Consider the following 124,158-nt stretch of genomic DNA (forward strand, 5'->3'; position numbering starts at 1 on the left):
ATAACTATCCAAAAATCCACTAAAAGATATTTTTTTTCTCTTCATCATGCTATGTACCTATTATTAGATGTCTTAAATATTTAAATGATATTAATTTATATGCTATAACTTTTGAACAATTATTATTCATATATTGATGTAAGTTCAAATTCTATAACCCAAATATGAAAGATTTTTTTCTAATATAAAATAAAAAATTAATTAATTATTGAATAAGATTTTTAAACTTTACTTTTTTAAATACGATTTTTTTTGTAATTAAGATAAGTTTACTACACTTTCGATGAATTCTATCTTACGTTTCCACAATAAAAGTATATCTGTTGGAGAGCAGATCAGAGAATCACAATTTGATTGTCTACTTTCGTTCTCATTATTGACATTTTTTTCTACAATGTCAAGGAATCTATTGTCATCCATTCATTACAATGGTGAAATAGTGTATGATGAAGAAGGTTCTATCGTTTTTAGATCGGGGCAACCGATAATTACCTATATGACACAAGGAGTCAACAGTCTAACAGCATTGAAAAATCTGATATTGCATTTCGTCGGATAGCAAGAGACAAAAAGGGTGAAAAAATTTACTACAGATATCCGACTGAAGTAGATGACAGTTTGTTTTATAAAAGGTATATTACAGTTGTCTTGTCTCTGTTGCTAGTATATTTATTAGACCACGGTTGTGAGAAATATTTCTATTGTTTTGAATTAGGTATCGTTTACGTGACGACGAAGACGTACAGCTTATAAGGTCGTGGCACAACTGATGGATAAATGTTCATCTGTTGGAATTATTCATGATTCTCGTTGAGTTGGGTGGCCGAGGATCATCTGCAAATACTGTCGACGATAGTCCATTGAGTGGAGCTGTTAGACGAACTACTAGAAGGACGATGGTGGATCTAAATATGCCACCTAAAGATAGTCAAGAGGGGTCTAATGTTAAAGTTCGTAATGTTGACTTGATGTATTAAAGTGTTGAAAGTCATGAGGGTTCTGCTATCAGGGATCCAACTATGGATCAGTATAAAGTTACCCCAATGACGGAGATGATACTGATGAAGAACCATCCGAAATTCCTTATGATGGTGATGAGGAAGAAGAGATGAACTACTACGGTGATACACAAATCACTCTGACACAGCCTGCCATTTTTCGACTATATGATCGACCGGATCATTTCACGAGGTTGAATATCGATGCAATGACTTCAGATTGGTCGTTTACCCAGAGAGGCCCCAAAGAGGATCCAAGCAACGAGTTTGAGGTTGAACAATAATTTAAGAAAAAGGAAGAAGTTATGTTGGCAGTTAAGTGGTACAGCATCAAGATGGTTGTGGAGTATAAAATAGTAGAGAGTGACCAATTGAGGTGCAAGATCAGAGGCGCCTACCAAAGAAAAACAAAAAATAAAAAAAAAGGGATGGTAAAGATAAAATCTATACATCGTATCCTCGTAACTCAATAACTGCTGCTCCATCTAACCACACTCTAGTAAAATAAAATCACATATACCGAATTCAGTTCCTTTTACATTAACTAAATTATTAAAAAACATATTTAACTCTATAATTGTCTATCTTAGTTCTTAATCAGTTTATAAACTTACTAATTTAAATTTAACCCAATTACATGATGCCGTCAACTAACACCCTAAACAACCCTAATTAATAACTAACTGAACCCTAAATGTTACTAATCATATTTTTTTCTAATCTAATTTAACCTAATTAATTATTCTACTAATTATCTTGTAATTCACAAGTTAAACTAATTATTCTGACTAAATTAACTAACAATTGACTCACAACTTATACTAATTAACATGTTATAAATAATAAACAGTAACTGTACTTGAAAACAATAACATAAAAATTCTAACTAACATATAAACAATAAATCTATAACTCTAACTAACATGCAACCTCTAACTAGTAACTTTATCTAACATGTAAATAGTAATTCTAACTAAGCTAAAAAAAAGTAACTCTAACTAACGTATTATTTACTGACCTAAAATCGAGAATGTCAATAACGAACTTCACAGACGTCGAAAAGACAGAAAGGAGAAACAAAGTAAATTTGAAGGAGAGATTGGAAAAGAAAGAGACAAATGAAAATGGTCTCATCAGCTTTATATATAGTGTCAAACTCATTCTAGAGTTCGTTGGAGGTGTAGCGAACTTGCCTTAATTACAAAAAAAAAAATCGTATTTCGAAAAAGAGAAAGTATAAGGAGCCAATGAAATATTTGTACAATGTATATAATAAAGGTTTAGGAATGTCCGATTCAATAATCAAACGAAAATACAGAAAAATCAAAGAGAAAAGGAAAAGGTTTATATTAAAGAGGAAGGAAGAAGGAGATATTTATGTTAAAAGTCTTTTATAAGTGATGCAACGTGTAACTCTAAATCATTTAATTGAATTTCGATAGTAAAATCACTTATATACAGAATATTATTGTAAAATGTTTATGAGAAATATGAAAAATAAAATTGGCTAATAAGCATGCAATATGATTATTACAATATATAGTTGGTGATAATAAGAAAAACATATTTTATGTTATTAATTTTTTTTTAAATAAAAGGTTCAACACAATATGATGGAGCAGTCAAACAGAAATAAAAGTCAAAATAAAGAAACGCAACAACCCATAAGAAATAACTCCTTATTATCTCCGATATTGCCATCAACAATTAAAGAGGTCTACACCTCTCCACTCATCGTGGCTCAGCATATATATATATATATATATATATATATATATATATATATAATTCTATATTATCACATTATAAAAATATTTAATTTTTAAACACACTACTTAAAAAATCTAAATGCATGAATGTATAAAAATACTTATGGTGCATCAAAACTATTAAAATGAGAATTTTTTAAATAAATAAAATAAATAATTATTTATTAATATATAATTCTTTTAGAAATTTATATTTTTTATTTTATTAAATATGTCGATAGCATTACGATTTGGATCAATTAAAAAAAATCGATATAATTTGTTAGATGTTATTAATTTGCTTTTTATTTTTCTATCTAATACAATTTTATTCAAAAAATTGTGATTTATATTGTATCAATATGAAATTTAATTTTTAACCAAATTTAATTGAAATTATTGTAATTTCGATTAGAATAAATCTTTATATCTAAGTAAAATACTTATCTAAGTTGTTATAACAACTTTTTAAATTATGTGCTTCTTCTCCTTCTTTTTATTCTCCTTCTTCTTTTCCTCGCATTTCTTCTTCTTCTTTTAAATTTGTGCAGGTTTTTCTTCTTCCCTTCTTCTTCTCATCCTTCTTCTTCTTCTCCTCTTTCTTCTTCTTCTTCTTCTAAATTTGCACACGTAGATTTTTTTTTCTTTCTTTATTCTTCTCCTCTTCTTACTTCTCCTTCTCCTCCATTCTTTTTGTTTATCGTCATCACTATTAACACCAATATTTTGCAAACGTCTTTATTAGTTCTGATTTTTATCACTAAATAAATTCGGTTCGTTTCTTAATTTATTTTGATTCATGTGTGTTAATTTTGGTTCACTTTTTTATTCACAAGTGAACCGAAATGAACACACAAATGAACTAAAATTAATTCACAAATGAACTAAAATAAACTAAAAAATGAACTAAAATTATTTAATGATGACATTAGAGAAAATCAAAACCAATAAAGATGTTAGCAAAATGTTAGTGTTGTTGGTGACGACGACAACGAAATAAGAGGAGAAGAAAAAGAAGAACGTATGCGTGAACAGTGGCGGAGTTTAAAACGAAATTTTAGGGGGCAGATAGAAGATAATTGTCAAGATGCTTTTGATATGAATCTCATTTAAGATAAACTTGTCTAACCTCATCTTTCTGATTTGGATAATATTACCAAATTTGAAGCCATTTTTCAGGGTATCGTTCTAAAGAATTAAGGTCAAACTCATCAGATGTAACTCTTTAAATTTTTAAAGGTTGTATCTTACTTTCTTCGTGATTCATTAAAATAGAAGAACTATCTACAGGTGTTGATATTGTAAAAGTTATATGTTTTCCTTCTTAAATATTAGCCTTCCTCTTAAAAAATACATCATTAACTCTTTGATTTTTTATGACTATTTTATATAAAAATTTGAATATATATCCAGTAAAATATATAAAAGAAAATTAGAAGCACAAATGTTAAAATTTATAATATTTATTGAATTTTTTTATCAATTTATACACATACAATAATATCAATACTTATTGAATATTCTAATATTTTTTATCATATAAAAAATTAAATTAAATAAACAGTAAAATATAAAATAATATTAAATTACATAAATAAAAAATACTTAATTTTTGATATTTGAACTCAAAAGTAAAGGGAGTGTTGCTTATTGAATAGAGAGCTGCGAATACACTCAATTCATTCCAAATCTAATATGTTTTGAATGTTTAAAACTAAAAATTATTATGCAATAAAAACAAGAGATGAAGATTAAACTTTGGTATTTTAAGTCATAATAAAATATTTGAGCCAACTGAATTATTTTTTATTTTTTAAAATAGTATTACTAATTTTTTTAATAAAAGTTTGGGGGGCTATGGCCAGTTGGCCACCCATTGTCTGAACTAAGTTCCGCCACTGTGCGTGAATTCGAAAGAAGAAGAATGTATGCATGAATTTGAAACAAGTGTTAGGAAATTATTTAATTTTCTAGTTTATTTGTGAGCAATACATATATTAATCATAAGAGGCCTGTTACACATACAAGCCTTTTTAGCTTACAAGCTATACAAGTTGGTCTAAGTAAAAAAAAAAAAAACACGCACACCACTCTTTTAAAATCGAGCGTCCAATTATGCTGCACTCTTCCTCTTCTTCCTCAATCAAAACGCAAATCGTCAAGATTCGCACTCTTCCTATTTTTCCTCAATCAAAACACAAACCGTCAAGATTCAAGCAACATTCGAAACAAAAGACACATTCCAACTCCTCGCGAAGAGTATAAAAAATCAAGAAGAAAATATACAAATCTCCATAAAAAATGACCAGAAAAAACGAAGAAACATTATTCAAGGTACTGTTTTACTGTTCTTTTAAGTTTTTTTCTAGATTGTCTCTGTCATATGCCTCATCCTTAACCAGCAAAACATTAAAAGATTTCAAGAAGAAATATACTGTCTCCCCCATGTTTTGGGTGTATTTCTTAAATCCTTTGGGTATATTTCTGTAATCTTTTGTGTGTATTTCTGTAACCATTTGTGTGTATTTCTGTAATCTTTTTTGTAATCGTTTGGGTGTATTTCTGTAATTGTTTGGGTGTATTTCTGAAGTTCTATTATCTTCAAAATAATTTCAAAGCTTGATTTCAGAAACAATGAAAATCGAAAAAAAAACGAAGCAAGAAGGAGATCCAACAAATTTGGCAAAAAAATTGAAAAAAGAAACGAAATCTTTTGAAAAATAGAAGTTATATATTTGCGCATTAATTGATTTGAATTGATTAATAAGTCTGTTAAAGAGGCACGTAACATAAGCAACGCGTTTAGTGAGTTTTGTTTTCTTCAGACTTGTAAAGCTTGTAAGCCCAAACACTTGTATGTAGAGATTAATCCTTTTCATAATCACAAATTATGCTATTTCAAATTAAATGATTTATATAGTGGTGATCTCACTTATTGTTATAAATGCTAAATTAAATAAATCAAATACTTTTGATTTTGAATTAAATGAGAATAAAATAAGATATTATCTTTTGGGCTCTAGATAATTATCTTTTGGATTTTAGATATATTATCTTTTGGACTTTAGATACTATTTTTTTGGACTTTAAGATTTAATGGGTGTCATACTAAAATATAAATAATGCATTCAGGGTTTCGGTATAGCAACTCTTTTCCATCAGACAACCTAATTGAGGAAGATTGAAAGAATCACAAGATCCAAACTCTTCCGTAATTCATATTTATGAATTCAGGTACGTTTCTGCATTCAAGTATTTTATATAATCTACATTCTAAAAATATTATAATTTAAATTTAAAAATTAAAAAAGAAAAATAAAAATATTTTAAAAAAAATATATCAATAAAAAATAATTTATTAATTTATTTCATTTATTTTTAAAAAATCCTAAAACCCAAAAAAAAAATTGACAATAATAATACTCAATTACTCATCCATGTTAGTAAAACCAAGTAACCAACTAACCAAGCGTGTAAACGAAGGAATAGAGTGATGATTTGAATTCCCCCTCCCTCTCTCGGTTACCCCGAAATCTCCTTCACATTACTCAATTGGTAACCGCCCACTCCATCTCTTCTTGCTCCTTTCTTCATCTCTTCACAACCGTCAAACCCCTTCTCTCCCTCTTTGCAAGGAAAGGTTTGTCAATTTGATTTTTATAAAGTTTTCATGCAACCAAACTCCTTTTTTTTTTGTTTGGGGGATTTGGGGGGACAGAAAACAAAAAAAGGTTGATTTTTTTATTCTTTTTATGCTAGCATGGAAGGTTCACCACTTGTGTTGGATATAAGCTCCGATGAAGAACCGTGTTTGGAAGAAAGTGATGCAAAGAAGAGAATTGACTATGATGATATGATAAAGGAGTGGTTGGTCATGCCTGATGAAGAACCAGAACAAGACCATGTTGTCGTGAATGAACTTGGACACAAGTCAAATTCAAAGTCAAAGTCAAGATCTTCAGCATCAGCGCCAAGTATGAAAGACATGCAAGATCATAATGATGATGATGATTGTGTGATTCTGGATGGTGACCCTGAAAGAGCTGTTACCACTTCTGTAGAGGAAATCACAACAGCTGCCTCTGATGAGTTGGTTGTTGTTGGGGAGAAGGGTCAGGTCTGGTGTTATCTCCATTTTTGATACTTTATTGTTTGTTCTCTCACTTTCTTAATGTCATGCATATGAAATTGAATGTTTGTTCCCCCTCTAATATACCTAAAATTTTGTCTTATGTGAGCTGAGATTTCACCATTGTAGCATTGTAAATGTTACTATCTTGAGATTTGAGATATTTCCCCAAGTGTTTGAGTTTGAGGGTTTGCAAGACCAGTGTTTGTGAGCTGTGATGTTGGAGGGAAAATGAGAAGGAAAGGGTTTAAAGAGTGAAGTAGATTTCACTTTCTCATCAAGTTGCTTTCTTTCCCTCCAAAATCCTAACTTGCAAACATCCCATTAATTAATTTATTTAAACTTTTCTCAAGTGATAATGGAGATTGATAAGTTTGCTTGTGGAGTTAACTATATGTCAGTCTCCATCGAAGACCGAAATTTGTTTGATATGCTCTTTCTTTCAGAGTTAATCCTCATAGGTTAGTTCCTTAACATTTGGGGTGCACCATTGCCAAGTTTAGCATCATCAGAATATCCTACCGGACATGAAATATCTGTTGTGAGGGAATTTGAGACTTGAGAGGGATAAAAAGATTCGAGGAAGGTATGGTGCAGAAGACTGGATTCTGAACATTGGTTCTGGTATCTAATTGGTTTTGGTTGAGATCCTTAAATTTATGGATCAATGTTAACTCAATCCATAGTTTTTGGAAGAGTCCTGTGTAATTGTGTAACCATGTGAATGTTTGTTGGTTTTCAATTTTTCATGTGTGGTCTTGTTTACTCAACATAAAAATTTTCATAATTTCTGTACTCATGCCTGAATGTAAGTAACATTTTAGATGCATAGTTTCATTTTTGTTTATAACTTGCAGGTTGCATGCAGAGATTATCCTCATCCGCGGCATCTTTGTGCCAATTTCCCCTTTTCTTCCACCCCCCATGAGCAGCACTGTGAACAGGTGAAAATCATACTACTTAATGCTATGCATAACTTTGTACTTAGCTGGTTTCTTTTTTCTATATGATTATTTATTTATTTGATGCTGTGCAGTGCTATTGTTACATATGTGACTGCCTATCACCATGTCCAAATTGGGGCACTGGTCTTTCAAGTGCAGATCACTGTCATGCAACTGCAGGATCTGGGATGTGGGAAACTCTTAGGAAAAATTTCAAGTTGGGAAAGATTGCTCCAATACCAGCATCGACCAATTATGTCACTTCATGCGAGGCTGTGAATGATATACACAACCTTGAGCTACGCCTTGATGCTCCTCGGTGTTCTCCAGTTTCCCCATTATTGAATCAGTCATGGAATCCGATGGATATTCCTCAGTTTTCTCCAGTTTCCCCATTATTGAATCAGTCATGGAATCCGATGGTAAGCCTCGAACCTCAAAATCAAGCCTCTAACACAATCATAGCATGGTCAAGCTCCTTGCAAAAGTTTAGATCATTGAATCAAGTCTCCATGCCAATTACCATTCCTTTACGTCCCACCACCAACGCTGCACTTCAACATGGTGCAAACCATGCTAGATCTCCTGAGTCAGCATTTCCTTTCGCAAGGAGCGGATACCAGTCCCATTCTGTTCCAAGGCAAGTGCTAGGTGTACGAAATCACACCATCCAAAGGGGACAAGTTCATGGCGCTGTCTGCTTAAGCCCTCAGTTCCTCCATTCTCATATGATTGCCAGAGGAGTAAACAGTGCCAGGAGCATCCCAACGACAAACTACACTTCTCATGGTGATTCTTTTGGCCTCAGCAGTCAAGTTGGTTCGGCACAGGCACAGCAATATGGTAGATATCATCATGCAACTGGAATTTCTAATAATGGAACACCTTATGTGCAAAGTGATGCTATTGTACCCAATACCGTAGGGTACCCACAACTGATACCTGGAAAAACCAGCCTGAACTTTATTGATGTGAATAGAAATCAGCATCTAAATGAGCATCAATTTGTAAATCAAAATGGACCTGCTCAAGCAAAGATTGTGACATGTGGAATGTCAATGCAAGATGCATGCCTACAACTTGGTGAAAGTCAAAATCGAATTGAATGTGCAGGGAATGAAGAGAGATCTATAAACCAACCCCCCAATATTAAGAATTCAGGTACGGAATTTACTCAAAGCCGAAACCTTGGCTCAATTGATGATATCAAGAACTTGCTTTTCAATGAAGACGAATCTTTTCCAGAGGACGGTGCTTTGCCATCTGACCTGAATATAACATCTTATCTCGAGTCCAACTGATACAGGCAGGTTTGTTTTTTGATTTTGATGGCCCCTCAAGTAGTCTCGAAGTGGAACATGTTTAGCTTAGAAATATTGCCAATGAAGGTGAAGCGCTTTGCTGCTATCTTCATTATTCTTAATAATGGCTAGTTCTCAGTAATGGCTGCTGGTTGGATGATGCTACAGTGGCTAATTGTTTTTTTTTGTTAATAAGTTATTACTTAGCTTTGAATCTATGGCATCCCTGCATATGGCTAATCAAGTTGTGCTAACTGCTATTTTTGATGTCTCCATTGTAGGTGTTGGTTCTCGTTATTTTCCTTCGGTTATGTTAACCTTAGAAAAGAAAAGAAAAATCTGTAAACAACTTACACTTACTTACACTACCCGAAAATCATATGCTTATTGTGGGATGGAAGAAATCCGTTGATTTTGTTAATTTATCTTTGTAACACTTCAAAATACGAGAGGAAAATGATTGACTCAAGTTGGATAACATGAAGGAAAAGTTTTGGTGAGAATACAAATATCTTGATGTTTGGATTTCAGTTTAATTAAGGGTGTGTTTGTTTTATTGTTTAAATTACACAACACACGTTTAATTGTTTGGAAAGTCTCAATTTTTGTTTGGCTTGTTTTTTCTTTCTAAACGCAAACCGTTTACTAGAAGGAAGAAATTGTAATTTTGCGTTCAATAGTTACTATTGAAGATGTGATTGAAGAAATTTATTTTCTTTTTGCCAATTTTATCCTTTATTCTTATTTGATGTATACTGCTGTCTTTTATTTTAGGAATAATAAACATCTTCCCAAAAATTTAAACTACCATGTCATGATACTACTCATCCCAAAAACTTTAGCTGATGGGAAAGGTAACACTAATGGTTATATTTCTAATACTTCATAAACCTCCATTGTATACATTGTACAAATATTCCATTGACTCCTCATTCTTTTCTTTAACAAAATGGTCCTGGGGTCCCATTGAGGTCCCATTTGGTTCATTTCCGTGTCCACTAGAGATAGAGACACGGTGGTACGTATAGACTCCCATTGAGGTCCCATTTGGTTCATTTCCGTGTCCACTAGAGATAGAGACACGGTGGTACATATAGATTGATTGTTTGTTGAGACACAATTTTAATAGATATGGTTATACACAGATGCACATAAAAGATATGTATTTAGTGTATTTTCTTTAAGCGGTGACATTGAGACAACCCATAAGATACAGATTTTTTCAATTCCATCCTTGATTGTTTTTTTAGAATTTAGATTCTCTAAATTTTAGATTTTTACTTTAGAGGATAAAGTGAAATCTGTCACCATTGGATATTTTCTCTTTCATATTTTTTCTTGGTCCCACCTATGAAATAAATGATGATAGATCATATTTTACTCTATAAAGTGAAATTCAAAGTTTAGAGGATCCAAATTCATTTTTTAAAATACAATTTTATCATTTACCCAACTCTCATGACTCTTCCTCTTTTTCTCCGGTTTATTCCACATTCCTACCTCCATTCTACCTCTGTCTTCTCCTTCCATCGTTGTCGCCGCCACCACTACTAGCGTCATAACTGCCTCCCTCCTTTATCTGTCTCTCCTCCTCTCTTCTGCCTTCTCTCTCTTCCTCCGCCGCTGCTATCCCATCTCAATGTTTTTGTCGTCACCATCGTCGTGTTTCCTCTCTCGCCTTCCGTCATCACCGTCATTATCTCTATCGTTGTTCCGCCTCCAGATCTGTCTTGACCCACCTCTCTTCTTCGTCGCTTGTGCCGACGTCTTTGTTGCCTCGCCTTGCCTTCGGATATACTTTCACCTGCTTCTCGTTCTCCTTGGCTCGTGCCGGCGCTGACGCCTTCGTCACCTCTCCCTGGATGTAGATCTGCCTTCGCTGCCTCCATATCTATTTTTCAGATTGTGCTTGTTTCTTGTATTTTTCTTTTGTTGCCGATTATTCTTTCTCACCAGATATATTATGTTCAAGTTTCTTTTTTTTTTGTCTGAATTTTTATATATATAAAAAATATTGACTTAATTATTGAATTAAAGATTTTGATGATAGTTCATAGTTATTAGAATTGAGGTTGAAAAATTAATGGCTGGTAGAAAGTAATGTTGGTAGTTATGTTGCAGTGAATACAACACAGGGGTAAATATGACATTTAGTTCAGATAATTGTGTCTTGTATATGTCAGCAAACATAGTAAAAATAATTGTGTATTTTGTGTTTATGTCTTACTGTGTATTTGTGTTTCTGTCTTTGTGTCTGAAAAATATTATCTAAATACTGCCTGAAAAATTTTAAAATTTAACAAATGTATCCCTAACATCTTCAGCAAGCACAATGTTAACGTGACCACCGTGTTCTGGTGACCTGACAAAACCTCCTCCCAAAACCCTAATCCCTCCCTCCCCAACGCACTTTCCCTCTCTCCCTCTCAATGCACTCCCCCTCCCCAACGCAGCCCCCTCTCCTTCCCCAACGTACTCCCCCCTCTCCCTCCCTAATGCAGATTCAACTCCTCTTTGAAGGTGAATCCACAACATCATCATTGTCATCATCATCAAGTGGTGGCTGCAACGTCACTAGTGGAGGCCTCACACCCTAGATTCCCCATCATCACCACCATTATTTACATTATGTTGAGCAAGTTGTTGAAAGCTTAGATTTTTCAGCCTAGCATCAACATTGAAGCCAACTCCAGATTCAGTTTTAGGTGGAATTGGAAGTGGAGCTTGGTGTTCATGTCCTTCATCAACAACATGGAGGTTGATGATGTTCTTGGTGGAGACAGAAAAAGGAGAAAGGCGAGACCTTTGGGCTTGTTCCCAAGCTGGGGTTGGAATAGAAAAGTCGTCGAATCCAGAAAGACCGAGGGTGCGGAGATAAGGACAAAATCACCATCGTTAATGCCCTTGACCCTGATGCTTTTTTGGTTGTTCAAAGAATGAGAAAGGTCAATGAAGGATGATGCGAGAAAGAAGAGGGAACTTTGTAGCAATGTTCTTTATGGCGTTGCGGCGATCGAGGTGTGGCTTCAAGCGCTTACCCCGTACATCCATTGTTGGTCTCTATAAAAGCTCAAAGCTTTGTTCTAAGCTGCAATGGTGTAAACTGTATCGAAAAAGGGGGCTGCGTTGGGGAGGGGGAGTGCATTGGAGAGAAAGAATGATGGAGTGCGTTGGGGAAGGAGTGGGTTGGGGGGTTCGCCTGCTCACCAGAACATGATGGTCATGTCCTATTTTATCAATAATGAAAGTCAGATACTTTTTTATCAGCACTAAAATTTTTCTGAGTGTCGATTTGATATTTAACTATAAAAAAACTATAGCCAAAAGAATGTTAAAAAATATAATTTTAAATAATATAATTCATGTATATTTTAGTAATTTTTATTTAAACATAATATTGAATAATATAATTCAAATAATATTTATTTTATTAAAATTAATTTTAATATAGAATTATTAAATATAAATTATATTAAAACAAATTCACTTTTACTTAAAATTAATTTTATAAAAGTATTTTTATTTAATTTTAATTTGATAAACGTCAATTCAAACACAACCATAAGATAAGTAATACTAGATTAAAGATGAATATGCTTTATTGACTGAAGAGGCACAAAAAAAAAAAATCTCGATAAAGAAATATATCTTTTCTAATATAAACTTGCCATGAGCTGATGAGCAACCAAAGGATAGTATTGAGGTAATGTGTAAGTAATTAATAAAAACTATATTTTTATCGGACTCTTTTAACATGATTTTGGTCAAATAATAATCTTTAGTTTGTAAGGGAGTTGTTGTTCACCGTCTATTATGCTCTATCTATTTTGGTAATTTGTCTGCTTTAGAAAAAAAATGATTTTATTTTGTGAAAAATATAGTATTTTTGAATTGGAATCTTTTTAAAATAAAAAAGTATGTTTATTCTGACTTTATTTATGCTAACATGACTTATCACGATGAAAATATTTAACTTTATGTCAAAAGGCATGAATTAAATCTGAACAGTAAAATTATCAATGAAGTCCTAGAATATTCTGATATTGGTGTTAATGCATACATTTCGAAAAAAAATAGGATGAAGGTTTAGATATTTCATATCAAGATGCTCTAACTTCTGTCTGGGAAAATATTTCTTTCATTGATGGTCTTATCCCTAACCATAAGATTTTAGGTCCTATCTATGCTCAACTACATCGCATTGTAAACCACATTATCCTTTCTCAAAGCGATTCATATAAAATGGTTTATTTTGTGACACATTAGTGTTGTATGCTATCATTATAAAATTTTTTTTTTTTTTTGCTTATTTAATGATAAGACATGTATGAATGTATAAAGAGTGACAAGAATTTGTTTCTTTTTTATGGCATATTTTTAACTTGTATTTTTAAATTTTTTTGTGTTGACCTGACCAATAAGACACTTGAAAATAAAAATTCTTACCTAAAAGAGGGTAGTGAAGCAACAAAAGAAAGGACCTATCAGATCTGAAAGAGTAGTTTTTGATGATGAAGAAGAAGAGCTTGATGACATTCCTCCTCAATCCACCACTGAAGCATCAGCATCCACAGGACACAAATCCCTTTTATACGGAGTTGTAAAGGATATTCTGCAAGAATTTATGAATTTGTTCAATCATCTCATCTCCACAAGCCAACAAGAGAGAAAACTTGCTGTTCGGAATGAAAATGTTTTACGCAAGTCAAGGAATAGAGTGACATTTCTTCTGAAGTACATGGGCAACATTCATGAAGAAGATACCATGGCTATTGATCAAGAAGAGCCTTTAGACACTGAGAATGAAGACTCGGATACCTAGGGATATCTTATGTTAAAGACTTTTGATTATGTTGCACTTAGTTTTTATCAGGTTTTAACTACTGCTTTTATTACTTTCTAGATGACTGTAACTTTTTAAACCTATGCTATTTATTTAGTTATTTTATCTCTGACTTCTAATCCATCTCTTATGGGTCTGGACTTGTTTTATTTTCCTCTCTTGATGATAAGAAAAGTAGTAGAGTAGTAGTTAGTTGATGTTTTACTGTATGTTTTACTAATTAATTGTTTGTTGATCTGTTTGCTCATGTAAATTGCTCATGAGTAATGATGTTCTCTACGGTAGCGTTTGGTAGAGAGACAAAAATTAAAAGACTGAGACTGAGAGATAGAGACTGAAATAAATTTTAGTATTCTGTTTGGTGCAAAGTGAGAGACAAAAATTGAAACAAGAATAAAACTCTAATTTAATTTGCATAAATGATAAAATTAGAATTAATTAATTGAAATGAGGGTATTTTAGGTATAAATGTTATCAAAATTTCAGTCTCTATCTCTAAAAATTTCAATCCTCTGTGTTCCTACTTTTTGAAGGTACTGAAATACTGAAATTTTAAGGATAGAGACAGAAATTTTAGTATCAGTCGATGAGCCAACAAACATGATATTGTGTCTCAATCTCCCGGTCTTTGTCCCAGTACCTCAAAACAAACGCTACCTACATGTGCTGCTATAACTTGTGTATGTTTGTTAAAAAGCTCACATTAAAGGGGAGTATCTTTTATAAAAGAAAGGGAAACAGATCACATTTGAAATGACATCATCAAAGGAAAGTCTTTAATATGAATTTTCGCATTCTATATTTTTTATTTCTATTTTAAATTATGTTTGTCATTAAGAAAGAGATTGTTGAATTTAACAAATAATAACAATATTTGATGATGACAAATATGTTAGTAGTTGGGTTAAAATCCCAATTGAGTTTAATCCTTGTACTTAGTAGTCTTTAATATGAATTTTCGCATTATATATTTTTTATTTCTATTTTAAATTATGTTTGTCGTTAAGGAAGAGATTGTTGAATTTAACAAATAATAATAATATTTGGTGATGACAAATATGTTGGTAGTTGGGTTAAAATTCCAATTGAGTTTAATCCTTGTACTTAGTATTACATGCCCATGTTTCATTGTGAAGTCCAAACAAGGAAGACAAGCAGCCCAACTAGAAGAACCAAATGCAACTAAGGCTACCAAATAAAAATGAGTCCGTAATCTAATTCATTGTCATTCAAGAAAAAGAAAAACAATCATCGGCTGATGGTGCTATGTTGCTTCGAGTAAGGTATAAAGAAGAAAGAAAAGATTCACTTTTTTCACTAAGCATTAAAGAAAAAAAAGGTGCTTCACTTTTTCGTTAAGCACCAAATCAGAAGAAAGAAAAGCAAATCAAAAAAGTTTGGTCAAATAAAAAATAATATACACAAATTAAGCGTAATCAAAAGCGAAAAGATAATTTATTTCCATTAACATGGAAGCCAATTATTTGCTATTTTCTCTTTTCCTCTGAACAACCATTTCGAGTAATATGAAAAAAGAGGTGGCTATTTGTCTTTGTTGTGAATCAATGGCTAATATTAAAACTTAGAGCAAAAGCACAAAGTTAATAGTTTTGATTTATAAAACCCATTGAAAATTTGTTACCAATGAAACTGCATTGCTTAAACTCTGATTTCAAATCCCTGATTTTTGGGTCTAATTGAAGAAAAAGAAAGTAAGTTATCAACTAGCACAATATTCAAGAAATTGACTTTATTTTACAAATTCTAGAGCTGGCTATAGAACTCTATACAAAAAGAAAAATCACTTCAGTTTTGGAAGCAATGAGAGAGAACCCAAAATAAGAAAAGAGAGAAACCTCACAAATTAAAATTTGAAGTTTTGAAAGTATTGCACCTACATTGATAACAGATTCTCAATGAATTTGATAAATCAGAACCATTAATCTTGTGCTTTGGTCCCAAATTTTAATATTAGTCATTGATTCACAACGGAGAAAAATAGCCACCACTTTCTTCATATTACTCGAAATAGTTGCTTAGAAAGAAGGAGAATTCAACAAGTAATTGACTTGAATGGTAATGAAAACAAATTATCTTTTCTTTTCTGATTATGCTTAATTTATGTATGTTGATTTTGATTTGACTCAACTTTTTTTATTTGTTTTCCTTTTTTCTGATTTGGTACTTAACCAAAAAGTGAAACAACTTTTTCTTCTTTGATATTTAGCGAAAAATGAACATTTTTTTTTCTTTGTGCCTTACCCAAAGCAACATAGCACCACTTTTTTCTTTTTTTCTAAATGACAATGTGTTGGATTATGGATTTATTTTCATTTGGTAGCCTTAATTGTATTTGGTTCATCTAATTGGGCTATTTGTCTTCTTTGTTTGTGCTTCAGAATGAAACATGGGCCTGCAACACTAAATATAAGAATTAAATTCAATTGGACTTTTAAACCAACTACCAACATGTTTATCATCACCAAATATTATTATTATTTACTAAACTCAACAGAAAGTTTAATTTACTCTCATTTTTTCCACACAAAAAAATTATGAAGAAAAGCATAATAATAAAAAATTCATAAAAATAAAAAAATAATTTATATCTCTTACTATTATTTATGTGTCTTTTTTTTAAGAAAAAACATAATATATACTAATTTAATATTTTATGATACAATGTCCATATCAATATTTTATCTCTCAAACATAATTTTATGTGTTTGTATCTTTACCTAAATATCTAATACTTATAAATGTAGCCTTAATGATTCTAGAAGATGAACTTATAAATAATATAATATATTTTAAATAAATAATTATTTTTTATCATAAAAAATTTAATCACTAACAAAATTAACCATAAAAAAATTAAATTAACATTATATTCATAAAAGATTAGTATTGTTTAACAAAATATCCACCCTTAAATTTAAAATTGATGCTGTTAAAATTTTTATAATGTTTCCAAAATACCCTCTTTATCACTTTCTTCATCTCAATCCTCTAACCTAACTGAATCTACCATACAACCCTAATAACAATCCTTAGCCCCTCACTTCACCTCCATCGTTCTTTCACATTCATAAATCTCAGCCGCTTAACCTCTCAATTGCTACTCTCGTTGGCTCAGCTACCTCCAGTCACCTCCAACGCCCCCAAATTGTCTACGCTAGCGTCGTCCCTACCAGATCTACTGCTTCTCGCGTCAACATCGTCCTTGCGTTGTGACCATTAGGTTGCCTGTGGTTCTGCGCCGTCGACAGCTTCTCACTGCCAGTCTCGTTGTTAACTGCTCTTTCTCGTCTCTATTTCATCTCGTCGTTGACTGCCTCACCGCCGACTGCTCTTTCTCGTTGGTGATTGTTTCATCGTCACTAGCAACGCCTGACTACCGTGTGTTTTTCCATTCTGAATTTAGTATTTTGAATTGTTTTCATGTTAAAATGGAATAGAGATGTAAAAATGATATATTGAAGGTTGGTCTTATTCATTGAGAGTTATTTTTTCCTCTTTCTTTACTGCTTTTAGTCCTTAGAACTTAGCAGTTATATCTCCAACTTGTGCTGGATTTATCCTGTGCTAAGATGAGTTTATCATTTGTTTATTTTTTTTAAATTTTTTAGTTTTTTAACAAAATCCATGGATATTTGCTTTGGTTTGGCAAAGTAGTGAGTTGTTTCATGAGTAAATGCTTGAGTTGATTCAAATGAGTGAGGGAGATTTATGAAGGTGAGGATGAGGGGCTGAATTATTAAGGTGAATTTTGGTTTTTGCTCTAAAAAGTGGTTGAAAAGTAGTGTAAATGGAGAAGGTGATAAAAAGGGTATTTGGAATTTCATAAATTTTGTAGCGGAATCAACTTTAAATTTAACGATTAAATATTTGTCAGATAATACAATTTTTTTATGAATATAAAGTTAATTTAATTTTTTTGTAATTAGTTTTATGGCGGTCAAATCTTTAATAGTTAAAAATAATTATTTATTCATGTATTTTTATAAAGTTTAAAATTTTTTCTGACACTTGTTATTTAAATTTAAAAAATTTTATCAAAGTATTTTATAATAATTAATAACATTATTTTTGAATTTAATTAATAAAATATTGGCTGAGAATAAGGTTAGATACAATCACATATGTCTAAGTTTATTTAATTTTTTTATTAAGACTAGATTAATAAAAAAAGAATTATACTGTGTACACTAACATTAATTATTAATATAAAATACATACAAAAATAAATTAAATAATATATATATTTATATACAAATATATTGGAGACTGATTTTAATAGCTAATTTTAATGTATAAATAATAGTTTTGTAAAAAAAAAAAAATGCGCGTCGTTAATTCGTTATATATGTAATGTCTAACATGTATGATGTATCAAATGCCCGGCCACCATAACTTATTGAAGTGTTCCTGCTCCATAATTACATAGGAATGTCTATCGAAACTCGAAAGAGTTACGCACTTACGCCTTTTGCGAAATTTCTAATAAAGTAATAAAATTGTTTCTAGTAAAAGATGTTTGTGATAAACAAAAGAAAAAAAGAAAAATGAAATTGAAGAAATCTGGATTTGACGGATCAACAATTTAATAAGGAGCCAAATATAATGCAAAAAAGTGTCTTTTGCAGAATCCAAGTTAAACTAAATGAGGTAAGTGGATCTAATTCGATCATAACAAAGGTAAACAAAAGTTACACACTTCCCTTTAAATTCGATACATTTTACTGACCCATTTTGACATTGTGGGCTCATAAGCCAGAAAATATTATAAAAAATCAAGAATTGATTTTATACTCTTCAATTAAAATTTTGTTGTGTATTTTACTATTTTTAATATTGCTTTTTACATGTTCCTATACAAAATAGGAAAAAGAAATGCCATCAGAATCCAATATAGATATATAATATATGAAATAAATCACTCCATTTTAGGAAAAGATAATATTTTTAGATTGTGGTGAACCAAGACAAGAGACAGTTTCAACCTAGCTTGCTTTCTTTTTTATATTCTTTTCAATCTTGTTTCATGGATTACTTAGCAAATTGGGAAGGATCACATCATCTATATTTATAGCACTATAACCAGCTAGCCAATTATCCATTCATCATTTGTTCCCTCCATCATCAAGGTTAGTACTACTGCTATCTATCTGAAACATTCTCTTTAAATGTTTTCTCTAATGATGCTACATTATGTCCAATTTCATTTTTCATACATATTTTAATGATTATATGTGTTTCTTGTTCAGATAAAGAGAACAAAAATATATTTTATTTCCAAATAATTTTGACCAAGACAAAGGTTAAGGCTTAATGGCACCTAATGAAGACTCAGCAACAAAATTAACAGCACTTGTTGTGGATGATGATAGACAAGTAAGGATGATTCATCAGTGGATGCTGAACAAAGTTGGAGTGAAGAATCAGGCAGCGGAGAATGGAAAAGAAGCCGTACAAATTCATTGCTCTGGTCAAGGATTTGACCTCATTCTCATGGACAAGGAAATGCCTTTGATGAATGGCATTGAGGTAGTAATAATAAATTAATAATCTGATTTATTCAATACTTTAACCTATCAAAATAATATGCATGGGCAATTACATTGAGACATAATTCTTGCACATTCTTCATATATAGGCAACAAAGGAACTTCGTTCAATGGGCATTTGTAGCAAAATTGTTGGGGTGTCATCTCACTCAGAGGAAAAGCAAATACAAGAATTTATGGAAGCAGGGCTTGATGATTATCTAGTCAAACCTTTGAACATGGCTAAGCTGCGTTCAATTCTTGATAATATCATGTGATACCAAAACTAGTAATTGATGCAAGAGACCACTCCCTACCTTTTGAGTTTTTTGTGGGTTGAACAGAAAATGACCAATGCAATTGCGAGTCTAGTTATTACTTATAGAACTACAATAATGATGGTTTTCTCTGTAGACAAAAATAGAGAGCAAGCGTTGGTAAAAAATCCGTTTTACTATGGTAACTGAAACATTTTTGTGTGTGTAAAAACAACCAAATTTTCCTTTAAGTTGCAAAAGAATATCGATTGTTCCTGATGCTAACGGTTCAGCTCTATCAGACACAATTGATAACCGGTAAATCTTCGATACAATTAGTACATATTTAAATTTCTGTAAGTTTTGTAAAATTACACGTAAAAAATGTACAATACAATACTACTCATCCACATGGAAGATCCATAAGAAAATTTGAGGAGCTAACAATTTCATCATTCCTAGTGCACATGATATTCTGCCGGAAAGGTTGGCATTAGCTCCAAGAAGAATGCTTTGGGGCCAAGTACCTCTTACTTGGTCACTCTTTTATTTGTCTTCCCCTCGGCAGTTACCATCTAGTGATAGAGATTGCAAGTGGTGACTTCATAATCCAATCATTTTTCTTCTTCCTCAGAATCCGACTTTGCGAACACTGGCTCAGGTTGAGTATCTGCATATGCTGGAGCAATGAATTTTGGATCTTTTGCTGCTGCGTCAGCATATTTCAAGATGGCTTCCCTTGGATCCTCCTCCATCCATGTCTCCTTGATCATACCTCCTTGCTGCAATTGCATGAAAATATAAGTACTTTGCATTTTCATATTCTGAAGCATGAATCCGTTTAAGTCTAAGAAAAATGATGAGAAACACATGTCAGACAAATACCTTCATAAGATACTGGGTTAGTAAGCTTCCTTGACTTGCACCGACCCGTCCACCAAAGCCAGGTCCTGTTATGGGAAGTTCAGGCTTGTGGGACTTCAATGGATCCTTTAATACTTTCTCCCGTTGACGCTTACGGCTTGGCTGATCTCTAAACAGTGGTAACGCATGGGGATTGTGAATGACAGGCTTTGCCTCAAAATCGTCGATTGATTTTTTCCTTGGTGCACGTGCAACACAAACAAGGGCTCCTCTTTCACTGATGGTGGGATCATATAGTATGTGAGTCCCTCCTTGGTTTTTATCACCAACCGTTGCAAAGATCTTCAGAAAAGAAAAGCAGTTCAATAAAATTATTAAGTATAAACACCAAAAATGTCCTCCTTAAAGTAAAAATAAAACAACACAAGAATGTAATTTATGGGAAGTTGAAAGAAAACTGCAAAATGTTACCTGATTCAGTTTAGGATGCCAACAACACCGAACAACACTACAAGAGGGGGATATGCCAACTCTTGAAACAAGTTCAAGGTTTGCTCTATCAAAGAAGCACAATAAACCCCCAACTGTGCTCTCTCTTTCAACAGATGTTCCAGTAAAAAATAGATTCTCACCAGGACTGAATGCAATATTTGTTTGTCCGTAATTATTTGGAAGATCCTCAAATACCTTCAATGCTTCCTTTGTTTTACGCATATCCCAAACCTGAGACATATTTCATTGGTTGGCGAGAAGTCGAGAAGATTAGTTAACAACATATGGATTCCTTATAAAGCAAGAAAACAGAAACAAATGAAGATAAGATTTTTGTGAGATATAATGGTTTACATACCTTCAGTGAACCATCAAAGCTTCTTGACAATAGGATATTCCCATCACTAGAAAATTTCAGACCAGTAATATCATCTGAATGACTTTTTTCAATATGTATATCTGGCCTACTCCCCCACCCAGGCTTAATGCTCCAAACCTGTGAAAATCAATGGGAATTCCAAGGAATATAAGGAGAAAACCAATGTTTTTTCTAGCTTAAAAAGCTAAAAGAGCGAATGTATATTGACTTTATTATAAGTGAAAATGTTTTTACCTGTATAGAACCATCTCCTATACCACCAGCAATGCGTTTACCATCATGGTCCCATGCACATGTGGTTACAGGAACTCTTCCAGGCCTTGCAAGCTTTGGTTTAATTACCTATCCTTTGAAACTTAGCAGTGTGAGTTCAACAACGTCAATGAAATGTAAATTATTATGTTGTAAAACACAAATGATCACAACTCCATTCACACATACATAAGATGTCTCATGCATTATATCCAGTATAATTGGGTAAAGAACTGGAAATACATTAGCTGAAAATCCTGAGTCTCACAAAAACCACAAAAAATAATAATAATTAAGAAAAGGGCAATCTCATCAAAAGTAAGTACTTGCCTACTTGGTGAAAAATTGAAGCATAAAATTTCCCTCTGCATTAAGTACTTAAACAGAGCAACAAATAGACAATGCCAATAACCTTTTCACAACAATAGGTGAAATATCAGTCAATAATTCTACAAGAAATATATAAAGAAGCAGATGCTTTTGGCCTCATTTGTTTAGAGAGCTTCAATTTTTATTTCAAAAATCTATCGAAAAGATATATGGTAGTAAATGTGTTTTGAAAAAAATTATGAGATATGATATTGACCATGCATACAATTTGTCATTGAAGATGACGAGGAAGCAGAACTTGTCCAAACCTGCTTCTGGCTTTTGAAGTCATTTACATCCCATATTCGCAGTGATCCATCCTCTGATGATGTTAAGATTGTCTCTTTAGTTTTTGGATGCCACTCTCCACATGTCAATCCAGATATGTGGCCCTTGGTATTCTTTAGATCACGAATATACATGTCTCCCTTCATAAACTCTCCCAAAGTAAGCCCATCGCGATCATAAATCTGCAACAGAAGAAATATATATACAATCAGTCAAATGAAAAGCACTAAAGCATCATTTAAGTCAACAGATATGATGTAACGTGCTTACCTTTGCTTGAGCTGATCCAGTCACACACAAAAACCGATCTGCTGTTGGACTCCAGCTTAAGTTGCGAACTTGATGACCTTCAGCGGGCTCCAGTTGTCGAAACGATTGCAAACGAGCATTCATTCCTTGAAAATCGTACATCCGCACTGAGTAGTCATAACTTCCAGAAAGCACTCTAGATCCAGTGTGATCTACAGCAAGAGCTGACACAACCTGTTAACAGTTTTCCCAATGTTATCATTAATATATATCTTTACATTTCACTACAAAACAGCTGTTGATTCCCTTCACATTCTTATAATTCAAAATAAAGTAACATACTCATTCACGGTGTCTGCCTTCTAATGGATTTTACTCTAAACTTCTATACTACTCAAGTTTAAGTTACTCGTAGTAAATGTGAAACCTCTCTGGATTATTCGGCTTGCAATAGAACCCTAACACTTTCTTTTCTCTGCAGTATATTATTATAGACTTAAGCTACTGCCACAGCTAGCATCAAATTATGCTTCCTAGATTATAAAAATTTTTTAGGAAACACTTTAAATGCATAATCAAGGGATACAAAGCACACAAAAGCAAATAATAATCAAATTAAACCATTTCTTCTCCATTCACAATTTGTTACGCTAATTCCCAAATTAAACCCACAAACACACGTTAAGAGAGAGAATACCTTGGTGTGGCCCTTGAGGACAATCTCGTTGCTAAGTGGAATACGGAACCGGTTCCCCAACTCATCTCCATTGGAATCATCGTCGTCGTCGGAGCTCAAATTGTTACCAGACGGCGGCGGGGGCGGCCCAATCATATCGTCGTCTTCGTCCTCATCCGCCCCCGAACCCACCCCCGGAGGTGGAGGGGGAGGCGGCCCCACCATGGCGCCATCGTCGTTATCATCCTCTGCCGTCGGAGGCGGAGGTGGCGGCGGGCCAATCTCAGAACCGCCACCACGATCAGCAAGAGTAGGGGTAGGGTTTTTAGAGGAGCGTAGGGAATTGAGCCATTCCTTAGAAGAAGAAGAGAGAGAAGGAAGAGCGCTTGCGGTTGCAGGCTTCGAAGAAGAAGAAGAAGAAGAAGAAGAAGGAGGAGGAGGAGGATTGGTATTAGATCGACGCGTGGCGTTGTGGATGGCTTCGAGAGGGGTCTGAGACTTGGATTGCTTGCCGAAGCTGAGAGGAAACTGAGCCCTAACGCCGTCGTATATGTCAGCTTCGTCCTCCATTTTAACTTTGATTTGCCCAACTGATATCTGCTTTATTGGGTGTGCTCTACGGCTCTACCGCCATCAAAGACGCACTGCATAACCACACACCGATTTTTTTTTTGTCATTTTGGGTTTATGGGCCTCCATCTTTGTCCGCTTGTCAGAAACAAGATTTCGAGAACTGTATGTCTGTATCGGTCATTGGGCCGCTGCCATAACTGGTGATAGTTAAATAGTTCAATTGGAATTGAACAGTGATTAAATCGATTTAATTAAATATAAAATAAAATTATTAAAAATTTAATATAAAATTTTAAATATTTAAATTAAAATTTTTTTATAATAATTTATTTATATTTTATCAATAAAACTTATAAATTTAAATATTAAAATTTATAATTAAAAAAAATCAAAACACACGTAATTAACAAACACATTACATGTTAACCCTAAGAAAATAAATTAGTTTTAAAGTTTAAACACTATTTATACAAATTTTTAATTATTGAACCCAAACTTACACAAATTATATATAGTCGATAACTAAGTATTGATTATTCAACATAACTATACAAAATTTCTATTCACATCAACAACCAATGATACATATAGTTTTAAAATACAAAATTAATAATTATATACAGAATTCAAACTCAGATGTCAAAATTAACAATTACCATCATCAATCAACAAAATTATTTTAAAAAAATTAACTTCAAAAATATTATAAAAATAAAAAAATTAACAAAAATAATTAACTCATAAGTATATATTAACCATAATTAATTTCAAAAAAAAATCTACGACTAAAGAAATAATGGAGGAGTACTCACTAAAAAAGAAAAGACAACCGAACAACAGAGACGTCCGTAAGAAGGTGACAGCCGAGCAGTTAAACGAAGGTGACGGTGATGAGAACAAGCGAGCAGAGAAGTTCGCGTTTTGCGTGAGACAGAGTGAGATCAGAGAGAGAAGTCGAGTAGAGACGTCCACGACGGCGACGAGAACAAGGCCGAGCAAACGTCCACAACGGGGACGAGAACAAAGCCCAGAGACCTTCGCGATGACGACAGCGTGCTCTGTATGACACAATGCCAACGGTTGACGGTACCCTCTAGCCGAGAAGAGAAGTTCAGCGATGAGAAGGTGGTTGCAAGGATTGCTAATGGTGAGTGTGAAGTAGCTACTAAAGTTGCGCCATTTAGGATTTATTTTTTTTTTTTCTAATTCTAGGCATTATTCACGTATTACATACTCACACAACACACTTACACATACTACATGAGTTCATTTAAGGGTTCATTTTTTTTCTTGTAAGACTTGAACCCGAGTGCAGATTATTCTACCCCTAGCTCCAAGTCTCGGCCGCAGGATTTGGTTTAATTCGTTTATGAGGAAAGAAAGGGGTGAGGGGGTGTTGCGTCTTTTTGGGCTTTCTATTTTTTTTTTGTTCAAAACGACAACATTCATGTTGAATAGCGAACTAGGCCTTCAAAAAATCGGTCTAGTTCATTCAGTTTATCAGTTAATTACCAATTTAGTAACCAAGTTGGGTTGGTCTAATGGTTAGCTCACTAGTCCGCTTAAGCAAGTGTCGGGGGTTCGAATCTCGCCTTGTGCATGCAGCAGCCCATTGGCCAGCGGCAAACCCTTAAATGGAGCTCAGTACCGCGACGGATTAGTCCTTGACCTGTCGGATCGAGGAATACCGTGGGAAACCAAAAAAAAAAATTACCAATTTAATTAATTTTTTTACCAATATTTTGTAAGATGATTTTTGAGAATGATTGGATCAGTCAGAGAACCGATTTTCAATTAATCCAATCGAGCCAATAGATTCGATCCGATCTGATTTTTAAAATATTGGTCAGAAAACAATAAATCCATTGACCAAAACTGTTTAAAGTTGAAACCAGGTCTCAAGAGTTTTAATTTATTCATTAAATTAATTTTTTAATTTAGGCTTTTTGCCCCTTTGTTAAACCATTTTCCATTTAAAATTTTTTTAATTTATTTTATCTTTATACTATTTTAGAAATTAATATATATTATTTATTTTAATATTTAAAATATAATTATGAAAATGAATTAAAACTTTTAATTATTACTCCTAGAAAGAGTTTGACAGCTACGGATAAAAACAAGTTGGACTTTATTTTTAAGAGGTCAAACTTGTAGTTGTATCATCAACCGTCCTACAATTTATTATGACTAATTCTATAATGTTTATAAATGTAGTGTCTAATTTTTGTTTAATTTATTTTCTTAACAAATTTTAAATATTTAAAAATTATTTGTATTTATATTTTAAAAGTTAATTATTAATTTTTAATTTTTTTGACAAATTAAACACTACTTTTAAAATACCATCGCCGTTACCATTACCATTTATTATAGACTCTTTCACAAATATTAAGTTTCACATTTTGTTAAGTCTTCTTTAATATAATTAGCTTAAAGAGTGTTAGAAGGTTTGAAATAAAAAAAAAAGAAAAGTCTAAAAAGCAAAAAATAAATTTATAATAAAGCTATGAACCAATAAATAATTAAAAGTAACAAGAAAAAAATATATAAGTAAAATAATAAAAATAAGTAGTGCAGTGGTTACAATTTTCTTATATTTTTAATGGTTAAAAATTCAAATCCCACATGTTACATAACATTTTAAACTTATTTCTAACCGGCAAAATTCACCTGCTAATGCGCAACTTGGATCAAATCTGAATGTGTTAGAATAAAATCCTCAATATCCTAAAGAAATATTAAAAAATAAAATAAATTAACTTATCTTTTTAATTATGAGGGAGTGAAAAGAGATAAAGAAGTTGCCACGGCTATTTGGCAGAATCACAGTCGTAAATAGTGGGGTTGTACTCAATTAGTTGGTGGAAAGAGATTGTGCCACCATCGTTTAATTTTATTATTATATTATGTGTGTACTAAAATCAGTTATCAGTATAAAATATATATTAGAATATAAATATATATTAAAAATAAATTAAATCACATATATATTTATTAAAAATATTATTTATATACCAAAATCAGTCACTAATCTATTTGTGTATAAATATATGTGTGATTTAATTTATTTTTAATGTATATTTATATTCTAATATGTATTTTATATTAATGACTGATTTTAGTATATATATAACATTATCTAATATTTATATATAAATATATTTGTGATTAATTTTAATAATTAATTTTAGTGTACAAATAATATTTTTGTTAATTTTAATAAAGGTTTAATTTTAATATCATTAATCAAAGTCCTAGCAAGTATGGTTCACATGACATAATGAATGATATCATCCAATTCAATATGTTTAATGGTTTGTCCATATGATAAGTTGATAACATGACATTAGATTGATTATTAGTACAATCTTGCTTTTTATCGATATTCCTCCAATGAAACATAAGAGAATAAGTAACCGAACAAAAATCCGATATAGTGTTTTGAGTTGACCCTTTTGAAAAAGACAAATGCCAAGTTACAGGAATCATTATCACTAATATAATGCTTGCACTCGTCACTAGTGATACCTCTCATAAGTAGCAGCCCATGTGAATGTATCAATAAGTAATTGGTCACTCTTTTTTTGTTTTTTCCCAAAGATATTTTAAATTTCTTTAATGAAAAATAGCACATCGTCCATTAGGCCGCGTTTGTTTCTGAGAATAAGATAAGACAATAAGATAGAATAAGACAGACACAAAATTTTGTATTATTATATTTTATTTGGTGATAAATTAAAATAAATTATGAAAATTTAATTTATTTTTATTTTTTTTCATTTAAAAAATTTGAGATAAAAAATACAATTATAAAAAATTTAACAAAAATAATAAAAAAAATTAAAAATAAGTTGTGTTCCTTATTAGTGTCTCGGTATCCTTTTTTTTAGAATAGATACAAAATACACTAATTCAGTGTTTTTAAACATATTGTCTATGTCCATATCTCTTCTGCCAAACACAATTTTATGTCTCTATATTTCTATCTCAGTATCCTGTTTCTATAAACAAACGCAATCTTACATCTAGGACAAAGAAGAAAGAAAGGTAGTATTTTTCTTAAAAGAGAGATTAATACAAGTTTATGGAGTATTATTATTAACAGAGATGGTATTAAATCATGTTTACATATATATAGCCAAACACTAGAATCAAGGAACTACTACAAGTAATAATCATAATGGATGAAGGAGGTAGTTCCAGAGCGGGAATTCGTAGGATTAGTAGTACTAATTTTAGAGAGAGTTTCAAGAACATGTTGATAGAAAGTTCTTCATCACTTTGGAGTAACGATACCACCGGCGTGGAGATGTTTCCCAACAACTTCTCTTTTCACCAAGAAGATGAGGAAGATGATGAGGAAGCTCTCAAATGGGCTGCCATTCAGAAACTACCTACGGTTGCGCGGATGAGGAGAGGGTTGCTGGCCACCCCTGAAGGGGTGGCCGACGAGGTGTGTATACCAAAACTTAGGTTGCAAGAAAGAAGAGCTTTGCTTGAGAGATTGGTTAGAGTTGCTGGTCAAGAGGATACAGAGAAGTTCTTCCTCAAACTCCAGGATCGTATTGAAAGGTAATAAGGTTCAAATTCACTTGCAGTCGACTTCAAGTGAAGTTAATAGCCGAGAGCTGTTAAATGAAATTTAGTCAAATCAGTCAAATCATTTAACGATTTTTGATTATCAACTTCACGTGAAGTCGACTGCACTAAGGTAATAATTAAGAAAGTATTTCTTTCAATATTTTAATTATGAAAATTATTATTTGTATACTAAAATAAATTATCATGTATTTTGTGTATACATACATATTATTTAACTATTTTTAATATATATTTTTTATTTTAATATATATTTTATACTAATAATTAATTTTAATAATTAATTTTAATATACATCTAATATAATTATTTTATTACATTATTATTTGTTTTCAAAACTAATAGTTTTTTAGTCCATGCCATGAAAAATATGAGCATGGATAATTTTAAACATGTAAAATGTAAATTAACTCAATATTCACTAAAATTGATTTTTTTTTTTCAAAAATTATCCTATGTGATGGAAGAGCTATCGTATTAGTTTATATTTTCCATAGTTAAAATATTATCATTCATCTTTTTGTCAGAGAAAATAGTTTATTATAAGATTATAGAGTAAATTATTATTAATTGAATTTAATAAATGTGCCTTTTGTTGTGAGAAATGTTAGGATTTAATACTTTTTATCAATATTAATTAATACTTTAAATTAATACTTTATTTTTATACTATTATAATTTAAAATTTAAAGTTTAAAATTTAGTATAAAAATATTTTTGTATTTTTTTAACAAGAAAGTCCAACAAAATAAGTGAAATAAAAACAACCACAAACAAATAAAGAAGTTAAAAAAGAAAAAAATTATAAAAAAATGATAAATTTTGTTAGTGATGTATCATTAGTCTTTTGTTATTGGATTTCATGGATGAGCTCTATCTTTTTGTTCTTATTTCAGGGTTGGTATTACTCTTCCAACAATAGAGGTCCGATTTGAGCATTTGAAGGTGGAAGCAGAAGTTCATCTAGGAACTCGAGCTTTGCCTACCTTCGCTAACTTCATACTCAATATAGTGCAAGTAAGATATGCATGGAAATAGTTTTTTTTTTTTCATTCAATTGTTTTATCAAATGTGATATTTTATTATATACTTTTTAAGTGAAAAGATAAAAATACGAATGAAAATGTTGAACAATTGAAACAAAAAATGAGAGAATTTATTTCTCCTTACATAAACGTGTGATTGAAATATTTTAGGAACTGGACTTTTTTTTTTGGTCTCCAATGTAAGAGTAAATTTTAATCACACTAACTAGACTTAAATACCATATACATGATCACCATAAAATCCTTAGAAAACTGATTCTTTTTGTGTTTTCAATTTAGAAGAAATTCATATGAAGGAATTCTAATACACATTTTCTGTTTGTGAATAGGGTTTATTAAGAACCCTTCATGTAATTCCCACCAGGAAGCAACGCATAACTATTCTCCAAGATGTTAGTGGAATTATAAGGCCAGCCAGGTAATAAAAGTATAGAAATTATTGTTCCAATTAATGAGATTGACATTATCACTGATAATTAGGGCCGTTCATTATTTGGTTAATCCAAAAACAAACCTGTTTTTGAGTTAGTCAAAAATATAATTTGGTTAATTAATCAAATTGATTTTATATGATAAAACTGTTTATTAACCGATTAGAAAATTAAAAAACTGATTTAAAAAAAAATCGATTTTTTACATAAAAAATTGGATTAAAAAAAATCGGTTTTTAACTGATTAAAAATGATTTTAATCGGTTAAAAACCGTTCTTTTGTAAAAAATCGGTTAATCAATTTGAACACAAGAATTGTATAAAATTTAGTTTTGATTTTGGTTAACCGATTAAAAACCGATTTTTAAAATTTGGTTTTAGTTAACCACTATTTAATAATATGGATATAATTTTTAAAATTGTTTTATTAAATTGGTTAACCAAAATATGATTATAATTTTTTAACCGGTTAACCATAATTTGGTTATTTTATGAACACCCCCGGTGATAACAATTCCACTTGTTCATGTACAGAACAACATTGCTTCTGGGAGCCCCTGGCTCTGGGAAGACTACACTCCTCTTGGCTTTGGCAGGGAAACTTGATTCAAAACTAAAGGTTAAATTTTAATGTCTACTTGGGATGAATTTTAAAATATTATAAATGAAACTAAGTGATTGTAAAAGTTCTTGGAGCACATGAAATGAATCTAATTATGAAGATGTGACTTATTGTTGATCAGTTCAATGGTAAGGTTACTTATAACGGTCATGAGATGAATGAATTTGTACCTCAAAGAACAGCTGCATATGTCTCTCAGCATGATCTTCATATTGGAGAAATGACTGTTAGAGAAACACTAGCCTTCTCAGCAAGAGTACAAGGAGTTGGAATTCGTTATGGTTAGTACCCAACACATACATGGTTTTGTTTCTTTGTCAAGAAGAGTTCTTCTATCTAATGCAAAATTGAATAAAGTGCTAAAATATGTTTGGCATTTATATCTGTAGACTTGCTAGAAGAGGTGTCTAGAAGAGAAAAAGAAAAAAATATTACTCCTGATCGAGATGTTGATGTCTATATGAAGGTATATATACTTGTTTTCATTGCATCGCTTAGGTAGCATTTGGTGGAGAGACAGAGACGGAAAGACTGAGAGACAGAGACTAAGAGACAGACATTAAAATAAATCTCAGTATTCTATTTGGTGCAAAATGGGAGACAGAAATTGAAACATGAATGAAACTCTAATTTAATTTGCACAAAGGGTAAAATTGAAATTAATTAATTGAAATGAAGATATTTTAGGTATAAAATGTTATCAAAGTTTCAGTCTCCATCTCTAAAAATTTTAGTCTCCTGTGTCCCTACTTTTTGGAAGTACTGAAATTTTGGGGACAGAGACAGAAATTTTAGTACTAGTCTCTGAACCAACAAACATGATACTATGTTACAGTCTCCCAATATCTGTCTCAGTACCTCAAAACAAACGCTATCTTAGTCTTTCTTAAATTTTGTTGAAAATAATGTTAGCAAAATATTCTCTTATATTTTTATCATATTGAGGTTGATCAACTAGTTAAACTTTTGATTTATTATGATCAGGCTGTAGCAACAGAAGGCCAGAAGACAAATTTGATTACAGATTTTATTCTAAAGGTAAAAGCTATTTCACTGTAAGGTTTTCTCTGGTAATCATGAAGTCATTTTGTGTTTATTTTTTGATTGTTTCAATTCATGTTTTCAGGTTTTGGGACTAGAAGTATGTGCTGATACTATTGTAGGAAATGCAATGCTAAGAGGTATTTCTGGTGGGCAAAGAAAACTTCTTACAACAGGTAAAACAAGAACAAGCTAGATTTCAATCATTAATGTCTAATTATTACAAACAAGAATCTAATTTTAGAAATATTGTATATATACAAATATAGGAGAGGTGCTGGTTGGATCAGCTAGAGCTCTTTTCATGGATGAAATATCTACTGGTTTAGATAGCTCAACAACTTTTCGAGTAGTGAACTCACTGAAGCATCTCATCCACTCTCTTAAAGGAACTGCCCTTGTCTCACTCCTTCAACCAGCACCAGAGACTTACAATCTTTTTGATGACATTATTCTACTCTCTGATGGCCACATTGTATACCAAGGTCCCCGTGAACATGTTCTCGAATTTTTCGCCTTCATGGGCTTTAAATGTCCTGAGAGGAAAGGAGTTGCAGACTTTTTGCTAGAAGTAATAAATTTGAATAATGTGTTTTTTTTTTTTTATCCATAATCTGCATTATTTAATTTGATCTACACAAATTTATTATGATATGTTATAATAGGTGACATCAAGGAAAGATCAGGAACAATATTGGGTACACAAAGATCATCAACCTTATGAATTTGTGACAGCAAAAGAGTTTGCTGAAGCACTGCATTCATTCCATGTTGGGATAAGCATTGATAATGAACTTGCTACACACTTTGACAAGTCTAAAAGCCACCCAGCTGCTTTGGCAACCAAACTTTATGGCATAGGAAAATGGGAACTCTTAAAAGCATGCTTCTCTAGAGAATACTTACTAATGAAGCGCAATTCATTCATTCACATCTTCAAGCTTTGCCAAGTAAGTTTTGTTTTGCCATTGCAAGGTTTCATGTTCTTTTTCAGTTAGTCCATTCCTAACTTTATACAACATGCTTTAGATTGTTGTAGTGGCCTTCATTGTAATGACGATTTTCTTCCGGACTAATATGCATCGAGATTCTGTGGTGGATGGTGGTATATATGTTGGTGCAATGTACTATTGCATTCTTCTGATTGTGCTAAATGGATTTGCTGATCTGACTCTGACAATTTCTAAGCTTCCTATGTTTTACAAGCAAAGAAACCTTCTCTTCTTCCCTTCATGGGTATATGTTCTCCCTGAGTGGATCCTAAAGCTTCCCATAACTTTCACAGAAGTGGGAATTTGGGTAGTTCTTACTTACTATGTAATTGGTTTTGATCCAGATGTTGGAAGGTAAAACAGCTCTATTTTCAAATCTTTACATGCAATAACCAATTTCAATTCTAAGTTGCTTACATGGCTGCATATATGTCTCTACTTTGTGCAGATTCTTTAGGCAGTTCCTTCTTCTTGTACTTGTTAACCAGATGGCTACTGCCGTATTCCGATTTATTGCAGCACTTGGTAGTAAAGTGGCTTTCACAATTGGCTCATTTACATTGAGCATCCTTGTTATAGTGAGTGGTTTCATCTTGTCAAAAGGTATAATAGATACCAAAAGTTATTTTTATTTGACAAACATCAATGATTCTTTCTTCACTTGTTGCTTAGATACAAACTATTTCAAGAATGTTCTGTCCCTATTTTTGTCTATATCTCCATAACCAAATATCTTATTGTTCTACATTAACTTAATTTTGTTTGCTTATTTTGTTTACTTGATGAACACAGATAACATGAAAAAATGGTGGTTATGGGGATTTTGGGCATCACCTATGATGTATGGACAGAATGCCATTGTAAATAATGAGTTTCTAGGCAAGAAATGGAGACATGTAAGTCTAATTTAGATTAAGTCATTCCATCTCTTCACCAATGAAATTGTGTTTTCACAAAATGATACAAACCATATAATATTTGGATATATTTTGTGATGCAAGGTTCTGCGTAACTCCACAAAACCACTAGGAATTGAAGTTTTGAAGTCCCGAGGATTCTTCACACAGTCAAATTGGTATTGGATAGGTGTTGGGGCATTGATTGGATATACAATAGTGTTCAACATTGGTTACATCCTTGCTCTTGCTTTCTTGAGTCGTGAGTTCCTTCGCGCCGTTTTTCACAGCAATCAAGCTCTTATATAGTAGATGAGATGGACTAATGTTACAAATTGATCATGCAGCAATTGTGCAGCAACATGGTGTTAAGTCAGAGCAATCTAAAAGCAATGAGCAGAATGCTCAAAAAGAAGGTGGAGTGGAGAACAATCATAACAGAAAGACAGGAATTATTCTTCCTTTTGAACCATGTGCCGTTACATTTGATGAAATAACTTACTCTGTTGATATGCCACAGGTGTGGAAAAGCACTTTGATCATAGTTCTTAGCTATTTTGAAAGTATAATTTTACTGAATTCTTGCACTGAATTATAGGAAATGAAGATCCATGGTGTTCTTGAGGACAGATTATGCCTTTTAAAGGGTATCAGTGGCACTTTTCGGCCCGGTGTTCTTACTGCTCTAATGGGTGTCACTGGTGCTGGCAAAACAACTTTGATGGATGTACTCTCTGGTAGAAAAACCGGTGGATATATCGGCGGAAGCATCACAGTTTCTGGTTATCCAAAGAATCAAGAAACCTTTGCAAGAATTTCTGGATACTGTGAACAAAATGATATCCACTCGCCAAACGTCACTGTATATGAATCATTGGTCTACTCAGCATGGCTTAGATTGTCTGCTGAAATCAATGCTGAAACCAGGAAGGTTAACCACAAATCTCTTCACTCCATGCAAAAAAAAAAAAATAGTTGATCTCATTTATCACTTTACTAAGTTTGGAAATGACTAGTTCTTGCAGATGTTCATTGAACAAGTCATGGAACTTGTGGAGCTGAATCTAATAAGGAATGCAATAGTTGGATTGCCAGGTGTTAATGGTCTCTCAATGGAGCAGCGCAAAAGGTTGACTATTGCAGTTGAGTTGGTGGCTAATCCTTCTATAATATTCATGGATGAACCAATTTCTGGGCTTGATGCAAGGGCTGCTGTCATTGTTATGAAAGCAGTTAGGAACATAGCAGATACTGGAAGAACAGTAGTTTGCACCATCCATCAACCTTGCATTGATATATTTGAATCTTTTGATGAGGTCTAATAGACAGAGTAAAATGTTGTGGCAACTAGCAAATTTAATTTTTGTTTGCTTTCATTAATTTGTTTCTAATATTTAATTTTCACCAAGTGCAGCTTTTCCTAATGAAAGTAGGAGGACAAGAAATATATGTGGGGCCACTTGGATATCAGTGTTCTCATTTAATCAATTACTTTGAGGTAGCACTTAAAAATTTAGGAACATTGTAGTTTTATCTTGCTAAAGTATTCACTCATGTTAACACTTTTTTCTCTTAAAAGGAAATTCAAGGTGTCTGCAAGATTAAAGATGGTTATAATCCAGCTACATGGATGTTGGAAGTAACTTCTTTAGCAAAAGAAATGGAATTGGGAATTGATTTTGCTCAGGAGTACAAAGATTCATCGCTGTATAGGTATTTTTCTCTTTTGTATAAATATTCAAAGGTAAAAACTCAGGTGAAGTCGACTTCACGTAAAGTTGATATCTAAAAGTCGTTAGATGAAAATTTAGTTAAATCAGTCAAATCATTTAACGGCTCTCAAGTATCAACTTCACGTGAAGTCGAGTTTCCACCATATTCAAATGGTTATTTATCTAAACTGGCCCATGTCATTTGTTTCAGGAGAAACAAAGAACTTATTAATCAATTAAGTATCCCAGTTGAAGGTTCTAAGGACCTTTATTTTCCTTCCAAGTACTCAAGGTCCTTTTTCACTCAATGCATGGCTTGCTTATGGAAGCAACATTGGTCTTATTGGCGAAATCCTCCATACACTGCTATAAGATTTCTCTACACCATTGCTGTTGCCCTGTTGTTTGGAACCGTCTTTTGGAACCTTGGATCCAAAATGTAAGACAGACAAAATTGGAAACTAACAAAATCTAATTTATAAAGCTCTTTATATATTTCATAATCATTATATTGCAGTGAAAAACGACAGGATCTTTTCAATGCTATGGGATCCATGTATGCTGCTGTTCTTCTTCTTGGTATTAGGAATTCTAGTTCAGCACAACCATTGGTGTTTGTGGAAAGAACAGTGTTCTATAGGGAAAAAGCTGCTGGAATGTACTCAGCTTTTGCATATGCTTTTTCTCAGGTAAGTAATTTAAATTTGTAATTTTAACTTCCTCACTTGTATATAGTTTATGTGTTTATTTTGCTTTTGTGTTAATATATAATTTAATTCGTTGTTAATATTTTTTTTACAGGTTGTGATTGAACTCCCTTATGTCCTTTTACAAGCTGTGGTGTATGGCATTATAGTTTATGCAATGATTGGTTTTGAGTGGACAGTGACTAAGGTTTTCTGGTACTTATTCTTCATGTACTTCACTTTCTTGTACTTCACCTATTATGGCATGATGGCTGCAGCAATGACCCCAACTCCACCAATTGCTGTTATACTTTCATCTGGATTCTATCAAGTGTGGAATCTTTTCTCAGGATTCGCAATTCCACGACCAGTAAGTTATTAGGATAATTGTTGAGGAAAAATGTTGGTGATATATATAGTGTAAAATGCTGTGTCTAGTTATAAATGGTCAAATTCGACGTGAAAGATGACTCATTCTTTAAATTGGCACCCAAAAAATTTTTTTTAATCAAATTCGTCTTTTAAAGATTTTAAGTTAGTCACATTAATTATTCCATCATTCTAATCACAGTACACCTGACCGTCTTAATTGGCTGTTAACATGATAAGTTTATGCAATCAGATCAACACAACCTTAAATTGAAGGACTTTGAGGTATTAAAATCTCTCAATTTGAGATTGATTTGATCTAATTTTATAAACTTATTATGTTACTATCCAATTAGGACAGTCAAGTCTATTGTTATGTTTTACTTAACATGCCATACCAACAAATTTTAATGCCATGAACAATAGAAATAATTAAAGGACTAATGTGATTAATTTAAGATAAGCAAATTTGCTTAAAAAAATCTTTTAAGAACCAATTTAAAAAACAAATAATTTTCAGGAACAAATTTGCCCATTAACTAATTATTAAATATGTACATATAAATATAACGGGTCTGTTCACAAGTATCTTTAAAAATATAAAAACAAAAAAAAACTTTATAAAAAAGAAGTTGATTTTTTTGTGTATTTAATATCATTGAAAACTTCAGCGGTTTATATGTTTTCTATCCAATCTTTCTATTTTTTGCACTTTTAACAAATGTCCTACTTGTCACCAAAACCTTGAACATAATTAAACATCTCATTATTAACCAGTTATAGAGCACAAAACTAGATTATGCTTTACAAATTTATAGAATGACATTCTAATTGAGTAATTGTATAAACCTTTCAGTCTGAAATAATTATGCATATCAGTTATGAAAATGATTAAAATAATTTAATTTTAGATCACTTTAAGTGAGAAATATATTGACTATTTATTTTATTTGTATACTTTTAAGTGAAAATGACCATATATTTTAATGTGTTTCGTATTTTAATATATATTTTATATAAATAACTAATTTGATAATTTTTTTTTTGTACATATCATGATTTTAACATGTTTGTTATTTTATTCCTAAAAGATAACTCACTACTAATTTACTACAATATCATTTGTTATCGAAGAAAACACAATGCATACTAATGTCAAGTATTGAATTATTTCTTAGTCATGATTTAGTTAGATGTGTGGTGCATATTAATTGATGATTCTTTTCCTAAGCATACAAATGCACTACATTATTAGTAGTTTTTTTTGAATCTCGCTAAGAAGTTAATAAAGTATTTGTACAATATGCACAATGGGTTATTTATTTAGCCTAATATGAAGTAAAAAATGAACATCCAGATTAAAATACTACTAATTTCTCAAACACAATATACTCATATTATTCAGAATAACCATTCGGATACCAGGAATAATAAACATCTAATATCCTACTAAATCGAACATCTATATATTCCCATTATACACATTATATAAATATTCTATTCGTTCCTTATACTATTTTTTTTTATTTTTATTTTGGCTTTTGGCTTTTGGTAACAGAGAATTCCTGTGTGGTGGAGATGGTACTATTGGGGAAATCCAGTAGCTTGGACTTTGTATGGATTGGTGGCATCGCAATTTGGAGACATGCAAGACACGATAGACTTCAATGGCAAACCTACAACAGTACAAGACTTCTTGAGAAATTATTTTGGTTTCAAGCACGATTTTTTAGGAGTGGTTGGAGTTGTAATTATAGGGTTTGCAGTTACTTTTGCATTGGTATTTGCCATTGCCATTAAGATGTTTAACTTCCAACGACGCTAACAAATTCAATGGAAGTCAGATTGTGATCGTTAGATATTTAGTATTAGTACTTTAGTAGTAGTGTATTAATGGTAATCCTCATTAATAATAAAAGATTTTGTCTATCATGTGTCTTAAGAATATTTTTAATGTGGAACTTTATTCAATTTTTTCTTATGATAAAAAAATAACTATATAAATTTTTGTATCATAAATAGTAAGTAAAGACTAAAAGAGTCCCATTTTTTTTTTCTGATCTCTAATAGAAGAGAGAAATTTTGATTTTCATTATAATTTTACTTATTTAATAAATTAAAATAAAATAAATTAATCTAGTTATTAAATTATTGTTTTTGCAATAATATTATTAAAATTTATAAATTTTAAAAAAATCTATTAAAAAATAATAATATACGAAAAGATTATAACTTCGTAATTAATGAGAATAAGTATATAATAATAATTGTCAACGAGTTATAACAATGGTATAGTCTCTCCATATTCAATTAAGAAGTTGCGGGTTCGAATCTCTTATCTTTGGTAAAAAAAAAAAAATACATAATGTTGAGTTAAGAATGTAAATTAATTTATAATGATAACAAATATTAATTTATTGGGTTAAACACCCAATTGGATTCGATTGTTTCATGGGCCTTAGGCCCCGTTTAGTATAAAAAAAAAGATTCGATTGTTTCATTTAAATGGGGTAGGCCGAAACAATTGAGTAGCAGTCCAAACCAATAAAACAAAGCAATCAAATGTGTTGAATGGATATTAAATCCATAACCAAGCCCAATACAAATTGAAACAAAGAAAAATTTTCAATAAAACTAAGTTTTAGCATGCTTTAAATCAGCTAAACACTTGAAAGAGAGAGTGCTTCACCTTCAAGCTCATATACACCTGTTCTTTCGAGAAATTTAAGACGTATTTAATTTATTTTTTCATTTTATATTTTTATTTTTAGTCTCTTATTTTTAGAATTTAATAAAAAAATAAGATTATTTTTTATTTATAAAATTTAAAAAATAAAAAACATTAAAAATAAAAATAAAAAAATCCACGCTGCCCTTAATTACCAAAGGTACACTAATTATTTCAAGAGCAAATGATTTGTTCTGATCAATGCAACTTGATATTAGTAGGTCGAAATTATTCAATTGGTGGGGAACCTGAATCTATTAACTTTGAGCACGTTTCCTGATTGAATTATTTGAATAAAGAAAAGGTCAATCCAGTCTTTAGGGAATTCTGTATAACGAAGAAGTCAAGAGTAGACAATTGGGCATGGAGGCTTAATTAATTAGCTTAATTAGCTTGTTTTTGTGTGGCTGCTGAAATTACTTTCAGTGTGTACGTACATTTCAAGTTAAGGAAAAGGATCATATAGCAGTATATAGGTAGTGATCTGAAATTTGTGTATATGTTATATGGTCAGATATTAGCTAAATATTTTAAATGGTGAAAACTCAGGTGAAGTTGATACTTGAGAGTTGTTGAATGAAAATTTAGTTAAATAAGTCAAATCATCTAACGGCTCTCAGCATCAACTTCACGTGAAGTCGACTTCACTTGAGTTTCCACCATTAAATATAAGCTTCCATTTTATGTTGATTTTATATTCATCTTGTAAATAAATAATTATTATACAAAGATATGAATAGATATAACTTATAAAAATAAATAAAATTTAAATATTAGTATAAGCAATGAAAATAAATTGATATGTACAAAAAATAATATATAAAATTATTAAAAATAAAAAAATTAAAATATTTTATAATTATGCATATTTTTTATGATAAATATTTGTGTTTATATAAAATATATTTATTAACGATAAGATTTTTAGTAGAATAATTTAACTTTCTGAATGGGTTTTGTCGTGTGGTGAGTAAGGGTGATAATGGATAGGATAAGGTAGGATTTGAAACCAACTTTAATTTTACATGCGGGTTGAGAATATTTCAATTTTAACCTTATCTTTTCTTAGTCCACAGGTACATAACTTTACTCGTAGATTATAAAAAAGATGTAATATTATTATATAATTTGATGATAAATTTTTTTTTGGTGACATAATTTAATGATAATTTAAAATAGAACTAATTTTTATGTAAAAAAAATATTAAATTATCAATTAATGATATTTTTTTAGTAGTTAAAAATTTTTTATATTTAATAAAAAACATTTTATTTAACATCTACTTAAAACATATATATATATATATATATATATATAAAAGATGGTGAATTCTATCCTACCCTCTTTGAAATAACATGTAAGTTACCCTTCATGATGTGTCACACTTTAATTAGTCATTAACTTAACTATAGTTGGGTTATTTTGTAATTTATTATTTTAGATAGGTAATTGTATAATTTTTTAAAATATTAAAATTTTATCCCGTTTATTGAAGCACGTTCTCACACAATCTCTTTCTACAGTGCATCATTGAATTCTCATGGCTCGTAACTTCTCCGTTCTTCCCATTATAGCCAGCACCCACTTCATTTCTATCTCTTGTCCTCTCACTCAATCCCCTTTTTTTTGCCATGACCCAGGAATCACTCCTTACTAACATCAACATCATTAATGGTTAGTTCAGTTATTAAATTTTTTCATTAAAAAATATATATTTATTTAATTACATGATGGAATATATATTCATATGTAAAATATAATATAATAAAATTAATCTATTCAAAATACTTAAAGTATATTTAAAGTCATGAACATATAAATATAATAATAAAATTTGTACTGTAACCAAGTAAACATATTTTTTATCATACATAAATTATTTAAAAAATAAATATATTATTAAAATTAATAATACAAATTTAAAATAATAAAATCTAATTTGTTTACTGTATTTTTTATAATATTTTCATTTTTTAATTTACAATTTATTAGTACTTTATTATTTAATTAATGATTAAACAAATTATTTTTATAAAAAATTATTTTTTATATTATCTTAAAGAAAAGACCAATATAATAGTTTAAAAAATAACGTAAAAATAAAATTTTAAATAAAAATATTTAATATTAAAATTTTTAAATACAAAAATAATTTGTATAAATATTTAAAAGATAAATATAAATATATGCATAAAATAAATAAAACAGATAAAATGGGAGTACTCATGAGAAATAAATATTTATTTTTGTCTTTTTTATTTATTTTAAACATATATTTTATATTTATATCTTGAATATCTATACAATTTATTTTTGTATTTAAAAATTTTAATATTAACTATTTTTTATTTAAATATCATTTTTACATTAATTTTTAAACTGTTATATTGGTCTCTTCTTTAAGATTATACAAAAAATAATTTCTCATAAAAATAATTTATTTAATTATTAATTAAATAATAAAATATTAATAAATTAAAAATTAAAAGTATAAAAATACTATAAAAAATACTTGTAAGAAAGTTAAATTTTATCATTTTAAATTTGTGTTATTAATTTTAATAATTTAGATTTTTTAAATAATTTATGTATGATAAAAGATATATTTACTTGTTTAGAGTACAAATTTTATTATTATATTTGTATATTCCTGATTTTAATTATACTTTTAAGTACTCTGAATAGATTTATTTTATTATATTATATTTTACATATGAATATATATTCCATATATTATTTTTAATGAAAAAATTTAATAACCAAACTAACCATTAATTATGTTGGTAAGGAGTGATCCATGAAAAAAAAGGGGATTGAGTGAGAGGACAGGAGATAGCAATGAAGTCTACGCTGGCTATACTGGGAAGAACGGGAAAGTTACAAGCCATGGGAATTCAACGACTCGTTAAGGAATGATGCACTGTAGAAAGAGATTGCGTGCAACTAAGTTAGCTCTGCTTACCAGGTAGAATTTTAATATTTTAAGAAGTTATACAATTACCCATCTAAAATAATAAATTACAAAATAACCTAACTATAGTTAAGATAATAACCAATTAAAGTGTGACACATCATGAAGGGTAACTTACATGTTATTTTAGAGGGAGTTGGGTAGAATTCACCAGATACGAATTCGTCCAATAAATTTAAAGTTCAATCCAAATCCTACTCGACTCATCCAAAAATTTTATTTACATTTTATTTTACTTACTGTAAATTAAATTGACAATTCTATTTGATCAAATAGAATCAAATTTTATATTGGTAGGTAAAGTGCATATTACCATCCTACCAGTGAGTGAATGAAATAAGCGCTGATGAAATTTGTAAAAGGTCAGCTTGTTGACATTCACAAATATGCTACATCACATCACATCACATGGTTTCCAAGTTTTATTTATTTATTTATTTATATTTTTTATGTCCTGGTGGCCGCACTTTTTATAGGGGGCGTTTGTATTGACATCACTGAATATGTAATCTCACGCACTATTATTCTATGATGATCCTGATTATTAGTTATTAGATTATTCTTAATTTATCAAGGTACAAAACTATGACCTTTTTTTTCTTTCGACAAGACAAAGCTATGACTTTATTAGGTTTTAAAGTAGTTAAGAAATATTATCAATTGAGCACATAAATTAGTAGTAACACGATGTCAGTACTTAGTATACTTTAAAATATAAAATAGTGCGTCAATTTTGACTAATCAAATTAAACATATAATATTTGTAAACAAAATAGTTATAGCAGATTAGCAGTTTATATTTTACCATATATGCATTATTAATTTTATTCTTTATTATTAACTCTTTGTTAAATTAGGCTTAAATTTAGAAAATAAAATATTTATTACTTTGATTAATTTCTCTTTTATTATTATTACACAATTTATTAGTAAATAAAATAGTGACTTAATACTTACCAATCTTCTAGTATTCTTTAATTTTGTTTGCATTGCTTTTCTTTTTTTAGGCCAGATACATTATATAGGATATTAATATATTATTTGTTGACTTATTGTTAATAATAATTAATTATTATATTTTAAATATATATATAAAAAATATATTTAAAAAATACATCTATAAAGATATTTTTATTAGATACAGTTATAAAAAAAGATAATTTTATTAGACACATCTATAAAAATATTTTCATTAAACACAATCATAAACAAGAATTAACAGAAATTGACAAAAATACATATTAGTAACGTAACGGGATTAGTTTACTCTTGTTTTATATTTAAAAGAAAATGAATTACAACTACAATTTATTTTTGATAGCTATAATCCTCATTTAATTATTTGAAATTTCACTCTCCTGTTCCTTCATTATTCTTATAACACTATCACATCATTGCTTATGTGAATAGCGCGTTAATACACTAATTGTTTATTTACCAAGAAACGAATTAAAATATGAAGAATATTTTGCTCCCTCCTTTTAAACAATACTAAAATGATACTCTCTATTTTTATTTATAAAATATATATTTTTTATAATTTTTAAAAAAATCTTCTTTTTAACTTATATAAATTTTTTTTGTGTTAATAATCTATTTTTTACGAAAATTTTTTAATTTAATATTAAAATAATATACATTAATATCTAAAATTAATAGTAAAATATAAAAAAATTATTAAAAAAATTTTAGTAAAACCACAATTTTAAAATAAAATATTATTGAAGAATATTTTAATAAAAATTAATTTAATTATTAAAAAAATATTTGAAGGATATTTTGATAAAGTATAATTTAATCATTAAAAAATATTTTGATAAATAAATTTTAATTATAAAAAATAAAACTTTTGTTAAAAAATATTTTTGTAAAAAATTATTTAAAAAAAAATTAAAATTCACGTAAGTTAATACAAAAATTATAAAATAAATTAAAGATATTTTTTTAAGAAAATTATAAAAAATACTACATATTTTACAAAATAAAAAATATCATTTTAATATCTCTAAAAAAAATTAGAATTTTCTCTAAAATATATTATTTCTTAACATTGAGAAGAATACATAATCAATGATGTCATCAGTCATCACCTCAGCTACATGCATGAGCTGGCTAATTTTCCATAATCTATATTACAATGTAATCTTTATCCCAAAAAATTGTATTATATTTGACCAGTCGGGGATCCTCAACCAACAGAAATTCAACTACATCACGGTTCGATATTCGTAACCACTTCTTTCTTCTCACACACAGTAATCATCCCCCAGCTGTAATAAGATTCTAATTAAAATAAAATAAATAATTGAATACATCGCCGACATCATTTTCGACACCTTTATTGAACATGAAATTAAAGTAAACGAATGAACTGCATCATGCAATGCATAGTTATTCATCTACGTTAAGTAAACCTCTCTTTCTCTCTCTCTCTATATATATATACGCTACACCGTTTTCTTATTTCACATTCAACCATTGAGCAAGGAACTACTACATACCTTTGCCAACAGAAAACAATAACAAAATAAACAAATAGTAACAACATTTGAGAGAAGTAGTTGGCAAGTTTTGGTGGATGGAGGGTGGAGGGAGTTTTAGGATTGGAAGTTCTTCCATATGGAGGAGTACTGATGCTGACGAGATATTCTCCAGCTCGTTCCGGCAGGAGGACGACGAGGAAGCTCTCAAGTGGGCGGCAATTGAGAGACTTCCCACTGTTTCGCGTCTGAGGAAAGGGTTGCTGGCCTCGCCGGACGGCGGAGGAGTTAGTGAGATTGACATAAAGAAGCTTGGGTTGCAAGAAAAGAGACAACTCCTTGAGAGGCTAGTGAAGATTGCTGAAGAGGATAATGAGAAGTTCTTGCTCAAGCTCAGGGATCGTATTGATCGGTAATAATAACAATAACCATCATGAATGCTTGTCGATTCGGTTATTTTTATGGGGAATGCTCCCATAAAACGCGTAAAAGCATAGCATTATTATTGGATGTATTAATGAATCAATTATTTTTAATTTCTTAACAACTTAAAATAAAATCGATTTTTTTATAATAATAACAATAAATCTATTTTTATAGAAATTTAATTGTATTTATAAATTTTTAAGGATTTAAATGTTTGCAAAACAAAAAGTTAGGGATATATTTATTTTTTTATCAAAAAATTTAATAATATTGATTTAGATTGTATAATTTGATCGGATCAAATTGAGTCTAATAATTATAATGCAGATAATTAGGTTTATTATTGTTGCTATAATAAACCGATTTTATTTTGATTTATTAAAAAATAAATTATTAACCGGTTTAATAAAGATATCCAATAATAACATGATACATGTAAACGTCTTAAAAAAATATTTTTAATGTCTTTATTAAAGTGGTCTCCATATATCGTATTTTTATATATTACCAGATATGTTAAATTATTCAATATTTTTTAATTATTAACTTTATATAAAAATAACTATACATGAGTTTTTATCTTAAACTTTATTTCTTATTACATTTCATTTATATGCATATAAGAAGCGATTAATCAATTTTGCATTATTAATGTTAACTTTTATATAGATATTGTACATTATCGTCAAAACTTTCAATCTCCTGCTTATTATTATATTATTCTAAAAAGGAAAAATGCAATTGTCCTAATAGATAATCTTATTATTTTCTTACTTGTATGATGAATTAAAAACCAGAGTTGGAATTGATCTTCCTACAATAGAGGTCAGATTTGAGCACATGAACATTGAAGCAGAAGTTCATGTAGGAACCAGAGCTTTGCCCACCTTCACCAACTTCATGGTCAATATAGTTGAGGTAAGTAGTATATATAGTGAATTGAAGTTTGCTATATATATTGAAGGAGATAGTAACTTATCTAATATTTTGGTTTCATAATTTTTCAGGGACTGTTGAACACTCTTCATGTACTTCCAAGTAGAAGAGAACACATAAATATACTCCAGGATGTTAGTGGAATAATAAAGCCTGCCAGGTATTTGGAATACAAGATAATCATAGTTATTAATTAGCTAACAACTTTTGGAATCAATATACATAATAACATGTTTCAATTTTCCTCTCTCTTCAGAATGACATTGCTTTTGGGCCCACCAAGTTCTGGAAAAACCACACTCCTGTTGGCTCTGGCAGGAAAACTTGATCCAAAATTAAAGGTTAGGACATGAAAAAATACACACACAAATCATTTTTTTTTTAATTTGGTCTAGCAAATAATTAAGTGTTGCTTCTGTATCAGTTCAATGGAAAGGTGACCTATAATGGACATGGGATGAATGAGTTTGTGCCCCAAAGAACTGCTGCATATGTGAGTCAAAATGATCTTCATATTGGAGAAATGACTGTCAGAGAAACACTAGCTTTCTCTGCAAGATGCCAAGGAGTTGGACCTCGTTATGGTTAGTCCAAATTAAATTATGCTTTTTCTTTCTTATTTTGCTCATAGTTTCAGCAAAGAAGAGTGCTAGGGTCAGCAGATTTTGTGATTTATAGCTATCAATTAACCATCATTAGTATTTTTAATGGTGTGAAATTACATCTAATGGTGTGAGATTACTCACTTTTCTTTTTCTGGTTAAGTGCTTTTGCTGGTTAAGTGTTAGCCAAATTTTAAAATTTTAATAAAAGTGCTAGCCCCTAAACTTTCTCTTAAAGAAATTTAACATTGAAAACAAATGTTGACCGTTGACTTTTGCCAATGTCTAATACTTTTGGCATTTTGCAGACCTGCTAGCAGAATTGTCAAGAAGAGAAAAAGAGGCCAATATCAAGCCTGATCCAGATATTGATGTCTACATGAAGGTAAAAGATAAATTAGTTATCTTGAAACTACTTGTTTTCCTTATAAACAGAAATTATTGATAATTACTAGTTAATTGTCTTTTTTTGAATGATAATACTTAGGCTGTAGCAACTGAAGGCCAGAAAGCAAATTTCATTACAGATTATGTCCTAAGGGTAAAGTTTATAATTTCAAAGTCACTCTCTAATCATCATGTACTCATCATAATATTCTGTTCTAAAGTGTTTTGTTTCTTTTCTAAACCTATGCAGATTCTGGGATTGGAGGTATGTGCTGATACTGTGGTAGGAAATGCAATGTTAAGAGGTATCTCTGGTGGACAAAGGAAACGTGTTACAACAGGTAAAACAGAACCAGAGGTTTCAATCTTGAAATGTTTCTTGTTTAATCATCTCAATATATTGATTATGTGAGTGTTTTTTTAATAACAATAAGCTATATAAATATAGGGGAGATGCTGGTAGGACCAGCTAAAGCTCTTTTCATGGATGAAATCTCCACTGGTTTGGACAGTTCAACAACTTTCCAAATTGTGAATTCACTCAAGCAATATGTTCACATTCTCAAGGGAACCGCCGTCATCTCGCTCCTGCAGCCAGCACCAGAGACTTACAATCTCTTTGATGACATTATTCTACTCTCTGATAGCCACATTGTGTACCAAGGTCCCCGTGAAAATGTGCTCGAGTTTTTCGAATCCATGGGGTTTAAATGTCCTGAGAGGAAAGGTGTGGCAGACTTTTTGCAAGAGGTAAGTAGTATCACTATACCTTTCAATTATGTTTACTTGCCAAAATGGTAAGGTTATGTCATTTATGTGATCTTAACTTTGCAAACTATTATTCTGTTATAGGTTACATCAAGGAAAGATCAAGAACAATATTGGGTTCACAAAGATCAGCCATATAGATTTGTCACATCCAAAGAGTTTGCTGATGCATTTCAATCATTTCATGTTGGGAGAAGACTTGGTGATGAACTTAGTACTGAGTTTGACAAGTCTAAGAGCCACCCTGCTGCTTTGACAACCAAAAAATATGGAGTTGGAAAATGGGAACTCCTAAAAGCTTGCTTAGCAAGAGAATATTTACTTATGAAGCGCAATTCATTCGTCTACACCTTCAAGCTTTGCCAAGTATGAAGCTTCTAACTTGGAAAGTTTAATTAGTTAATGCATGTTTTTCATATCCACTTTCTAATTTCTTCATCCTGCCTTCATCAGCTTGCTGTAATGGCAATCATTGCAATGACAATCTTCCTCCGAACGGAGATGCACCGAGATTCAGTGACACATGGTGGTATATATACAGGTGCATTGTTCTACAGTGTTGTGGTGATTATGTTCAATGGTCTGGCTGAGCTTTCTATGGTAGTTTCAAGGCTTCCTGTTTTCTACAAGCAAAGGGAACATCTTTTCTTCCCTTCATGGGCATTTGCTCTTCCTGCATGGATCCTCAAAATCCCAATGACTTTTGTGGAAGTTGGAGTCTGGGTCTTCCTAACCTACTATGTCATTGGTTTTGATCCAGATGTTGGAAGGTAATACAAAGAACTATATTTCAAGCACATTCAAATTTTTTGGACAATGTTTTTTAGTACCAAATACTGATATTAATTCATGTGTCTACTTGATGCAGATTTTTTAGGCAATACCTTCTTCTTGTACTAGTAAACCAGATGGCTTCTTCGTTGTTTCGATTTATTGCAGCAGTAGGTAGAGAAATGACAGTGGCTCTAACATTTGGATCATTTGCTTTAGCAATCCTTTTTGCCATGAGTGGTTTCGTCTTGTCGAAAGGTATCAATAATCATAGATAATAAACAAAACAAAACAAAACAATCTTAGTCTTTATGACATTATGTTCTGTAGTAACATCTTTTGCTTTATGCCTACAGAAAACATCAAAAAATGGTGGCTTTGGGGATTTTGGATGTCACCTATGATGTATGGACAAAATGGGATAGCAAACAATGAGTTCCTGGGGAAGAGATGGGGACATGTATGTTTCTAACTAAAGCATTTGTTCAGCTTTTTTTGCCTTTCTTGTATCACAAGAATGATCTAATGTTTGTTTATGTTGTCTCATGAAAAAGGTTCTACCTGGTTCAAATGAAACTCTAGGAATTCAAGTTTTGAAGTCGCGCGGATTCTTTACTCAGTCTTACTGGTATTGGATAGCTGTTGGAGCTTTGATTGGATACACCTTAATCTTTAACTTTGGTTACATTCTCGCTCTCACTTACTTGGATCGTAAGTTTCTTTCTTCGCCTTAATGTTTACTAAACCAACTTCAGAACAGAAGTTTTGTACTAATATCACAAAATTGATTATGCAGCACTTGGGAAGCATCAGTCTGTAAAATCAGAAGAAAGTAAAAGCAATGAAGAAAATGATGGTAGTAAAAAAGGAACTAATGCTTTGAAGTTCTTGAGACATAGCTTTTCTCATCACTCAAATAGAGGTACTTCATCTCATTAAAACTAAGCCTCTAACAGCTTGTATCTGCATAATATAGTTGATTTACAATTCACATATTGGATTCATTTTACAGTGGTAAACGGAGAGAGTGTAAGTGGAAGCATTACTCCTCATAATAGAAGAGGAATGGTTCTTCCTTTTGAGCCACATTCCATCACCTTTGATGAAGTAACATATGCTGTTGACATGCCACAGGTAATGCAGAAACATAATATTGTATTCAAATTTCAAATCATTATTGTGTAATAACTTTTAAAAGAATCTTTGCACTAAACCTGCAGGCAATGAAGGATCGCGGCGTTGTTGAGGATAGGTTGGTTCTTTTGAAGGGTGTTAGTGGAGCTTTTAGGCCAGGTGTTCTCACTGCTCTAATGGGAGTCACTGGTGCTGGAAAAACAACTCTGATGGATGTACTTGCTGGTAGAAAAACTGGAGGTTATATTGGAGGGAACATCACAGTTTCAGGGTATCCAAAGAAGCAAGAAACATTTGCAAGGATTTCCGGATACTGCGAGCAAAACGATATCCACTCTCCTAATGTAACTGTATATGAATCCTTGCTCTATTCAGCATGGCTTAGATTGTCCCCAGATATTGATGCTAAAACCAGAAAGGTTGGTATATGAATCTAAAGCCTTTAGGCTTTGGTGATGTTACTAATTAAGTTTGAGACTAACTGATTAATGCATGGTTATAGATGTTCATTGAGGAAGTGATGGAACTTGTGGAGTTGAAACCACTAAGGCATGCTTTGGTTGGATTGCCTGGTATTAGTGGTTTGTCCACAGAACAACGGAAAAGGTTGACGATTGCGGTTGAGTTGGTGGCGAATCCTTCTATAATATTCATGGATGAGCCAACTTCAGGTCTGGATGCAAGAGCTGCTGCAATTGTTATGAGAACAGTTAGGAACACAGTTGACACAGGAAGAACTGTTGTCTGTACCATTCATCAGCCTAGCATTGATATTTTTGAATCTTTTGATGAGGTAAAAAACTTGAAAAATAAACATATCAATTTTAATCTGTTCTCTTCTGTTACTGAGTTTATATTCTTTTTCCATTGAAACACAGCTTCTGCTAATGAAGCAAGGTGGACAAGAGATATATGTTGGACCACTTGGGCATCATTCTTCCACTTTAATTAGCTACTTTGAGGTAGAAAATGGAAATGTTATGCAGAAATTTAAAATGAAAAATATTGAATTATATATCTAAAATGAAATAATTTCACTCATATGCACACATTTGTCTTGAAGGGAATCCAAGGTGTTAATAAGATTAAAGAGGGCTACAATCCAGCAACATGGATGCTAGAAGTCACAAATTCAGCTAAAGAACATGAATTGGAGATCGATTTCTCTGAGGTGTATAAAAAATCAGATTTATACAGGTATTTTTCTATTTTAATTTCTACAAGGTGAAAACTCAGGTGCAGTCGACTTCACGTAAAGTTAATAACTGAGAGTCGTTAGATGATTTGACTGATTGGACTAAATTTTCATCTAGCGGCTCTTAGCTATCAATTTGACGTGAAGTCAACTGCACCTGAGTTTTCTAAAATATTGCATAGGATATTTGCTGATTTTGTTTTGGTTCAGGAGAAACAAAGAACTTATTAAAGAATTGAGTACTCCGGCTCCTGGTTCCAAAGACCTTTATTTTCCTACCCAATTCTCAAGGTCCTTTTTCACACAATGCTTGGCTTGCTTGTGGAAACAACATTGGTCTTACTGGCGCAATCCGCTGTACACTGCCATAAGATTTCTTTACTCAACCGCGGTGGCTTTAGTGCTTGGAAGCATGTTTTGGAACCTTGGCTCCACAATGTAAGATCAAACTAGAAACTAGGACATCGTTTCTGCTATAAACTAATGTAATTTGTTTGATATAAAACTAAATCTTCACCCCAATTATTGCAGTAAAAAACAACAAGATCTTTCCAATGCCATGGGCTCCATGTATGCTGCTGTTCTCCTCATTGGTATTAAGAATGCTAATGCCGTGCAGCCGGTGGTTGCAGTCGAGAGAACAGTCTTTTACAGAGAAAGAGCAGCCGGAATGTATTCAGCTTTGCCGTATGCTTTTGCTCAGGCAAGTAATTCTACTCCTCACATAATTAGATAAGACTTAGTTTTTTGTAAAGTAAAAACTCAGGTGAAGTCGATTTCACGTGAAAGCCGTTAGATGAAAATTTAGTCAAATCAGTCAACTCATTTAACGGCTCTCAGGTATCAACTTAACATGAAGTCGACTGCACCTCAGTTTCCACCTTTTGTAAATAATGAATATCTTCCTCTTCTTTTCTAACTTTCATCTTCTTTTGCAGGTTCTAATTGAGGTCCCATATGTTCTTTCACAGGCTCTGGTGTATGGCATTATAGTTTATGCAATGATTGGTTTTGAGTGGACAGTGACTAAGGTTTTCTGGTACTTATTCTTCATGTATTTCACCTTCTTGTACTTCACTTACTATGGCATGATGTCGGTTGCTATGACTCCAAATCAACACATCTCTACTATAGTTGCTTCTGCTTTCTACTCAGTGTGGAATCTCTTCTCAGGATTCATAATCCCAAGACCAGTAAGTTCTCACTTCCTTAGTTGCTATCACATTAAATGGATGCATCTTGCTACTTACAACATTATGAGAAATACTTATAATACTTTGCTAGGTAGACAATGATTTTTGTGAACAATATGAATAATGAGCTCTAAAATTGGTTCAATAGAGTAAAAACACACTACATCTTCAAATTATCCACCTAAATCTTACTATTAGGATAACCATCCGTACACCTAATAAATTGAACGTCCGATATATCCATTGTTTACATTGTTTAATATTTTCATTTTCTACCTATATTTTTCTATTCTTATATTCTCTTGTATTATGTTTAATACGGAGTGCAGAAATATTTATACCCACTTATATTTATCTATTATATTTAAAAATGACATAAAATATGTGGTTATAAATATTTCTAAAGTACATATTAATTCACTTTTTAATTTTTGGTAATTTTTAAAAGAACGGTGTAATATCATTATTTACTAATATATAGTATTTAGAATTTGCTGTTAATGAATTATATTTTTAAAAAATTTAAAAATAAAAAAACAATTCGTCTAGGAAAATTGTATTTTTAAAATATCAAAACTAAAAATACAATTCTCTGTTGACGAATTCACTTTTTAAAAATTGAAAAAAAAAATTGACAATTTATCTCCAACGATTTTATATTTTGTAATTTGTTTTCGACAAATTTTATTTGCCCCATATTTTTTAAAATAACCAACAATCTAATTTTTCAGGATTTCATCTACTAACAAATCATATAAAAAAAATTTTGTCCGCATTAATTGTCCTCTAAAATCATATAAGTATTTCTAGTAATATGGTTAATAAATTTTGAATTTAATATTAATATATATTTTGTTTGCATTGGTCATCAGAGTATTCCAATATGGTGGAGATGGTACTATTGGTTAAATCCAGTGGCTTGGAGTTTGTATGGTTTGGTGGCATCACAATATGGAGATTTGCAAGGAAGCATTGAATCCAATGATGGAAGTAAACCAAAAATTGAAGACTTTTTGAGACATTACTTTGGCTTCAGGCATGATTTATTGGGAGTGGTTGCAGCTGTGGTTGTTGGATTTGGAGCACTTTTTGCATTCTCATTTGCTATATCAGTTAAGACATTTAACTTCCAAAGGCGCTAAGGTTAATGCCATTCAAGATTTTGTTAGAGGATCTTCCACTTAATTAGTTTGTACGGAATGGTCTCATTATATATGTATAGGTATAGCTTTATGTATTCTTTCTTTTTTTTTTAACTAAAGATAGGAGACTCAAATCCACAATCTCTTATTATTTTATTTGTCAATACAAATGTATATCGTATTAACATAAATAGCAAGAATAACATTCGATATAATTCATGAATGAATGATTCGTTCTTTTCTTTTATTATCCAGAAAAAATATATAAATTCTAATACATTTTATTCAATGTATCAAAGTTTGATTCATTTGATGTTAGTGGCTTTCTAATCTATCAAATTAAATTCTAATACATTTTAGTCTAATTTTGCAAATATTAAGATTTTGTTAACTCTCGTGAATTAGATACTATTAATCTCAATAATGATGAAATTGAAAATTACAGATAAGATAACATTCAACATTGGAAATAAAAAGAGCATGAGATGTTGTTAGAGGAGAGAAATAATTTAACCCAAACATGACAAATGGGCTTAGGCTTGATCCTCTGGAGGTTATTAGAGGAGACAAATAATATTGTTGCAGCAAAGGTTAGTATCAAGCAACAAAATTACATATCTGACAAAAAGTTACATCATATTCGAATCTTGGGTTAAGTTATGTGAGTGGAATATAAAATCCATAATAATAGTACTAGTGTATATTGTGTAAGACAAAAAAAAAATTGATATTGTTATTTTTGAATTTGATATTATCCTGATTTTATAGTTTTATAAATTATCTTTTATTTTTATTATTTTATTTTCCGTAATGATTAAGAAAATTATTTAAAAAATTGAAAATATATATGATAAAAAATGAAATTATTAATTAATAAAAAATGAAAATATTTGCATTTTAGATAAGATTGCAATTTGTAATAGTACAAATATAATTTTTAATATCAATTGAAAGATTATAACATAAAAAAATAGAATGAAAAACACGAATTCAATTTTTTTTTCATGATATTTGATTACGCAAACAAATAACGCACAAAATTATTATTATGGAAGCAAGTGAATCTAATCCTAGAGCAAGCAAAATTAGAGAATGACAATTTTTTAAAGAAAACTATTGTGACGAATTTATAGACTATTTAAAGTGTCAGTAGCCAATTGAAAAACTACTTTGACTCTTTTTGATATATTATTTAATAGAATCTGTAACTTGTTAACAATCAAATATAATCCAGTTATTATAAAATCAATAATTATTTTAAATATTATATTAAATTGCTTTTATATTACAATTTTAGCTTTTCAGCTCCACAAACTATAAATTTGTATTAAAAAAAAAAAAACTCCCGAAACTATAACAGATTTAATTAATAACTTCAACGTAATATTAACAAAAGCAATTGCAACAATTATTGATATTACATAAAACTACTTGTATTTCTCATATTAATTTAGTATGAATACGAGTACTGTAATTAGCTATTTTTTAAATATTATTTTTTATTTAATTTTAAAAAAAAAATAAAAAGCAACAAATAATTTTTTTAATTTTTTGAACAACATAAAAAATATTTAAATTAATTAAATAATAATAAATCCTTAAAAAGACGGAATAAAAGCTAAAAAAGTTAAAGGACAACCAGCATTTTTCGAATATGACTAATTTATTGTAAATAGGTGAAAATTCAGGTACAGTCGACTTCTCATGAAGTTGATAGCCGAGAGTCGTTAGATGAAAATTTAGTCAAATCAGTCAAATTATCTAACGGACGAAAAGTCAACTACACATGAATGCAACCAAATAACGAAAATAAATAAAAAAAGAAATGAACTAATTAAAAAAAATGCTAATCCACTAATTTCTACATATGCAATTAAGATTCAAAAACATCATCACCAACCAACCAACCCAACCACTTCTACATATAATAAAGATTCAAAAACGGCATCTGCGGCCTGCACCATATATACCAGGATACTGAGATTATATAGCCACCTGAACTCACTTTGCAACTGAATTCATTCCAACTCCCAATGTGAGTCATAAACGTGTCAGACTCTCTCCCAATGTATATTTGTATTTGTAATTATTATTCTGTGTTTTACTTACTTTCATTGAATTGAATGTGTTGCTCTGATTGCTGATTAGGGAAGGAGAACAACAAAGCAGTGGCATATTGAGGTCCATGGACGCGGAGCAACTCAGAGAGCATGCACATAAGATGGTTGATTTTATTGCTGACTACTACAAAACCATTGAGAGTTTCCCAGTTCTCAGCCAAGTTCAGGTTATTTCATTATCTCCCTTCTATATCATAGATGAGTAGATTCTAGATTCATCATTGTGAATATTCTCTTTGATTTTACTCCCACTGTTGCAGCCAGGTTATCTTGAAAAGCTCTTACCGGATTCTGCTCCTGATTATCCTGAAACACTGGAGCATGTTTTGAATGGTGAAATTTCTTACCAGTTTTGTTGTGTTACCTGATTTTTATTTTATTAGTTTAATGTTGATGGTAATTAATTATAATAGGAGTACATAAGGTTTTTCATTTTTTTTTGTTTTTTTTTTTCATTTGAAATTATCAAAATATATAATTAATTACCATCAACATTAAACTAATAAAAAAAATAATCTAGGTAACATGTTGTGTTAATTGCTAGAGTGTGTCAGGGGATTTGTTAACCATTTATGTTCTTCTTCCTAACCGTTTAAGTTTCTGGGATTAATAGTTTCATGACTATTTGGTATGTTAAAGAATTACTCTATGATGGATGCTGATTTTTCGCTTCCCCTTTTTGTTTGGAGTTAGCTGAATGAACCATGTCATGTGTGATGTTGCAGATGTACAGGAAAAGATTTTGCCAGGGGTAACACATTGGCAAAGCCCCAATTATTTTGCATATTTTCCTTCCAACAGTAGCATTGCTGGATTTCTTGGAGAAATGCTCAGTGCTGGTTTCAACATTGTTGGTTTCAGCTGGATAACTTCTCCGGCCGCAACAGAACTCGAAACCATTGTTCTCGATTGGCTTGCTAAGGCACTTAAGCTGCCTCATGATTTCCATTCTACTGGTGAGGTCTTGGTCTGTAAATTTTGGGGATTAGGACACTTTCAAGTACTTGCCACTCCCCTAAATGGGAATTCATTTTAGAAATTGTATTGCAGGGCAAGGTGGTGGAGTTATTCAAGGAACAGCGAGTGAAGCAGTACTAGTTGTCTTGTTGGCTGCTCGCGACAAGATCTTAAGGACGGTTGGAAAAGACGCTCTTCCTAAGCTCGTGACATACGCATCTGATCAAACACACTCTTCTCTACTAAAAGCCTGCCAGGTACCTTCAATGAAACAAAAAATTTGAGAAGGCTTCTCATAAGGATCCTCTATAAGTCCTAGCATTGAACCTTGAAGGATACCTTTTTATGATTATTGTTAACCGGTTTTTACTTTGCATTGGCAGATAGGTGGACTTAATCCTGAGCTTTGCAGGTCACTAAAAACTGATGCTTCAACAAATTATGCGCTTTCTCCTGAAGTATTTTCTGAAGCAGTTTCAAGGGACATTGCTAGTGGTCTTATACCATTTTTCTTATGTGCTACTGTAAGAACTAAGGCTTATGATATCAGTTTTAGGAAATTATTTTTAGTAGATTTGATTTTTTAACATATCTGATATACACTCTTCATCTACAAATGCAGGTTGGTACAACTTCATCAACTGCTATTGATCCTCTACCTGAATTGGGGAAAATTGCTAAGGTAATGTATTTGATTGAATGGGTAATAAAACTTGCTAAATAACATGGAAGCCTTCTTGTATGAAATGATCACACTCAATCTAGAGTTCAGTCCTTGTTTCCATCATTTTTTTAAAATATTAAACTTTTGGAAGAGATGGTTCATGACTGTGCTGTTTGATCCCTAGAAAATTTAATAATGATTGTTTTCATTGTCTAATTGGCAGGTCAAAAACATTTGGTTTCATGTTGATGCTGCTTATGCTGGAAGTGCTTGTTTATGTCCAGAGTATCAACACCATCTCAATGGTGTCGAAGAAGCAGATTCATTCAACATGAATGCGCATAAATGGCTCTTGACAAACTTTGACTGTTCACTACTTTGGGTCAAGGTATCTGTATAACACATTCCTTTTCCCCTCAATCTTCTCTCTGCATCTTTATTTGTAACTGATAATGAGTTGATACAGGATAGAAGTGCTCTGATTCAATCACTATCTACCAACCCGGAGTATCTGAAAAACAAGGTAAATTTTCTTTGTCCTCTTCTTACATAAAATTGAATATTTATACTGTTGAACTTACAGGCCTCTCAAGGAAATATGGTCATAGATTACAAAGATTGGCAAATTCCCCTGGGGCGTCGCTTTAGGTTTGCATGATCTGAATTTTGTCCTTGTTACTTATTAACATTACAGTACATGTTTAACATTTTCTAAATGAGCACCAGATCGTTAAAACTGTGGATGGTGATGCGTCTCTACGGATTGGAAGGTCTGCGAAATCACACGAGGAACCACATTAATCTGGCTGCTTATTTTGAGGACCTTGTTGGTCAGGATCCAAGGTTCAAGGTATTCTCTCTTATCCTTCATTTCTTAATTTATTTAACTCTACAATGCATCATATCATATAATCAAATGTAATATGGTATGATAGATTCTTCTTTGGTGAAAACTCAGGTGAAGTCAACTTCACATGAAGTTGATATCTGAGAGCCGTTAGATGAAATTTTAGTCAAATCAGTCAAATCATCTAACGGCTCTCAAGTATCAACTTCACGTGAAGTCGACTGCACGTGAGTTTCCACCTTCTTCTTTACATGATATGCAGGTTGTTACGCCTCGCACGTTCTCTTTAGTCTGCTTTCAGCTTTTGCCTCCGGCTAACACAGAAGATACTAATAAACTGAACCGTGATCTACTTGACTCGGTGAATTCAACAGGAAGTGTTTTCATAACACACACGGTATGCATAAGAAGCATTTAGTGTTGTTCTTGGTTCCACACTTTCACCTATTTTCTGTCCCTTGATGGTATCCAATTATGTGCAGGTTCTATCAGGTCAGTTCATTCTGCGTTTTGCAGTAGGAGCACCATTGACAGAACAGAGGCACGTCGACACAGCATGGCGAATTTTGCAAGAAAAGGCCACTGCTTTGCTTGGCAGTTTGTAGGATGAAACTACCCTCAGCATCATTTCAACAATTTGTTTTGAGACATCCATATTAATGTTTCACTTGAGAACATAAGTTTTGTTTTTCCTCTACATGTAAGTCCTTAAGTTTCTTAGTGTTTAAATGCTCAATAAAAGGGAAAAAAATCCTGTCATGTGTAAAAACCAAGACCTATATATATACTGAAATATTTTGCTGCTTAAGCAGATATTAAATAACAGCCCTTAATCTGCAAAACCTAACATAGGCTGAGTTGTTTAAATGTGATGTTTTAGATTTGATCTCTAAGACCTGTATATTTTGTCAACCCACCAGAAGTAATACTAATTTGTTATAGATAGAAACTTTATTTAAACATTTGGTGTTAGGCCAATAAATTGTTGCATGCATAAGATAGAATTCGAACTCCAAACACTTACTTAAACAGACTAATAAACTAACTATTAGGCTAACCTAAGTTAATTTTAAGAGTTGTATAATACAACATATATTGTGACTTTCAGTTGTCGAATACTCGAGAATTAACCACTTAATTATTTAAAATATATATATATATATATATATATATATATATATATATATATATATATATAACATTTCTAGTTCAATCAATTTATAATTTTATACTATTTGTTGAATATCGGTCGGCCATTTTTTGATACAATACAATGAAAAAAAAAGAAAAAGATAAATAAATTTTTAATTTTTTAATTTGAAGATAGATAAGTTTCTAATTAATTGAAAATAGAAAAATGTTTGTCATCTTCTAAAATGTAAGATATTTAAGTCACTCTATTTAAAATATATGAGGACAAAAAGGTTATTCGTAAGGATTTAGATGTCTCGCGTATTAAAACGTAAGAGATGTTTTTGAATTTTTCATTAGTAAATAACTTATTTATTTTCAAACTAAAAGGTCAAAGACCTCTTTTCCAAAAAATATTGACCATGTTGACTCATACAGCATGCTGAGTGTCATCCTTTTTTATTGTGGTTTTAATTTGATATATTTCGTTTTTGTTTGAATCATTCTAGTATATAAAAGAAGTAAATATTAATTTAGTACCCAAAAGATTCTTGCACTAACAAAAAGAACACTTGAATAATGTTATCGACAAAATGATTCTTGAAAGATTTTAAAAGTTGTCAAGTGTGTCCCGAGACTCGCCGGAACACATATCTGACGAGAAGAATGCTAAGGTGGCTACTATATATTTGATGATATGGCATATTTTTTTAGCCAGGCCTGCTATACATATAAGTTTTTTTGGCTTACAAGTTGGCCCAAACCCAACAAAAATAATCCTCACATTAACGTGCGGGTAAATACACGCTCACTTAACCGTTTCAATAGCGCGCTCAAATTATGAAAGACGCTTCTTCTTCTTCCTTGATTAAAATTCCAACCCTGAAGATTCAAACGACGTTCAAACTCTCTCAAGAAACTGTCAAAATCGTCGCGAAAACTTAAGGAAATCTACAAGAGAAGTTCAAAATCTCCATAAAAAAAAGACAAAAACAAAATACGAAAAATTATTCAAGGTATTATTTCACTAATCATCCAGTTTTTCTATTCTCTTTCTCATTTCGATCGAGAAACACTAGATAGTCATATTTCTATTTATTAAGTAAATTCATTATGTGTTCTTGATTTATAATACATATTACTGTTCTCGTCATACTGTGCAATCAGTGCTAATTGTTTTACGTACTGTTTTGCATATAGTTTAACGTATATTTTCATATGTTTTTGTGCATGTTTGCATGTTTCAAACTAAGTTTATATAAATAGAAACTTTCATTGTATTTTAAGTAAATTCACGTGTAACTGGTGATGTTGTTCTTGAATATTGTTCTTGTGCTTTTGGTATCATTTTATACATGTTTGGTTGACTTGAATATCATTTTGAACTCATATTTTGTCATGTAATCAACAAAATAATAAAGGTGTATATGGCTAGTATTTCGGTGTATATCAAGCGAATTCGAGTATAACTGGTGCTGTTGTCCTATTCCTAGTGTAACTAGAAACAGAATATTGTCCTTGTCCTTCTAGTGTCATTTTATGCATATCTGATTGACTTGAATATCATTTTGAACTCATATTATGTCATGTAATCTAAAAAATAATAGAGGTGTATATGTCTAGTATTTCGGTGGATTTTAAGTGAATTCGAGTGTAACTGGTGTTGTTGTCTTATCCCATGTGTAACTAAAAACAGAATATTGTCCTTGTATTTCTGGTGTCATTTTATACATATTTGGTTGACCTAAATATCATTTTGAGCTCATTTTATGTCATGTAATCTAAAAAATAATAGAGATGTATATGACTGGTATTTCGGTGTATTTCAAGTGAATTCGAGTGTAACTGGTGATGTTATTATGAATATTATCTATTAACTTTATTTGTTATTCTTTGCAGTAAAAATGACAAGCAAGAACCCTGCTGCACTATGTAAGCACATATATCTTAGACCAACTCAATTTTTCGTTGTATAAATATAGTTTATTTAAATTATTCTCGTTTGTTCACAAAAAAAAACTCATGATTTGAGATGCTCGACAAGACTCTTGCATGATAAGTTCCAAAACATGAGCAATGAAAAGAAGGCCATCATCCAGGAATTTGGATTTGATGGTTTGATGCACATCCCTCCAATGAATGTGCCGCATAAGCTCTTGAAGGAAGAAAGTGAAGCCATCAGATTGTCCAAGATGTCTGCAGTATTTTTGAGTCCTTATTGTGAATTGTGTTCAGAAGATATTGACAGTGAATAGTTTGAATGTCGTAGAATGTTAAAAATTGTATACTAAATTCTCTGTTTGAACACATATTTTTTATAAATTGTGTAGTTTGTGAATATTTAATCCAACATTTTTATAATTTTTTTTTACAAAAATAAACTTCTATGAAGCTATCTATGCTGTATTGAAATGCTGTTAATTACAGGTTCAAAAATTTCAGGGAAACAAGATTAAATACACTAATACGCCGAATTCCTTTTATAATACATCGAAAATAATAATTCTTCTCTTTTTTACTCTCCTTTTGATCTTATCCACTCTGATGTTTGGAGCCCCGCTCCCACCGCTTCTATGGGAGGAGCTCGATACTTTGTCATTTTCATTGATAATTATTCACGCTTTACTTGTATTTATTTGATGACTAATCGCCATGAGTTACCTCATATTTATATTAGCTTTGCCACTATGATTGAAACTCAATTTTCCAAGGTCATTAAGGTTTTTCGACGCGATAATGCTATGGAATACCGTGATTCTAAACTTTTAACCTTTCTTGCAGAACATGATATTTTGTCTGAGTTTTCTTGCCTTAGTACGTCTCAACAAAATGGACGAGTTGAACGCAAACACCGTCACATTCTTGACTCTGTTCATGCAATGCTTCTTTCCTTTTCGTGTCTTGAGCGTACATGGGGTGAAGTTGTTCTTACTGCTGTTCATGTTATCAATAGACTTTCTTCTTCTGTTCTTGGTAATGTTATTCCCTTTGAGCGTCTTTATCATACCTCTCCAGATTACAATTCTCTTCGACTTTGGTTGTATCTGTTTTGTTCTTCTTCAGCCTCATGAACATAGTAAACTTGAACCTCGGGCTCGCATGTGTTGTTTCCTTGGCTATGGCATTGAACACAAGGGTTATTATCGTTGAGATACTATCTCTATGCGTATTCGTATGTCTCGTCATGTTGTCTTCTGGGAGAATCATATGTTTTCTCAATTCTCCTTCTTTAAGACCATTTCTTCTACTCAGTCACCTTTTTTCACTAACCCTAATGTTGATCTTTTTCCTAGTGATGATTCTACAGGTTCTATCTCAAGTCACCTCTACAGCCTCCTACTCTTCCGCCTTCTCCATCTCCCGATGATTTCAGACCGAACGTCGATCCTACTCCTACCATCATGCCTCCTCTTTCTACTCGTTCTTCTAAGGTAAGAAATCCACCTCCTCATATTCTTGATTATCATTATTTTTCTACTATTCTTTATCAACATGAACCTAAGTTATTTAGAGAAGCCTCCACAAATTCAAATTGACAATAAGCAATGCAGGAAGAAATACAGGCACTTGAAAAAGCACACACTTAGGATTTGGTTGATCCTCCTTCTAATAAGGAAGTTGTGGGCAGTAGATGGGTATACAAGATCAAGATTCACTCTGATGGTTCTATTAACCGTTATAAAGCACGATTGGTTACTTAAGGTTGTACACAAGAGTATGGTATTAATTATGAAAAGACTTTTGCTCTTGTTGCTCGTCTCACATCTGTTCGAGCTCTTCTTGCCATTGCTGCGGTAAAAAAATGATCCCGCAGTTAGATGAATGTGAAGAATGCATTTCTTAATGGAGATTTGAAAAATGTCTATATGAAACCACCTCCGGGTTATCCTTGTCCTTCTAGCAAAGTCTGTCTCTTTCACAAGGCACTTTATGGTCTTAAGCAAGCTCTTCGTGAATGGTTTGACAAGTTCAGCACCACTATATGCAATCTTGGTTTCACTTGCAGCCCTCATGAGAATGTTCTCTTTATTCGTAAAAGTAAACGTGGAGTTATTCTTCTGCTTTTGTATGTTGATGACATGATCATTACTGGAGATGATGTTGATGGTATCTCTGATCTCAAAGCCTCACCATACTTTTGAGATGAAAGATCTTGGTTCTTTCAGTTATTTTCTTGGTTTCGAGGTCATATCCACAAATGATGGCATCTATCTCACTCAAGCTAAGTATGCTTTAGATCTTCTTGTTCATGCAGAAATTACAGACAGTCATACTGAGTTTACTCTCGTTGAGCCTAATATTCGTTTTACTCCTATGGATGACACTATTTTGGATAATCCTACTCTTTATCGACAGTTAGTTGGAGGACTTGTCTACTTAACTGTCACCCGACCAGACATTGCCTATCCAATTCATGTTCTTAACCAGTTCTTGTCAGCTCATCGTACTACTCACTATGTGACAGTTCTTCGCGTACATCAAAGGCACCCTATTTCATGGCCTTTATTTTTCTGTCCATTCATCTTTATCCCTTCAGGAATACTCAGATGCTGATTGGGCTGGTGATCCCTCTGATCGTCATTCTATTACTGGTTACTGTTTATTTCTTGGAGACTCTCTCATTTTATGGCAAGCTAAGAAGCAAACGTTCACTGCTCGATCAAGCACAGAAGTTGAATACCGTGCTCTCGCTAACACCACTGCTGTGGTTGTCTCAATTCATTGGCTTCTCGAAGACTTGGGTGCACCGCAGTCGTCCCCCAACTGATATTTTTTGTGACAACCGTAGTACTATTCAGATTGCCCATAATGATGTGTTTCATGAACGCACCGAACATATTGAGATTGATTGTCACCTTGTTCGACAACGCATCCTTATTGATGCTGTTCGTCTCATCGCTGTTGTAACACTAGATTAGACTGCTGATATCTTTACGAAGACTCATCATCCGACTTGTTTTTGGACTATGATATCCAAACTCAATATGGTATCCTTAGCTCCTACTTGAGTTTGAGGGGGGATATTAGAGAATAAATTAGAATCAATATTAGATCAATTTGTATCTTTATATTTATATAGCATATCTGTATATTAATTGTAGGATTGTATGCTTTTATTATTTTGATTCTTCTAGCACCTATATATACCCCTTGTACATTGTACTTTTCCATACACGGTATAATATACAAAACACTTTCTTCAGATTTCTCTCGTTTCTAATAGCTTGGAAACTTGAATTTGCGACATTAAGATATGAGTGGTAATTTTGAGTAGGCATTATGTAAGGGTATGTGAAAACCTAGGTTACTTGCCTCTAGGATAAGTTGAATTGAATTGTTTGTTGATATGCTTGAATAATGGTTAGCGTGAGTATTGAGTTGGTTGATGTATTTTGGCATGAAATTGAAAGTGAAAATAATGAATTTTTGATGAATTGAGAAGTGCTATGTGATATTGTTAAAATTGGATATTGTGATGTATGTTAGTGCTATGTTGCATGAAAATGAGTATAAATGTTGAATTTCAATTGAGAATTGGATGTATAAATATTGTGATTTGTGAAATTGGGCCGGAGGTCATGATAGGGTGAGAAAATCCCATTTGTGATAAGTTGAGGTAAGTGGTGTGAATTGTTGTATGAGATTGTGATGATTGATTATTAGTTGATTGAGAAATTTGATATATGAATGTTGTATGTTGTCAATAAATATGGATATGTTGATAGAATGGGTTAAATAAGTTGGAAGTGAGTTGATTTAGGTTTGGAAGGGTTGATGATGAGTGTTTGTGATGTGTATGAGTGGTTTTGAAATAGTCCATGATTGAATTGAATTGAGAAATTTATGAGTTTGAGAGGTTATGAGAAATTGGTAAAAATTACAAATTTTAAATTTTAACTCTTATGCTATTTTAGAAGACTATACCTTATAATAATACCCTTTAACATAAAAAATCTTGGGCTAAAAAGTTAAAGGATAATTTTTAATAATTTTTTAAAAATTATTTATTATTCTATTTTAAATTCATAAATTTATAAAAATATAGATTTTTTGGAATTTAAACTAAACATAAGATTTGGATTTCTATTCTTATTCGTTTTAATTTTTTTTATATTTATTTGAATTCAAATAGGATTATTTTTTATTGATATTTATATTTTAAAGTTAATAAAAAATAAATAAACGATTTATTGTGGTTATACTTCACAAATAATTAATTCGATTTACCATTTATATAGCACATATATAATAAATTGAATTAATTTATATAAAAATATTTAAGATAAGATATATAACTAATTCTAATTTATGATATTTGTATAATTTTAAATTGAAATTATTATATTTGTGTAATTTACCTAATTATAGTTCATATTAAATAATAAAGTAAATATTATGGATATAGTGTTTTATAAACATTATATTATTGGTTACAGGGGCTTAGTTATTCCATATCACCAATAACAAATTCATTTTTTTTCAAAAAATTAACAGCACAATTAATTAAATTTAAACTTATATTATGCCCACTCACTCAATCAACTTTAATGGAGGGATATAGGATTAAAAGATTAAGCTAGATAAATTTAAAAGTAAAAATATATACGGGTAAATAAAATCTTTATGATTATTAGTATTTTTGAGATTAATTATCAATAATATTCATACTTGAAGCATCGGTTAGTTACAATTTAATGTTTGTAGTTGAACTTAAGAATCAACAATAACACGTGCCCGTGAGATACGATATGTGTATATAATTAATTATATATATGCTAATAAAATCCTCAATAGCCATTACTTACAGCCACAAGTTTTATGAAAGTCCCTCATGGGAGGCTAATGGATAAACTTTACCTCAGAGATGAAATAAAAAATAAATATAAATTTCTTAAAAATACTTTAGTACTTTAATTCACCTTTAGAAAGCTCATGCATTTAACCGTGGGTGTTATCGGTTCGATTTGATTTGATTTTAGACCAAAAATTAATTGAACTGATCTATTCGATTTTTACAGAATATTAATTAATCAGTTTGTTGTCTGTAAAATAATCGAATTGAGCCGAATCGAATAAAAAATAATTTGGTTTGGTCGATTTTTTTATTTTTAAATTTTAATTAATAGAAATTAATCTTAGTAAAATGATGTTCAAAACAATCAATAAACTAAAATAACATTACATTACATTTAAATTTAACACAATTTCAATTTATTCTAACAATTAAACATAAAATATTGCATTACTAAGTTACTTTTTCGGTTTGATTTGGTTCGATTCGATTTCTGTCAAGCTAATCGAAAATCGAATCGAACCGATCGATTTGATTCGGTAAAAAAAATCATTTTTCGATTGTTATAAATTTTGACTCGGTTTTACGGTAAATTTTGGTTTGGGTCGGTTACACCACCTACTTTTACCTTCTTACTAACACCAATTTCCTCAAGAAATTCACTTGCTTTCTCCTCTTTCTTTTAATTTGTGTGCTTCAAATTTCTTGATGGCGCCTTTGCAATAATGGGGTCCAAGCTAATTCTTTAGGTCAGCATCATCTCATGCTCATTACTCATATAAGTTGTATAAACAGTTCTTAGAATAATCATATATCCTTGATGATTTTGAGGAATCCTCTTAATCATTAAACAAATTCATTATTGAATCCTTGAAAATATATATTTAATATTTAAGAGCCAAAACATTATTTAATATATATTTCTCACCCAGACACCCAACCAACAATATTTGAATTATCTAGTATAAATTATGGTTAAATATATATAAAGAGTAGAACAAGCAGGATAATTTCCTTTAAAAGGAAAAAAAGAAAAAGAAAAAGTGCATTATTAGGACTTGGAAGGTTGAGTTTCATTGCTCGTATTTTCTCTTAAACAAATGGGCCTCTGGTCCGAATGCCATACTTTATATTATTAAACATGTCTGGACACCCTCAAAATCCTCGTATAATATATGAAATCACAAAATGACAAATCATAGTTTATGGCATCAGATTCATCACACACATTCTCTCTCTTACTTGAATCCCACTAACGCTTCTACGTACTCAATTTCATAGACTCTAAAATGCAACAAAGCAAAGGCTACTTCATTATCACTGGTAATTGCCAAGTATTAGATGCTTTCAAATCTTTATTGCTAAAAGTAAAACATTAAATAATGGTGCATTCCAAGTTTCCAACTCCTAATCTATTATTTCTTTGTTGACGCTTGCTCCATATCCCATGATCTCACTAGTCATAAGCCAGCACACACACACATCACACATGGAACAAATATGTTGAAATATACCAACAATCCAACATTAGTCTTTAAAAATATAAAAAAAAATGCTGTTTGTCCATCAAAATCAGCCACTAAAATTAGTCAGTAATATTATATTTATATATAAATATATGTATAATTTAATTTATTTTTAATATGTATTTATATTCTAATAACTCACTTTGATAGCTAATTTTAGTGTACACATAGCATAACCAAAAAATATAATATCCCTAAATCAACATGTAATATTCTATAGGGATATGTCATTTTAAGTTTCTTTGTTAAAATCACTGAAGGAGACACTTATTTATGTCTTTTCCCTTTCAATTTACTATTTCCATATTCTCATTTTTATATTCAAATGATGATAAGCTTTTAATTTCATTATTGAGGTGTAATCATGATATAATTTTTAAGAACATTGAATTTAATCCTAAAGAATTATATTAACTTTATTACAAAATTAAATTTGATTTACAATCTCATTCATGATATCTAAAAATAGGAAAACTCTTGACAATCTAGACTTACCATCTATGCTTCACACATCATCACTCTAAGGTACTCTATAAATAATGATAAAATTAAAATGAATCCCAATACACAAACTAATTCTAACCTAAGCTAAAAACCTGAAAACAGAACACAAATTTCAACCTAAAACTCCATGGAGTGTTGAACCCTATTCTTATTTGAATCCATTTTGTGAAAATTTCACTCACCTCTGCTCCAAGTTTATAAGTTTTCAGTTCTTACACGCAACTTTGTTACAAAAACACAAAACTCTGCATCAGCAATTCAGCATAGTTTAGACAAAAAAGAAAAGAGAAAAGCAAAACAAATAATCAAATAACATAAAATTAAGAGAAGCAGAAGAGAGAGATTGAAAAACACATTCTCTCTCTCTCTCTCTCTCTCTCTCTCTCTGTTTTGCTGTTTCTCTCTGTTTTCTGTGTTCTGTGCATTGTCACGCTGCATCTCTATTTTGTATTTACAATCGAAAACGTTGTCGTTTGGGGTGTGTGCTGTTGGTGATTATCCTCGTTGGTCAGTCTCCAAAGGTTGGAGCTTTGCACAGGTAGCTACAACACATGAATACATCATCACAATCATAAGCGTCATAATTATCAACAATCTTTGAATCACAAGGGCAAATTCAGAGACCCTTTGTGAAAAAGATCAGTTTTTTGTAATCTTCTTCGAGATATTGGATTTTTCTGGTCACACCCTTTGTCCCTTTGTGTGTTTTGGATGCTATAAGAAAACAACACTCTTGATAATAGCAATAGAAAGCTATTTTTATCTTCTTCCTTCTCGTGTTCTTTGTGTTTACGTGTGTTGATGAAAAATCTCTTGTTTTGTTTTCATGTGCAATGTGTCCACAGAATCTACCTCCAGATGCATATTTGATGGTGAAATGATTCCCTTTCTATTCCGCTTCACTGATCTCAATCTCTTAGCTGCTGCTGCTTCTTCTTCTTCTTCTCATCGACTCATTTCTCTGAATCCCAAGCTTTCTTCAATAACACAGCAATGTCTACAACACTACCTCCTTCTTCTTCTTCTGTTGGATCGTCTAATACCCTTTTGAATGAGATCCTTTCTTTGCCAGTTTTGGAACTTGTAGCAACGTGTGCCAACTTGGCACTGCTGCTTGTGTTTCTCATTGTTATCTTTTCAAGAAAGGTGCTTGGGAACGTGGGAAGTGTTAGATATGACAATAAGGATGATATTGCAAGCAATGGTGGCGCAGTTAGTCCTAGAGTTGTTGATGCACAAACACATCAAGTTAGGATTGGTACATGGTTCAAGCTTTCGGTCTTGTCTTGTCTCTATGTTCTGTTGGTGCAACTTGTGGTGTTGGGGTTTGATGCTGTAGCTTTGATTCAGGGAAAGGGTAATTTGTCTGTAATTTTGTTGCCAGTTTCTCAGGGTTTGTCTTGGATTGTGTTGAGCTTCTTGGCTTTAAATTGCAAGGCTCAGAGGCTTGATAGGTTTCCATTTTTGTTGAGAGTTTGGTGGAGTGTGTCATTTGTTATTTGCTTGTGCACTTTGTATGTTGATGGGAGGGGGTTATGGGATGAAGGTTACAAGCATTTGCAGTCCCATGTGGTGGCGAATTTCGCAGCCACGCCTGCACTTGCCTTCTTGTGTATTGTTGCAGCTAGGGGTGCTACCGGTATTGAAGTCTGTGGGGATTCGGATTTTCGAGAGCCGTTGCTTGCTGAAGAAGAATCAGGGTGTGTGAAGGTTACTCCATACAGTGATGCTGGAATTTTTAGCCTGGCTACTCTGTCTTGGCTGAACCCAATTCTTTCCCTCGGCGCAAGGCGACCATTGGAGCTTAAGGACATTCCCCTAGTGGCACGAAAAGATCGAGCTAAGACAAATTACAAGATTTTGAATTCTAATTGGGAGAGATTGAAGGCTGAAAATTCGTCCGGACAGCCTTCGTTAGCTTGGGCACTTCTCAGATCATTTTGGAAGGAAGCAGCTTGGAATGCCATCTTTGCTGGTTTGAATACTCTTGTTTCTTATGTTGGTCCTTACATGGTAAGCTACTTTGTTGATTACTTGAGTGGCAAACAAAGTTATCCGAACGAGGGCTATGTCCTCGCTGGGATATTCTTCGTGGCGAAGCTTGTTGAGACCTTTACAACTCGTCAATGGTATCTAGGAGTGGATATCTTGGGCATGCATGTTAGATCAGCTCTAACAGCGATGGTGTATCGAAAGGGGCTTAGACTCTCGAGCTTAGCGAAGCAAAGTCACACAAGTGGAGAGATTGTTAACTACATGGCTGTAGATGTTCAAAGAGTAGGGGACTACTCTTGGTACCTTCATGATATGTGGATGCTTCCTATGCAGATTGTTCTTGCCCTTCTAATCTTGTACAAGAACGTTGGAATTGCTTGTATTGCAACACTGATTGCTACCATCATTTCAATTGTTGTCACTGTTCCAGTAGCTAGGATCCAAGAAGATTATCAAGACAAGTTAATGGCTGCAAAAGATGAAAGGATGAGAAAAACATCTGAGTGCTTAAGGAACATGAGGATTCTCAAGTTGCAAGCTTGGGAAGACAGGTATCAAATAAAGTTAGAGGAGATGCGTGGAGTCGAGTTCAAATGGCTTCGAAAAGCGTTGTACTCGCAGGCTTTCATAACATTCATATTCTGGAGCTCCCCCATTTTTGTTTCAGCTGTCACTTTCGCTACATGCATATTGCTGGGTGGAGAGTTGACTGCAGGTGGTGTGCTTTCTGCTTTGGCTACTTTTAGAATCCTCCAAGAACCTCTCAGGAATTTTCCGGACTTGGTTTCAACAATGGCTCAGACTAAGGTTTCGATTGATCGAATATCTTGTTTCCTGCTTGAGGAAGAGTTGCAGGAAGATGCAACTATTGTCTTACCTCATGGAATCTCTAATGTTGCAGTAGAAATTAAGGATGGCATCTTCTGTTGGGACCCTTCTTCATCTTCTAGACCAACTCTATCAGGGATTCATATGAAGGCCGAAAAAGGAATGCGTGTGGCTGTTTGTGGTATGGTTGGTTCTGGGAAATCAAGTTTTCTTTCTTGCATCCTTGGAGAGATTCCTAAGCTTTCCGGCGAAGTATGTTGGTGTGCCTAAGCTAAGCTTTTAATTCTGGCTTTACAGTTTTTATATTTATCCTTTGATTTGATTTGAAATGAATTGAATTGGAAATGAATTATTGTGTTTGGAATTAATATCTTTTGCAGGTAAGGGTGTGCGGCTTGTCTGCATATGTCTCGCAATCAGCATGGATACAGTCTGGAAACATAGAGGAAAATATTCTGTTTGGAAGCCCAATGGACAAAGCAAAGTACAAGAATGTTCTTCATGCTTGTTCTCTTAAGAAGGACTTGGAGCTTTTCTCACATGGTGATCAAACAATTATTGGTGATAGAGGCATAAACCTGAGTGGTGGCCAGAAGCAGCGTGTTCAGCTCGCACGAGCACTCTACCAAGATGCTGATATTTATCTTCTTGATGATCCCTTTAGTGCAGTTGATGCTCACACCGGATCAGAATTGTTTAGGGTTAGTTTTCCTTAGCACAGAGTTAATGTTACAGTTTAAGTGAAACAGATTTTACTCTAATGACATGAAACTGCAGGAGTATATATTGACAGCACTAGCAAATAAAACAGTAATCTATGTGACACATCAAGTTGAATTTCTTCCTGCTGCTGATTTGATACTGGTATGGCTGCTTTTATTTTTCCATGAAAGTTCTGAAATTGTTATTTCTAAATTTGGTTCTTGGTTCTGAAGGTTCTCAAAGAAGGCTGCATCATACAAGCTGGAAAATATGATGATCTCTTACAAGCAGGAACAGATTTTAATGCTCTAGTTTCTGCTCACCATGAAGCCATAGAGGCTATGGAAATTCCTAGTTTCTCATCTGAAGATTCCGAAGAACATTTATCCTTAAATGCATTGGTTATATCCAGTAAGAAGTCTATTTGTTCCACAAATGATATTGACAATTTGGCAAAGGAACTGCAAGAGGGATCATCGAATTCAGATCAAAAAGCGATTAAGGAGAAGAAGAAAACAAAACGCTCAAGGAAAAAGCAACTAGTTCAAGAAGAGGAGAGGGTCAGAGGTAGAATCAGCATGAAGGTTTATTTGTCATACATGGCAGCAGCATATAAAGGGTTATTGATTCCTCTCATAATCATGGCGCAAACGTTCTTTCAGTTTCTACAGATTGCTAGTAATTGGTGGATGGCTTGGGCTAACCCACAAACTGAAGGAGACCTGCCAAAAGTATCTCCCACAGAGCTTCTTGTTGTTTACATGGCCCTCGCTTTCGGCAGCTCCTGCTTTATATTTGTAAGGGCTATTCTGGTGGCTACATTTGGCCTTGCAGCAGCTCAGAAGCTGTTCTTGAAGATGCTTAGAAGTGTTTTCCATGCACCAATGTCTTTCTTCGACTCTACACCTGCCGGACGGATCTTGAATCGTGTAAGCTTTATTTTCCTGTTTTGAACATTCCACACACTATATGGTGTATAGATCATAATCATTGTCATCTGTGTTCTCTACCAGGTATCAGTTGATCAAAGTGTTGTGGATCTTGACATTCCTTTCAGACTCGGTGGCTTCGCTTCGACAATAATACAACTTATTGGTATTGTTGGTGTGATGACAGAAGTCACATGGCAAGTTTTGCTCCTAGTTATCCCAATGGGTGTTGCTTGTTTGTGGATGCAGGTAGATAAGGATATTCCATCTTAACTTGAAATCTGTTACACTGATTTGATTTGAAGATAACTTGTTCTAAAAACTGTCAACTAACTTGGTCACAGAAATACTATATGGCTTCCTCGAGGGAACTAGTCCGAATTGTAAGCATCCAGAAGTCTCCAATCATAAATCTTTTTGCTGAATCAATTGCTGGAGCTTCTACAATAAGAGGATTTGGACAAGAAAAGAGGTTTATGAAGCGAAATCTCTATCTTCTAGATTGCTTTGCTCGGCCATTCTTCTGCAGTCTTGCTGCTATCGAATGGCTCTGCTTGCGGATGGAGTTACTGTCAACTTTTGTATTTGCTTTCTGCATGGTATTACTTGTAAGCTTCCCCCATGGAAGCATTGATCCCAGTAAGTATTATGGTTGCTATGGCCAGTCTTGGACAATTGAATTATGATGCTTTATTTCTGAAGTTATAGACCTATGGTTTGACATTAGGCCAAATTTAAAGAATCAACCAATTTTCTGTTCTGATGTTCCTTACAGGCATGGCTGGACTTGCTGTGACTTATGGACTCAATTTGAATGCACGTTTATCGAGATGGATACTTAGCTTCTGCAAACTCGAAAATAAAATCATTTCTATTGAAAGAATTTACCAATACAGTCAAATTCCAAGTGAAGCACCAGCAATCATTGAAGATTTTCGCCCTCCACCCTCATGGCCTGAAAATGGAACAATTGAAATAATTGATCTGAAGGTACTTATTAGATCAGTTTTGTTAAATTTTTACCTCTTTATTTCATTTTAGATTATTAATTCTCACAAGCAACATTGTTAAACCAGCAGCAAAAAACAGCACAAAACCCCAAAACATAATCAAATAACAAAAGGAAAAACTACCAAAAGTACCCATGAAGTTTGCGAACGCTGACAAAAGTACCCATAAACTAGGGAAATTAATGATGTACCCACGGAAGATGGGGTTTGTATGACAAAAGTATCTAAACCCTAATTTTTTTGTTAATTTTTTAATAAAATTCCCAAACTACTCTCACTCTCAACCTCAACTCACTTTTTCAACCTTCCATAACCCAACTTGTACCTTTAAAACCTTTGTCATGGAGTCTAAAACTACTCCTATAATAGACCAGGCCAAAATCAATGGTGGTGGTGGTGGTAGAGGACTTCGACCGATTCCTAGCAGATAAATTTAGTATGGTGAGCTCTTTTCCATTTTTTTCGCCAATCCCTTCACACAAAGAAAGCCCTCAAATTAAGGAAAAAAGGAAAAAACAAATGAAACGATTAAAAACTGTTCCTTTATGATTCTTTCTCTGATTCTTCATCGGTATTGATTGATTCTGTTGTTAATCTCGGCGCTGCAATCCTCTGTTGCGTTATTATTCAAAATTTCCACCATAAAAGGTTCATTTCATCTGTTGTAGGAGTAGTTTTGGATTCCATAGCAAGTTTTAAAGGTGCATGTTGAGTTATGGAAGATTAAAAAAGTGAGTTGAGGTTGAGGGTGGGGATAGTTTGGGAATTTTATTAAAAAAATAAACAAAAAATTAGGATTTGGATACTTTTGTCGTACGGAACTCATCTTCCATGGGTACATCATTAATTTCCTTAGTTTATGGGTATTTTTGTCAGCATTCGTAAACTTCATGGGTACTTTTGGTAGTTTTTCCATAAAAAAAATCTTATGAGAAACAAAAGGGAGATTCATTGTTTGTTTGTTAAGCTACATGTTATGTTTGTATTCACAATCAAAATCCTAAACTTCTAAACTAAACTAACGGCTTAGTCATGCGATATGTGATGAAGGTGCGGTACAAGGAGAATCTTCCTGTGGTACTTCATGGAGTGTCATGCACATTTCCAGGCGGAAAAAAGATCGGAATAGTTGGACGTACCGGTAGTGGCAAATCAACTTTAATTCAGGCATTGTTTCGGTTGATTGAACCATCTGATGGGAGGATACTTATAGACAACATTGATATTTTACATATTGGTCTTCATGATCTTAGGAGTCATCTAAGTATCATACCACAAGATCCAACCTTATTTGAAGGGACCATCCGTGGCAATCTTGATCCTCTTGATGAGCACTCTGATCAACACATCTGGGAGGTTAGTACAAATTGCAAAATAAATGATGAATGATGCATAATCTAAACTAGTATTAATTGGACATCATTCTAAAACAGTCACAATATTAAAATAGTAAAGTTTATAAAAATTTTCAATATTTCACATATTAACATGACAACTAGGATTTTGTTTTCATATGACCAATCAACTTACAACTCCACTCTGATTTAGCAAACAAACAAATGAAAATTAAGGTCACTTAGTTAAGTAGAGGAGCATTATCCTGTTAAATTTTAAATTTTAATTTTTTTTAACAGGCATTGGACAAGTCTCAACTTGGAGATATTATCCGTGAAAAGGACCAAAAGCTTGACACACCAGGTAGGGAAAAAATACATAAACATCACAAATCATAGGAAATAATTAGAAGTTCAATATATAAAAACTGATTTATTTGGTGATGTATGAACTTCCAAATTGCAGTGCTGGAAAATGGAGACAATTGGAGCGTAGGACAGCGGCAACTTGTTTCCCTAGGCCGAGCTCTTCTGAAGCAATCAAAAATACTTGTACTCGATGAAGCAACAGCATCAGTTGATACTGCCACGGATAATCTTATCCAGAAGATTATCCGTGACGAGTTTAAAGATTGTACTGTCTGCACCATTGCGCATCGCATTCCAACCGTTATAGACAGTGATCTTGTTCTAGTACTTAGTGATGGTGTGTCACTGCATTGCCATACACATTATATTATTTGTTCTGTGCTTGCTAATAAAGTTATTCTTCACACAGGTAGAGTTGCAGAATTCGACATTCCATCGCGACTATTAGAGGATAAAACCTCCATGTTTTTGAAGTTGGTGGCGGAGTATTCGTCAAGATCAAGTGGCATCCCAGCAGGATAGAAATCTCCCTAAGGTTATTGACTAAAGCTCAATATAGTTCAAGACAGTTCAAGAATTGATCAAGAAGATAAGGTCCAAAGTTTGATGTGAAATTCAACACATAATATAAGCCATGTGAATTTTTTACATGAGATGATCGATTGTCGCGTCTGTCTTGTTGCCGCTACATTCGTGGCAGCATGGACATTGGAAAAATGAAGGTAGGCGCTTCCCTACTTATCAATCAATGGCACCTGTGGAAGAAAAATTAGTTTTTATAGTTTGAAACTAACCAGCAGTTGATACTTCCACTTTGAACCGAACTTGAGGAATTATGCTTGGTTTGCTTGCTTTTGTGCAAGTTGTAACAGAATAAGATGATGAAACAAGATTAGGTTTAGAATGAAGCAGGGGGCATTTTGATTAGTGTTAGGAAAGGGTAGAGTTAAAAGGTTAAAGCTAGATAATTGTACACACGGATTGCCCTGAGAAAAAGAAAAAAGATATTGGTTATCCTTAGTCTTCTTAGTTAACTAGTTTTCTTAATATCATCATTTGTAAATGGAAATTGCTATCCTTAGTCTTGTTCAAGTGTTATCCTTCAGGTACTTAATTTTGAACGGAAAATGTTGACGTGTCAGGTTTAAAAATAGACAGGAACCTAATTGTCTCTAAATTTAAATTGATTAGAGATTTATTTGTCCTTATTTTTTAAATGATATCTTTTTCAAATTATTTTTTTATTCATTATATTAATATTCTTTTTTAATAAATTATTCAAATTTAAAAATATCATTTATTATGAAACTAAATAAATAATTCTCAAATATAATTTTTAAATATATAAATAATAAACACTAAAATACAGTTAATACATTAATAATAATCCTACGATATACTATTAGTATTATGATCTAGATAATTTTCACAATAAATTAAAAACTAATGAACACATTATTTGATATATAATTAAATTTTTTTGAGTAATAACAAATTTAATTTTTTATCTCTTTAAACTAAATTAATAATTCTATTTGATATTTTTGCACTAAAATATACTATGAATAGCCTATTAATACTAAATAATATATATTATGAAGACCATTTATAAACTCAATAAACTCAAAACATCAATAATATTAATAATACATGTTGCGCATTTTAAAAAGTGAAAAACATTTTTATATTTTCAGTTAGTCGAAAATTTATTTATCTTGAAAATAAAAAGTCAAAGATCTATTTATCATTTTCTCTTCGTTTGATGTATTTGTTAATACATAAGTTTTTTTCTACCTGTACAATATTTGTAACAACATTCACTTGCCCAATATAAAGAAAAACTGTCGAACAATCAATCAAATGATGAATAGAGGTTCAAAACGGATAAACAATTAACATGAGAGAAAGAGTTGTATAAACCTATATAATTAAAACAACAACCCTTAGATCCGTGACATTAGTCCGTAGCCTATCAAAATATATAGAAGATATGGATCGAGGGAAAAAAAATAGAATGAAATAATAAAGTTAACCTAGCTAGAAATGTCATTGAAATTTAAAAATTCTTTTAATTAAATATCCAAAATGTAGGGATGCCCCTCAAGTTATTTACAGTCGCCATTCTTAGTCTTTAACTATCTGCGGTAAAAGTAAAACATCCAAGTTCTACCATTCAACCAATCCTAACATATCCTGCTGCTAACTAGGGTGTTTGCGGTGCAGTTTCTGAACGCTTTATTTATATGCGGTACAGTTTAGATTAGATGAATGTTTTTTGAAATTTCAATCCGATCCGATCTGATTATAAACGGTTTGGATTGTTTTGGATTTACAGTTTTTTAAATAAAAAAAATTAAATACATATCACAAATCTCAACATCAAATTTTAAATAACCAACAATGACATAACAAGTCTTAACAATATCTTAAAAAACCAATGATAATATAATAATAGAAATAAAACTATAGGTTAGTTAAAATAAATAAATAAATAATATTTTGAACATAAAATATTTAATTAAATAATAATACATGAATAATAGAAAAATATATAACAAATTGAACATGTTATAAGTATAATTGTAAATATAATAATAAAATAACAATATTATAGTACATTGTACGGTTTGGATTGGATTGGATTGGTTATGAAAAATAGATCCAAAATCCGATCCAATTTATAAAAAATAAAATCCAATCAAATCCGAATTAGTGCGGTTTTAATCGATTTTCGATTTGAATTGAATTGGATAAGCAGTTTAATTTAGATCGGTTTGGATTTGAACACCTGCTAAATACAAAAATATGTTGTTTCAACTTTCAAAGTGCTAAAGTTCACTAGTGATTGTCCTTTCTATTTGAGTGTCCTTCAAGTCATTCCATGATTTCAGCATGAAGAAACCTCTCAGATCTATCTATTTCCACACCTTATTATAAATGGTGAAGTAGCTTAACTAAAATTTAATGAACCATACACTCAATGGCAGTGAGAGTTAGTTGATTCTGCAAGTCACATGGACTCAAATTTCAAGCATGGCTCATCGTTCGAATACATCAACTTGGACGGAAAAAATGTCGGCGCCACGATGCGCTTGCAGCATAGGAGCAAGAAAGGTGAGGCAGAAGAAGAACATTGTTGTTGCATTAACATCTATGTGAACAACAACGTTCAGGGTGTATCAAATTCTGTGTTGCATGGTAGTGAGGTCAAGATGAGAGACCCTGGTGTTAGTTTGTACTTTGAGAATTTCAAGATTGATAAAGGAACTCACAGATTTTGTATTGGGAACAAGCTTGCTTTATGGCTTTTCTTGGTTCTTGTTTTTCTTCTATTACTGCTGCTATTATTCTCAACTAAGGTCATTATTTTTGTCATCTAACCACAGTTACAGCGTAACTTTATTGTTTTGGGAAAAAATTGAGAATTAAAATTTTTTTAATGGTTAATATTTTGACATCCCACGTCTTCTCTTATCTTGTTCTTCAAACCCTATATTTGCTCTTCTGCTTGCTCCTCAAATTTCACACTCATACTCTCAACTCAACTTAAAAGTTGAGTAAAAAATCTTGATGTTCAAGAAAAACAATAACTACTTTTTAATTTGTTCTTTTTAAGTAAAGGAGTTCAACATAACAACATGGAACAACAACGGAACAAAAGAAAACTAAACAGCAACTACAAAATTCAATCCATAATCACCTCTAACATTATCAGTTTACCATATGCAACTTTTAGGATCAACTCTATTCCACTCTTTTAACCTGTTTTATGTGTTAAAAATCTTAAGCTTCGACATTCTTACACCATTCCTCTTCAACTTTAACTTCGTATTTGCATCTATTATTAATTCTAACAAATTCTTCAAATGGGCACAATCTGTGATTGGATTGCTTTCCTAGTAAAAAAAATCCTATTTTTTACACTAACAAAAATCTATCAACAAAAAAATTAGTCAAAAAATTAAAAATATCAAATAATTGATTAATCGATTGGATAAGTTTAATTTTTTAATAATTAATCAGTTTAAAAAAATAAAATATAAAATAATTAAAAAATTATATATTTTATATATAAATATATTTTTTATTAAATTTAATTTAATTTCGGTTAAATTTCAATTAAATCTTTCAATTTTTAAACATCGATTGATTCCGGGTTTGATTTTGATAACTTTGGTTTGAGTCATTTATTTCGTGGACTACAAATAGAAATTAGGAACGTTGATATCATGATGTGTATATAATTAATTAACAAACTTGCAAGATTCAGGTACATTAATAATTGCTTTAGACCAAAAAGTACTCACTCTTATATGTGACATGTAGCATTATTACTAATAAAGAAGAAGGAATTTTGATTGGATCAATGAAATGATGGCATAGGTGATGCATCAATGTATGGTATTAAAGTGTTAGTGCCATGTGAGTAGTGATAGCCCACTCAGACCAAGACCTCTAAATCTATAAACCGATGCCCAACCACAAGATATTATAGTTTCGTTTTCAACATTCATTGCACATAAAGTGCGCCTACTATTGTCTTAGCAGGATTAGAAACATCTACACAATAATTAGTTAATTACAAATAAGAGAACGTTTCGAAGAATATTTCTTTTATTAATATTAATCAGTATATTAAACCAACATTTAGTCACCAAAAGAAAAACCAACATTTTATGGTTATACACTTATACTATTAAAATTTAAAAGTTATGTTTATAATTTAATATAATAATATCTTTATTGATCAAATATGGACCCAAAAAAAAATTTGTTGATTACGTAGATTACACATAATTTATGATACACAGATATACTAATATGAATACAAAACACACAAATACACAAATTTTAAATTTTTATAAGAGACAAAAATATAATATATATATATATATATATATATAAAATATAAAATAATTTTTAAATAAATTATAATAATATTTTGATATTTTATTAATATTTAAAATATAAATTAATTTTTAAGTATTTTTAATTTCTTTTTTATTTATATAAAAAGCATTTAAAATATTTTTGTTTTAATAAATAATAATATATACTATTTCTAAACTCATTTTAAAAATATATGTTAAGAATAAGGTTACACATGTTGACACGTGATCATATTTAGATATGTCCGAATAATAATTTTTTATTAAGATACAGGTGGACACAAAGGACACGCCTATCCGACGAGTATTATATCCAAAATATATCCGGCGAATACGGCGACTCAGTGAAGTATCCGTACTTTATAACACATAACATTGTTAGTGATATATTTTTTAAAATAAAATTTAATGCATTAAAATTTTTGGTGATGTGTTATAAATAAACAGTTTTTCATCAAAATATTTATAGTAAAACTTTTTTTTTCATAACGCAAGCAAGCCTTTTTCTTGGATGCATGGACCATGTTTTCCATGATGACTTTGCTTTTTGAATTTTTGTTTTTTTTTTCTTAATATACTCTCTTTTTTTTTTTTTCTTCTAACTATTCTTACTCCCGAATCAACATAAACGTGCAATTTTTTCCCATAAATTTAATTAGAGCATCAAAGTGAGCACATTTGCGAAGGTAATAAGGTAGAGTAAAGTAAAGGGATATATATATCATATGGGTTAGAGGTTAATCCTATGGTCATAGTACCATTCAAGCATACTTACATAAATTTTAGGCGTAACTGAAGGAATTGTTTTCTTTGTCATAGTGGCAATCACGATGTGGTGGCAATGTGCATTTCCATCATTAGCTTTTTGGTTTTCATGCGTTGAATATCAAGAGTGATTAGGGGGACTGCATTTCAGTATAATTTTTATAATGATGATATACATCTATTATATATCCTACGAAAGTACGAAACATTTATTGTACATTCAATTACTTTATTCATCATGTTTATGGATTACCTTTTACCTTTTTCCTCTTAATATTCATTTATTTTGGCGATGAACTTTAATTTTATGAATATACTCAAAAGATTACGTGCCTGAAAATGATATATATATATATAGTAACTAATTAATTATTTATATAAAAATAGAATATAAAATATATTAAAAATATAATAAAAATATGAAAATAAATATATACAAATATATTATAATAAATTTGATGTCATATAGTTAGGGGTGTACATGAGCCAGGTCATACTGAGTTTAGTTTAATCCAGACCCGACCCGAAATATAAATCGAGCCTAATTTTTAGACCCTAACCTGATCTTAGATCCGATGAAACCTATGCACTTTCGGGTCGGGTGAAAACCAGATAAAAATCAGGTGAAAATCGAATGTAAAAATGACCTAATCTCCAACCATTACTTCACAATTCACAAAGTAAAATTCACTTAAAAAAATATAACAAGAACCAACCCTTCTCTAAAATAAAGCATAACCATAATCAATACTAATATTGTCTAATAACACCAAATATTTAAATCAATACAAATAACACAATATTATGGATTAGTCTAAAGTTTTATACATTTTAAGCATAAAACATTAACTTATAATCTTATAATAACTAATAACACAAAATATTAAGGTTTACAATATTTAAATTTCACATAAGAATAGTCATCGTCCATCACTAATAACACAAAATATTAATTGTATATGATGACCGGGCCACCGGGCCGAGTTCGAGTGACCTGAGCTATGCCCCGGACCTGACCCGAAATAATGATTGGATCTATTTTTGAGACCTTTACCCGACCCTAGACCCGATAAAATCACACTACATTAGTCCCTAAAGTGTTTGGGGCCGGGCCAAGTATTCGGACCGGGTCGGACCATGTACACTCCTACATATAGCCACCCAAACAAAAATTGATGTCATATCTTTTATATAGACAAATATTTTTTTACAATTTTATTATATATCCAAGTATTTAAATATTTTTGTCAACTAAATCTAATAAAATTGGTTTAAATTTAATAAAAATTACTCACAAATTGTGACATAAATTTTTGTTAAGAAAGTGAAACAAGAAGAATTAGAAAATGTGAAACAAGAATGGGAGTTTTAAATCACGTAGAATTTATTAAAAAAATAATATTAAAATTTTTTTATTATGACATAAAAATTTCTTAATTTTGATACCAAAACTTTTTTACCGTGATGCAAAAAATTTTTTAACTAATTAAAAGTTATTAAAAAAATTTTTAATTTTAGTCTTTTGAAAACTTCTTGTAAAATTCTTGTGTTATTTTTAACTATAGGATATGTTTTTTTATTATCATTGAACTAATTGAATCGTATTGAACTCATATATAAAAAATTTAGTTATTTTTGTGTCATTTTATAACAAATTGATGTTTTTTTTAAAACATATTTGAATATATTTTATTGGTTGAATGAGTTAAGCTTTTGGACTTGTAGTTCTTTAAAGATTTCTTGTATCATTTACCAAAAATTTATGTCATTTCCAATAGATTTCAGCATCATTCACAAAAAAATTATGTATCACTTTTGTTATCTTTAAACTAATTGATATACTAAAACTAAGAAATAATTTTACGAAGACTTGAGTTGTAAATTAAAAAATTTTGATCGAAAAGAGGATAAGTAGAAAAATCTTCTACAGAGAGCACAGTGAAATCAAGCTGAACAAATGCAAAATTTCGAAAAAATTAAACAATTATGTTTACGAATAAGAAGAAGATAACGACGATAAGGATAACAACGATAATGATGATGATAGACAAAGGGAGGAGGAAGAAGAAGAAAGAGGGAAAAAAATTAAATGAGAAAAAAAAGAATAAGAAGGAAAAAAAAAGAATGAAAAGAAGAAAAATAAGAAAGAAAAAAATATATAAGTATCATGATAAAGTTAAACTTGATCCCATAAAAAAATTTAGTTACCTAACATTTCTTTATTTTTTATAGACATTTTATAATATTGAAAATTAAGAGATCTAATATTATATAGATTAAAGCCTTCAAACTTCAGAAACATATTTGGTCCTTGATCTTTCTCTTATGTCGTATAGAAGAGTTGGAACCATGCTACCATGTGATTGACATGGTAAATCACCACCACGACTTCCATTTTCTAACCCATTATGACAATAACTCAACAAATTTACCCACTAACAAGTGTATAAGGTTATTTATTGAAGAAGTAGAATTATTTATGTATGAGATTGGAATTAGAGTTCTAACATAAATAGATTTGAGTTGATTTAATAAACTCATTTAGTCTGTATCAATATTATAAAGTTTGGGGTGTGTTATGCTGTGAGTTAACGTTTTACATCAGTAATTGAGATGACAGAAGGACAAATTTCACTAATTATATTATCTTTTAAGAACTACTTTGATTAATTTTATTTTTTGAGGACTAAAATAAAAATTGGATGATTCTTTAGAAATAAATTTGACTTTTAGCTTTATTTTAGTGACTAAACTAGACTAAAAGACATATATTAACATTATTTTTTAATGAGAAAAAGATATATGAACAGTATTACAAGCTATTTTTGAAATATTTTAAAAATTATATATTATTTTTTATTATTTATTTATTTTTAAAAGTAATACTAAAGAATCAGAAGAATTTATTATTTTGATTATCAGTATTTAAAAATATAGACTAAAAATATATTATTAAATTATTAGATTAAAAAATTAAATTAATTAAAAATAATAATAAAAAAATAATAAATTCTGTTAATATTTTAACATGTCTGTATTTTAAATAATGTAATTGCTATTATTAATAGCTTTATAAGTATGTAATTTACAAGTTCTCCTTTTTCATATATGAACTAATCTGTCTTTTCATATATAAATTTTGAAAAAAAAATAAATAGATTCTAATCTTTTATTTCAAAAACATTTTTATCTCTGACCATTTAAAATTAAATTCTTTACCTTTTTAAAAATTAGACATATGAATTCCTCCATTTAAATGAGTTTGCCAAACCCAACACAAAAATTTGACATAACTACCATTATATTGAACCTCTTTTTTTTGCTAAGGTCCAGATTCAAAAATCAAAACCAAAAAATTGAGAAGGTAATTCTTCAACTTTTAGATTTCATATAAGAAACTAACAACATAATATTATTATTTGTATTAATTAGTGCACAATACAAAATTAAGAGAATAGTAATAGCATCATAATTTTTTTGGTGACTAGAAAGAAAATAAACAACAAACAAAAAAGAAAAAACAACAAGAAATTGCTTAGAAAAGGCAATATTGTTGAATACTATTCTCAAACTTCTTCTAAGGCAACAGAAGCTCCACTTAGAGAGAAAGGGTCCTCATTGCAGTCTTTTTCATGATGTCTGCTACTGTATTTACATCTCTTAAGATCAACAGAAAATCAGCATGCCATTTTTAAAACATGATATTTCAAATTTTTAACACCAAAGAATCAATAAAACTAGAGCAATCCTGTAAATTATTGACAATAGTAAAGGCCTCCACACAGTCTATCTCACATATAATATCTTTTTGTCCCAAGTCCCAAACTAAAAAAAGGCCTCTCTGAATAGCAAACAACTCTTATTGCAAAATAATATGACTCTCAATTGTTTCCAGACAGCCTCGTTGTCACCTTCCCTTCCAATCTCTAATAACACAGGCAAAACTAACCCAAGCACCATTGTCAAAATAGCTAGCATCACAATTAATCTTAAAGGTACCCATCGAGGGGAGAATCTAAGAGATATTAACGGTGGAGGGGATATATTCCGGATCTCCTTTTCCAAGGACAAAGCCATATCAGTCACATTGTTTGTGGTCCAAGGCTCGTAGGAATGAAAGATCTTGTTATTTCTCGAACGCCAAATCCACCAAAGACCAGAAAAGAATCTAAAAGGGCGCTATTTGCTATTATGTAAGAACCAACTCATCAAATCCAGTGGTTGACCGGAGATCTCCAAAGCTTGCCAAACTAGTTGGGCTTTTGGATAATCCCGAATGCAATGTAAAACCGATTCCTGACATGAGAAATATCGTGGATAGCTATCCATGTGCGAAATGCCCCTCCTAAAACGAAATACAACAGTAGGAAGAGCCTTCCAAAGACATAACCAAGCTAAGAATTTGTGTTTTTCCGAAACATGTTGATGTCAAAGTCAAAGCCAATCCCTCATGTCTTCCCAACTAAACAGCTTCTTATTGAGGCACAAATAACCACTACGAGCATCATAAACCTTTGAAGCCACACCAGTCCAAAACCAATCGACCTTTGAACCAGCTTGAACATCCGAGTTGTAAGAGTTAATGTTGTTCTGCATAGACTGATTTAGAGGAGAATAGATATTCTCAAGGTTTCACTGTCCATATGACCAAAGATCCAAGATTCGAAAATCCGAATTAGAATTGTGAACATAATCCATCTCATATCATAGTCGCCCCTCTCTTCTCCGTTTATAAAACCAAAAATTCTGTTCCAAATTTTTAATACACCAAATAAAACTTTCCTTTAAGATATCTCAAGCTCGACATATACTATTTCAAATATAAGATTTCTTGCTTCGAAACCGATTGAAACAATCATTCTTAAAAAAATGGTATTTTTCTCAACAGTTGAATTCATAACTTGTTAAGATGATGAAAAAAGTTGTCAAACTAAGTTGGATCTAATTTTTAAACATAGTGTAGAAATGCTGAAATTTCAGTTAAAATAAAATCAAACTTAGATCCAATTTTTAAACAACTTTTTGTTCATGAATCACAAAACAATGCAATTATATATAGCAAGAGTTGTGTACATTGTTTGATGACTTGATCTTGACTTACTAACTGTTATTATTGTTCATACCCTGCCCCAATAGTAAAGGCCCAGGTCCAGACAAAAGGCCTAACCCCACGGATTGAGCCTCACCCGGTACCGACCTTCGTCTTACGAAGTCGGTCGTCACCACGACTTGCTCCAAAGAAGTCGGGACGAAGGTTAGCTGGCAGATAAACACTCATTCAAATGAGTAACTGCTCCTAAAATCTCTCTACCCACTTCCAGGAGCCATATCTCAACTTCCCTAAGATAATGGGACGGTTATCCACCTTAAAAGGTGGAACTACTTCAGCGGTGGTTATTGAATCGCCACTATAAATACGCTGACACCCCTCAGGTATCACTAAGTTCCAATACATTCTAAACCTGCTTAATCCTTTGCTGACTTAGGCATCGGAGTGTCTTTGCAGGTACCACCCCCCATTCTTTCACGCACGCAAGTCGGACGGAGGCCCCCAAGGTGCAGACCCACTCGAAGGCCTCCTCTTTCAAGCGATTGGGTCAACCAACACCATCCAATCCATTAATCTTCGGTTACCCACCGTAACATTGGCGCCGTTGCCGGGGAACCGAGAGATCAACCAGTGATGGCTGACAGATCCCTCGAAGAGGGTCATGTGGAGTCAGATTCTGAACAAGAGAATCTGGACACAGGTAATAATGATACAGACTTGACCCTCCACCAGGGAACCAATGATCAACACAGGGAAGGTACCTCCGGAGTAAAAAACCCGAAGGTGAATTATTCAGAAGGGCGCGAATCAGAGAAAGAGGGACCCTCCCATGCAACTGAACTCATGGAATTAGTCCACAGTCGCCTGGAACAGTTAGAACAAGAACGGGAGCGACAAAAGGAGACTGAAAAGAACCTAAAAGAGGAGATGGAACGACGAAAAGAGTTAGAAAGAAAACTCTTAAAGTTAGAATCCTCCCTCAAAGGTCGGAACTCCCGTGACGAGCAAGAAGAACCGCCCCTAGGAGGGGAGGATCCTTTCAGTGAGGACATAATGAGGGCAAAAGTTCCGAGGAACTTCAAAAGCCCCGATATGGACCTCTACGATGGAACCACGGATCCGAAGCATCACTTAAGCAATTTCAAAAGTCGGATGTACCTAGCTGATGCTTCCGACGCTACGCGATGCAAAGCTTTCCCGACCACTCTATCGAAAGCAGCGATGAAGTGGTTCGACAGCCTCCCCCCGAGGTCGGTCACCAGTTTTGAAGACCTCTCAAGGAAGTTTTTGATGAGGTTCTCTATCCAGAAAGACAAAGTGAAACATGCACCGAGCCTCCTGGGAATAAAACAGGAGGTCGGAGAATCCTTATGAGCCTATATGGAAAGGTTCAACAAAGCATGTTTAGAGATTCAAAACCTGCCCACAGAGGCAGTCATAATGGGGTTAGTCAATGGACTTAGAGAAGGTCCCTTCTCACAATCCATATCCAAAAGGCACCCCGTCTCTCTAAGTGATGTACAGGAAAGAGCTGAAAAATACATCAATATGGAGGAAAATGCTAAGCTGAGAGACCCGAGTTGGCGACCTAGGCACCCTCCCTCAACAAAAGAGAGGGAGAGGGAAACCAAGAAAAATGAAGAACTCGGTCTCGAGAGGCCAAGAAAATACCACTCTTATACTCCTCTGAAAGTTTCTATAGTGGATGTATACAAAGAGATTTGTAATACTGAAAGGCTGCCGCCCCCTAGACCCATTAAAAATAAAAAAGGGGGGAGCCGCAGCAACTACTGTGAGTACCATAAAATATATGGTCACTCCACAAATGATTGTTACGACCTTAGGAATGTGATAGAAAAGCTGACTAGAGAGGGTCGGCTTGACAGATATCTCATAGAAAGGTCGGATGGTCACGGAAAAAGGAAGCGAGATGATGTAGATAGAAGAGACCCACCACCACAGACTCCGGAGAGACATATACATATGATCTCAGGAGGGTTTGTAGGAGGGGGCCTCACTAAGTCCTCTCGCAAGAGGCATCTCAAGCGAGTCTACCAGGTCGGAGGTGAATCCGCTGACCTCCCCACCATTTCATTCACAAAAGAAGATGGGCAAGGAATAATGATAAACCTCATTTTTAGGGTTTATCTTGTATTGAATTTAGAGTATTTTGATAACCTTTTATCACATTTAGCCTGTGAATTAGCATGGTTTTGTTACCTCTCCCACATTTATGCTTAAGTGTAAAAATATGCTTTTTAAGCCTTATTTTGATGAATTCTAATTTCTCCTTGATTCCATAAGATGCCTTGATGTGTTTGCTAGTAATTCCAGGATTGAAATAGGCTAGGCATGGATCAAAGGAGCAAGGAAGGAAGCATGCAAATGGAGAGAAGCACAAAAGACAAGAGAATTGATCTCGGCTGAGCACGCGCACGCGCACAAGGCGCTCGCGCGCACATTGCAGAATCGACCAGGGACGCGCACGCGTACCGTGCGCGCACGCGCCGATGGTGGCACATGACTTCATTAATGCAACACGTGCCTGGCGATTTGAGAGGGTTTCTGAACCCATTTTTGGCGCCAATTGCTGATAGGAAGGAATAAAAGGATCAAGGATTGAAGGGGGAGGCAATTATTGAATCTAAGGAGTCATATAGCATAATTAGGATTAGCTTAGAGTTATTTTTAGAGAGAGAAGCTCTCACTTCTCTCTAGAATTAGGATTAGGTTTAGGTTAATCTCCCTCTTAGATCTAGGTTTAATTCATGCTTTGATTCACTTTTCATTTACCAATTCTTAATCTTCTCCTCTTCCTCTTTCTAGTTATGTGCTTTAATAATTGTAATTCTTCATTTTGTTTTGGATATATTGTTGTTCCTTTGTTTCTTTCAATAATGCAATTTGAGGTAATTCATGATAATTGTGATTTCCTTGATTGTTGTTGTTAGTTCCTTTCAATAATTGTTGTTAGATTCTATTCTTGTTGTTGATTTACTATGTTTTCCTTTTATGCCTTCCAAGTGTTTGATTAAATGCTTGGTTGGATTTTAGTGTAGGTTTTGTTCCTCTTGGCCTAGGTAGAGTAATTAGTGACTCTTGAGTTATCTAATTCCCTTGTTGATTGATAATTAGAAGTTTCTAATTGATTTGAATGCCTCTAAAGCTAGTCTTTCCCTTAGGAGTTGATTAGGCCTTGAGGAATCAAATTGATTCATCCACTTGACTTTCCTCCATGGTTAGAGGTTAACTAAGTAGTAGCCATGAACAATTTTCATCACAATTGAGGAGGATAACTAGGATAGGACTTCTAATTCTCATAACTTGCCAAGAGCCTTTTATAGTTGTTAGTTTACTTTCATTGCCATTTACTTTTCATGTTTCTTATCCAAAACCCCAAAATAACTCAAAACCAATAACAAGACACTTTATTGTAATTCCTAGGGAGAACGACCCGAGGTTTAATACTTCGGTTTATAAATTTAGGGGTTTGTTTTAGTGACAAACAACTTTTTGTATGAAAGGATTATTGTTTGGTTTAGAAACTATACTTTACAACGAGATTTCATTAGTGAAATTCTAAACCGTCAAAAATCCGTTCATCAAATAATCCCTGGACATGATGATCCAGTGGTAATAACTATTATCCTAGCAAATGCCCATCTCCACAGAACCCTAGTAGACCAAGAAAGCTCGGCGGACATCCTTTTTAAGCCCGCTTTTGACAAACTAGGGTTGGATGAGAAAGAACTAAGAGCCGACCCCGACACCTTATACGGGTTGGGCGACACGCCAATAAAGCCACTAGGATTTTTACCCCTCCACACCACTTTTGGAAAGGGAGAAAAATCAAAGACTCTGAGTATAGACTTCATAGTCATTGATGTGGGGTCAGCATATAACGCTTTAATCGGCAGAGCTACTCTTAATCGACTCGGAGCAGTGGTATCCACTCCCCACCTTTGCATGAAATTCCCGACTTCAGCGGGGATAGCAACGGTAAGGGAAGATCAAAAGTTGGCAAGGAAATGCTACAATGAAAGCCTAAACCTGAGAGGAAAAGGCAAAGAAATTAACACAATAGAGCTCGGTGGCGCAAGGGCTAGAGAAGAGCTGCGACCACAACCGGGAGGAAAAACCGAGGAGATACAGGTCGGTGAAAAGGAAGGAAAAAAATACTCACATAGGAGCCAACCTAGGGAAAACCCTAAAACAAGGATTGATTAAGCTCCTAAGAGAAAACTCCGACCTCTTTGCTTGGAAGGCTTCCGATATGCCTGGGATAGACCCCGAGCTCATATCCCACAAACTCTCGGTCTACCCGGGGTCCCGACCTGTACAAAAAAGAAGACGCAAGCTCGGCCCAAAACGAGCCCTAGTAGTAGAAGAACAAGTACAGACCCTCCTAGAAGCTGGCTTCATCAGAGAAGTCAAGTACCCAACATGGCTAGCCAATGTAGTACTAGTCAAAAAACAAAATGGCAAATGGAGAATGTGTGTCGACTATACCGACTTGAATAAGGCATGTCCCAAGGACCCTTATCCACTGCCAAGTGTTGATACTCTAGTAGACTCCAGCTCGGGGTATCAATACTTGTCGTTCATGGACGCCTACTCGGGGTATAATCAAATCCCGGTGTATGAGCCAGATCAGGAGAAGACATCATTCATCACACCCAGAGCTAATTTCTGCTACGTGGTCATGCCATTTGGATTGAAAAATGCAGGGGCCACATATCAAAGGTTGATGAATAAGGTGTTCGCCTCTCACCTTGGGGGCTTAATGGAAGTATACGTCGACGACATGTTGGTAAAGACCAAGAAGGAAGTTGACCTCTTGTCAGACCTTTCACAAGTCTTTGACACCATAAGGCTGCACGGGATGAGACGAAATCCCGCAAAGTGCGCCTTCGCGGTGGAAGCAGGGAAATTTCTAGGGTTTATGCTAACACAAAGAGGGATCGAAGCCAATCCCGATAAGTGTAGAGCTATCCTGGAAATGAAAAGCCCGACTTGTTTGAGAGAGGTCCAGCAGCTGAATGGCCGACTTGTAGCCCTCTCCAGATTTTTGGCAGGATCAGCACTAAAATCCCTTCCACTATTCTCCTTATTGAGAAAGGGATGTCAGTTCGAATGGACCCCTGAATGCGAGGAGGCGTTCTAGGAGTTCAAAAAGTTCTTAAGCCAACCTCATATTCTGACCCGACCCGTAGCTGGAAAAGACCTCGTCCTATACTTATCTGTAGCAGACAAGGCTGTCTCATCAGCCCTGATAAGAGAAGACGAGGTCGGCCAACGTCCAGTATATTTCATCAGTAAAGCTCTACAAGGCCCTGAGCTAAGGTACCACAAACTAGAGAAGTTTTCCTACTCCTTAGTAGTAGCCTCACGAAAGCTACGGCCTTACTTTCAAGCTCACACAATAAGAGTCCGTATGAACCAACCCATGAAGCAAATCCTCCAAAAGACGGATGTTGCAGGGAGAATGGTTCAATGGGCAATAGAGCTCTCCGAGTTCGACTTAAGATATGAAACTCGGACGGCGATTAAAGCCCAATGCCTCGCCGACTTCGTTGCAGAATATGCAGGGGATCAGGAGGAAAAACCAACTACATGGGAACTCTATGTAGATGGATCCTCCAACAAAACAGGAAGCGGTGCAGGCATAATATTGGTAGATGAAGGAGGAACCCAGATAGAGGTTTCCCTAAAATTTGAATTCCCAGCTTCAAATAATCAGGCAGAGTATGAAGCCTTGATTGCTGGATTGAAGCTGGCAGAAGAAGTCGGTGCTACAAAAGTGATGATATACAGCGACTCACAAGTGGTGACCTCCCAAATAAGTGGAGAATATCAGGCAAAGGACCCAAATATGAAGAGGTACTTGGAAAAAACTCTGGAACACCTTGGGCGCTTCGCAGAAACCGAGGTCAAGCACATAACTCGGGATCTAAATAGCAGAGCAGACGCCCTATCCAAGTTAGCAAGTACCAAGCCAGGAGGAAATAACAGAAGTCTGATCCAAGAAACTCTCCAAGAACCCTCAGTGGTAAAAATAGAAGACAAACAAGAAATCTTTGAAGTGGTCGGATTAAACCTCGGATGGATGAACCCCTTGGTCGAATACATGAAATTCGACATCCTCCCCAAGGAGGAGAAAGAGGCTAAGAAGATCCGAAGGGAAGCACAACACTACACCTTGGTGAGAAATATTCTCTACAGAAGGGGGATATCAACACCATTGTTAAAGTGCGTACCGACCTCAAAAACCACCGAGGTGTTAGAGGAAGTCCACAGTGGAATCTGCGGAAATCATCTCGGAGCAAGGTCACTAGCCAGGAAAGTAATCCGAGCAGGATTCTACTGGCCGACCTTGCAGAAAGATGCCACAGAATTTGTGAAAAAGTGTCAACCATGTCAGATGCATGCAAATTTCCACGTGGCTCCCCCAGAGGAGCTCATCAGTATCACTTCTCCAGGGCCCTTTGCAAAATGGGGAATGGATTTGTTAGGTCCTTTTTCCCAAGCGCCAGGACAAGTCAAATACCTGATCGTGGGAATAGATTACTTCACAAAGTGGATAGAAGCAGAGCCATTGGCCACCATCACCGCACAAAGAAGTCGGAGGTTCCTCTACAAAAATATCATCACAAGGTATGGGATACCTCATTCCATTACTACAAATAATGGAACCCAGTTCACCGACTCTACCTTTCGAAGCCTAGTAGCCAGTATGAAAATCAAGTACTAGTTCACCTCGGTGGAGCACCCGCAAGCCAATGGGCAAGCCGAGGCAGCCAACAAAGTCATACTGGCAGGGCTAAAGACAAGGTTACAAGATGCAAAAAGAGCCTGGGCTGAAGAGCTCCCACAAGTGCTATGGGCTTACAGGACGACCCCCCAATCCGCCACTGGAGAAACACCATTCCGACTAGTTTATGGCGTAGAAGCCATGATACCAATAGAAGTCAACGAACAAAGCCCAAGAGTGATTCTCCATGACGAGATCGGGAATATACAGGGGCACAAAGAGGAGATTGACTTGCTCCCAGAAGTCTGAGAAGAAGCCCAGATAAGAGAAGCAGCGTTGAAGCAAAGGATGACTACAAGATACAACAAAAAAGTCATTCGAAGAGCATTCACCCCAAGTGACTTGGTCTTGATCAGAAACGACATTGGGGTCAACAAATCAGGGGAAGGAAAGCTCGCTGCAAATTGGAAGGGACCATACAAAATCAATGAGGTCTTAGGAAAAGGCTATTATAAAGTGACCGACCTGAACGGCACTGAGTTACCGAGGTCGTGGCATGCTTGCAATATGAAAAGGTACTATAGTTAAAAGCGAACTCTACTCCTTGATGTACTATTTTCCCAACTTCATGATTTTTTCCCAAAAATAAAGGGTTTTTTCTGGAGGAGGGTTTTTAACGAGGCATCATAGTAGGGGCTAAGGGAAATAGATTGGCAAAAACCCTTGGTAGCAATAAAAGTACCTCCCCAATAAATAAAGATCTTTTTAATTTATCTCTCATAAAAATTCCTTATCGTTTATTTTCTTTCTTACGAAACGCGCCGACTTAAGCTCGACAAAACGTGAAAATCTCATGAACCGACCTAGATGGTCGTCAGGATAAAATGACGAGGTACAAGTCGGTGTAAAGAGTTTATATAAGTTGATCGTAAGAAACTCGGAAACACTCCGACTCATAAGTCGAAATGAAAACCCGAGTAGAGAAGCTCGGAAACACTTCATCGAAATGAAAAACCGAGTGCAAGAAAAACGCATCGCAAAAATAACCTAAGACATAAAAGCTTAATAAACCACAAAGTTGAGTATAAAGGAATAGTGGAAAAGAGAGATCAAAAAACCTAAGGCCAAAAGACTGTCAAGCTCATAAAGACAGACAAGTCAAAGAAAAGGTTTTTCAAGAAAAAGGTCGGAGAAATTTTCTAAAGTATCAAACAAAAAAGCATGCACACAAAAGGTAACTTAAACCCTTATCCAAAAAAAAGGGTATTTCTTTGCTAAACATAAAACCCTTATCCAAAAAAGGATATTCATAAATATTTTGTTTACGGCCTTAAAAGGCCAGAAGGAATTGTTCAGTTACCACTACCACCATAAACAACAAAGAGTTTAAAAAAAAAAGGGGGGGACCCACAGGCTGGGCCCCCATATAGCCAACAAACTTTTAACTATCACCACCGGGAGTAGTAGGATCACCACCAGAATCAATAAGAGGAGTCGGACCGCCATCAGGACCAGGGAGAGAGGCACCTACAGGAGTTGGAAGAGAAGTCTCGGGAGTCTCGGAAGAACTCGGAGCATTGTCTGGACGGGGAGGAGACTCTATGATTCTCTGACCCCGAATCTTCAACTCAGACTCAGATACAGGTCGGGGAGGAGACACAATGGCCCCATTAATAACAATTTTGTCAGGGTCCAAAGGAGAGAGATCCAAATCGGGAGCAAGGACGCCGACTTGCTCCTTGAAAATCCTCCAAGCCTCCTCGGCTCCCTCAGCAATAGAGTCCTCCAACTCGGCATAAGCAGTCCGAGAATTCAACAGGTCCTTCCTCACCTCCACGAGATCCTTGAACAAGCTTGAATAACTCTCCTGCGCCTTCTTCCTCAAGCCCTCCTCCATATTGCATTGGGCTTGTAACTTGCTCTCCTCCTCCCAAAGGTCATCCCTCTCCTTCCTCAATTTAGCGACCTCCTCCTTCAACTCCTTCTCATGTTTCTGATATATGAGAAGCCTCTCCTCTAACTCTTCAACCCTCGAAGTTGAACCCAGAGAGCTAAGAGGAGTCTTCTCAAAAATATCAAGAAACTTGGTGCACACCATCGCCGCCCTGACACTCTCCTGAGCCAGAATAGTGAGGTGGTTCCGGACAAAAACATCATCCATACCTATATGAGTGTGGGGATAAATGTGTTTCCGGACAAATGCAGGAGCATCCACCTTAGCCTCACCTTCAAAAGAAGAGGAAGACTCTAAAGTCTTACGCTTCTTCTTCTCCGGCTCAGGAGAAGGTCGGGGGGGAGGGGGCGGCTGAGAAGAAGCCGAGGAGGAAATAACAATAGGCCGAGAAGGGGTCCCCAAATTTTGAGGAGGAGGAGGAGGAAGAGAGGAGCTAGTTACCCTGGCACCGCCAGCCCTAGCGCGAGATCTTGCCCTGGCCTCCTGGACTCTTTGGTAAGATTCGCTGGAATTCTTCTTCGCCATCTCTGTAAAAGCAATTATTAGCCGAAAATTGAGACAAGTCGGAAAAACAAGATACAAGTTGGAAACAAAGTATAAAAGATAAAGGCTACCTAATTGTGCCTGGACAAAGGACGGTGACCCCTGGAGAAATTTTTTGGTATCCAGATATGGGGCCCTCCCCCACACTTCTCGGAGGAACCCCACAATGGCTGCCTCCACCTCATCCAAGTCATCCAAACCATATTTCTCGCATGGGGAGGCCTCCAACCAATATAGAGGAAAGCGAGGAACAGAATTTTCATCTAGAAAAAAGGGGTGGTGACCCTCTACACCTTGAACTTTGAAAAAATAATTTTTAAAGTCATGGAAGGATTCATCAAAAAGAGTGAAAACTCTCCGACCTTGTATGGCTCGGAAAGACACTCATTGCTGCTTGTTATTTAGCCCACTGAAGGGCTTGGTCATATGGAAAAGATAGAAGAAAATCCTCAAAGAGGTCAGAAAATCTAAGGCATGGCTGATAAACTGGTAAATTTTCAGAAAACCCCAAGAATTGGGGTGAAGTTGGGTAGGAGCAACTCGGCAATGACGCAAAACAGCTATTTCAAAATCAGAAAATGGAAGAAAAACACCCAAACAGGCAATCATGCTTTCATACATGTAGAAAAAATGAGGGACCTCCTCAGCATCCCTCCCAAAACAAACCCGGTCTTCCAGACCCGGGACCACCAATTCATACTTTGGCTCATCCTCCTCAGAAGTACAAATATGGTGATGAGTGCGAAGGTTGGTGAGGAACTCGGCATCGACCAAGGGTTCCTCCCCCAAGACCGTAACATCAACCCACTGAGCAAGAACTTCTACAGAAGACATTTTTTCCCTAGGGTACGATGTAAACCTACAAAGGGAAAAGGAAAAAGAATAAAAAACGAGAGTCCCTAAGGGGCATGAAATCTAAACAACCTACGACGTCACCCTCTCCCTCGCCAAAGAAAATAAAAGGCATGCAGAAGCACTTGATAAAAGGGAAGAAAGAACCAACCTTTGCCTGAAAAGAAGTAGAGGAAGATGAAAGCCTTCAACGAAGAGTACCCCACGAACAGAAACGAAAGTATTCCACGAACAGATGAAAAGGGAAAATTTTTTTGAAAAATCGAAGAAACGAAACAACGAAGGAAGAGGGAAGCATTTATAAGTACGTTAGGGGCATAATGGTAAAAATGGAAGCGGCCATTAATGAATGCACCGTTACCAAGGTAATTAATACCTATGCACACCCCTAACGGACGCGACGTTTGATTAGATGTAACTGTGAAAATCAAAAGTCACGAAGATTCACGTCGGTTGCAAACAAATCACGTCGGTTCCCTCACAAGTCAGTTACGACCCCGAATAGAATACTCGAACCCAAATCTCAAAAAGAAAATTGGGCTCGAGTAGGGGCACTGTTCATACCCTGGCCCAATAGTAAAGGCCCAGGTCCAGACAAAAGGCCTAACCCCACGGATTGAGCCTCACCCGGTACCGACCTTCGTCTTACAAAGTCGGTCATCACCACGACTTGCTCCAAAGAAGTCGGGACGAAGGTTAGCTGGCAGATAAACACTCATTCAAATGAGTAACTGCCCCTAAAATCTCTCTACCCACTTCCAGGAGCCATATCTCAACTTCCCTAAGATAATGGGACGGTTATCCACCTTAAAAGGTGGAACTACTTCAGCGGTGGTTATTGGATCGCCACTATAAATACGCTGACACTCCTCACGTATCACTAAGTTCCAATACATTCTAAACCTACTTAATCCTTTGCTGAGTTAGGCATCGGAGTGTCTTTGCAGGTACCACCCCCCATTCTTTCACGCATGCAAGTCGGACGGAGGCCCCCAAGGTGCAGACCCACTCGAAGGCCTCCTCTTTCAAGCGATTGGGTCAACCAACACCATCAAATCCATTAATCTCCAGTTACCCACCGTAACAATTATATTTTGTAACATGAAAAAGGAACGGATGCTAGAAACATATCAACTAAGAATCAAAATAACGAGATCCAAATGAATAAACGATTAAATAAAAAAGAATAATCATTCATTTAAACAGAGAAATTTATATGTTTAACTTTTAAAAAAATAAAAAACTTAAAATATTTTTAAATAATCAAAAACAAAAATATGTCCGTAAAACAAAAAATCAAGAACTTATTTATTCCCTTTTAATACACTTGTTTATGTAGTCACAAAAAAATACACTTGTTTATGTGTCTGTTTTGCATCATATATATTCACTAATCACATTATCACGGTATCACACACGCCACAGTGATGTTAAGATGTCAGTTGTAAATGAGCGATTACCCACATTTCCCCTCCAAAAAAGAGAACCCTATGGTAAAAACCGACAAGTAACACACGAAACAATGCCAGGTGTCAGAACATGAGAGGACACCGACATAGGACAGTCGCCAGCGCCACGTTGCTAACGTGCACCTCCGTCCCCTCTCACACTCATTCCCATTCCCATTCATTTCATCACCTCCCTCATTCTTCTCCTTCTTACTCTACATTACTGTTTTACAATACAATACTTGCAGCTGATCTAACCTCGATTTCTTAAATCTTGAAGCATTCATCGCTCCTCGCGATTCGTGCACATTTTCTTCAAAACCCTCCAAATTCCCCCATTTCTTCCCAAATTACCCCATTTTCGCATCGCGCGGACCTCATACCGATCCCCAATCTCCGTCATAATCATCATTTCTAGGGTTTACGGATTCTCTTTGGTCCCTAAATCCATCGATGGATCGATCCGAAACGGAATGAGATGAGACGGCGCCCCGTTACGGGCGTTCTCTCCGATCAGATGGAGAAGTCTGCGCCCAAGAATCAAAATTCTCGAATCTGCTTCCTCGCCGCTCTCTCCGCTTTCTTCTGGCTCCTCCTCCTCTACTTCCATTTCGTCGTACTCGGCACCACCACCACCCCCACCCCCTCCTCCGTTGTTGACCAATCCGCTAAGTTCATCAACCCCACTACTTTCGACGCCAATAAAGACGAAGATGATGATTCCAATGAATTACCTGTACAGCGGCTCCAGCCTCCGCCGCGGAAGCAGATTGGCTTCCCCGATCTCGATTCAGATTCCCAAAACCTAAACAAAAACCCTAATAATTCTCCTCTAAAGGAGAGGAATTTCCCCTTCATGAAAGCGCTGACAACCGCAGACAACAAGAACGACCCTTGCGCTGGAAAGTACATTTATGTCCACGATCTTCCATCGAGGTTCAACGAGGACATGCTCAAAGAGTGCAGAAGCTTGAGCCTTTGGACCAACATGTGCAAGTTCACCACAAATGCTGGCCTTGGTCCACCCCTCGAGAACGTTGAAGGTGTTTTCTCCAACACCGGTTGGTACGCCACAAACCAGTTCGCAGTTGATGTTATCTTCAGCAACAGGATGAAGCAGTACGAGTGCTTGACCAAGGATTCCTCCATTGCCGCCGCATTCTTCGTGCCGTTCTACGCCGGATTCGACATTGCACGGTACCTTTGGGGCTACAATATCTCAATGAGGGACGCTGCGTCGCTTGATTTGGTTGATTGGCTCATGAAAAGACCGGAATGGAAGATCATGGGCGGGAAGGATCATTTTCTTGTTGCTGGAAGGATAACATGGGATTTCAGGAGGTTGAGTGAGGAAGAATCTGATTGGGGGAACAAGCTTCTGTTCTTGCCTGCGGCGAAGAACATGTCTATGCTTGTGGTTGAATCCAGTCCTTGGAATGCCAATGATTATGGGATCCCTTATCCGACATATTTTCACCCTGCCAAAGATGAAGATGTTTTTGTTTGGCAGGATAGGATGAGGAAGTTGAAGAGGAAATGGTTGTTCTCATTCGCAGGAGCGCCTCGCCCGGACAATCCGAAATCCATTAGGGGGCAGATAATTGAGCAGTGCAGGAGTTCAAAAGTTGGAAAGCTCTTGGAGTGTGATTTCGGGGAGAGCAAATGCCATTCCCCTAGCAGCATTATGCAGATGTTTCAGAGTTCACTATTCTGCCTTCAGCCACAGGGCGATTCGTACACGAGAAGATCCGCTTTTGATTCAATGCTGGCTGGTTGCATTCCTGTTTTCTTCCATCCGGGTTCGGCTTATACACAATATACTTGGCATCTTCCTAAGAATTACACCAAGTATTCCGTGTTCATCCCTGAGGATGATATTCGCAAGAGGAATGTGAGCATTGAGGAGAGGCTTAGTGAGATTCCACCGGAGCAAGTGAGCATCATGAGGGAGGAGGTTATTAGTCTCATTCCTAGGCTAGTGTATGCAGATCCTCGTTCCAAGTTAGAGACCCTTAAGGATGCGTTTGATGTTTCGGTGCAAGCAATCATTGACAAGGTTACCAATCTGAGGAAGGACATGATTGAGGGCCGCACAGATGAGAACTTCATTGAGGAGAACAGTTGGAAGTATGCATTGTTGGATGAGGGGCAGCGCGAGGTTGGGCCTCATGAATGGGATCCTTTCTTCTCAAAGCCGAAGGATGGCAATGGGGAATCCAGTGATACCTCTGCTGAAGCTGCAAAGAATTCTTGGAAAAATGAGCAGAGAAGCCAATAGTGATTCATCAAAATTGGAGATACGAATTTCAAGATCTGGAGGCTTCTAAATGTGGATTAATGCAGACTCAAATCATTCCCCGAATTAGGGATGAAGAACAGGTAGAAAATCAATTGCTGGAGTCTTGAACTTGCTGCAGAATTTGTATGCGAGTTAACTATGCAGGTTTCTTTGTTGAGAACCCCCGGCTTGAAGAGATAGATATACTCTGCTTTCTACAGTTTTGTTATATATAGATTCTTTTTTTCTGTCTGGTTTCAACATTATGTATTCTCAGTGGCTCCTAGATGTATTCTCCAAGGTTTAATAATTATTTGATACAATACTTTTCTTCACTTGATTCATATTATAGGAAATATAACCAAAATTATGGTTAATCATGTGTTGAAGTGTGCACTTGAATGGTCTTTATATCTGTTGGTAGATGCATCAGCGTTGCATGGATGTATGCTAGAGACTTGATACTATAGTGAAGCATGGCTACATTTGGAAGATACAAGATCACTTTCATTCTATGACCATGAAAAATAATTGTCATACAATTCTTTACTTCTCCATTTGTTTGATTGTTTGCTCTGTTCCTTACCTAAAATAATAATACTTTCATTTGTTTGTATTAGTTGACATAATCATTTTACGTGTATAATTCATGTTGCTTTTAGCAAGAAAACAAAGAAGAAAATGCTAGGCACAGTGAAATCCTCCGTTTGATTCACTATGATGAGTATCTTTGTGATGTCTTTTATGTCTTCTGTTGTGATATATTTTTAGTCTGGTTTACCTTCTAATGACTCTACTTAAATGAGATACAATTCTCAATAACATACTGTGAGGTTTCATTTATTTCTTTGTATTTGAATGGGGTGAATGTCGTAATTGGCACGCGTGGAAATCTTTAAGTTCTAATTGGTCTTTGTTTTAATCTTCTAGTTTTATTTTTCATGTTTTATGACAAAATTGTTTTTACAAAATTCTAAAATTAGAGAACACTTCAAATGTAAATAGATACCAACCATGCCTAATAACCTTTTTGGAATGAACTTCAGGTTGGGTGTGAGATATCATTGCTTTTGTCCTTAATGGATTTGCATTTTGCTTTTTGTCCGGTTGGTTTTTACTTTTTAATAAACCTTTTTTTCTGCATGTTCGTGCCTCCCTTTTGTCGTCTTTGTTTGTCTGGTGTCATTTTTTGCGGTGAAAAAGGTTATGGACTTAAGGTTGGTTTGATGTTATATATAATAAGGCAATGCAAGCAATGATGGAGAATCTATGTACAAAATGATATTCAATTCGAAAGGTACTTAACTGTAATACAAATGTCCATGTTGATTGTAGACTAGTATCCAGTTCTCCGATGGTCTGAACTATTTCAAAGATGGGGATACTCGAACCCGCAACCTCTAAGTGAGTATGTGGAAATTATATCATTTGAACTATAATTCGTTGGCATAAATCATAATAAATTACTAAACAAATATATGGTCAAATAAATATTAATCATTGAATTCTAACTGCACCTGGTCTTCTTTTGAGTTTAGTTTTATTTTAGTTTTTGAGATTGACTGGTACCGATTTAGTCTCTGAGATCCTAATTTCTCTAAATTTAGTTTTCAAATTTAAAAAAGTGCACCATGTTAGTCTTAAACAAATTTTCCATCACCGAAATTTAACGCCGTGAGTGGCGTGGCTTAGTTCTTGCCACGCTGGAGATAATAACGCCTAGATGACATGGAAAAAAAATGAGATTGAACCAATTTGATCTTTTCTCCCCCTTTCATAAACTAAACCAAATAATGTTATTTTCATTTTTCTTTTTCTCCATCTTCTTCTTTTCTGTGCATAGTTGCAGATCGAAAATCATGATTGCAGCTTGAGTTCTATGCATTCAACCACCAAGACTCCTACCCATAGCAAATCTTTGCGGGTACCAGAGGGGTATGATTGTGGCTGTTGCCATGTCCTCCGTTGATCAACAAATTTAAATTCTAACAAGTCATTCTTTGGATATCTCAACTATAACGTGAAGAATTCTGTTCAATGATTGCATCTTTGTTAATGAATTTTGTTTGGAATATAAAAAATTATTTGTTTCAGACCACTAGCAAGAGGTGGTATCGATTATTTGTATGGACTGAGAATGGACAAGAAGAAGTGGTTGATAATGGACAACTAGAGGTGTGTGCCCTGTGCGGATTAATTGCCACTCGTCACTAACCACTATGAGCAGAGTTACAAATCCTTGCAGTTATATTCAACCTCCACGCACACTTATACACACTTTCTGAAAATTAATATTCAGTTTTAAATTCTTTTTCCTCCAACAACCACTACTTACTTTCAGCTATGGAAGAGAGAAATTTTTTGTTTTAAAGTTCAAAGGAGAAGGAGAAGGGGAAGAGTGATCAAATTGGTGGAAAAGTGATGCTATATTACTTTAAAATCCTCAAATGACATCGTTTCAACTTTTTTTTAGCGCCTAAATATATAGGGCGTTTTTTCCTCTCCAGCATGGCAAGGACTAAGCCACGTCACTCACGACGTTGAGCTTTGGTGACAGAAAATAACTTGGGACTAACGTGGTGTATTTTTTGAATTTGGAAGATTAAATTAGAGCAATTAAAATTTTAAGGACTAACTCAATGTAACTCGCCAATTTTAGGAACTAAAACAAGGCTCAACTCTTCTATTTTTCTACTATTAAAGGTAATTCATAATTAAAATTAGCAACCATTTTGTAACAAGATTATCTCTTGATAAAGAATTGATGTGGCTTGAACTAAAAGTACCATGTCATAAAGGTAATGTTTGATAGAGAGACAGAGATAGAAATACTGAAATTGAGAAACAGAGACTAAGAGATAGAGATAAAAATAAATCTCAGTATTTTGTTTGGTGCAAAATATGAGACCGAAATTGAAATAAGAATGAAACTCTAATTTAATTTGCACAAAGGGTAAAATTAGAATTAATTAATTGAAATAAGAGTATTTTAGGTATAAAATGTTATTAAAGTTTCAGTCTTTATCTCTAAAAATTTTAGTCCCCTGTGTTCCTACTTTTTAGAGGTACTAAAATACTGAAATTTTGAAAATAGAAATAGAAATTTTAGTACATAATATTAAGTCTCAGTCTCTCAATCTTTGTCTCAATACCTCAAAACAAATGCTAGCAAAGTAAAAAAAATGTTAAAATTGTGCTCATAAAATATTAGGTAGTGTTTGCTTTTAAAAGGCGAACCATAAATAATAAAAAAAAACTATAGGCAACCAAAAATAATAAAAAAGAAAGTATAAACAACCAAGTAGAGTGCAACTAACTCTAGCCAACCAGTAAAAATCTGATTTTAAAATTCAAAAAACCACAAAACTCTTCTATTGACCTTCATTGTCTCCTCCAATGTCTCCATTATCTCTCCTAACAACAACGACTTCATTCTCACCTTCGATGACAACTACGGAAAAGTAGATTTTCTCAATTTTTTTTTATTGTTTAATAAAGTAAAATTTTTTACCATTCAATATCTTTTTTTACATATATTTTTTTTATCCTACTTAAAGAAATAGTTAAAAAAAAAATGGTGAGAATTCATTTTTCACCCATGGCATCTCCCTTCTTTCCTCCGCCGACGCGATTCCTTCCGACGTTGATGCTGCCGCCTTCCACACCTACGGCGTTTCCCTTATCTCCTCCAGCGACGACAACACCATTCCCTCCTCTTTCGACGATGACGCCTTCTAACCCTTTGGCATGTCACATCCCTCTTCCAAATTCTATGAAACTAAAATTATTAGAATATTAATATTTTTTAAGTATCTGAAAATTTTCCTATTTATTATATTGAACCTTTTTTATGACCGACTCTGAACATTTATTTATTTATTTATTATTTTAGAATTTTTTTAAGCTAATTCTATAGTATTTATAAATTAGTATTTAATTTTTATCTACTTATATTTCATAAAAAATAATAAAATTTTAAAAGTGATTTATTTTTATTTTTTTAAATTAAATATTAATTCTTAATTTTTTTGACAAGTTAAGCACAACCATTTAGTTACTATAGCAAAACTTTTTTTTATTTTTTATGTTTTATCACTCCAACGAAACAGTCTTACTATCAGCGAATTTAAGGGCCTTGTTTTCCGGAAGGACATTGATTCTTTTTTGTTGGTTTGCTAGTTAGTACTATTTGGTCATGGACCCACTTTCCTATTTGAAGGTGTTTAGATTCTACAAGGCCCAACTGTGTACATTGGTCTGAGATATATAACTATTGAGTGAAACTTGGACCAGCTCTGTTTTATGCTGTTTCTAATTTGGACTTGGACCTCTCATTGTATATGAACCAGTACCTCGGCAAGTGTACATTGTGATTACTGATTAGTGAGTGTGCTCATGTTATCCATGAGGGACAGGGACCCTTCATTACAATAATTCCTCCATTGATATAACCTATCTCTTTTTAGATAGCGTTTGTTGTAAGGTATTTGAATAAAAATTGAGAGACTAAAAAATTGAGAAACTGATTCAGTATCATATTTGTTGATTCAAATATTATTACTAAAATTTTAATCTCTATTTTTAAAATTTTAGAATCTCAAAAAAATAGAGATAAAAAACTAAAATTTTTGGAAACGAAAATTAAAATTTTAATAACATTTTATACCTAAAATATCTCTATTTCAATTAATTAATTCTAATTTTATTCTTTATGTAAATTAAATTAGAGTTTCATTCTTATTTTAATCTCTATTTTCTATTTTACACTAAATACAATACTAAAATTTATTTTAATCTTTACGTCTCAGTGTCTATCTCTATTTCAAATGCTACCTTAGTCTCTATCTCCTTTCATTAATATGGTACTGCACTACAGCTAAATACTAATGTTTTTACTTATATATGTGTGCATAGAGATCATTATCTTTAAGTGTATGTATTAATTTCCGGTTTCATAGGACCAGAAAAGTGAATCATCGAGGGCCATGCACACCTCAAAAACAGCATGTCCCCAACTTATACAACTAATAAATGTACTTTTTAAAAAAAATAAAATAAAAATCACCAAAGTAATGTATAAACTATTACAACATTTAATTATGGAGAAATTCTTTGATGTTCCAAGAATAAGTCAGTATTCTTACTCTGATGAATTAATTATTTTTCACATTAGTATTATAGATTTTTTTAAAAATTTAAATTTAAAAAATATTAATAAAATAGAAACTAACATTAAATAGGCAAAATAAATGATACAGAACAAAAACATTCATTTTCTTTGGAAAAACACAAACAAAAAAAATAATTGTGTTGTTGATAAAAGACTATGATATAATATAACGAATTCTCAATTATTTGGCTATATTCACAAAGTATCTGCAAAATTTAACTGGAAAACAAAAATTTGAATGTATAATTGTGAGCTACTAAAATTAAAGGGTGCTAAGAAAATGAAAGAAATCAAGTACATTACATATCCCGCACGAGACGCAAAGGAGAAGGAGCATGAGGCATAGATACGAAAATCAAATCCAGAGAGCCTAGATATAATTAATAAATGCATGCAATGATAAGAACAAAGATATCTACAGAATATTTTGAAGCTAACGGCTACTTAGCTTACTTACCTAAGTCTCTTGTTCTATTTAAAGCTTAGCAATAACATCTCGTGACACACACCAAGCTCCATTATCAGCTCCCTCCCTCACTCAAGGATCCTCGTGATGAAGAGCTCTCTTATTTCACGAGCTTCATATTCCTCACTTACAACAACGCTTCTTCATTCTCCTCCTTCAAATACCCCTTCATGCACCCCACCACAACACAATCAAAATCAAAAACAAAAACATTCTCGTACTAATGGAATCCAAAATTCAACCATTTTTCCTCACTTTTTTCCTATTCATCATTCTTACCCATGCAGAAGAAACTCTTGGAACTTATATAGTTCAACTACACCCTCATGGCAAAACCAGCACCCTCTTCACCTCCAAACAAAACTGGCACCTCTCTTTCATTCAACAAACCATCTCTTCCAACCAAGACCCCTCCTCGCGCCTCCTCTACTCCTACCACTCCGCCATGGACGGTTTTGCGGCTACTCTAACCCACTCCGAGTTCAAATACTTGCAAAACTTGCCTGATGTTCTATCCATTAAACCGGACAGGTTGCTTCAGCTTCAAACCACCTACTCTTACAAATTCTTGGGGCTCAACCCTGCTAGAGAAAACGGTTGGTATCAATCCGGATTTGGCCGCGGAACCATAATCGGAGTTCTAGACACCGGAGTGTGGCCGGAGAGTCCTAGTTTCAACGATCAAGGGATGCCGCCGGTTCCGAAGAAGTGGAAAGGTATATGCCAACAAGGACAAGCCTTTAACTTTTCTAATTGTAACAGAAAACTCATTGGTGCGAGGTACTTCACAAAAGGTCACCTTGCGGTTTCGCCTTCGAGGATTCCGGAGTATCTCTCTCCCAGGGATTCCTCTGGCCACGGCACTCATACCTCGTCCACGGCGGGTGGCGCTCCGGTCACCATGGCAAACGTGTTCGGGTATGCGGCCGGCGTGGCCAGAGGAATGGCACCGGGTGCTCACATTGCAGTTTACAAAGTCTGCTGGTTCAATGGCTGCTACAATTCCGATATCATGGCGGCCATGGATGTTGCGATTCGCGACGGCGTGGACGTCCTCTCTTTGTCAATAGGCGGCTTTCCGGTGCCTCTTTTCGACGATAGCATCGCCATTGGAAGCTTCAGAGCAATGGAGCATGGAATTTCGGTCATTTGTGCAGCAGGGAATAATGGACCTACAGCAATGTCTGTTGCCAATGAAGCTCCATGGATTGCCACGATCGGCGCAAGTACAGTGGATAGAAAATTTCCGGCTATCGTCCGCTTGGCGAACGGAAAGATTCTCTATGGAGAATCAATGTATCCGTTCGACAGGAGAACGCGAACCGGAGAAGAACTCGAGGTAGTTTATTTGTCTAATGAAGACACAGAGTCTCAGTTTTGCCTCAGAGGCTCTCTTCCAAGGGAGAAGGTGAAAGGAAAAATGGTGGTTTGTGACAGAGGTGTTAATGGCAGATCAGAGAAGGGACAGGTTGTGAAGGAAGCTGGTGGTGCTGCTATGATTCTTGCGAATACAGAGTTGAATTTGGAGGAAGATTCCGTGGATGTTCATGTTCTGCCTGCAACTCTGATAGGATTTGATGAATCAGTTATCCTCAAGAATTATATAAACTCCACTGCAAGGCCTCTGGCTCGAATCGAATTCGGAGGAACTGTGATTGGAAGGACTAGAGCTCCACAGGTGGCAAGGTTCTCGGCCCGTGGGCCGAGTTATTCCAATCCTTCGATCCTTAAACCGGACGTTATAGCTCCGGGAGTTAACATAATTGCGGCCTGGCCTCAGAACCTCGGTCCGACCGGGCTCCCGGAAGATTCTAGGAGAGTGAACTTCTCTGTTATGTCTGGTACTTCAATGTCTTGTCCTCATGTTAGTGGAATAGCGGCGTTAATCCGCTCGGCTCACCCTGCATGGTCTCCTGCGGCCGTCAAGTCAGCTATCATGACGACCGCAGAGATAACAGACCATGCAGGGAGAGCTATACTGGACGAGGACAAGCAGGCTAGCGTTTTCGCTACCGGCTCCGGGCATGTGAATCCTCAGAGAGCCTTGAATCCGGGGCTGGTATATGATATTCGGCCGGAGGATTACGTGGCACACCTTTGCAGCCTTGGATACACAATGTCAGAGGTGTTTAGCATAACTCATAGGAATGTGAGCTGCCATGAGATGTTGAAGGTGAATAGAGGGTTCAGCCTTAACTATCCTTCTTTCTCTGTGAGTTTTAAGGGTGGGATGAGCAGGAAGATGTTTAGCAGAAGAGTTACAAATGTTGGGAGTCCTAATTCCATTTACTCGGTGGAGGTTATGGCACCAGAAGGAGTGAAAGTGATAGTGAAACCAAAGAAGCTTTTCTTCAAGAGAAGAAATCAAAGCTTGAGTTATAGGGTTTGGTTTTTGTCAAGAAAAAGGGTTAAGAAAGGTAATGGGATGGATTTTGCACAAGGGCATTTGACTTGGTTGCACTCTCAGAAAGGTTCTTACAGGGTTAGAAGCCCAATTGCAGTGACTTGGAAGTCTTAGTAGTAGTAGTAGACTACAACTTAGCCATTGTTTGTTTTTGAGCTTTTTTTTATTATTATTATTTTTATTTTTTAAACTATCATTATTGCTTCAATAGCTTCATGTCTTGAAGAGTTTGTACTGAACTCTGTTATGAGTTATAAATGATGAATAATTGGTGAAGCCAAGTTCTATACTTCTATTTAAAAACTCTAATATTTGTTTTCCTTCCTTTATACTTTATATAAGACTCTAATTTTCATTTATCTTCTCCTTATTCAAGTATAAGGTTGGATTCATTAAAAGAATCTAATTTTAAGGCTCAATTTTATAGATATGAAAGGTTTGAGTGTGCTATTTCCAGATGTGGAGTTATGGTATACAAGACAAAAATGTGAGACAGATTTTTTTGAGCCAAAGGTAGAACAACTTGGACTATGCAAGTTTTTTGAAAATGAAATTTTGCTTCACAAATCGCATTGTTCGATTTGCAGCTGATGAAATTTAAAATCTGAAACACGCAACTGGACCCTCCGTTTTGCTTGTTCTGACTAAATTTGTTGAACAAAACGCAATTCGGACCGTCCGTTTTTAAGAACACAACTCGTAGGATCCGAGTTCTGGTTCTTCTGATCGCACAACAAAATGAAGCATCTCTCCTTCTTATATGCGAGTCTAACACCTCTTTTCTTTTCATATTCAAATTAAAAAGTATAATTTTAACAGTAAAGAGTTTGTTATTTTCACTTTTCTTAAGGCCTTTGAAAAATTAGGAAGAGTTAAAGTAGCTGTCAAAATTTTGAAATTTCTTCATTATTAGTCTTGAATATAACTGATTTTACTTATATCATTGATTCATTGTACATATTACAAAAGAGTTAGTGATAATTTATCATTCTATTGTTGTAGATAGATGACATGATGATTGGTCCAACAAAAAATATATCCGAGATTTGAAGACTCAATATTAGGCTAAAAAATTTGATACAAAAGACTTGAAATTTGTAAACAAGATTTCATAGAAATAAATTCACCAAGACAAAAAATGATAGGTAGATTCGACTATCTAAAAAGAATAATTTGAGGAAGTTCTTGTGGCGCTTATATAAGCAAGAGAGTTAGTCCCTTCCAATCAATTTTAAGTTATCCTTGAATATGAACCCTGGTAATGAAACAAAGAGGATAGAAGTATTTCAAGTATCGTTTTGATTAGTAGCAAAAACCTTATATATGCCATGATCGGACTCTGCAATGATTTTGGCAAAGAAAATCCACTATAAATTATATGGAGAGAGAGACTCCTAATTTGATTTATATAATTTTTACACACATGTACAAGTGTGTTGTAATTTTTTGTTGTATTTAAATACTTGTAATTTTTTTGTATTAGTCATATTGATGCATTGAGAGTACAAAATATTTTATATAATTATATAATTATATTTATTATTTTGTATGACCATATGAACCGTCAAGATAAAAATAATTATTTTTATTAATGTAATATTACATAATTAAATATACGTATAAAACTATTTTAAATTAATAATTTATTAAATTAAATTCTTTCCATCATTGTCAAAGATAAATTAATAATGTTCAATTTTATTCTTTTTTCATCTTCAAAATTTAGTTACTTATTTTATTTTATTCACTGTGATACCCAACAGTTGAGACAAAAAAATAGATTTCTTCTAATTTGGTTTTGTATAGTTTTTACACATACATAAAAATTTGTTTTTTTTGTATTTTAGTGTTTGTAGTTTTTCCTCTTAGTCCTATTATTTTTATTATTGTAAAAAAAATTATAGCATTCAATTATATCCTTTAATTTTAATTGTATTATTGTATTCCATTCACTTTGATGACTAACACTAAAATATTGGTTAAAAAATACAAAAAAATAAAAAATAAAAACCATAAAAAAAATTTTAGTTAACAAGATCAGTTACAATGATTGTCATAAATAAATTTTGTCAAAAAATTCAGATGTCCATTTTTTTTTTAAAACAATCAGGTCATTCAATATACATACTCTTATGAGCTTAAAAAAAATGATTGTAGTTTTTTTTTCACTTCTTAAAAAGTTTTTGTTCGTTAGCACTCCTTTTTTTTTGTCAGTGTCCACAAAGGCCTCAAAGACAGTTGACTGGACCTGCCAGTAGACTTAAATTTTAACTCAGTTACCCACCCCAGAACTGTGAAAGTTTAGAAGAGAGCCTCCAGACCTAATGCGAGAAGAAGAGAATTCCGTAAAGTCCCTTGTTGTTGTTGTTAGTTCCGGTTCCATAGCCACCTCAGTTATAAAGCACCTCCTCTATATTATTTGCCACATGCATGTGGAGGAGCTTTTTTTTTGTTTTTTGCTTTTCATTTCCCATGATATTCTTTAATCTAATATATCAAAGACTAATTTGTTACAGATTAAAACAAGTAAAAGAGCTTTTTTTTTGTTATCCATAGTATTCCCTAGCACGACAGGCCAAGGATTAATCTATCACAAATTTGAGCTTCGCCTAAAGATCTGCCGTTGGCCAATAAATTACTGCATACGCAAAGCGGGATAATGGATTTATTTGGGATCCATCTCAATTTAAGAATTGGGATCCATCTTAATATTTTTCGTCTCAATTACTATTATGATGTGTGTGATTTTATTAGCCCTCAAGGCTAAGAGTTCAGACAAAAAAGAACCAGGCTATATAATCCTTAACCACAGGCTTGTGTTTGAAGTTTGTAATGGATCCCTCAATTACTATTAAGTATCTTAATTGGAGGAAAAAAAGTTGTAACCCACAGCCTGCAAATTAAGGGCTATAGACCTGTTGTGTATCCAAATAAAAAAGGTCAGCAGTGAAGATTTTCAATGGCTTAAAACAAAAAGGTTTTAATTTAGGGTCTCTTTTTAATTTCTTTTAAACTTTGCCATTAAAAATTGATTTTGAAGAGTCTGTGAAAGTGATTATGTAGGAGACAAAATATTTTTGTTTCATAACAAACAGAAAAAGATAGAACAGAAAAGAATAAAGTACACAATATATATCTTGATTCAGCCACCTTATGTAATATGACCTAAATCCAATCTTCATTACAATTATAGTAGAATTTTTACTATCATTTCAAAGATTTACATTCACCAATTTTTTAGGATTCTTTCTAATCCTATCGGGGACAAACCAAAATTCTAACCAAGTTTGATTTGGCTAGGTTCACTTTCAAGACTCTCAACACTAAGAACTCACCTAACTTAGCAAGGGATATCTCTCATGTACAAAAAAATAAAACAGAAACAGATTGCAAACGAGATTGACATAATTTTTTACTTTTCTCCAAGCTAAGTCTCTTTGTCTTTTCTCTCAATGACTTTTTCTATGACCTCATATTTTTACCTTTTTTCCATTGAATGAAAACAAAGAAAGATATACTGAAGAATTAGAATATTCAATAAAAAACTATGAAAAAGAATAATTAAATAGCTTGAAAGTTATAAGAATAACCTGTTTTAGAACTCTCTAATGTTGTCTTCTATCTTAGTGGAATGCTCCCTTTAATGTAAATGCATTATTTCCAAAACTTCAGACTTTAATGGTGAGGGTGCTGAATAGGTTCAGATTTGTGGGTTCTCTCTCCTTGTTTCAATCTTTGACTGATTACTCCTGTATGGGGTAATGTTACCAAAGTTTGAACAAACTGTTGACAAGAGTCAATGCCTTGAGTATTGGACCTGTTAAATTCTTCCTCTTCTTTCAAGAAATCAGATCAAATAATCAAGGATTTAGAACAGAGTAATGTGGCGCAGAGACAAGATGGGCAGCAGCAGTGACTTGGTCTTTAATTTTTTAAAGGATTTGTCAAATCAACACCCTTAATCTTGTGCTTTAGCTCCAAGTTTCATTTCTAATCATTGGATGTAAATAAAAGAAAGAAACCTCTATTTTTTCTTCTTACTCAAATGATGCATGCAGAAAAAATGTAGCTTTGTCAAGCCATTTGACTTGCATAAGAGTATAAACAATCTACCTTTTTTTTCTGAAATAGATCAGTCCTTTGATTTGATTCAAAGCTCCATTAATTTGACATAGCTTTCAATCTTTTGTTTTTTTTTCTCCTTCCTCTTTTGGTACTTAATAAAAAAGGAAACTACTTTTTTCAATTTGCTTTACCTAAAATTATAAAGATTGGCAATAGCAATATTTTCTTTTCTTAATTCCAACGGACTGAGCTTGGCTTGATGATGCATGTTTGCATTGTTAATCCACTTGCTGGTTTATTGTCCAAGTAGCAACACAATGAGTTGTTGGTTCTACTTGTTTGGATTGTACAATCAAATTTGGATATGCATGACTAATATATGCATCAAACAACATTAGGCTTTTAAACTCAACCAAATATATAGTTATCATCACCAAAAATATGATTATTATTTACTAAACTCAACAATCTCCCCTTTAATAACAAATATAATATATATAAAGTAATTAATTAAAAAATTTGAAATAGAAACGGATTAGAGATTTCTCTTTGATGATATCATTCCAAATGTTAATATGCTTTCTCTTTCTTTTAAAAGGATACTCCCCTTTAATGTAAACTCTTCACATTTTTGGTGCAGTACAAAATAAAACAAATGATACAAGCATATATTGCAGATTACTAGACATATTTCACAATCTTCAGTATCACTAATATGGGCACTTAAGATTATAAGCACATAAGTCAGCAGCAATCAAACACATTTGACAATTTATTCTATTAGAATCAGCATAATCAATCTAACATATCATAGTACTATGGTACTACTCCCATAAAAGTCAGAGCATAAATCAGACCATTAAAAAATTAAAATATCATGGTACTACTCTCCTTTTTGTCATCAAGGAGGGAACAACGATATCAAATTGTCTTGCAAGAGATAGGTTAATAGCAAAAGATGATTTTATCTCCAAGAAAGTGTTAGAGAATTAATTCATCACAAAAGTATGAAAAGCAGTAGCAAAAACATAAATCATAAATTCAGAGATATCAAAAATACAAATTAAAATCTATAGTAGAAGACATTCCTAGGCATCCAAGCCTTTATCCTCTGAGTCTAAAGGCTCCTCATGATCCGACTGTGATGTTTTGTCGTCATTCAAATTGTCCACGTACTTCAAAAGTACAACCACTCTATCCCTTGACTTGCGCAATGCATTTTCATTGCGAACAATAAACTTTCTCCCTTGTTGGCTCGAGGAGATGAGGTAGTTAGATAGATTTACAAATTCCTGCAGTGCATCCTTGACAACACCGTTTAGAAGATACCTGTGGCCTGAGGAGGCAGATGTTCCAGTTGTAGATCTAGGAAAATATCTTCAAACTTTTCATCATCATCAAGATCCATCCCTTTCGAACAGATTGGTACTTTCTTTTGTTGCTTAACTGCTTCACCCTTTTTTAGGTAAGAATTTCTGTTTTCATAGGACTCGTGGGGTTAGGTCAACATCAAAATGTTCAAAGAAGCAAGTTAAGAACATGCCACATGGAAGTGACAGATTCTTATCACTCTTAATGCAATCATACATATGCCTCATCATCAAATATGCAAATAAAATTTCAATTTTTATTAAAATGGCATACAAAGCTAATGTATCACAAAATGAAACTATTTGATATGAATCACTTTAAGGGAGGATTATGTGGTTTATAATTCTGTGGAGTTGAGCACAGATAGGATTTAGAACTTTGTGGGTAGGAGTAAGACCATCAATAAGAGAAATGTTTACACATACAAAGACTAAGGCATCTTGGTACGAAAGACCTAAGTCTTCCTCCAATTTTTCAGATGTATAAGCATTCACACTAACATCAGTGTAACCTAGGGCTTTACTAATTATTTCTTGGTACAAATTTATTTTATAGCCTTTAACATAAGAATGAATATTCTTATTATGGTAGGTCATGTTAGCATAGAAATCATGAACGAGGTCAGGATAAACTGGTTTTTGAATAATGAAAAGGTGGTTTCAGTCTAGAAATTTAATATTTTCCACAAAATCAAATCCTTTTGCAGCTAAAGAAGAGAGATCAATAAGATATGTAGAATACAAAAGACGTTTGACAACTACAGCTTTATAAAACTCAAAGTTCATTGCAAATGAAAAGTGAAGAGGGTTGAAATGTAAATGAGATAAGTTTGCAAAGTGAGATTTGAAAGCAAACGGGTCAATGATCAGAGGGTTTTTTGACTGAACGAAGAAGGATACGATGGTTACCTATTTGAGGGCAAGGAAGAGGTTTGTTGAGTGATTCACTTTGATTCCACTCGATGCCTTGATATGTTTGTTGAGTGATTTCAGGTTCATAAGGCAAGGAATGGATGGAAGAAGTGAAGAGAAAAGCATGCAAAGTGGAGAATTCATGGAGAAATGAGCATTTGGAGGATTCAAACCCACACGCACGCGTCATCCACGCGTATGCGTGAGAAGAACATTCATGGCCACGCGCACGCATCACCCACGCGTACGCGTGAGGATAGAATTTGCCAGCGACGCGCACACGTCGACCACGCGCATGTGTGACGCTGATCACGTGACCTCATTAAAGTGAATGCGCTGGGGTCGATTTCTGAGCTTTCTAGGTCCAAATCCAACTCATTGCTGAGGCTATTTGATGTAAAACTCAATATTGAACAAAGGGGGAGTAATTAGTTAGTGTAGGAAGCATGCCTTAGGTTAGTTCTAGAGAGAGAATCTCCCTCTTCTCTCTAAAAATTAGGGTTCTTAGTTTATTTTCATCTTAGATTTAGGGTTTAGTTCTTATTTTCATCTAGTTTCTTCTACCTTTCTTTGTTCTAGTGCCTTAATTTCTTTAGTTTATCTTGTTAATTTCTCATTTTGGTCATTTTTATGTTTATGAACTTTTGTCAATTTTAATTTCATTTAATTTTATTTGAGGTATTTCATGTTAATGTTGCTTTCTTTAGTTGTTATTGTTGATTTCTAGCATTGGATAGTTTAGATCTTATTATTCCTTGCAATTTAGATTGGTGATCTAGAGTTGTTAGTTAATATTATTTCCAATGACTCTAATCTCTTGCTAATTCAATTAGTAGGTTGATTAGGACTTCTATTTGACTTTCTCTCAATATGAAGATAATATTATACCCTCTTCCTATATTGGTGATGACAAAATAGGATTCGCTCTTATTAATTATTGTATTATGATTAATGACTATGATAAAAAGCCTAGATTCTCAATTCTTGCCATGAATGCCTCTCTTTATTACTTATTTTCCTTAATTGTTTTCTTTACTTTCATGTCATTTAATTTATTGCATTTTTATCAATCCAACCCGTGAAATTCATAACCAATAAGTGAGCACTCGATTGTAATTTCTAGGGAGAATGTCCCGAGACTAATACTCTCGGTTATTTTTATTGAGTTGGACTTGTGACAACCAAAATTAAACTCTGATTGAGGGGGCTCTTTTTCCAATCTATTCAATTGCTCTGTCTTCGGAGATCAGCTTCCAATCTTAAGAGCTTTTCTTTCAGCTCCTTTTGTCGTCGCACCTCCCTTCATAGTTTTCGTTCTACTTCCCGTTGTCCTTCAGCTTCTTGTTCGAGCTGCTCTAGTTGTCCATGATGGCCATGGATTAAACCTGGTATCTCCGTTGGATGGGAAGATTCTTCATCTTCCGGCGGATAGACCTCTAACTCGATCCGCCTTGGTTGGGGTTTCCTGAAGCTCCTTCTCTGTGGGGAATGTAAATTCTTTCCGGGGAGGAGGTATTGCAAGTGTGAGGTCATCATGATGGGGCTCCGGTTCTGATTCAGATGTCGTATGACCGTCTTCGTAGTGATCGTCTGCCATTATCAAGGGTTGAATTCCAGGTCCTCGGCAACGACATCAATGTTACGAGGGTTACCTGAAACGTTGATTTGGGCCTAAGCGTGAGGCCAGATTTTTTATGAGGCAATGTCCGACTTGTTCTTGCGTCGAGGTTCTGCCGTCCGAGTTCCTTGTAAGGAAGTGGGGATGGTACCTGTAAGAGACTCTGATGCTTAAGTTAACAAAGGTTTTAGGCATGTTTTAGTAGAATAGAATGTGTGTATACCTGAGAAGTGTCAGTATATTTATAGTAGAGTTAATAACTACCTTTGTTGAAATAGTTCTATCTTTATTGATGAATAACCGTTCCCTTAATCTTGGTAGTTTGTTAGAATTTATCTTTTAAGAAAGAAAGATAGTTGGAGAGATTCGAGAAAACAGTTACTTATTTTAGACAAGTAGAGCTGGACTCCCTGCATAGTGTCCGACCTCCTTAAAAAGATTGGGTATATGATGGAAGCCATCCCTTTGAGTTGAGCTTTTATCTTTATTGGGCCTGACTTTTAGGCTCTGAACTAAGGTATGAACAATTAATATTAAAGATATAGAATATATAACTAAAGAAAAGTAGTATAACCTAAAAAGAGGTAGAAGGATTAAAAAAAGAAAAATATCAAAACAAAATTCAAAAAAGAAAGTAAGCTAAGGTTATAGCATCTCAAAAAAAATATATATTATACAGCAAATTAGAGAACTATCAATGCAAATGTATGTCTAAAAATTAAGAGTACATTATATATTATAAATAAATGAATTCCCCGTTATTACTTACAAATAAAATTGAACAGATAAAGTTTTTAAACACTTATACTTTATCTGTATTTTTAACCTGCTATAAAATATAAAAAACCGATATACAACGTATCATTAACAAAATAATAATAATGTTAATAAATAAATACACAAATAAAGCAGATCAATCAAATATAAATTTCGCAACAAAAATATGGTATATATAAAAGTTCATATGGAAAAGAAGATAAAGAATTAATGGAATATGATACCTGACACAATGGTCTGAAATATATCCAGGCTTCTTGATTTACATATAGTATGTAGTAACTAGGAAACTCAAGACCAAAGTTTTGATGAACCAAAACATAAATCTAATCATTTTTCTAAACGAATACTATTAGAGCCAGCCAGCCACATCACATGCACGTGCCACATGTGCAATTAGGAGCACCATGATCTCATTTTAGCATCTCTTTGCTGGCTCTAATATGGGGTTTAATTTTTTCTTTTTCTTTACATTATTTAAATGCTAACAACTTGGTTCTGATTTTCCTTGTCACAAAGTCTTTTGGAGGCAAGTATCCAAAGTTTTCCAACCTTCGCTCCATTCTTTCATCAAAGAATCAATAATGAGATGCAACAAGGGAAGAAAGAAAAAAGGATAAATTAATTTTCTGTGCTTCATTGAGATTTAAGTTATATATATATATATATATATATATATATATATATATATATATATATATATATATATATATATATTATTTGATACACTTATATTTTGTAAAATAAGACATTAATATTTCTTATAAATATGAAAATAATAAAAAAAATAAAAAAACATCAATCCTCTCAACTATGTTATGTATATAAAAAAATCAATAATTAAATTAATTAATTATACAAAATATATATTAAAATATAAAATATATACATAAATATATAGTAACTTATTTGATAATTAATTTTTTTGCAACGAGTTATTTATGAGAAAATAAATAAATAAAAGTCATTATTAGACCAATTTAAGATTTGAAATTGATGGTTATTATTGTGTCTCTCTCCAATAATAAGAATGGATGAGCTTCAGCAGGAAGCTGCAATTTCACATGGCTTCCATCTGTCCTAGTACATGGTTAGGTACCAAAAATGTGATCTAGGCTAAATAAAAAGTGCACTAATATACATTTACCATAGACCATGTGTGCATGCATGTGAATATTGAAAGGGTATCAAAGAAAATTAAAAATGAAATTATATATATTTAATTTGTATATGAGAAGTGGCAGTTGGTAGGCTCAGACCATGATTGATCAAGTGAAGCACTTTTCTCCCATTTCTATATGTTTGTGGATTCTTCCTCTTAATAATATATTATATATATTCTCCATCCTTGTGAGCATGTCCCTATAGCTACTTTCATTCTAGGAATTAATAATGATCATTAATTACCGGATTAATTTGAGGATTTTTTTGTTCTTCATATTATCAAACTATAATAAAACTACAATGATTTCAATCATTAAAACAAAAACAAAGATAAAAAAAATAAAGAATTTTTTTGCATTGCATGCATGGTTTCCTTTATTAGCTGGCACATATGCATATGTTCCTAGCATTTCACTAATGGTCAATTGAGTGTAGAACTGATACTCTGCTGGTTATTAAAATTGTTTTTGTGGCCATTTCAATTAATTTTTTTATTTAGTCCAATTTAATGAATGATAGAACTTGTCTTATATCAAATTTCTTCCTCCCTTGTAACATGGAAAGATTCCCTTCTCAAAATCATATTGTATATAATTAACAATAATTATTAGGCTAAAACCGTTCAGTGGATGATGGGTGATGTTTTTGAATTCTAATATGGAAAGGGAAAGTATAAGTAACTAACAACATTTTTGAATAATGTGTGAACAATATGAATTGATAGGGTTAAAAGAGTAAATTAATCTTAAGTTTAATTAGTAGCATTAAATTAGGGTGTAGTATATTTTTATTTGATTGATGGTTGTTTATGTTGTTTAAGATGGTCATTGTTTACTTAGCACTCCTCAGAAAAGTATAGGTAAATAATAAAAATACTAAATAATGTGAACAATAAATATATCGAATGTTCATTTTACTAAGTGTGCGAATGATTATTCTAATATTAAAATTTAGATAAATAATTTAGAGATATAGTATATTTTAATTTGATTGGTGATTGTTCATGTTGTTAAAAAAAATTATTGATTACCTAGCATAATCCTTCTAATATTTTCTTATTAAATATTTTTATCTGTCTATATTTCTTCCTTCTTTTATTCCCTAACCCTTCCTAGTGGATCACAAGAAATTGTGAGGCTTACATGGTTTTATCAGCTTATTTCTTTGTCAAAAGTTATTCCCATTAATCACATGGCACAGGTATTGTAGTGACTAGCTAGTGAGTCTTAATTACATCAATTATATATTTCTTGGCCCCACTTATGCATTATTTTCTGAATCTTTGTCAAACTTAGAACTTACCCTTAAAATTAAATGAATCTAATTCCTAAAAGTGATGATCATGGTAATGGTAACACATAAAAGTGGCTTAACAAATCTTCCTTTTAACATAGTTACTGAGAAAGATGCTTTCGACCAATTCTGTTTTGTCTGAAAGCAGATTTCATAAAGTTCATGTTTCAAACGAGGTTATAACTTCAAGTATAACATGCATTTTTTCATGTTACCTTTTTTCAGTTTTCTCGTTTTTTACAGCAATACCTATAAAGATATCCTAAGGACTAAAACAACACTGCTTGGATCATAATACTGTATTGCAACTTAATGTATTTTTTTAAATTAGGTTAAATTAATTTGAAAATCACTATCATTTTACTAAATTTATAATTAAATTTTTATATTTTAAAAATTTTTTATCGACTATTTTAAATTTTGTAATTAAATTTTTATCATACTAAAAATGGTAGAAATAATAAAATATTTTTAAAAAAAAAAGAACATTCAGATTTTAAGAATTTCTTCCTCAAATATGAGTAACTTTAATTTAAAGAGAAATATTTTATTAATTTTAGCGATGTTTATATGTAAGACTTATTTATAAAATTCAAAATAATATATAGATGCAATTGAAAGTTTTTAAAGAAGTGAAAACTTAGGTGCAGTCGACTTTACATGAAATTGATAACTGAGAGCCGTTAAATGAAAATTTAGTCAAATTATTTAAATCATTTAACGGTTCTCAGTCATCGACTTAATATAAAATCGACTGCACCTAAGTTTCTATGTTTTAAAGAATGTAATTACCGTAAAATGGAATCCAACATAAACAAATAGCAGATAAAGTGGTATTTTAAAACAAAATTAACTGCTTTATCCCTCTTCAAATTAACAATGATTATTGAAACTAAGGCATCATTAAGCGGCATGTTTAATGTCTGATAAACTTCAAATAAGTCCAAAGCTTATAACTTGCACGCTTCTAGCTGGTTTCAAATACCAGTTCATAAACCTGACAAGCTCTTAAACTAATCAAGTGGTTTATTTATTAATTAGTGATTAGTCATCATTGGTCGTATAATATAGTAGAAAGCCACATACATCTATGCTTCTTCTTTCAACAATTTCACTCTCCATCATCACCACTTCACCCTTCTCTCCTTCAGTATCATAAGAGATTGCAAATGAATGAGAACTGAGGTAGAATGAAGAAGAACAAGATGAAAATGAGAAGCAAGCTTCTCATGATCATCTTCTTATGTTACAACATTGGCAGATTCGCTGCGAATGATGAAGTATCTGCATTGATTTCTATAAAAGCAGGACTATTTGATCCGCTGAGCGCCCTGCATGACTGGAAGCCGGAGAAAACAGCAGGGGAGGATTCAGCTCACTGCACATGGACCGGCGTCTGGTGCAACTCGGACGGAGCAGTAGAGAAGCTTGATCTCTCCCACAAGAATCTCAGTGGCGACATATCAAGTGATATACTAAGGCTTAAAAGTCTCTCCTCTTTAAACTTGTGCTGCAATGGATTCTCATCACCGTTGCCGAAATACATAGCCAATCTCACCACACTGAAGAGTCTTGATGTGAGTCAGAACCTCTTCGGTGGCGAATTTCCATTTGGACTCGGAAGGGCGTGGCGACTTATGAGCTTAAATGCATCCAGCAATGAGTTCACAGGGCTTCTTCCTGGAGACCTTGGAAACGCTTCTTCATTGGAGATGTTGGATCTCAGAGGAAGCTTCTTTGAAGGCACAATTCCAGAATCATTCAGCAACTTGCATAAGTTGAAGTTCCTTGGTCTATCTGGGAATAATCTCACTGGGAAGATTCCGGGAGAGTTAGGACAACTTTCATCGATGGAGTTTATGATCCTCGGATACAATGAATTCCAAGGAGGGATTCCATCAGAGTTTGGAAACCTCACAAGCCTTAAGTATCTTGATTTGGCAGTGGCTAATCTTAGTGGTGAGATTCCGAAATCATTTGGAAATCTCAAGTCATTGAATACAATGTTCTTGTACAACAATGATTTTGAAGGAAGCATTCCACCGGAGATTGGTAACATGAGTTCTTTGCAGCTGCTGGATCTCTCTGATAACATGCTTTCAGGGAAAATTCCACCTGAAATAAGTCAGCTGAGGAATCTTCAGCTGCTGAATTTCATGGGAAACAAGCTATTCGGCACAGTCCCATCCGGTCTTGGACAGTTGCCTAAACTCCAAGTTCTTGAGCTTTGGAACAATTCATTGTCAGGGGAATTGCCTGGTAATCTTGGAAAGAATTCACCATTGCAATGGTTGGATGTTTCATCCAATTCACTCTCTGGTGAGATTCCAGAAACTCTTTGCAGCCAGGGGAATCTCACCAAGCTAATACTTTTCAACAACGCCTTCTCCGGTCGAATTCCAGTGAGCTTATCGACATGTACTTCGCTTGTTCGGGTAAGAATACAGAACAATCTTCTTTCTGGAACAGTTCCAGTTGGTCTTGGTAAGCTTGGGAGGCTTCAGAGGTTAGAATTGGCTAACAACACTCTCACCGGTGGAATCCCTGATGACATAGCTTCTTCCACATCACTTTCCTTCATTGATCTCTCAAGAAACAAGCTCCATTCTTCTCTTCCTTCCACCATTCTTTCCATTCCAAATCTTCAGGCTTTCATGGTCTCTAACAACAACTTGGAAGGTGAGATTCCAGACCAATTCCAGGACTGCCCCTCGCTTACAGTTCTAGACCTCTCATCAAATCAATTCTCTGGAGGCATTCCAGCAAGCATAGCTTCTTGCCAGAAATTGGTAAATTTGAACCTAAGAAGCAACCAGTTAACAGGTGAAATCCCAAAAGCAATATCTAACATGCCTACATTGGCCATTCTTGATCTTTCAAGCAACTCGCTAGGCGGCGAAATACCAGAAAGTTTGGGTGTTTCCCCAGCTCTGGAATCCTTCAATGTGTCATACAATAAGCTTGAAGGGTCAGTCCCAGCAAATGGGATCCTAAGAAGCATAAACCCAAATGATCTGGTGGGGAATGCTGGCTTATGTGGTGGTGTCCTGCCTCCTTGTGGCCTAAACTTGTCATTTACATCTAAGCATGGAAACTCGCACACAAGGCGCATTATTACTGGATGGATCATTGGGATATCGTCAATCTTAGTCATTGGGATTGCGATTCTGGTAGCGAGATCCTTATACACCAGGTGGTACACCAATGGCTCCTGCCTTGGTGAAAGATTTTATAAAGGTAGCAAAGGGTGGCCTTGGAGATTGATGGCATTTCAGAGGCTTGGCTTCACAAGTTCAGACATTCTAGCTTGCATCAAGGAAACGAATGTGATCGGAATGGGAGCCACTGGGATTGTTTACAAGGCTGAGATACCACAATCAAGTACAGTTGTGGCAGTGAAGAAATTGTGGAGAGCAGGATCTGATATTGAAGTAGGAAGCAACAGCAATGATCTTGTTGGAGAGGTTAATCTCTTAGGGAGGTTAAGGCATAGGAACATCGTTAGGTTATTAGGATTTCTTCATAACGACACGGATTTGATGATAGTTTATGAATACATGCACAATGGCAACCTGGGAGATGCCTTGCATGGTAAGCAAGCAGCAAGATTACTTGTAGATTGGGTTTCGCGCTATAACATCGCTCTTGGAGTTGCTCAAGGACTTGCTTATCTTCATCATGATTGCCATCCACCAGTTATCCATCGCGACATCAAATCAAACAACATATTGCTTGATGCAGATCTTGAAGCAAGGATAGCAGATTTCGGATTGGCCAAGATGATGATCCGGAAGAATGAGACTGTTTCCATGGTTGCCGGATCCTACGGCTACATAGCCCCAGGTGAGTGTTACTAATTGCCACTTCATACTATTTGACAGTTACATTTCAATTAGCAGCATTTATAACATTTTCCATCCTATGGCAGAATATGGATATGCCTTGAAGGTGGATGAGAAGATTGATGTTTATAGCTATGGAGTAGTTCTGCTGGAGCTGCTGACAGGTAAGCGGCCAACAGATGAGGAGTTCGGAGAGAGTGTAGACATTGTAGAGTGGATTAGAAGAAAGTTGAGAGACAACAAGAATCTAGAAGCAGCATTAGACCCAAACGTAGTAGGAAACAGTAGGCATGTGTTAGAGGAGATGCTGTTAGTTCTAAGAATAGCACTTCTTTGCACTGCAAAGCTTCCAAGGGAGAGACCAACCATGAGGGATGTGATAATGATGCTTGAAGAAGCAAAACCAAGGAGAAAGAGTAGCAGCAACAACAACAACAACAATGAAACAACTTGTTCAATTAACAGCAGCAATAAAGAGGTTCCAGTTTTTAGTCCATCACCAGTTATTGGCCTTGTGTAGGAAGGAACCAACAACAACTCAGTTTTTAGAGATATAACTTTGTAATCAGAGATTCAATATTTCGTTTTAGAGGGTACACCACATCTAAAATGGATTTTTTTTTGCAAATAAATTTTATTTGTATCCTAAATGTTGTCATATTTATTTCTGCTGTCTGCAGAAATCAAGATAAAGCAATTGTACCTATTATTATTATTATTATTATCCGTTGAATAACAATGATAATTTGGTAGATGTACATGAAGTGCTCAAAAATACTAAGTTGGTCTAGTTCTTAAAATTCCAGTTACATATTCACTAACCCCTAGACTCTCCATAGTAGTTATTATGACTTATGACTTCTGAATTAAAATATAGTAGTATAGTATACTATTAAATTCTCCCTTTAGAGGGTCCAGTTATGCTAGTTTCAAGATCAAAATCAAAGTAAAGTGCATAAAAGTGGGTGCATAAACAAGTAAGCAGAAGGGGCAGATTGTCAAAATTAATGGTATCTGGCAAGCATTCATTCCAAAAAGCTACAAGGTTGCTTGTGCTTGAATACTTGATGTTCTTGACCAAAAGATTGATTCTAAACAAATCTTGACACGTATTAACCGTTTAAAAAAAATTAAACGCAAAAGGCTGACCTCGTGAGTACACACTACACATACACAGACAACGTCTTTTAAAACGATATATATAAAACTTTTGAAGAAACATGGGCAGCAGCTTCGCTAAAGTAATTAATTTTAAGAGAGAGAGAGGGGTGGGGAGAATCACTCCTTGTCATTCTTATGCATTATAATCAAGGAATACATTATGCTATGTCTACACTAAAATCAAATACTAAAATCAGCTACTAATACAAAATACTTATTAGAATATAAATATATATTTTAAAAAAATTAAACCACACATGTATTTATACACAAATATATTGATAGCTGATTTTGATATACGAATAGTATTTTTATATAGGAACTATTGATAAATTTTGACTTTCTAAATATATATAACAAAAATAATTTATCATTTCTATAATAAAAATTTTATACATCGACAATTCTAACTATAAAAGAAATAAACTAACCGGAAATCAAAGAATGAATTTATCTGACAAAACTACCCAATGTAAACTGCAAAAGTATCTAAGGGGATTGGATTGAAAAAAACCTACGAATGCAAGACCCAAATTTTGGTGGATATCAAATCAGTTTACATATATCACAGTTAATAATTTTAAATTCTCACCGCTTAATTTACATCAAAACTACTGTTAAAAAATGTTATTTTATTC

The 124,158-nt window shown here is 33.4% G+C and overlaps 10 protein-coding genes across 18 annotated transcripts; 9 read left to right on the plus strand and 1 right to left on the minus strand.

The window, feature by feature from the left end:
* Nucleotides 1–6,244: 6,244 nt before the first annotated feature.
* On the plus strand, nucleotides 6,245–9,660 carry LOC112695148 (uncharacterized). Its single transcript, XM_025747373.2, has 5 exons — nucleotides 6,245–6,386; nucleotides 6,506–6,863; nucleotides 7,733–7,819; nucleotides 7,912–9,129; nucleotides 9,402–9,660. Exons 2-4 carry the CDS (start codon nucleotides 6,507–6,509, stop codon nucleotides 9,118–9,120), a joined length of 1,653 nt encoding a protein of 550 aa, XP_025603158.1. The 5' UTR covers nucleotides 6,245–6,386; nucleotide 6,506; the 3' UTR covers nucleotides 9,121–9,129; nucleotides 9,402–9,660.
* A 9,570-nt stretch (nucleotides 9,661–19,230) lies between these two features.
* On the plus strand, nucleotides 19,231–19,900 carry LOC112695150 (two-component response regulator 24). Its single transcript, XM_025747376.3, has 2 exons — nucleotides 19,231–19,510; nucleotides 19,620–19,900. The coding sequence occupies exons 1-2, from the start codon at nucleotides 19,295–19,297 to the stop codon at nucleotides 19,785–19,787; spliced, it is 384 nt and encodes a 127-aa protein (XP_025603161.1). The 5' UTR covers nucleotides 19,231–19,294; the 3' UTR covers nucleotides 19,788–19,900.
* An 80-nt stretch (nucleotides 19,901–19,980) lies between these two features.
* LOC112695149 (uncharacterized) lies at nucleotides 19,981–24,092 on the minus strand. The gene is made up of 8 exons (XM_025747375.3): nucleotides 23,357–24,092; nucleotides 22,681–22,893; nucleotides 22,392–22,592; nucleotides 21,736–21,843; nucleotides 21,481–21,618; nucleotides 21,102–21,353; nucleotides 20,652–20,972; nucleotides 19,981–20,548 (listed from the first exon to the last, which is right to left on the minus strand). Exons 1-8 carry the CDS (start codon nucleotides 23,903–23,905, stop codon nucleotides 20,381–20,383), a joined length of 1,950 nt encoding a protein of 649 aa, XP_025603160.1. The 5' UTR covers nucleotides 23,906–24,092; the 3' UTR covers nucleotides 19,981–20,380.
* Nucleotides 24,093–27,908: 3,816 nt separating this feature from the next.
* On the plus strand, nucleotides 27,909–38,234 carry LOC112695151 (pleiotropic drug resistance protein 1). Of its 7 annotated transcripts, none has more exons than XR_011862038.1 (23): nucleotides 27,909–28,483; nucleotides 29,407–29,527; nucleotides 29,886–29,974; nucleotides 30,522–30,606; nucleotides 30,731–30,890; nucleotides 30,999–31,075; nucleotides 31,594–31,647; nucleotides 31,736–31,826; nucleotides 31,920–32,221; nucleotides 32,316–32,600; nucleotides 32,680–32,996; nucleotides 33,091–33,245; nucleotides 33,435–33,538; nucleotides 33,644–33,800; nucleotides 33,886–34,058; nucleotides 34,137–34,469; nucleotides 34,555–34,854; nucleotides 34,953–35,036; nucleotides 35,118–35,251; nucleotides 35,462–35,689; nucleotides 35,781–35,939; nucleotides 36,052–36,306; nucleotides 37,864–38,234. XR_011862038.1 is itself a non-coding variant. In XM_025747378.3 (23 exons), exons 1-23 carry the CDS (start codon nucleotides 28,092–28,094, stop codon nucleotides 38,128–38,130), a joined length of 4,335 nt encoding a protein of 1,444 aa, XP_025603163.1. In that variant the 5' UTR covers nucleotides 27,909–28,091; the 3' UTR covers nucleotides 38,131–38,234. The 7 variants fall into 7 exon arrangements, 4 of the variants coding, with proteins under 4 accessions (XP_025603163.1, XP_025603165.1, XP_025603164.1 ...); XR_011862039.1 differs by having other exon boundaries at nucleotides 34,564–34,854; XR_011862040.1 differs by having other exon boundaries at nucleotides 34,564–34,680.
* Nucleotides 38,235–44,047: 5,813 nt separating this feature from the next.
* LOC112695152 (pleiotropic drug resistance protein 1) lies at nucleotides 44,048–53,281 on the plus strand. The gene is made up of 24 exons (XM_025747383.3): nucleotides 44,048–44,897; nucleotides 45,709–45,829; nucleotides 45,919–46,007; nucleotides 46,104–46,188; nucleotides 46,272–46,431; nucleotides 46,758–46,834; nucleotides 46,937–46,990; nucleotides 47,087–47,177; nucleotides 47,285–47,586; nucleotides 47,689–47,970; nucleotides 48,058–48,374; nucleotides 48,473–48,633; nucleotides 48,732–48,835; nucleotides 48,930–49,086; nucleotides 49,172–49,297; nucleotides 49,388–49,509; nucleotides 49,596–49,928; nucleotides 50,012–50,302; nucleotides 50,388–50,471; nucleotides 50,573–50,706; nucleotides 50,915–51,142; nucleotides 51,236–51,407; nucleotides 51,643–51,897; nucleotides 52,770–53,281. Exons 1-24 carry the CDS (start codon nucleotides 44,584–44,586, stop codon nucleotides 53,037–53,039), a joined length of 4,329 nt encoding a protein of 1,442 aa, XP_025603168.1. The 5' UTR covers nucleotides 44,048–44,583; the 3' UTR covers nucleotides 53,040–53,281.
* A 1,646-nt stretch (nucleotides 53,282–54,927) lies between these two features.
* Nucleotides 54,928–58,474, plus strand: LOC112695153 (tyrosine decarboxylase 2). Of its 2 annotated transcripts, none has more exons than XM_025747384.3 (13): nucleotides 54,928–55,074; nucleotides 55,188–55,326; nucleotides 55,420–55,492; nucleotides 55,885–56,115; nucleotides 56,210–56,373; nucleotides 56,500–56,640; nucleotides 56,739–56,798; nucleotides 57,004–57,168; nucleotides 57,247–57,303; nucleotides 57,364–57,428; nucleotides 57,507–57,630; nucleotides 57,890–58,024; nucleotides 58,110–58,474. In XM_025747384.3, coding segments are annotated over exons 1-13 (1,479 nt in total). In that variant the 5' UTR covers nucleotides 54,928–55,072; the 3' UTR covers nucleotides 58,233–58,474. The 2 variants fall into 2 exon arrangements, with proteins under 2 accessions (XP_025603169.1, XP_072052596.1); XM_072196495.1 differs by having other exon boundaries at nucleotides 54,992–55,107.
* A 9,165-nt stretch (nucleotides 58,475–67,639) lies between these two features.
* On the plus strand, nucleotides 67,640–75,901 carry LOC112695154 (ABC transporter C family member 5). Of its 2 annotated transcripts, XM_025747386.3 has the most exons (12): nucleotides 67,640–68,119; nucleotides 68,427–70,656; nucleotides 70,785–71,105; nucleotides 71,182–71,268; nucleotides 71,340–72,035; nucleotides 72,120–72,284; nucleotides 72,380–72,674; nucleotides 72,811–73,025; nucleotides 74,096–74,401; nucleotides 74,680–74,743; nucleotides 74,846–75,085; nucleotides 75,158–75,901. In XM_025747386.3, exons 2-12 carry the CDS (start codon nucleotides 68,575–68,577, stop codon nucleotides 75,268–75,270), a joined length of 4,584 nt encoding a protein of 1,527 aa, XP_025603171.1. In that variant the 5' UTR covers nucleotides 67,640–68,119; nucleotides 68,427–68,574; the 3' UTR covers nucleotides 75,271–75,901. The 2 variants fall into 2 exon arrangements, with proteins under 2 accessions (XP_025603171.1, XP_029154611.1); XM_029298778.2 differs by having other exon boundaries at nucleotides 67,687–68,119; nucleotides 74,846–75,901.
* Nucleotides 75,902–97,112: 21,211 nt separating this feature from the next.
* On the plus strand, nucleotides 97,113–99,655 carry LOC112695156 (xyloglucan galactosyltransferase MUR3). The gene has a single exon (XM_025747387.3). The coding sequence runs from the start codon at nucleotides 97,479–97,481 to the stop codon at nucleotides 99,276–99,278; it is 1,800 nt and encodes a 599-aa protein (XP_025603172.1). The 5' UTR covers nucleotides 97,113–97,478; the 3' UTR covers nucleotides 99,279–99,655.
* Nucleotides 99,656–104,853: 5,198 nt separating this feature from the next.
* On the plus strand, nucleotides 104,854–107,611 carry LOC112695157 (subtilisin-like protease SBT1.2). The gene has a single exon (XM_025747388.2). It carries the CDS (start codon nucleotides 105,138–105,140, stop codon nucleotides 107,430–107,432), a length of 2,295 nt encoding a protein of 764 aa, XP_025603173.1. The 5' UTR covers nucleotides 104,854–105,137; the 3' UTR covers nucleotides 107,433–107,611.
* Nucleotides 107,612–119,336: 11,725 nt separating this feature from the next.
* Nucleotides 119,337–123,117, plus strand: LOC112695158 (uncharacterized). The gene is made up of 2 exons (XM_025747389.3): nucleotides 119,337–122,360; nucleotides 122,446–123,117. Exons 1-2 carry the CDS (start codon nucleotides 119,708–119,710, stop codon nucleotides 122,877–122,879), a joined length of 3,087 nt encoding a protein of 1,028 aa, XP_025603174.1. The 5' UTR covers nucleotides 119,337–119,707; the 3' UTR covers nucleotides 122,880–123,117.
* The last annotated feature ends 1,041 nt before the right edge of the window (nucleotides 123,118–124,158 follow it).

Source organism: Arachis hypogaea, chromosome 6, assembly GCF_003086295.3.
Source record: "Arachis hypogaea cultivar Tifrunner chromosome 6, arahy.Tifrunner.gnm2.J5K5, whole genome shotgun sequence".
Taxonomy (NCBI): domain Eukaryota; kingdom Viridiplantae; phylum Streptophyta; class Magnoliopsida; order Fabales; family Fabaceae; genus Arachis; species Arachis hypogaea.

Excerpts from the sequence above, each read along its gene's own strand:
- LOC112695156 (XM_025747387.3), top strand. The coding sequence starts at position 97,479 with ATGAGACGGCGCCCCGTTACGGGCGTTCTCTCCGATCAGATGGAGAAG.
- LOC112695157 (XM_025747388.2), top strand. The coding sequence starts at position 105,138 with ATGGAATCCAAAATTCAACCATTTTTCCTCACTTTTTTCCTATTCATC.
- LOC112695153 (XM_025747384.3), top strand. Across the intron at positions 56,799-57,003 it reads AATTGGGGAAAATTGCTAAG|GTCAAAAACATTTGGTTTCA; the intron begins GTAATGTATTTG and ends TCTAATTGGCAG. Across the intron at positions 57,169-57,246 it reads GTTCACTACTTTGGGTCAAG|GATAGAAGTGCTCTGATTCA; the intron begins GTATCTGTATAA and ends GAGTTGATACAG.
- LOC112695148 (XM_025747373.2), top strand. The coding sequence starts at position 6,507 with ATGGAAGGTTCACCACTTGTGTTGGATATAAGCTCCGATGAAGAACCG. Across the intron at positions 6,864-7,732 it reads TTGTTGGGGAGAAGGGTCAG|GTTGCATGCAGAGATTATCC; the intron begins GTCTGGTGTTAT and ends TATAACTTGCAG. Across the intron at positions 7,820-7,911 it reads ATGAGCAGCACTGTGAACAG|TGCTATTGTTACATATGTGA; the intron begins GTGAAAATCATA and ends GATGCTGTGCAG.
- LOC112695154 (XM_029298778.2), top strand. The coding sequence starts at position 68,575 with ATGTCTACAACACTACCTCCTTCTTCTTCTTCTGTTGGATCGTCTAAT. Across the intron at positions 73,026-74,095 it reads TTGAAATAATTGATCTGAAG|GTGCGGTACAAGGAGAATCT; the intron begins GTACTTATTAGA and ends TATGTGATGAAG. Across the intron at positions 74,402-74,679 it reads CTGATCAACACATCTGGGAG|GCATTGGACAAGTCTCAACT; the intron begins GTTAGTACAAAT and ends TTTTTTTAACAG.
- LOC112695150 (XM_025747376.3), top strand. The coding sequence starts at position 19,295 with ATGGCACCTAATGAAGACTCAGCAACAAAATTAACAGCACTTGTTGTG. Across the intron at positions 19,511-19,619 it reads CTTTGATGAATGGCATTGAG|GCAACAAAGGAACTTCGTTC; the intron begins GTAGTAATAATA and ends CTTCATATATAG.
- LOC112695149 (XM_025747375.3), bottom strand. The coding sequence starts at position 23,905 with ATGGAGGACGAAGCTGACATATACGACGGCGTTAGGGCTCAGTTTCCT. Across the intron at positions 21,619-21,735 it reads TAGGAGATGGTTCTATACAG|GTTTGGAGCATTAAGCCTGG; the intron begins GTAAAAACATTT and ends TGATTTTCACAG. Across the intron at positions 20,973-21,101 it reads GGCATCCTAAACTGAATCAG|ATCTTTGCAACGGTTGGTGA; the intron begins GTAACATTTTGC and ends TCTTTTCTGAAG.
- LOC112695158 (XM_025747389.3), top strand. The coding sequence starts at position 119,708 with ATGAAGAAGAACAAGATGAAAATGAGAAGCAAGCTTCTCATGATCATC. Across the intron at positions 122,361-122,445 it reads CTACGGCTACATAGCCCCAG|AATATGGATATGCCTTGAAG; the intron begins GTGAGTGTTACT and ends ATCCTATGGCAG.
- LOC112695152 (XM_025747383.3), top strand. The coding sequence starts at position 44,584 with ATGGAGGGTGGAGGGAGTTTTAGGATTGGAAGTTCTTCCATATGGAGG. Across the intron at positions 48,375-48,472 it reads TTTGATCCAGATGTTGGAAG|ATTTTTTAGGCAATACCTTC; the intron begins GTAATACAAAGA and ends TACTTGATGCAG. Across the intron at positions 49,087-49,171 it reads CGCTCTCACTTACTTGGATC|CACTTGGGAAGCATCAGTCT; the intron begins GTAAGTTTCTTT and ends TTGATTATGCAG.
- LOC112695151 (XM_025747378.3), top strand. The coding sequence starts at position 28,092 with ATGGATGAAGGAGGTAGTTCCAGAGCGGGAATTCGTAGGATTAGTAGT. Across the intron at positions 29,975-30,521 it reads GGAATTATAAGGCCAGCCAG|AACAACATTGCTTCTGGGAG; the intron begins GTAATAAAAGTA and ends GTTCATGTACAG. Across the intron at positions 30,607-30,730 it reads AACTTGATTCAAAACTAAAG|TTCAATGGTAAGGTTACTTA; the intron begins GTTAAATTTTAA and ends ATTGTTGATCAG.